At 38.1% G+C, this 144,179-nt stretch overlaps 4 protein-coding genes across 8 annotated transcripts; 2 read left to right on the forward strand and 2 right to left on the reverse strand.

Annotated features, from left to right (window-relative positions):
• Positions 1–15,708: 15,708 nt before the first annotated feature.
• Positions 15,709–85,506, reverse strand: Spata1 (spermatogenesis associated 1). 5 transcript variants are annotated; one of them, XM_042680404.1, is made up of 15 exons: positions 85,419–85,506; positions 79,624–79,795; positions 74,460–74,566; positions 72,209–72,326; positions 70,700–70,753; positions 70,381–70,609; positions 68,156–68,273; positions 66,830–66,887; positions 58,132–58,243; positions 57,209–57,334; positions 54,335–54,513; positions 52,181–52,279; positions 47,683–47,770; positions 43,933–43,997; positions 15,709–15,761 (listed from the first exon to the last, which is right to left on the reverse strand). In XM_042680404.1, the coding sequence occupies exons 2-14, from the start codon at positions 79,723–79,725 to the stop codon at positions 43,975–43,977; spliced, it is 1,413 nt and encodes a 470-aa protein (XP_042536338.1). In that variant the 5' UTR covers positions 79,726–79,795; positions 85,419–85,506; the 3' UTR covers positions 15,709–15,761; positions 43,933–43,974. The 5 variants fall into 5 exon arrangements, with proteins under 5 accessions (XP_042536338.1, XP_042536346.1, XP_042536323.1 ...); XM_042680412.1 differs by lacking the exon at positions 15,709–15,761 and adding an exon at positions 16,167–16,189; XM_042680389.1 differs by lacking the exon at positions 15,709–15,761 and adding an exon at positions 31,020–31,554.
• Ctbs (chitobiase) lies at positions 29,463–45,208 on the forward strand. Its single transcript, XM_042680424.1, has 7 exons — positions 29,463–29,648; positions 32,831–32,969; positions 33,615–33,823; positions 36,843–37,014; positions 39,228–39,325; positions 39,638–39,799; positions 44,882–45,208. Exons 1-7 carry the CDS (start codon positions 29,526–29,528, stop codon positions 45,071–45,073), a joined length of 1,095 nt encoding a protein of 364 aa, XP_042536358.1. The 5' UTR covers positions 29,463–29,525; the 3' UTR covers positions 45,074–45,208.
• Positions 85,507–85,659: 153 nt separating the features above from the next.
• Positions 85,660–93,369, forward strand: Gng5 (G protein subunit gamma 5). Its single transcript, XM_042677115.1, has 3 exons — positions 85,660–85,836; positions 89,415–89,559; positions 93,145–93,369. Exons 1-2 carry the CDS (start codon positions 85,756–85,758, stop codon positions 89,538–89,540), a joined length of 207 nt encoding a protein of 68 aa, XP_042533049.1. The 5' UTR covers positions 85,660–85,755; the 3' UTR covers positions 89,541–89,559; positions 93,145–93,369.
• Positions 93,370–93,986: 617 nt separating this feature from the next.
• Positions 93,987–105,178, reverse strand: Rpf1 (ribosome production factor 1 homolog). Its single transcript, XM_042677106.1, has 9 exons — positions 104,910–105,178; positions 103,411–103,467; positions 101,970–102,050; positions 100,024–100,119; positions 99,311–99,464; positions 96,500–96,582; positions 95,592–95,773; positions 95,017–95,143; positions 93,987–94,217 (listed from the first exon to the last, which is right to left on the reverse strand). Exons 1-9 carry the CDS (start codon positions 105,138–105,140, stop codon positions 94,176–94,178), a joined length of 1,053 nt encoding a protein of 350 aa, XP_042533040.1. The 5' UTR covers positions 105,141–105,178; the 3' UTR covers positions 93,987–94,175.
• Positions 105,179–144,179: the final 39,001 nt, after the last annotated feature.

Genomic DNA, 144,179 nt, shown 5'->3' on the forward strand with positions numbered 1-144,179 from the left:
GCAAAGAAGGGCCACATAAGGAAAATGAAGTAGTCTTTTATTATAGTGTTGAATATTTTTTTGTTGTTTATTTTCTCTCCCAGGCTGGATGTAAATTAGAGTGAAATGGACTGCTGATTAAATTATTTGTTATAAAATCCTTTCTTGGTAGTTTTTCTTAAAGATTAATTTAGAAATGATGGGTTTGGCAGGACTCAGAGAGTCTTGTAATATCAGTGAGTATAAAGATCTACCTCAGTATTCATGGGCTTGAAGTCCAAAAGTGTTTGTACCAAGTATAACAACAGAAAGCACACCACATGCATACTTGTGAAATATAAAATGCTGATGGTAACAGCCCATTTCATCACAGATGAGTGGATTAGAAAATTTGAGTTAGTTCTAAAGCTCTTAAGCTGGAAGGAACCTTGTTAGAATTGCCTGATTCCTTGCAGAGTATTAGAATAGTATATGTCCTACCAAGTACACTTGAGTGGTGCAGCTTAATTTAAGAGTTTAACTTTGTAAGTTAAATACAGTGTGGCTTGAGCAGTCAGTCCTCCATCCTCAACTGTGCAGCCCCGAGCACATGACCCCCAGTATTGCAAATGAGACAAGGTAGATTGGTAGATAGTGAGGAGATAGCTTGATTTTTCTGGGTTTTGTTTTTGATTTTTCTGGGTTTTGTGCTTGGCCTGGACATGAAGCACCTCAGGGAGGATGCTTTAGCTAAAACCTGAACAGTCCAGAACACTCAAGGTCAGAGTTGAAATACCAGTTGTAGTTTAGAGAAACTACAAATCGTCAGTGTGTAGGATGCAGGAGAACAGAGGGAGGCTAAATGACTCCTGGATACAAGGGACTTTATGCTTACCCAGTGTTTGATGATGCTATTGAGTAATTCAAGCACAAATGTGTCCCCAGACTTTGATCCTATCTATGAATAGTACCATGAGCATTGATTACAAATGCTTTAATGTTCTGTTGTAACAATATAATCCTGATCTAAGATGGAGAGATGCTGGGAGGAAAGCAAAATGGAAAAGAGACTAAGCTGCAGTAATGCAAGTAATAAGTGATTAAGAGAAAAGTTAGGTTGCTTAGTGGAATCTGATTGGATGATGGCATTAAGTGGAACAACCTAGCTTGGTTCCTGGCTCAGGAAGTGATACATGGTAGGTTTAAGGAAAAGCAGCTTTGAGGATCATGTTCAAAGTGGTTAACCTATCAGACCTGGCATGATTTTACAGTACACAAAAGGTATTTCAGGACTGGCCCTCCTGGCTGGGAAATAGCCTTTGAGTGTTGGCATAGTCTGCTTAGGAGTGTTTGCATGTGCTGAATCTATGTGACTGGGTAAGTGTATACTAAAGTGATACATAGTGGCCCATCGGTGGCCTGTCAGGCTGAATTCAGTCACAGGGGCAGGCTCTGCATATAGCTCCTTGACTGAGCCTCACTCCATGTAAACCCCAAACACCAGTGCCAGAGACTTGAAGGCTGTCACAAGCCAGCCTTGGGAAGGGAAGCATTTCAAGGAAGTCAGCTGTTACAAAGATGACAGCAGAATCAAACAAAATGAAAAGCAATATGTGGTCACCAATTAAGGACAATCCTGTATTTTCTGTATGTTGCACCTTCCAGAGCTCTTTGCAGAAAGGAGTTAGTTGCCCAGATAACTGGCCCCACCTTAACATATCACTCCATCTCCTAGGAGAGTGCAGAGGGGAAGACCTCATTACTCAGTGGAAGCAATAAATGTTGAGTGTGGCAACTGATTTCTCCTCTGGAGAAACAGAGGTTTGAACTCAGGACTTCATGTTTACTTGGCTTGCTTACAGCTGGTGCTCAACCACTTGAGCCATGTATCCACCCCATTTTTTTAAAAAATTGTTACTATTAATGTGTCTTAAGTCAGGTAATGAGTACATTTCTTTTTCTGAACAATGTCACCTCTACATTTATCCCCTCCCCTTAGTTTCCCCCTTCCACCCCTGCCCACAAGTTAACAGTTTGTTTTCTACTTAATGTATACTGAAAAGCATGATGGTATTTGTTCACCAATCTTCCCTTTCTGCGCCACACCCTCCCCTCCAAGAAAACAATACAAAGCAAAAACAAACACCACCAACAACTAACACCAACAAAAAAAATGTAACCATGTTTCCATTTCCTGGAGTTCATTTCATTAGTATATTAAATGTTCAGAGAAGTTCAACCTTTGTGTTCCTCCCCTGACTCTGAATCCCGTATAGGTTTTCATGACAAGTTATGTATTAGATCTAGCTTCCACCTGTGCAGCTAGATGCCTTTTGTCTCTGAGCTTAGCTTACCTCACTTTGCATGATTTGCTCTAGGCCCGTCCATTTCCCTGCAAATGATCTTCTTATTCCCAATGGATGAGAAAAATTGCATTGTGTACATATATCACATTTTATTAATGCATCTTGGATGTTTCCATAACTTGGCTATTGTGAATAGTGCAACAATAAACATGGAAGTGCATGTGTCTCTACCATATCTTGACTTGTAATGAACGATCTGGGTAGATGCCCAGGAGTGGTATGGCTGGGTCATAGGGAAGTTCTGTGTTTAGTTTTTTGAGGGACTTCCAAACATCCTTCCAGAGTTGTTGAACTAGTTTACATTCCCACTAACAGTGCAATAGGGTTCCCTTTTCCCCACATCCTTTCCAGCATTTGTTGTTCAAGTTCTTGATATTGGCCAATCTGACAGGTGAAATGCTATCTCAAAGTTGTTTTGATTTGCATTTCCTTTATGGCCAGGGATGTTGAGCATTTCTTCATATGTCTATTTGCCATTCTTCTGAGAAGTTTCTCACCTGTCACTCCAGCTGTGAAAGGAAGTCTAAAATAGGTGGATCACAGTCCATGCACATGCCTGGGCAGGAAATGAAACCCCATCTCAAAAATAACCAGTGCAGCAATGGCTGGAGGGGGGGGGGGGGGGAGAGGGGGGGGAGCTCAGCAGTAGAGGCCCTGCCTTGCAAGCATAAAGAAATGAAAATAAAAGGACAGGAACACTAGTATTTTAATCAGATTAACCCTAGAAAATGGCTAAATTGTCTAGGGAGAAACATCAAGACCTATGGAGTCTGCATTACTATGGAGTGATATCCCTCAGCAGCTGATGGCAATATTCAATAAGAGCTTGGGGTGGGGGAGGCCAGAAGCTTCTCCTGGACAAGCCTGGGGAGCCTTAGTAGCACCCAGCTGTGTGGAAACCTCACTGGCATGCAGTCAGTAGTGCAAGGCAGCAGTCATGCAGAGGACAAGTTTCTGCTGGCAGCTGAAGTCCACATTTGGCTTTTGACATTTTTGACTCTGAGAAGGAGATGCTACTGGCCAACATGTGACCCAGCAGGAGGCGGAATGCTCAGAGTGTCTTCATGTGTGTCATCTCCCCTTGTGCAGATGGGTTTTCTATACGGGATGCAGTATACAAATTTAATCACCAAATCTAGGTTTTCTGTTACTTTAAAAAAAAAAAAAAACCTGCAGAAAAGTGACTAGAGCTAAAATGAGCAAAAAAAATTTCACTTATCTATAGAAATGAAAAACCCACCTAGCTCTATGACTTACAGAAATAACAAGACTATATATGTCCATATACACATACACATGCTTAAACTTTTCCTCTGATGTGTATGTCATCAGAATGATAGAGTTACATTTATTAAAATCAGGCACATGCTGATTTTAGTTCCAGACTATGGTCTCCATTAACACATGAAAGGCATGGCAGGGAGAGAATGATTTGGACAGATGTAAGTAGACAGCTGCTGCTGAACTTGCGTTGAACTGTTGCTCTATACTTGAGAACCGGTTCCTCTGGCAGGCTGGGGACCGGCCAGGGAGCATGCCCATCAGTGACTATGACAGCCTCAACCTGTTCTGACCAGCCAGGTGCTTAACAGCCATGTGATAACTAGCTTACATATTGAGCCACATAGCTGTGGTAGCTGAGTGGACAGAGAAATACTGTTTAAAAGGGAAAATATTCTGAGCCATACTTCACTGGCTCATGTCTGTAAATCTAACCACTCAGGAGGCTGAGATCTTAGAATCACAGTTCAAAGCCAGCCTGGGCAGGAAATTCTGAGGCTTTTATCTCTAATAACTACCAAAAAGCCAGAGTAGAGGTGTGGCTCAAGTGTTGGAGCACTAACCATTAGCTAAAAATGCTCAGGGACAGCTCCCAGGCCCTGAGTTAAAAGTCACAGGACAGGCGCGTGCGCACATGCGCGCGCACACACACACACACACACACACACATACAGAGGAAAATGTTCTATTAAGGCAAAAATGTTCTGTTAAGGCTGTTTTCTAGCATTATTTATAGGGGTATTATTTGTTACTCTGTCCTCTTGTCCATTAAAGCCCTCAGTATATATATCTATACAGAAGAGAAACATGAGTACCATGAACCTAACAGGTACTAAACAGGCTAGCATGAAAGATCATCCTCTCTATGTCAAGTCTAGTATCCCAGTCTCATAGATGCTTTCTGCATCCTGAAACAGCCCAGCATGTAGTTCTGAAATGGTGAATAAACTGCAGACAGGCAAGTGCTTAGCATTGATCTGGCCAGTCTGTACTTGGAGTAGGCAGGCCCTGAGACAGAACCACCTCCCTTGTTCTGAAAAAAATACAAAGATGTTTATTTGAAGTGACTCATTTAATGTAGAAGCAGCCTATTAAATTCATCTGCTTTGAAATTCTACTATATAAAAATCGCAAAAGGTTTCTAAATACATGTTTCAGCCTTGTCTGACATGTACAGAGCACTGTTAAGAAAGAATAATGGTCTGAGATCATCTAGACCTCTATGTTCCCTGCATGACAAGGCCGGGGGGGGGGGGGGCGGGAAGTGGGGGGGGCATGGGATGCAGTAATATCTCAGGGATAGGTATCTGAATTGGTTAGGCAGTGAGGAATAGAAGGTAGCTGGGACATAGCTTCACTTGGCAGGAAACAAAGGACAAAAATCACCTTCCTTCTTGCCTGGGGGCAGAGATTCTAAATCCATCACAAGTGCTTGAAATGAATGCAAAAGCAGAAGGCAAGATCTCTCACTTTCCTTCCCCAGCTTCAGATTGGGAGGGGTCCAATCAGACAGGAACTTATGTCCAGTGTTAAAGGCCTTTGGCAGTGAGTGACCATTGCTTAACAAATCAAAGATACACTCCCCAAAGAGGGAGAGGACTAAAAACCAAGTATCTAGCAGGACCAAATATCTAGTGGGACCAAAGGAGACTTGGATTTTCCCACTTGAGGAGACTAGGAAATCCCCTCCCAACTCAGGAAGTCTGCTAATTCTTCTTTTTCTAGTTTCATTTTTCCAATAAACTCACTCTGTTTACCTTAAACATTTTCCTCCCTTTTTGTTTTGGTTTGGCTTTTTAAAATTTTTAAACCATTACTTTTAATAATATAAATAAGAGGCAGTAAAATATTTTAGGATGCGGCTGGGAGAAGATGGCTCAGTGGTAGAATGCTTGCCTCGCATGCATGAAGCCCTGGGTTCAATTCCTCAGCACCACATAAAGAGAAGCCAGAAGTGGTGCTGTGGCTCAAGCGGTAGAGTGCTAGCCTTGAGCTAAGGAACTGAGGGACAGCGCCCAGGCCCAGAGTTCAGTCCCACAACTGGCCAAAAAAAAAAAAAAAGACAGATAGATATCCTAATGTAGATAGGTAGATAGATAGGTAGATAGGTATTAGGATGATTACAAATTTTTTAGTTGTGAAATATACAAATTATTTATACCCTTCAATAGTAATTGTGAGATTTAGTATTAGAAATGTATGGAGAGTTTCCCTTTGATCTTACTTTCTCCATTTAAGTTCTTCCTTCTGAACCTGTCCATCTTTCCAAAGGCATTTAAATTTAAACACATCTTTGTAGAAACACCATTTGAATTGTGGAAGATGAAAAAAAAAATCATGAAATTAGTAATTATAACCATTCAGTTTGTCAAGGACAAAAAACAAAGTAGCTGTTGGGACCCCCATCTTAATGTTAGGACCTAGTGAGCCTACGTGACTCCACCATGGTTAAACATCCGTCTTGTTGTTTACAAGTTTAGGAAAAATGGATTGCAAGTCTCTGATAACAGAGCCAAGAGGCCAAGTGGACACGTGCAATCAGTAAGGAACTCATATGTAACACCCCCCCCCCACCAAGGAATGCGAACCCCATCTTCCCCCTCCCCAACCCATGCGCCAAAACTGACCAAAGTTTAAATAACTAGTTTAAATAGCTAATTTAAATAACTGCTTAAGGATAAGTTGTAACCTCATTGGTCACCTGCGTGTGGCCCAACATAACTGTGCAATTTTGTGCGAGTGTTGCCATGCTATTGGCCACCTGTGTGTGGCCAGCCTAAATGCATGGCCTGTTCCCTATAAAAGTTAGCCCTTGCAGCTGGGCAGGGTTCACTCTGCCCAGGTGGCCCTGACTGGTAGTTGGTTTCTAGATGCTTGGCGCAAAATATAGCTTTGTCTGACTTTTGCCTTGTTTCAGTCTTATTCCTTTGATCACAGACCCCAATATTGGGGGCCCACCCCAATAGTAGCATTGGTTCAGAGGATTTCAAGTTAAAGGAGTTAAAGAACATACTTAATCAGATCTGACATAAGACCACAGTGAACATTTGAACTGGGCTAAACATTTGAGGTCAAACCTCAGTTGCTTTGAGCATAATTTTTTTAACCTCTGCTGAACTTATGTGAAATTGATCTCTTCCTTCAAACAATCAGAAAAGCAATTCCTTTCTAATTATTTCCAGCACCAATCATAACTCCTAACAAGTGACTCAATTACAGTCCCCTTTTCTGGCTCATACCCATAAGCACAACTTCAATTTTGCAAAACTCAAGAGCATATTTTTAAGATTACATTAGTCTATGTTTTCCCAGTTTGCAATCCTAATTAGCTCCAAAAAAGGTAATTTTCTTTGTGTTCAATTAAGTTCATCTTAATTGGTGATTACTGCTTTATAAGTCAGGTAATGAACACATTTCTTTTTGGCAACTTCTCCCCTTCCTTCACTCTCCCAGTTTTTCCCTCTCTTCCCCATCTACAAAGTTGTACAGTTCATTTTCAACATAGTGGGAGGATTGGCTAGTTAAAGGCCTTATGACCTATATCTTGGTCAAGGGTAAAGCTGTGATCCTTGAGCCAAGTTGTTCAACCTTCCTAAGCCTCAAGTTTTGCAACTGCAATAAGATGAATTCCGGGACCATGTTTTTTGACAAGTGTGAGACACTGGTGCTGCATGGTGGGTATAATCGAATTCAAGGCTAAGTTACATCTTCATAAGGCTGCCCACATTGTCAATTTAGACACTTCATCTTTGGTGCAGGGAGGAGCTTTGCAGTGCTTTCTAGGTTAGAAAATAGGTGAATGCTGCTTTATGATCTCGCCTGCCCGTTCATTTTGAATCTCAGAACAATCGTGGAAGTCAAACCTTCAGGGAATCCCTTGTCTCCTTTGGAGATGAAGAAAGCAAAACTGTGCTGAGCTGAGATTAAAGAGTGAGGTGAGATTAAAGAGTTGATTCTTGAGCCCACAGCTGATAAGTCTAAGAAGAACCCAGACCTTTCACTCTTAAGAATGTACTATAAAACAAACAACAAAAAACTCGCAGTGACCAGCTTAAGCATGATCACCAGGTGCCAAGTTTTACTTGCTGAAGCCTTGATTTTAACTCAAGCAAAACTTGAAGCAGGGCTCAGTCCTTCCTTGTGTTTCTCCAGAGGCAAATTTACTCTAGTAAGCAAGGTAGGTGGTCAGGAGATTTCACTTCAATTCATCGGAATGTAGTGGCAGGAAGATTGGACTTTCCCCCTCCACTCTCCACATGATTACCTTCACACATGGGTCTTCTCATAGTCTCTCCTCTCCTTCTCAGCCCCTGCCAGTCTGCACTGGACCAGAGGAGGGAAGGAAAGAGGAAGACAAAAAGGGAAGAAGAGGAAGAAAGACGTTGAGGGAGGATGGACCAGGATGCTACATGCAAACTATGAAGTAGATGTTCCACTCTACGCTAAAAAAGACTCTAGTCCAAAACCTAACCACATCTGGCAGAGGGGTAGCAGCAGACTGTCCCCTAAGGAGGCTCGTAGGTGGGGAGCCTCGCTGGCTGGAAGGAAGAGCAGGAGGTTGTTCCAGAGCTAAAAGTGCAAACCTTTATTCACTTATATCCTCCTCTGGGATGACAGTGATAAACCGGCCACAAGATTACATGAAGTGGATGGCTATAGAAAAACAAGTTGTTTTGCTCAGATTGATCACTTTTACTTCTCTTTTGAGAAGTGTCTTTTGAGATTATTTGCTCATTTTTATAAGAGTACTTAGTTTTGTTGAGTTATGTATATGCATGTATAGCCATGATTAGATGGCTATTTTAAAAAATGACAAGGTTGAGCAGCAGTGGCCCACACCTGTAATGCTAGCTACTCAGAAGGCTGAGATCTGAGGATTGCATTGAAAGCCAGCCCTCATAGGAAAGTCTGTGAGACTCTTATTTCCAATTAACCACCAAAAAACCAAAAATGGATCTGTGATTCAAGGTGGTAGAGCACCAGCTTTAAACAGAAAAGTTTTAGGAGCAGTGCCCAGGACCTGAGTTCAAGCCCCACAACCAACTACAAAATAAAATAATTTTAGTATTGTTATTATTAAAGTGTTGTTCAGAGGGGCTACCATTTCATAAACCTGACAACGAGTACAATTCTTTGTGGACACTGTCATCCCTTCCTTTACTTCCCTTCATTTCCCCTTCCCATCCCTGCCCACAAACTACATAGGTCATTTCCAGATCGTATGTACTGAATAGCACGATTACATTTGTTCACCCTTCCTCCCTCCCTCCCTGCATGCTCTCCCCCTTCTCCCCTCCTAGAAGAAAAATTCCAAGGCAAAAAAAAATACCACCACTACCACAAACAACACTTGAAAAAAAAAAACAACCCTGTTTCCATAACCAGGAGTTTGTTTCAGTAAATTATATTTTAAATGTTCAGAGAAGTTACACCTTTGCCCTAAGGGTATCCTTCTTTAGTCTGACTGTGTGTGAATGCCTATTGAATGCTCTGTGCTCAACTAGTCTGGTCTCCCAAAATGCACCTGTATTTAATTCATGTGTTTCTTCTTCTGAAGTTTTATGCCCTTAAAATCTATTCTTGCCACATACCTTTGATCATATTCTCCTCTCTGTGGTTAATTTGATAAAAGTTTTTTTGTATAGGTGGCCAGTCCTGGGACTTGAATTCAGGGCGTGGGCCCTGTCCCTGAACTCCTTGAACTTTTGTTCAAGGCTAGAACTCTATTACTTGAGCCACAGATCCATTTCTAGCTTTTTAAGTAACTAATTGGAGTCTCAGAGACTTTCTTGCCTTGGCTGGCTTTGAACTGTGATTCTCAGGTCTCAGCCTTCTGAGTAGCTAAGATTATAGGTGTGAGCCACCAGTGGCCAGCTGAAAAAAATTAAGGATATGTCTTAAGTGGTAAACTACCTACCTAGCAAGTTTATTTCTCCCACAAAAGAAATAAAAGAATCGATACAGTAACACAAAACAGGGAAGTTCTGCCAGGACTCGTATTACAGAGCTTTTACTGGTGTTCCTCATGTGGGCATGGCTTATTGGCCACATATCTAACCTTACTCTCCAGTCCTTCCAGAAGTCTTGTCCTTTAGCTTATAGTCTAAGGCCTCCATCATAAATCACACTGGTGGAAGAGGCAATCTTGTATGGTCCAGGGGCATCAGGTAAACAGGTGCAATCTTATCAGACATGATGCTCAAAGGAAAGATCTTGGATTCCAGGAGCTAGCCAATACCAAATTATTCTTTGAGTAACACTGATTGCACAAAGAGAGTCTCAGTTGTTCATGGAACATTTTTGAGAAAATAACTGGCTTTGTGTAATTTACTGCAACTTGAGGTTACAATGGTACACTTACACTGGGAAAAACAGAACTCCAAAGATACTTTTTTTTTTTGGGTCCAGTCTGGGGCCTGAACTCTGGGCCTGGGCACTGTCCCTCAGCTCTTCAGCTCAAGGCTAGCGCTCTACCACTTGAGCCACAGCGCCACTTCCGGCTTTTTTCTTTTTGTTTATGTGGTGCTGAGGAATCAAGCCCAGGGCCTCAGGCATGCAAGGCAAGCGCTCTACCACTGAGCCACCTTCCCAGCCCCAAAGATACTTTTGAAAGCATTCAGACCCTTAGAAAGATGGTTTGGGGGTGGCTGGGAAGGTGGCTCAGTGGTAGAGTGCTTGCCTTGCATGCATGAGGCCCTGGGTTCGATTCCTCAGCACCACATAAGCAAAAAAAGAAAAAGAAAAAGGCTGGAAGTGGCACTGTGGCTCAGGTGGTAGAGCGCTAGCCTTGAGCTGAAGAGCTGAGGGACAACACCCAGGCCCAGAGTCCAGGCCCCACAACTGGACCCAAAAAAAAAAAAGATGGTTTTGGTGGACAACCAGCAAAAAGCCAGAAGCAGAGTTGTGGCTCAAGTGCTAGAATGTCAGCCTTGAATGAAAAGGTGGAACAAGACTGGAGGGCCTTAGTTTAAGCACTCATCCAGGCCTAGATAGATAAATACCCACCCCCAAAAACCCCATGATAAATAAGTAAATGCATGATGTGACACAAGATCACAAGTGCTATCTAAATAATAAAGAGTATGGGATATGTATAATGTTGCATTAAATATTAAATCTGTATTGATTAGTTAAGCACCATATCCTTGAAAAGAATAAAGGTATCCATTTATATAAATAATGATATACAAAAGAGATGCCTAAAAGTAAAACACTTGACTACTATACACAAATGGGTGCTGATAAAGGAAGGAGAAGCCAAAGAGATTATGTTTCAGTTAGGAGTCAGGACTCATTGAAATAAAACTAAAATGAATCGATACCTTTCTATGACCTACCAGACCTGTAGCTCTATGATCTACTAGCCCTGACCTCTAGGTCTTGATGAGTTAGACAGAGGTTTGGTCCATTTTCCATTTCTCCCATTTCTAGACCTCAGTCAACCATGTTAAACTCAACTTTCATAAGCTAGGAAATAGAAAGGAGAAATTGTAGAATAATTTTTGAACATTATCAAATATGCCTCTGCCCATGTTGCCAGGTAATGCTAAAATACTGAAAGGAAATGTCATGAAGAAATTATTTATTGAACTCTTGATTTAAAGAAAAAATAGTTTCTAGGATTCAGATCAGTCAAAGAAAAAGTGCAGTGAACTCAAAGAGCTGGTATGAATAAAAATGGACTCCACACAGAGTTTGATCAGTAAATCAATAAACTATTGTGGTATTTTCCTAATTCTCAGTGTATAAATGAAAAAGATATGTTAGCAAACTCTTATAAACTCTGCATCTTCCTGTTTTAAAAAGAATTTTAATAGATGTAGTAGAGCCTGGTCCTGGTGGCTCACGCTTGTAATCCTAGCTACTCAGGAGGCTGAGAGCTGAGGATCGGGGTTCAAAGCCAGCCCCAACAGGAAAGGCCATGAGACTCTTATTTCCAATTAACCACCAGAAAATCACAAGTGGCACTGTGGCTCAAGTAGTAGAGCACAAGCCTTGAGCTGACGAGCTCAGGGTCAGAGCCCAGGCCCAGAGTTCAAGCTCTGCACCATGACTGACAATAATAGTAATAGTAATAATAGTAATCATAACAATAATAACTACACATAGTATAGTAATTCTTTGAAAAAATATTTTTCAGCAATGGTTTTGGAGCTGAGAATTGCTATTGCTAGGCAGGCATTTTACCACTTGAGGACTTTTTGCTTTTGTTATTTTTCAATTAGGTTGCTGCATTTTTCCCCTTGAATCAGCCTGGACTGCAAATATCCTGTTTATATTTAGAACACCAGTGGGATGAAAATCGCACACCATGTTTTCTATTTCCAGTTTTCTATTAGTTGACATAGTCTCATTAATTTTTCCCCCAGTTTGGCCTTGACACATGATCTCTGTTCTCTTCTTTTGAGTAGCTAAAAATATGGACCAGAGGCTCAAGGGGAACCTTAAGTATAAAGCCCAAGTCTCTAACCATAAGGGCCTTACTTCAGACACATCTAGACCCTGGGGAGACCAGCAAGTGGCACATGGTAGTCCCGGTCAGAAAACACCCATCCAGAAACCACTTTGAGGCCTCCCAGATGTCAACTACTGAGGATACCTGGTGGGCTGTGCCCATATCACTGATGATAAACCTATCTCAAGAGCCAGCATGGGTTCCAGCTGTTGTGGATGTCAAGATGGCTATGTCTACAACCTCTCAGAGATGTGGATCTCTAGCTGAGCCCATCAAAGGGCCACTATATCCATGTAACCATAGAGGTCTGCTAGATCTGCCCACATCAGCAGAGACAGAACCACCTCCCCCAGAAGCAGCAGCTGAAGGACCATAACAATGACTAGATCCTTGCCAACTCTCTTGGCCTCATGTGTTCCCTGAATACCAGGGCCTTGCCTCCCACTTCCTCCGGGACTGCTCTGAGCATCCTCCCCTAAGGACTGCATGCTGTGTGAGGGGCTTCAGTTGGCAGGTAGAAGCTCATGGTTCTAGAGCAGCATGTGAAATTCATGCCACTGGATTATGCAACTGAAATGAATATAAACTTTTATTAAAATCAATTCTTAAAATTATATACAGACAAAACATAGTAGGGTGGGAGGGAACAGCAGATAATTTCAAGAGGAGAGAGAGGACTTCTCTAAGTCCAAAGCAGGAGCCTTCACACCCAAAGCTATGCTTCTAGTCTTGGACTGGCACCTAGTTTGGATACATCTGCTTGAGTTAAGTTGTCCTCTGCAGGAAAAGGTGGGTCACTATCAGTAAGTGTGTAGAGACTGCCAGATCTCTAGGACAGACACCGATTGGAGGTCCATTTGTCCTAGATGATAGGGAAAATTCAAGATCTAGGGCAGTGTAATATGTTGTACCTCTTCAGATGTCTACCACTGGAGGAAGTGGATTTTCTTCACATGCAGAGGTCAGAGACACCTCAAGATGCCCAATTACTTTACCATGTTATGGCTCTCCAGCTTCTTCCTCTGGTGGAATGAAGTCTGTGTCACATAACACGAACGGATCTAGATGAACTGAACCAAGAGGTGGCGCTATAGCTTCTGACACAGGTACAGGAGAGTCTGTCTCAGATCTCATGGATAAGGAATCCTCAAGAATCAGATTGGCTGGCCCCTGTTGTGGCTCTTCAGCTGCTGCGTCTGGGGGACGTGGTTCTCTACTGATGAGGTCAGATCCAGCAGGAGACCTCTTTGGTAGGCTCGGCTAGAGATACAGCTCTCTGTGAGGTTGTAGACACAGTAATCTTGGTATCCACAGCAGCTGGAACCCATTCTGGCTCTTGAGTTAGGTTTATCTTTAGCGATATGGGCATAGCCCACTGGGTATCCTCAGTAGTTGGCATCTGGGATTGGCTTGAAGGCCTCAAAGTGGTTTCTGGATGGGTTGTTTTCCTGGCCTGGACAACCAGGTGTCTCCAGGGCAATGGCCAGAATGGAATTAGGAGTCCTAGTTGGGGTTGGGGTCTGGTTCTGGGGTTGAGCCAGTGTCTACAGATATCCATAGGCACTCTCCCCAGGATCTCCTAGAGGCTGAATTCAACAAAATCAGAAAGCAGCAAGAAAACATGGTCCTTGCTTTCTTCCTTAGTTGTTTACAAGTGAGCCAGTGGGGCTAGCTCTGGAAAGGGGCTGCCCGGATACCGGGCTTCCAAGTTCTCTTTGGTCGATTGTCAAGGAAGTCACCAACTAGGATCCTCTTATTTGAAGACCCTTCCTCCAACAGGACCCCCACAAACTACCCCTGGGCTTCTGACTGCTCATAATACATACGCTTTTTAAGCAACGACACCCTTATACCAATATACCCCATCATCCCTGGAAAGGCCTGGGCAGTCAGTGCCTCCATTTTCAGGAGACAGTGGTGAATTCAGATTGTTTAATAGCTAGCTCTTTCAATGTTGTCATGTGTGTTTGAGCTCCCCAACGCTTGTTGTTACTTGTTACTAGTGCAAAAGTTAGAGATAAAATAATCACCATCCCTGAAAAGCCCTACGTGCAGCCAGTGCTTCAGTTTCCAGAAAACAGTGATGAATTCAGTGTGTTCTAATATCTATCTGCTCGCATGTTGTTGGTGATACATGGCCATAATTGCCTGTGTCGCCTGAGATTTCTCAAGGCTTGGCATTACTTCTTGTTATTACAAAAAATTAGAGGTAAGACCATAGAAGGAAGTGATTAAAACAACAAGAGCTCAGCCACAGTGCCCGGGTCCTGAGATCAAGCCCCAGAACCAGTGCATACACACAAAAACATGATTAAATCAGCAAGTTCTAAGATAACAAAAGAGAAGTTAATGCATACTTTCTAATAATAACCCTAAATGAAACAGATTTAACTCTTCTGTAAAAAGATGTAGACTGGCTGAGTGGATCAAAAACTAAGACCTAACTTACCTCACTGTCAAAGACAAAGACTCAAAATGAAAGGATGAGAAATGATATTCCATGCAAACAGACTTGTAAAGCAACAAAATAGATTTCAAGCCAAAATTAGTCAAGGATAATAAAAAAAGGCAACTGGTGAGCACTTGGTGGCTCACATCTGTAATCTTGGCTACTCTGGAGGCTGAGATATGAGTATTGTGGTTTGAAGCCAATCCAGGCAGAAAAGGCTGTGAGACTCTTATCGCCAATTAACCACCAACAAGCAGGAAGTGAAGCTGTGGGTCAAGCAGTAGTCTTGAACGAAAAAGCTAAAGGACAGCTCTCAGGCCCTGAGTTCAAGATGTAGGACAGGATCAGCACAAAAACAAAAACAGAAATGACAAGAACAAAAAAGAAAGGCAACTACATACTTATAAAGAGAACAATGCATTGAGAAAATATAACAATTTTAAATATGTGTATAAGCACCAAATGTTGTTAAAGCCAATTTCATAAAATAAATACTAGTAGCCATAAAGAAACATATAGAGCTAAATACAATACTAGTGTGTGATTTCAATACTGTATGTCATCATCCAGACCAAAAAAAAACCCAAACAAAAACAAAAAAAATCAACAAACCCACAAACTTCAGAGTTAAATTCATCATAGATTAAATGGACTTAACAAGTATCAATAAGATATTCTATTCAACTGTGGAATATACATTCTTTTTAGCAGCCAATGGAACTTTCTTCAAAATGTATCCCATTTTAAGCAAGAAAGCAAATCTTAACAAATGCAAAACAATGGATTAGTTTCTTGTATGCTATCAGATCATAATAGGATAAAATTAAGCATCAATAGTAAGAGAAACTATAGGAACTATAAAACACTTGGAGACTGAACAAGACACTTTTGAATGATAAGTTGTTCACTGATAAGTTGGTCACTCAGAGGCATCAGTACACTTGAGCAAAGTGACTATGTTGGAGGAATTTCAGGAGGCCATGGGCTTCACCAACCTCTGCTTACTACCTACAACTCACTGCATGAGTCCCTGAAACCCAGGAACTGGCTTGGCCATGGAACATTCTCCTCTTCTTCAATAATATCTGGAGTCTGGGCCTCTGAGGCAAGAAGTCCCTGCTGCTGCATCCACCAACAGGAGAGGCACACAAGTTGCCACGTAGTTTTTAGGACTCCCCTTGTCTTTCGCTGGTCTCCCTAGGATGACTCCCAGTGCTTCCTCAGCCCCACCTCATCTTCTCCCAGCTGTAACCTGCATAGGCAGCAACAAAGGAGGTAAGCCACATCGCAGCACGGCTCCCTCAAATTTTTGTTATCTTGTGTGTGGCCTTCTTAGTCCTACCGTATGGGAAGGACCTGCAGATCAGTAATCTGAAGAGGGACATCCAGAAGAAGAGGCACTCATCTGCCATTCTTGATTTCTTCTGAGATGGTCTTAAGTTGGAAAGTGTCCAAACAAATGGCAAAGATCACATCTCTGTAGTGTTCCTGTACCTTACTAATACCATGGCCACAGAGAAGAGAGACTACCACAGCCTGCTGTCCCAGCCTTGGCCCACCATTCCCCCAGCTCTTCATGGATGAGACACAAACCTGGCCCTGCCAAGCCAGCAGTAGCCAGAACGGGGAACAATGGCAGAGACATGCTGGAGTACAACCTTCTGGATGACCACAGGATACCTGTGAGACACCAAGGAGAGAGCTCATTTTCACCTGGCTCATGACAACAGTGAACCCCACAGACCTCAAGAGAGACATAGACAAGAGCTTGAAGGAGAAATTCCCTCACAAGCTCCCATTGAGAAAAGAAAATCAGGAATCTGAAGTGGAAAATTCAGGACCTGTTTGATGTGTGTAGTTCATTCTTTTTCTTTTTTTTTTGCCAGTCTTGGTGCTTGAACTCATGGCCTAGGTGCAGTCCCTGAGCTTCTTTTGTTCAAGGCTAGCACTCTACCACTTGAGCCACAGCACCACTTCTGGCTTTTTCTCTTCATGTGGTACTGAGGAATCAAACCCAGGGCTTCATGAGTGCTAGGCAAGTACTCTACCACTAAGCCACCTTCCCAATCCAATGTAGTTCATTCTTAATAGCCTCAAGAGAAAAAAACCCCACAAACCAACTTAAGGAGGTAAAAGACCTCAACAATGAAAATTTAAAAATCTGAGGAAAGAAATTAAAGAAGACACTAGAAGGTAGAAAGTCTTTCCATGTTCATGGATCAGCAAACTCACATTGTGAAAATGACTTGATTCAACACAATCCCCATCGCAATTCCAATGGCATTTTTCATAGAAATAAAAACAGACATCCTAAAATCCATGTGGAAGCACAGCAGAACTCACATAGCCAAAGTAAACGGGTTAAAAGAACAATGTTGCGGAGGTATCACAAGACCTGATTTCAAATTACACTACAGAGCCATAGTAACAAAAACAGCATGGTGCTGGTACAAAAACAGTCACACAGACCAAAGGAATAGAATAGAGAATCAGGAATTCAGCTTATCCAGGTATAGCCATCAAGTTTTGACAAAGGTGATTTAAACAAATGTTGGAGAAAAGAATGTCTCTTTGACAAATGGTGTTGGAAAAAACTAAAACTAGATTCTTAACTCTCACCCTGTACAAAAATAAATGGCAATTTGTGGAAATATAGTCTTTCTCCTCTGATTAAAAAATAAAACAAATGGATCAAAGGTCTTAATATAAGACCCCAAACTTTGAAACTACCATACAAAAACATAAAACTCTTCAAGATACATGCATAGGAAATGTTTCTAAATAGAACTCCAACATCTAAGGTAATAATAGAATGACTTGATAAATGAAATTACACCCAATTAAACAGTTTTTGCCCAGCAAAGGAAACAATTATCAAAGTACAAAGATGGCTTACAGAACAGGAGAAAAGTATTTGCCCATTATTCATCTGAACAGGAATTAATATCCTAAAATAAAATACCAGAATAATAATACAATTAAGAAATAAGCAAATAAGGGCTGGGAAGGTGGCTCAGTGGTAGAGCACTTGCCTTGCATGCTCGAGGACCTGGGTTCGATTCCTCAGCACCACATAAGCAAAAAGCCGGAAGTGGCACTGTGGCTCAAGTGGTAGAGCACTAGCCTTGAGCTGAAGAGCTGAGGGACAGCGCCCAGGCCCAGAGTTCAGGCCCCACGACCAGACCCCTCCCCCCCCAAAAATAAGAAATAAGCAAATAAATTGACAGCTCTCAAAATTAAAAAGTACAAATAAATGTATGAAAAATATTTTTAACATATGGAGCCATCAGGAAAATAAAAATGAAAATGAAAACAACACTGAAATCCATCTCACCACAGTTGGAATGGATATCATCAATAGAACATACAGCAATCGCTGGCAAGTCTGTGAAGAGAAAAGAACTTCTATATATTGTTGGTGGGAATGTAAGTTAGTCCAGCTGCTATGGAAATTATTATGGAGCTTCTTCAAAAAAAACAAGTGGGGGCTGGGAAGGTGGCTCAGTGGTAGAGCGCTTGCCTTGCATGCCTGAGGCCCTGGGTCCGATTCCTCAGCACCACATAAAGCAAAATGAAAAAAGCCGGACGTGGCACTGTGGCTCAAGTGGTCGAGCGCTAGCCTTGAGCTGAAGAGCTGAGGGACAGCACCCAGGCCCAGAGTTCAGGCCCCATGACTGGCAAACAAACAAAAAAAAACAAGTGGAACTTTCATATGATCCTGCTATACCACTATGAAGTATGTACCCAAGGAATCTAGGTATATAATACTCTGCTTGTACACTGGCACACCCATCTTTATTACAGCACTGCTCACAATAACCAGGTTATAGAGTTAGCCTAAATACCTATCAACAGATGAATGGATAAAGAAAATGTGATTCTATGTGTGTGTGTGTGTGTGTGTTTGTACATACACACACACACACACACACACACACACACATATACACAAGGGGTTTTATTTTTTTTATTTTTTTATTTTATTTTTTTGGATCCGGTTGTGGGGCCTGAACTCTGGGCCTGGGTGCTGTCCCTCAGCTCTTCAGCTCAAGGCTAACGCTCTACCACTTGAGCCACAGCGCCACTTCTGGCTTTTTTTTTTTGCTTATGTGGTGCTGAGGAATCGAACCCAGGGCCTCATGCATGCAAGGCAAGCACTCTACCACTGAGCCACCTTCCCAGCCCACAAGGGGTTTTATTCAGTAATAAAGAAGAACAAAATTATCCCATGTGCTGAAAACTGAATGGAACTGGAGATTGTCATACCCCCATACTTGGAAAGAGAAATTCTGCATGTTTTCTCTTATGTCCAGAAAATAGCATTTCAAAAATACATGAACATGGAAGGAAGACTATTTGGAAAGCGGGAGGAGACCAGCTGGCGTTGGGAAGGGCAGAGAAGACAAAAGAGCAGCAGGAGGAGTACATGTGACTCTGCTACATTGTATAAATGTATGAACATGAAAAAACAAAATATTACTTGATATCTTGGGTTCAGCTTTTCCACTTAAAATTACAATATAGAATATTTTCTTAGTTCAAGGATTCCTCCTGAGATCTACTGATTAAAATTCAAATTGGCCCACAAACACAGGGTTTATTCCTCAAGTGAATTCTAATTTTGTAAGGAACACATCTTCCATTGATGAAGAATGTAAGTTTTGGCTTGGATCACTCAGGCAATAAAGATAGCATTGAAGTACTAGAGCTCTAGCTATCTATTTTTTTTCATGCCAAAACAACTAACAGTATTTTTCTAACAGTGGCAAGGATATAAAAGAAACAAAAACTCAGCAGTAATCCAGGATTTGATAACTTGTATTCTGAGTCTTAAAGTGTAAAAACAATTAAGAACTTTAAGATGGATTTTCTATCAAGAACAGTAAGACTTTAGCTGGGTGCCAGTGCCTCATGCCTGTAATCCTAGCTGAGTAGCTAGTAGGCTGAAATCTGAAGATCATGGTTTACAAGTCAGCCTAGAGGGAAAGTCCATAGACTTTTTATCTACAATTAACCAGCATTAAAGCCAGAAGTAGAGATGTGGTTCAATGGTTGAGTGCCAGCTAGTCTAGAATGAAAAAGCTAAGGAATAGCAGCCAGGCCCTGAGTTCAAGCCCCAGTACCAGCAAAACTAAAACAAAAGCCAAAACATGTTTTGGTATGAAATAATATTGGAATATTGAAAAACATGTTTATTTCCTGGTAAAGACAAAGCATACGTTTTCAAATGTCTGATTTTATTTTATTTTTTTTGGCAGTACTCAGTTGCAAAGCATGCACTTTACTACCTGAGTCATGTTTCTAGTTAAGTGTTTGATCTTAAAGAAGAGAAAGCCAATTGTTTTTTTGAAGGGTAACTTCATTCCACTCTTAACATTTTAAAAATGAAACCCTTTATACATATAACACAATCTGTGTCAAAGAAATATTGGCAGACAGTGACGTTTTTGTAAATTCTGTGAAGAGTTTATATTCTATTATCTTTTTGTAATTATTTGGGTTGTTTGGGGATTTAAAAAAAAGCAAGGAGAATAGCAAAAGCAGTAGCAACATAAAAGGAGTCACAAAGCCAGGTGCTGGTGGCTCACACCTATAATACCAGCTACTTAGGGGCTGAGATCTGAGGACTGTGAGAATCATGGTTCAAAGCAAGCCCCTGCAGGAAAGGCCATGAGACTCTGATCTTCAATTAATCACCAGAAGTGGGGCTATGGTTCAAAGTGGTGGAGTGCTAGATTTGAACAAAACAGCTCAGTGACAGCAGCATCCAGTCTCTGACTTCAAGTCGCATGACAGACAAAAAATAGGAACCACAGCCACAGCGGCTCCCATGCTGAGTTCCAACACTGGCCACCGCCATCTCTGTTAAGGATATGTGTTATGTTCTGTATACAGTTTTATATTATTTCTTCTTAAGGGACATTATAAGAAAAATAGAATCCTACTTTTCCACATAAACTTTTTTTCTTCATTGTACATCCTAGATTTCTGGTTAAGTATGAGAAAATGATCTCATATTAACAGTCCCTGATTATGGCATTGAATATGATGATGGAAAAGTGTGTAGTATACTCTTTCCTTTACTGTCTGTTATCATTATGTGAGTTATTAAAGTTGTTTGCTTACTAAAATACATAACCATTTTTCTTTTTCGTTAGCCTTGTGTGTGTGTACATGCATGCATGTGTGTATGTATTTGTGTATTGGTGCTGCAGCTTAAACTCAGGGCCTGGTACTGTTGTTTAGCCTTCTTGTTCATAGCTGGTAATCTACTACCTGAGCCATGCTTCCAGTCGACTATTTTGCTAGTTGACTGGAGGTGAAATCTCACAAACATTTTTGCCCATACTAGCTTCAAACCACAATCCTCCAGGTCTCAGCTTCCTGGATAGCTAAGATTACAGGCTTGAGTTTGTAATCCTAACTTTTTGGGAGGGGGAGATCAGAAGAGTCCTGTTTAAGGTTGGTCTGGGTCAGTTCATGAGACTCCATCTCAAGTTCTTATATTAGAGACTTGGTTCTTAGTACTGTGGTGGGAGGTGGCGGACCCTTGAGAGGCAGAGCCTAGTAGAAGGTTCTCATGTCCTCCTTTTGGAGGACACATGGGGCTTCTATTGTTTCCTATGGCTCTTCATGTATCTCTTCCTCTCATACACATTCCTGCCAAGTGATATGATATAGCCAAGAAAGTCCTATCCAGAACTAGGCCTGGCCAGAGATGTGCCCTTGAACCTCCAGAATTGTGAGCTAAATAATCTTCTTTTCTTTACAAAGTTCTCCTGCCTCAAATATTTAATCACAGTCCAGAATATGGATTAACAGAGTTACCTCAGGTGATCAGCTTCAGAGGGACTGACTCAGGCAACCGAATCCAGAAATGGATGTATAACTCTTAGTGCTAATTTCTATCTTTCCACCTCTTAACAACAAATGAGGTTAAATGAATTCTCTAGCCAGATAGCTGATAAAGACATAATCTTGGGGGCTGGGAAGGTGGCTCAGTGGTAGAGCACTTGCCTGAGGCCCTGGGTTCGATTCCTCAGCACCACATAAGCGAAAAGAAGAAAGTGGAAGTGGCGCTGTGGCTCAAGTGGTAGAGCGCTAGCCTTGAGCTGAAGAGCTGAGGGACAGTGCCCAGGCCCAGAGTTCAGGCCCCACGACCGGACCCAAAAAAATTAAAAAAAAAAAAAAGACATAATCTTGGAGTGGAACTCAGGTCCATTGGTCCTATATAAAATCAAAAGTGCAACAAGGCTGACAGCAGTGAAATCACAGTGAAGGGCAGAATCAATACACTAAGAACCCCAAGTGTTATTAGTAGGACATGTTAGCTTTCTATAAAATTAAGCCTGATTAATTGATCTCTCCCTTGACATATGTTTCTGGCTGTGGAAACACTGACACATATTGGAACAGAACTTCTAGGTAGCATTTATACGATTTTGTGCATTGTGCTGAAATGCAGTACTTAAAAGTTGCTGCCAATATTCCCATCCCTACCCTGGGCAATATCACCTGGAGCTGTCATCACAGTCTATGTGACAATTAAGGCAAATTTCTGTCCCTTTAAACCATAACACAGGAAAGTCCCATCCTGTATAGAGCCCCAAGCCAATACATTGACATTACATGGTAGCTGGTTATATAAATGCTGTTATGGTTAGATTGACCAATTTATGCACTGTCAAAATGTGACCTTATTTTGATCTTACTCAAGTTAACATTAAGGAGGGCTCTATTCTGCAATGACTAGTATCCATGGATACTAGTATCCATATAAAAACAAAGGGAAATTCTAGACATACACCTCCAAGGTGAATACCACACAAACATGAACATAACCATCTACGAATCAGAGACAGAGGCCCAGAGCAATTCTTCTACAACCCTGTCAGTGTCTTGATTGTGAACATCTGGCTTCTGAAACTGCAAGACTATACGTTGCTCAAATCACTGCGTGTGTCACTTTGTTGTGGCAGCTTTGGTAAACGAATGTAGACAGCAAATGCAATATTATGGGCTGTGATGAAAAGTCATAATACAGGCTCTGCAATTGTTTTCATCGGCTTCTCAATTCAGTTAGTCTTGGCACATCGACAGGGAGACCTGGCCACAAAACCAGCTTCATTTAGTTTCCACTGTTTGGCAGCAGATAAATGGGCTCCCTTTTGGTAGTTGTCTACGGGAACACAATCCATTTTTAAGTATCAGGTTTACAGACCTTTTTTAAACCTCTTTCATTGGAACACATGAAGATTTGTCTCAGTCTTGTATTTGAGATGAACTAGATCAAATAAGGTACAATTTCAAGGGATGAATGTGACTTCACTTAGTTATACACATTTACTGTATGGGTTAAGGGAGAATGAGAGCTAGGTGAGCAACATTTCCAGTCAGACAGGCATAGCGAGGAATTTTAATTAATCATGAATGAAGTGGCCATAGGGCCATCATTACCCAGAAAGCACCAAGGCACCCCAGCTCACAGGAACAGTAATTGTTTATGCTGCATAGCTTGGATCATGCCTTTCCCTGAAAGGTACAGATGAGCTTCACAGTTCACACTATCCTCAGAGTTCATAAAAAGGAATGTAAAACTGTTAGCTCAGGAACAGTTGATGGAAATGGATTTATTTAGCTTAGAAAATCAGAGTTGGGAAGCAGAAAAGGAGGAAATATCAGGCATCCATCTGCAAACATGTGAATGGTACCTGTTTGAAAAGAGATCTTGGTTTTCCAAGGAGTCTGTAAGAGAAATAATCAGGACCAGTAAGGGTTACTGTAGACAAATTCCAGCTCAAGGTTAGGAAGCTGTTTGTAAGCCAGGCATCAATGCCTAACACTTGTAATCTTAGCTACTCAGGAGCCTGAGATCTGAGGACTGAGGTTTGAAAACCAGCCTGAGTAGGAAATTCCATGATACTCTTACCTCCAATTAACTATCAAAAAGCCAGAAATTAATCTGTGGCTTGAGTGGTAGAGTGTCAGCCATGAGCATTAAATGCTAAGAGATAGTGCCCAGACCTTGAGTTCAAGCTCAAGCACCAGTGTGTACACATGTACATAGAAGCAATATGTAATTATTAGTTTCCATAAAAAGGTGAGATCCAGCCTGGGAAAGATAGCAAGATGGGGAAAAAGTAAGAAGGCCTCATACATTCAGGTGGCTGACTGGAGTACAAGGTACAAAAAGTGTTTAGGCACTATTACAAAATATCCTGGTGAATAGGCTACTTCGGTCATTCTTTTGGAGATACAGGATGCCCATGAAGGCTACTAGATGGTGTGGATACCCTGAAGTCTCATCCTAAGGCACTCACAGAACCTCTCGTCCTGGATCCTGGCATGTGCTGTTGGCTTGCACTGGTGAAACACAGGCCTCTCGTGATAGCCATTCTAGAGGCCTTACATCGTTCTTCATGCAGCCACGGGCTTCACACCTTCCCTGGTATGCCAACCCTTTGCACACAGGGTCACAGGCCTACCCCTGATCTAATCAGAAGTAGGAATCCTGCTAGCTTAACTGAACTTGTTTCATGCAATGACACTCTTCTGTAATGATATGATAAGAAGAGTTTGTCTTGTTCTACTTCATGGATGGTAAGGCTCAGAGGTATCTAGATCTGTTCGTTTACCTTCTCTTTTAAAAAAATATAATAATACAGAATAGTAAAAAGCAAATTCCTAACCAGGTAGAATTAATGATATCTTCAAGACTACCTTTTAGAATTTCTTTTCTGAGACAGGATCTTTCTACAGAGTCAGGCTGGCCTTCAACTGACCGTACATCGCAGGTTGCATTTGAATTTTTAGTCCTCCTGCCTTTGTCTCCAGAATGCTGGGATTTATGGCATTTATTACCATTTTGTTTTTAAAAAATAAACATCTAACTTACAAAAAAAAGGGCAAGTTGATTAGTAGGAAGATATCCTTGTGATTCTGGAAGACCCCAGCAAAAGCTGGAAACCATTTCTTATGGGATGGTGAGAGATGGTTGTGAGGTGGGACTTCAAGAACTACTTCACAAAGATGTTTTAAGGATAGCCTGGAAGATTCTAGAAGCTGTCTCAACCCAGCTGCTGACACCATCTATGACAGTTTTAGGTTGTGTCACTCTAATAGTGACTCTCTTTTCTCCATTCCAGTAAAACAGGCTTGTTAACTAACTCAAATCACCATGTAGCAAACAGGGTTACTGTAGTAAATGAAAACAGAGCTGGGATACTATATATCTCCATTTGGGCAGAAGTGGTAAGGGATGGGGATCTGCTACTGTGAACCGGTCCCTGCTTTAAAGCGGCATAGTCATTAAGACCATGGAAATAAGTTGGCTAAATTCAAATCCCAGCTCCACACCTTACTATCCATATGAAATTAGCTTTGCCTTTTGTCTACCATCTAGAAATGCAAATAAGGGAATCTATGTTCATAGGTTGCTGTGTGCGTTGGACGAACAAAAAGAAGTTACATACTTGGTAAGCAGATGCTCCACCATTTGAGCCACATATCCAGTTCTGTGTGTGTGTGCTGGCCTGAGGCTTGAACTCAGGATCTGGCTTTGTTTTTTGCTCCAGGTTGGTGCTCTGCCACTTGAACCACACCTCAGCTTGGAGACATTCATGGAAGTGAGTGTATTCTGGTACACACTTGAGAACACGCTGGTAACCTCTTTAGCCCCAGGCTGACATCTGCACCAGCCTTTGAAATGATCTCAAGGTCATGGAGATGACCTCTAGATCAAAACCTGTGGTGTCATCTCACCAAATTATAAGAAATCCAAATCAGGGTAAAGTTTTTCGTTTTTTGGAAAGCCACCTAACTATTCAAGTCATAACTAAAAGTATCCATTGAGGCAAGCTCCATGCTGAGCTCAGCACTAGCAGTCCGCACAGTGTGGTCCAGAGGGCAGAACTCAGCCATCCAAGCTTTAGCAAATACTGGTTGATTCTGATGCATATTCAAATTTGAGAGAGTTCTTGATGCAGTAGGTCTGGAACAAAGTTCATGAATGCCTAGGTGGATGGTGATGCTTCAGGTCTGGGCTCACACTTTGAGAACTATTATGTTTGTTTGTTTTGCCCATCCTGGGGCACAAACTGAACTCAGGACCTAAGTGCTGTCTCTGAGCATTTTTGTTCTCAAGGTTAGCCTTCTACCACTTTTAGCCACAGCTTCACTTCTGGCCTTTTGGTGGTTAATTGGAGCTATCTCATGGATTTCCTGCCAAGGTTTTCTTTGAACTGCAGTCCTTAGCAATCAGTCTCTTGAGTAGCTAGTATTACAGGCATGAGTCACCAGCACCCGGCTAGAGAACCACTATCTTACAGGGTATAAGCCTCCTCCTCTGGAGCTATGACAGACACAGGAAACAGCTAAAGGTCAGTTAAGTCCTTTTGGTTGTGTGATGCTAGTCAAGTACAGTAGGGGAAAAAAAGAAAACAAGGATGACTGAAACTAGGGTAAAACCAGGAAGCTGGATGGACAGAGCCTCATCAGTGCAGGACAAAGGCTGGACAAGTGGTAGCCACTTGGCAGAAGGGCAGATAGGAGGAAAGACTCACTGGCATGGGAGAGGACAAACCTTCAACAAACAAGTGCGGCAGAGGAATCTGGACTTGATTCAGGGGTTCCAACTGCTCTAAAGTAGGAAAGTGACAAATGCCTCCAATCACTACATGTAGGAGGGAAGAGGCCAAGATGGGGGCTTCAGCTGGACAATCCTGGGGCAGCAGGGTGTGATGACAAGATCTGGTACAAGCTTTGCCATCAGACTACCACAGGCCAAAGTTGAGACCCAACTTTATTTATCATGTTTGGTAACTTGCTCCTTGGACTTTAGACCTATGAGCTTTAGATTCAATTTCTATAAAACAAAACTGCGAGTCATCCCTGCCTTACACAGCCACTACTATGATATAAGGACAGGGTTTGGGTGAGCCTCGTAGAAAGTAAATGCAGAGGAGAAAGTTAACTTTAGAACAATGTCCTCTCAAACAATGGAGCCTTAGAGAATAAACTCTAGGGCCATCAAGAGTAGTTCAAGATGAGGAAGTAAATCTGGTGTCCTATCAGAAACACTAGTTCTAATCAAACTTGTCCAATTTATGAAGAATACAAATATGCCAACTTATTCTTGTTTCTAGTTAGCTAAAGTATTATCTTCTCCTGGGAGAACTGTAATGAGATCTTCATTTTGAGAGTATTTTGGTTCTGGGAAGGGAATTTACACTTTTAATTTTTTTATTGTTGCTTAAGGGGTTTAAAATAAATATAATCTCATATGCTGCAATTAGTGTTTTAATTGTTATTACTTTATGAGGCTAGTGCTATTCAATTTCCTTTATAGCCACAAAGATGTTTGCTCTGTTTGATGTTTAAACAGGAGGATCCCCAAAGACATACAAAGCTTTCAAAAATACTTTTTCTTCTAGGATCTTGGTGCCAAGTAGAGTAATCCAGACCATGTGCATGAAATTTGGTAAACTATTGAAGCTCAAATATGCTCCTACAGTAAACAAAGGGCCTACCTGAAGTTATAATTTACATGCTAAGATCACTAAACTTATTTTTCTTAATTTATATTTGTATTTATTTTGACTGGGAAATGACAAAACATACTCAATATTTAGTAATATGAAAATAACATGGTCCCATCTCTTTGACAGTTTTCAGACATCCTGTTTTAAAGCTTGAAAAGAATGCCCTGAAGTGCCTACTTTAGCTAAACCCAATCAAATTTGAAGCTTTTTTTTTTTTTTTTTTGCCAGTTGTGGGCCTGAGCTCTAGGCCTGGGCACTGTCCCTCAGCTCTTCAGCTCAAGGCTAGCGCTCTACCACTTGAGCTATAGCACCATTTCCAGCTTTTTCTGCTTATGTGGTGCTGAGGGATCGAACCCAGGGCCTCATGCATGCAAAGCAAGCACTCTACCACTGAGCCACCTTCCCAGCCTTGAAGCTTTTTTTTTGGGGGGGGGGGGTCCGGTCGTGGGACCTGAACTCTGAGCCTGGGCACTGTCCCTCAGCTCTTCAGCTCAAGGCGAGCACTCTACCACTTGAGCCATAGCACCACTTCCGGCTTTTTCTTTTTTTTTTTTTGCTTATGTGGTGCTGAGGAATCGAACCCAGGGCCTCATGCATGCAAGGCAAGCGCTCTACCACTGAGCCACCTTCCCAGCCCCTTGAAGCTTTTTTAAAAAATAAAAAAACACAAAAATTTTACAAATAGTATATACTAAGCACTGCGCTATTGTTGGGAATATTGAACAAGTGGTTGCAGACACTTGTGGAGTTTGGGGAGTTTTATAGGCTCCTGGGATGAGCAGATCATTAAAGGAGAAAAGTCCACCTAGGTTTCCCCAATCCTTGGCCGGCAGCAAACCTGCCTCAAGTCTCCTTTTCTATGCTGTGTTCTGTCCTAAGCAGTAACCAATCTTCACCTAGGCAGGGAGCCTTGATGTCTAAAGCACAAAGGCAATAGAATCAAGGCATTGATACTCCATTACCATGCTAGCAACATTATGGGATTTTTTTTTCATTTTGATTTGCTTTGTTAGCATTCCTAGTATTATTTTCCACTCCTTAAGTCCTTATTTCTTAAATTAATATTCTGACTTTTGCTTTGGAGTTGGGCTTCCTGACACTTGTCTTCCAGAGTCTCCCTGCTCCTTTTTTTTTTTTTAAATACATTTCTTTTTTAGTTATTAACATACATTTAAAGTACAAGAGTGTTTCACGGTGGTAACTCCATAGATGATACTGTAAACGCTGAACAAGTCCTCCTCCGTTACATTCCTTACTTCTGCCAAATACTATTTGCCCCAGCCCTTTACCTTCCTTCCCTCCCTCCCTCTCTCCCTCTCTCCGTTTCTTGCTCAAGACTACCTTTCCCCCACTTGAGCCAGGGCTCCACTTCTGGCTTTCTGGCACTTTTTGGAGGTAAGAGATCAGGTCTCAGCCTCCCGAGTAGCTGGGATCCTGGGCCTCAGCTATGGGTGCCCATCCCTTTTTATTTTTAAGTTTTTCCTTAGGTGCCAGTGGTTCACGCCTGTAATCGCAGCTACTTGAGAGTCCGTGAATCAGAGGATCAGATTTTGGTCCTTGTGGGGAAGGGTTCAATATTCACTAGACAGCAAGTCACTTTCTCTGGGCTTAGGTGTAGTGATCACATCTGCACCAGACATCAATACTCTTCCCAGGGAATTGAATCTCCCAACTTCAGCCAGGATGGAAGAAAAGAGAATGTGGCAATCTAACGGCTCTCCTTTACTCGATTTTTGCTTTCTAGCTATTGGCATTTTGTTGTCACCCCATTTCCAATTTCAGTTGTTTTTTCTTTTTTTCAGGAGCATAAACAAGCAAGCAGCAAAATCCGATGCTTGTATTAGAGTCACCATGAGAGGGAATATACACATCTTTCTGGCCACGTCAACTAGCTGCATCGTTTGTCCCCCCCAGACGCCTGTTCTCGCGCGTGGGGATTCCACAAGGAGTGTGCATCACGACGCAGAGCCAAGGACTTCGGAGGGCGGAGGGGGATCAAGGGCGCTTGGGAGGAATGACAGTTGTCTAAGCTAACCACCTCCTTTCTGGGCGTCCGGGGAGTCGCAGCTAAGGGAGACGGAGACCCCAGGTCTTCCACCTTCACCCACGCTCCGCGCACGTCACGGATTGGCCAGAGCGGCGCCCTCCCAGGGGAAGGCTCCGCCCCCTCCCTAGTGAGCAGCAGGCTCCGCCCCTCCCTAGTGAGCAGCAGGCTCCGCCCCCTCCCTAGTGAGCATCAGGCTCCGCCCCTCCCTTCTGAGCATCAGGCTCCGCCCCCTCCCTTCTGAGCAGCAGGCTCCGCCCCCTCCCTAGTGAGCAGCAGGCTCCGCCCCTCCCTCGGAGCGCCGGGCTCTCGCCAGAAGGGAGCGTGCTCCTGCCCTGCCCCTTCCTGCCCCGCCCCGCCGCGCTGAGGACCCGCGCTCTGGCCCGCCCTGCAGACCCGGTTGGAGGCCTGGGGTCGCGCCGCCGGTGCTGGCATGTCCACGTCCGGGCTCGCTACGTGGTGGCGCCTGCTGGCGCTGCCGCTGGTGGCCGGGGCCCGCTGCCCGTGCTCGGAGCCCGCGCTCTGCCGCCCGGTCCGCCACCGCCCCGACTTCGAGGTCAGGCCGCCGAGGGGCTGGGAGCGGAGCGGTGGGTGCCGACTCGAGCGTCAGTCCGAGCCGTGGGCCCTCCGCTTCGCGGGCGCTCCGGGGCTGCGTGACGCCCGCTCACGGCGCCGCAGAAGCCCGCCAGCTCCTTCCCGAGCCGTGGGGACCCATTGTGAAGGAGCCCGGCGTCCGGACTGGCGTTCTGCCTGCCTTGAGCCTTAGAACCATGGGCCTGGTTGGCGTCCCCGAGCTCTCTTGCGAAAGGCTTGTTCCTACTACCCTGGGCCACAGGGCCACTTCCGGTTTTCTGGTGGCTAATTGGAGATTAGTCTCAGGGCCTTTCCTGCCAAAGGCTGGTTTTGAACCGCGATCCTCAGATCTCAGCCTCCTGGTGGCGTGAGCCACCAGAGCATATACATGCAATATAGATCTACATAGATCTATATTACCTATTCCTTTCCTTTATGGCATCTTAGCAAAAATAGGCCTCAGTAATTTTTCAAATACAACAGTTTATAAAGCTTTGGGTAACATTAACCAGATACCCTTTTGAAAGCAATATTAAGAGAGCCTGACTGCAGTTTGATGACTTGCAGAAATCGGACAAAGTCAAAGTTCAGTCTGAAGAAAAAATACTTTGTAGACTAGGAGCAGGGCCTAGATCTTAATCCAGCAGATTAATTTTGAAGGAAGAACATTGAGATGTCCTTTAAAAAAGAAAAAAAAAGTATGTATGCCTTGTTTTCGAAGAAATAAAAGTGGTTAATTGCTGGGCTCAGGTGGCTGACACGTGTAAACCTAGCTCCAATTAAGTACAAAAAAAAAAGCCAAAAGTGGAGTTGTGAGTCAAGTGGCAGAGTGCTAGCCTGGAGCAAAATAAATAAACGAAAATAAAAAAGCTCAGGGACAGTGTCCAGGCTGGAGTTCAAGCCCCAGGATCAGCAAAAAAAAAAAAAAAAGTTAAATGTTTCAGAGAATCTACCTAGTGTCACTTTAAAAGAAAAACTTATAAAGTTTGATTAGAGACTCAGAAGTGAAAGCAAAGTAACTTGACTGGCTCTAGATATGTTTTGCTTATTTGGGTACAATCTGGTGGAAAGTCCCTACTTAAGCGAGTGATTCTGACTAGTAAAGTTGACACTGCACTTTCCTGTTAAAATTAGTTTGCTCTTTAAAAACCCAAGGCATTGGTGCTTTCAGTCTAATGGCCTTCCAATTCATCATTTTGTTTGCTTGTCTGTTTTAATAATTTATTGTTGTACACTGTGCTACAATATTTATTGTAATACACAGGAGTATTTGATTATTTCGAAAATCAATTATGCAAAGCAGCAAAATTATGCTCATGTTATAGCAATGGGTCCTTTACTGGATTTTCCTGTATATTTTTCAATACTAGATTATGTGATCTCCATTTATACACAGGTACATGTTTGAGGATTTTGCTGTGGATTGAACCCAGACCTTTCAACTCCACTTTATATTTTTAGTTGGTTCATCCAGTTAAGGTTTCAGTGATATCACAAGCTTCTAGTATTAATCAGATTGAATCTTTATTATTTTTATTGTGCCAGTACTGGGTCTTAAACTGGCCTGGGTGCTTTCCCTTAGTTTATTCTGCTCAAGGCTGACATTCTACTACTTGAACCATAGCTCCAGTTCGGGCTTTTTTTGGGTGGTTGATTAGAAACGAGTCCAGGGACTTTATCAGGGTTGGCTTTGAACTGTGATTCTCAGATCTGAGCCTTTTGAGTAAGCTACTAGCACCTGGTTTAACGAATTCAATCTTATCAGAACTAAAATTGGAATAAGTGGTAAGGTTTAATAAAATATGCATCCAGTGGGACATTCAATTTTCCATTCTGCAATTATTTCATTGGGCAGTTGCATAGCAGAAAAGTAAGTTACCTTGTTAATTCTGAAAAGCAAGAACAAGAAGGAGGGTAAGATTAAGGAAAGTCAGAAATGGCTGCTAAAACTGCCTCATCTCCATCCAGTCTTCTTACAGTGGTTCCCTCAAGTCTTTTTTTCTCTCTTTTGCCAGTCCTGGGGCTTGAACCCAGGGCCTGGGCACTGTCCCTGAACTAGCACTCCACTACTTGAGCCACAGAGGCACTTCTGGCTTTTTTTTTGTTTATGTGTTACTGAGGTATCAACCCAGAGCTTTATGCTTGCTAGACAAGCACTCTACCACTAAGCCACATTCCCAGCCCTCATGTCTGTCTTTTCAATACAAATCTTATACCTCATTCCTGCTTATGGAGTTCCATGGATCCTAAGATAAATCCATGGTCTATGCAATACCACTGAATCTTGTCACCACATAACTTGTTTTATGGTTCCACACACAATCAGGATTACTGTGCCTTTATTACCTCTCCTGTTTACCTCTCTGTTCTTAGTGCTAGCAAAATACTCCTATATGACTGGAATTCAAAAATATTTGCCAAATCAATATAAATAGCCCCAGGATAGAAGAATTATATATGACCCTTGTATGCTTCTAGAATTATCTATGGGAAAAAACTGCTAGAGAAGGGTAACATCAACTGTTTTAGAATTAGACTGAACTCTAGCTGGAACTGCTAGAAACTTGAATATTACCAAACTTCTTTCTCTTGTCTTAAGTAGTAACAAAGCTCTGTTACCTCCTTAGGACTTCCTCAAATCTAGTCACTTACACTCTTACACTCCAGTTTTACTTGAAATCATCATTGTTTCTTCCTTGGATTTATCCAACAATTCCCCTATTCTGACTCCAGTTGTGGTCCATCTTTAATCCATTTCCCACTTCAGTTGAAGGGATTTTTCCAAATGCATACCTTTTTCTTAAAAAAAAAATGCTTTTGTTCTCTCCTTTTCTTTCAGAATAAAGGCTTTTTATAACTTAATCCCTACTTACCACTATGGTACTTCTTGTGCTCTCCAAATTCCATTCTAAATATGTACATGTTGGCCATACTAAATATTTATAAAACTATATACACTCTGCTTTCATGCCTTGGCAATTGCAATGATTTCTTCTTGGTCCATCCTTCCCCACTTCGCAGGGCTAATTATTCCTCTTACTAATTAAATTGAGACCCCTAACAGAACTCACCATAAGTGCCTGGCATATGCTGGTGGCAACTTTATTCAGATGGTTTGCAGTATATGAATTTAGGTGATGGTTCTTTGCCCTGTTGTTCTGGCAGGTCTTTGTATTTGATGTTGGACAGAAAACTTGGAAATCTTATGATTGGTCACAGATTACAACTGTGGCAGCTTTTGGGAAATACGACGCGGAATTGATGTGCTATGCTCATTCAAAAGGAGCCAGAATAGTGCTAAAAGGTATGTTCTTGTCAGATATATGGATCAGCAACCTGATAAATTTACCTGCATCATTGCTATAGTCCTTGACTTAGAAGTCTTTTTTTAAATGCTTCTTTTTTTTTTTTTTTGTCGTGGGGCTTGAACTCTGGGCTTGGGTGCTGTCCTGCCTGGGCTGGCTTTGAATCGCGATCCTCAGATCTTAGCCTCCTGAGTAGCTAGGATTACAGGCGTGAGCCACTGGCACCCATTTTAAATGCTTCTTAAGTAATATCTCTTAAATACTAAAAAATTCATTTTACAAAGAGATATATTTTTAATTGTTATTATAAAGGTGATGTATAGAGGGGTTACAGTTACATAAATCAGGGATAATTTTAAAGAATTATGTTTGGCTTGAACAAAATGTGACTAATTGGCATGCAGACCTTTATCAATTTCTGCTTCTAATTTATATTTTTATCATTAATAGTTACTTTGGAGATTAGTGAGCAATGTCTTTCTATTATTTGGTATAATATTTCTTTACTTGGAAAACCTGGAGGCTTAGTATTGCAAAAATAATGACATTATTATCGTTGAAGACATGGTGTCTTTGGAAATGTGACAAAGAAATGGCATTTAACTGAAAAGCATATGTTCAGATGATATGTATTTCATCCACAGGAGATGTATCCCTAAAGGATATTGTTGATCCCACTTTCAGAGCATCCTGGATAACTCAGAAAGTTAAATTGGCCAAAACTCAGTATATGGATGGAATTAATCTAGACATAGAGCAAGAAGTTAATTGTTCATCACCTGAATATGATGCATTAACAGCTTTAGTCAAAGAAACCACAGACTCTTTCCATCGTGAGATTGAGGGATCACAGGTAAAAAACACTCATTTTCTTTTAAAACTCTATTTTTTCCATATCAAAATGGATTATGAAGATCTGATTCTAGTTTATAGTAACCAAAGATTTCAGCATGTATTCATTAAACATTATTTTGCTCTTTTGATGCTTATTTAAGTAATTTTATGGTCCTAAGTCTGTACTCTGTTCACCTAAAAATAAAACACTAGGATTGTTCACCTACTTTCCTTGAAAGCGGGGTTATCAGTATTAAATACTTGGACATGGTGGGTGCCTACCTGTAATCACAGTAATTAGAAAGTAGAGCTATGAGGATCCCAATCCAAGGCTAGTCTGGGCAAGACTTTGAGACCCTATCTGAAAAACTAAGAATAAAATGGACTTGAAGCATGGCTCAAGTGATAAAGAATGTTTGCCTAGCAAACACAAGGCCCTTAGTTCAATCCCAAGTAGTAACAGAAAAAAAAGTTTAATCCATTGTATACACACACACACACACACACACACACACACACACACACACACACACACACACACACACACACACACACACACACACACACACACACACACACACACACACACACACACACACACACACAGCTAGTGGTCTCCTACTTTGAGCCATAACTCCACTTCCAGTGGGCTGGGAAGGTGGCTCAGTGGTAGAGTGCTTGCCTTGCATGCATAAGGCCCTGAGTTTGATTCCTCAGCACCACATAAGCAAAAAGAAAAAAGCTGGAAGTGGCGCTGTGGCTCAAGTGGTAGAGCACTAGCCTTGAGTTGAAGAGCTGAGGGACAGCGCCCAGGCCCAGAGTTCAGGCCCCACGACCGGACCCCCCCCCCCCCCCCCAAAAAAAAAAAAGTGTCTCATGGACTTCCCTGCTTGGGCAGGTTTTGAACTGTAGTCCTCAGATCTCAGCTTCCTGAGTAGTAGGATTACAAGCATTAGCAACCAGCTAATGCCGCTATTCTTAACCCAGTCTCACAATCAGCTGACTGTGCTTGTGTAAAACTCAGCAACATCGATTGAGTGAGTGGGATAGAGCCTAGAGACCTGCATTTTCAGTTTCCAGTATGTTGTTCATATATATTTTAGAACTGTAGGTAGAATATAAGAATGACATAAGGACATATGATTAGGTGAGTAGGGAGGTCTGTCACTATGGAATTCACCTTTTCAGATGAAGACACCACAGATGAAGAATAGCAAGACCTGACATTCAATGTACTTTGCCCTTCTCTTCACAAGTTTTGATCTCAGAAAATTTTCTTTTGATTTTTAGCTAGTTGTTACTAGTAGGCTAGAATTGGTATGTGGAAAACAGCCTATTTTCCAGTTCCAAGGACAAGATAAAGAGACCTTGAGAAGGAATATCTATTTCCATATTTGAGGGTGAGTGAAACAATTTAGACAACTATGCCAAGCTTATATTAGGTTAATCAGTGGAAGGAACAATTGCAAATGTAGGACAGATTGTAAAAGACCTAGAATATCTGGAGTATACTCTTTTGTTTCCTCTGTGTTTGTGTGTGTGTGGGGGGGGTTATGTTTTTGTGGTTTTTTTTGTTGTTGTTGTTCTAACACTGGGGCTTGAACTCAGGGCCTTAAGCTCTTACTCTGCTGTTTTGTTCATAGCTGACCCTGAACCACGAGTCATATCCCCAGTTCTGGCTTTTTTGCTGGTTAGCTGGAAATAAGAATCTTTGGATTTGTCTGCCGCTGGCTTTGAGCCACAATCCTTAGATAGCAGCTTTCTGAGTAACTAGGATTATAGGCATGATACTGGGATACTGGGTAAGGGAGTGCCAGTTTTTGAGTTTAAACCCTAGTACTACCAAATAAATAAATAAAAAGAGCATTTAAAAAAACTTCATTAAGACTAGAATCTAAGCCAAGACTAAGACTAGAATCAAGCCATGACTATAATCTAAGTCTTTGATTTCTTGTCTAATATGAGATAATATGCTACTTTCTCATTAATATAAGATCAACTATGACAGGAAGATAGTCTTAGTATTCAGGAAATAGGGATGGAATAACAAAATGGAATTGAAATGGAATAACAAAATATAGTTGAAACTCTGCTTGAGGTAGTCATTTATTTTTCCTATTACTATAATACAGCTTCTGTTTTAAATTGTAGACAATGACAGATGGGACCAATATGTACAAATTTCATATTATAACCTATTTTAGTGTAGAACTAAGAAAGGTTTGTAGCCTTATTTTTAAGTAATACCTGAAGAAGTATAAAGAGAACTTTGAGAAAGTCTCGAAAGAGTTTTGCTAAGATAAACTAGCCAATTATAAAAATTTTACTTCAAGTGTCTCAAATTTTTATTATATTAACTAAAAGAATTTTGAGATTTTAAAGTATTTCTTCCATACATTAAAATAATGTGTAGTAATATTTAGTTAAAGCACTAAACAGATATTTTGAAGAAGCTTTGGCTTACTGAATGCTTGGTCACCATTCATTTGAAAGATAATATGTCACTTAAGTTTTATTAGAATATTTCCATAAAATAAGAGTGTTTTCAGCATTTTGAGTTGAAAAGCTTGTAACTGTGCACCATAAAACTCTACAGTTCTCTAACTGTAATATTAGACCAAAGCCATGAAATATGATTGTGAATCAGGTACTCACACTATAGCCAGGTTGTGTCAACTTGACGGGCAGCTACTTTTAATAACTTTTATATTTGTATTTTTTAGTGCGTCTTTATTTTTCATTTGCCATTAAACCTGCTTATCTTAATCAGCTGAACTACTAGTCCAGGGTCTGAAGATAATTGAGTGTAAAACTCCTTTTCTGTATAATGTCCTGCTCCCGGAAATTGTACATCCAAATACACACATATAGGCCAGTCTGATGTCAAAAATATATTTCTTAGTGTCAAATCTTAAATTCATGCACTGTAAGCAGTTCTTTTTTCCTATTGTAGTATGAAGCAAGAAAATACATAATAAAAACATCTGCTATTATATGCATGTTTGATTATATTATGTGACATATTATGTTTCTCAAAGGTAACCTTTGATGTAGCTTGGTCTCCAAAAAACATAGACAGAAGATGCTATAATTATACTGGAATTGCAGATGCTTGTGACTTTCTTTTTGTGATGTCTTATGATGAACAAAGTCAGGTCTGGTCAGAATGTGTTGCAGCAGCCAATGCTCCCTATAATCAGACATTAACTGGTAAGAATCTACAGAATGATCATTAGTTATATTAACTCCACAACTGCAGACATTAGGTATCTTTTAATACTCCTAAATTATTTGCATATCCTTTATATATGTAAAGCATGCTTGAAACGTAAAAGTCACTTGTTTGGAGGGCTTTAATAGTTACAAAATGTTTTAAAACTTTGAAGTTTTCACTTAATTCTTGTAATAACCTTGTGAGATAGCTATATTATCACTAATATCACTAACCCTCTATTATAGATGGTTACTAACCCTCTATTATAGATGGTTATACAACTATTAAGTATTATATATTGGGACTCTAACTTCAAGTCTAACATTTTTGCCATGCAGTCACCTAAGGAAGATATTTATCTAGACTCTGACAGAATGTTTTTGTTAAAATAATCCTTAGTTTAAGAGAAAAGATAATTATGAGTACCAACCACAGATGAACAGAATTGGCTTTATCTTTTTGTTATTTTGATGTGTGTGTGTATGTGTTTTGTGTTTGATTTTGAGACAAGTTCTCACTACGCAGTCTAGTATGGTCTCTCTTGATTCTATTTTAACATCTCAAATGTTAGAATTACAAATGTGCACCATCCTGCCCAGCAACTTTATATTATTCAATATTAGTATTTGCAACATATTAAATATTGTATTACTATTAGAACTGAGAATACCAATGACCTCCCATTCATATGATTTGGTCTTTGTATTTTTCTCTACAAAATTTGGGTTAGCTCAGGAGGCATAGGTAGGAAGTTTTCAGTCTAAGGTCAACTCTGGGCAAAAATGTGACTCTGAAAAGTAAACTAAAGCACAAAGAATAGCAAATGGGAAGATCTGAGTTCAAACCCCAGTATTGGAAAAAAGAATAAATTCATATTGGGTTATTTCCCACCAATTGAATAAAAGATGGTTTGCTGGCTTTTGAACTTAGATGAAATTTCTAGAGCAGTTACTTTTGATATGTAAATATTTTTTCTTTTTCATATAGAAATTGAAATGTTAGAATCTGGCCTCATTTTTCATCATATCCTAATTGTTTGGATACATTAGTCTGGTCATAAACATATTCTGTTGAAATTCGGAAACATCATAACTTATAACAACTTTATAATTATAAAGCAATTATTTAATTCAGGAATCCCAACTCTGTATCACCCAATGGAAAAGATATTGTACACTGTAAATAACATGTTAATTTTCACATATGCTTGGAAATGAAGCATTCTCCATCCCTATTTTTAAATATTTAACAGAGCAAGTAACATTAAAGGCTCTGAAAAACAATAAACTTATTTAATTCAACACTCTGGATAGTCAAGGAATATTTCATGGTAGGAAAACATGTTTTCAGCACTGGACAGGAAAAGGATTGGTAGGTCTAGCATTTATTCATCTTTCTTTTTGTTTCCTACAACTCTATCATTAGGATACTTCTGTGATATTTGTAAAACATGGGGCACTTATGCTTTCAATTGGAAATTTTGAGTGCATTGCTGCCAAGAAGTATATGATTTATAGAACTTGTTTGAAACTTTAGAATCTAATAAAACAAATGTATCATCTTTATAGCTTATTGATGAGATCAAGATGCCATTCTTTCTAGAGTTGTATTTTTTTTTTTTTTTTTTTGGGTCCGGTCCCGGGGCCTGAACTCTGGGCCTGGGTGCTGTCCCTCAGCTCTTCAGCTCAAGGCTAGCACTCTATCACTTGAGCCACAGCGCCACTTTCGGCTTTTTTCTTTTTGCTTATGTGGTGCTGAGGAATCAAACGCAGGGCCTCATGCATGCAAGGCAAGCGCTCTACCACTGAGCCACCTTCCCAGCCCTAGAGTTGTATTTTCTGAATTTTGTTTTAATATGATCAGAATTGTTTTGGATGTTTTATCTTACTCAAAAGAAATCGTTTAGAAATAAAGATGTAATAAACTGAATTTTTTCATTCATTCATTCATTCTCACAAAATGCTGTGGGTTGAACCCAGGGCATCAAATGTGCTAGGCATTCACATTTACTACCAAGCCACACTCCCAGCAGGAGTTATAATTCTTCAGTCTTGACTTTTATAATATCATAGTAGAGAAACACAATTGGAATTTTGCATAAGTGTACCTGTGTTTACAAAGCAAAATTCCGAACGGTTGCATAATTTGTATGAATGCATTTATAGATATAGGAAGGGTAAGCTAAGTTTTTTTCTATCCCTCTGACTAGGATATAATGACTACATCAAGATGGGCATTAACCCTAAGAAACTTGTAATGGGTGTTCCCTGGTATGGTTATGATTATACCTGCTTGAATCTATCTGAGGTAAGAAGAGGTTGTTTGTATTTAATTTCCCACAATTATATATTTTGTATCTCTATGACTATATAACCAATTTATATAAAAATTTTGAAATACAAGTTGAGACTAAATATTTGTTTTTAATTATTTAGTCCCATAGGTGCTTCTGAATGTTATACCTTTTTTTCAGTTAGGAATTATTTAACTTTTATTCTTTAGAGATAGTTTGTTTATTGGTAGCTTTTATTTAATTTCTAACTATGGGTTTTAATTTTTCTTCTGTTTGGGTCTTAAGAGTTACTTGATAGTCTACTTTACAAACATTTTTTTTCCTAGGAGCACATTTGTACCATTGCAAAAGTCCCTTTCCGGGGGGCTCCTTGTAGTGATGCCGCAGGACGTCAGGTGCCCTATAAAACCATCATGAAGCAAATAAATAGTTCTTTTTCTGGAAGTCAATGGAATAAAGATCAACAGGCTCCTTACTATAACTATAAAGTAAGTCTTTGACAGACTTGGAAGATATATTGTCTTAGTTTCCATAACTGTATATTTTATAACTAAATATTTGGTATTAGGAATCTCTGTCTCTGCTGTTAACATGAGTAAACTTGTCTATGAATGTATGTCATCAAGAACTCTAGTTTCCTGGGGAACAATTCAAGTTGTGCTAATAATACAACATCCTTCTTGGGCCACTTCATTTTAGATGAAATATAAAAATATGCATATCATAAACAGATCTTTCCCAATAGTTGACAGTTAAGATGTCATCTTTTGAAAGGTCTTTAGGCCAAACATAGGTTACTAGTTCTAAATGACTCCATTTCAAAGTAGTCTAAAGCTTCTGATGAGACTCAGGGCAGAATAAGGCTGAGAGGAAATACCATCATAGGCTTTACAAGGCAAAACTTGTTACCTTTCAAATTAATTATTAAAATAACTTATATGTAATGTTAAAGATTATATGTAATATTAAATGGCTTAGGTGGTAGAATACAGTCAGTGAGTGAAAGCATCAGATACTGAGTTGGACTTCTGGTCTTGTGGGGGAAAATATATAGAAGGAAGCTTGAAGAAATACAGTAAACTATTAGTGATTGTGACAGGTAATATTTGAATACTGTATTGCTATAGTTTTGAATACTAAAATGCTATACCAGATAGACAAAGAAATGTTTGATTCTCAAAATTAACATTTAGCATAAAAACATTTTCAAGTCTTAAAGATTGAAGTACAAATAATCAGAGCATGTTACATTATATTCCTTTAAAAGAAGTCTTAAAATGCTATAAGTTAATGCTGGAAAGATTTCTAGTGTGTGTGTGTGTATGCGCCAGAATCCGGGATTGAACTCAGGGCCTCATGTTCTCAGCTTTTTCACTCATGGATGGCATTCTTCCTGTTCTAAGTTTTTGCTGGTAACCTGGAGATAGATTTATTCGTCCCAGCTGGCTTCAACCTGTGATCCTCGCTAAAATTACAGGCATAAGCTACTGGTGCTTGGTGAATCCAGCAATTTTTGATGGAAAATTGGAGACAGAGGCTCATGGACTTTTTTGCTCAGACTGATTTTGAACCAAGATCCTCAGATCTCAGCCTCCTCAGTATGAAGGATTGTAGGCATAAGCCACTGATACCTGGTCAAGATAAATGTTTCTGACTTATTATCTGATACTCATTTATAAAATATGGCAACCAACACACTATATAGAATAAATTAGAATTAATATACACATAGAGCCTGTGTATCAATTACATAGGATATATATGTTAAGCTTATATAAGATATATATATATATATATATATATATATGTCAAGCCTTCCAAACTTCAGATTCAAAATTATAACCCTATTAGTTAAATTAGGATCCTCTTTTCTGAGAATTGTTAATATTATACACACATACAAACACGCACATATACATGCACACATACATTCCATGGTCAAATATATTTAGAAAACACTGTATACCATATGTCTTAGAGATTTCTAAGTTGTTAAAGGATTTAAGAAGTGCTATAATATATAAAGCCACTTAATTATTTAACATGGAACCCCCAATTTCATAGCTATCTCTGAAACACACAGGGGAATAGTGTTTCATGAGTATAATTTATAACAACTTTGATACTCAATTACATTTAATTTAAAACATAATTACTATAGTTATATTTATAATATGTAATAAGATGAAATGATAGTCTATACTTCAATACGCTGGTTTTTCTTATCCCTGACTTATTTTCTTTAATTAGTTATAAGATGCAGGAATATATTTTTTCTAAAGACTTTTAATGAACAAGAAAAATTTATATATGTATATATATGTATATATATGTATATATGTTTATATATGTATATATATGTATATATATGTATATATATGTTTACAGTGTACAAATGTTTTTTATATGCATACACTGGAATAATGGTTAAATCAAACTGCTGACACACATTACTTCACATACTTTTATGGTGAGCTTACTTAAAATTTCAGCAATTATCATCTGTAGTTCATTGCTGTTAACAGTAGTCATGATGATGTACAAATGATCCCTTGAACTTATTTCTTGTATTTATCTGAAGTACTGTGTCCTTTGGCCAATAACACATTCACCCACCTATGGCCTCTGATAACCACAACCTTTTAGTTTCTATTAAGTGTGTACATTAAGTGTGTATATTTAATTTCTTAGACACATGTCCATTTAAAAATGTTTTTGATTAATGTATTAATTGTACATATTAATGGAGTTTAATGTGATATTTCAACCCATGCATACAACATGCACTGAATTAGCCTTTTTCTCTTTCATGACTTATTTATGTATGGCACCTCTGAGCTTCTGTCCTCTAAATCTTCATAAAATACATAGTAGGTTTTTTTTTTTTTGGTCGGTCGTGGGGCTTGAACTCTGGGCCTGGGTGCTGTCCCTCAGCTCTTCAGCTCAAGGCGAGCGCTCTACCACTTGAGCTACAGTGCCACTTCCCATAGTAGGTTTTTGTGAACTATATACTTATCGTTTTATACTTTCAAACACTAGATTGTACTCCTTCTATCTAACTGTGTTTTGGTAAATATAGTCTAACCAGAACATATTCTCTGAGGTCAAAGAATTAAGAAAACATTCTAGTGAGCATTGGAGGCCATTTAATGGCACTTTAGAAAAGAGTCTCGTTTATAAATGCTACATTTCTTTTTTTTATTCATTATGTAGTAGTAAAAAATCCAGTTTCCATTTTGTTTGAAGAGATTCATTCTGCTTCAGCAATAGCAGTTTCATCTTGAACTCAATGTTCTGGAAAGCATATATTTTAATAATGCTTAAATCAACCAATTTACTGTTTGATCATTCCCTATTTTGAGACACTTAACAATATTAAAAATGTCCAGTTATTGGCTAGAATGATGGCATATTCAAAATGGGTATACTTTTGAGTTTGCCTTTGAATCTTCAAAAATCTTTCATATTATTTACAGACTTTACAAGTTTCCCTTTAGTCAAAATTGACAAATGCCTAGAGCATTATGCATGGTTTCATCTAAAAATGTTAAAGGATGGGATAACAACTGGGTGTGGTGGTAGTGACTTGTCTAATTCTAACCCTTGAAAGGCTAACACAGCAGGATGGAGTTTGAAGTCAGCCTGGCCTAAATAAATCACAAACCAAACCAAAAAAAGAGAATGGGGTACAAGATATAAAATGAGATTGTTTTTTAAATGAGATATTCTTGAATATAAGGAATCTACCATACTAAAATATACCACAGTTTATTTACCAAGTTCTACCATTAAACATTACTTGCATTTGGGCTGGATGCATGGCTCAAGCAGGAGAGTGCCTGCATAGCAAGCATGAAGCCTTGAGTTCAAAATCTAGTAAGTCCAATACAATATATTACTGGCATTCATTTAGTGTTGTCCTTCAGTAGTCTCAAATGTATATAAAATCAGAAAATTGTCTTTAGTCATAGTCTTCTTTTTTTCCTTCCTTCCTTCCTTCCTTCCTTCCTTCCTTCCTTCCTTCCTTCCTTCCTTCCTTCCTTCCTTCCTTTCCTTCCTTCCTTCCTTCCTTCCTCCCTCCCTCCTTCTTTCCTTCCTTCTTACCTACCTGCCTACCTACCTGCCTACCTTCCTACCTACCTATCTACCTACTTACTTACCTTTATTGAAGGTAGGTTGTTGATTCTGGCACTTGAACTCAGGGCCTGGGCACTGTCCCTGAGCTTTTTTTTGCTTAAGGCTAGCACTCTACAACTTTAGCCACAGATCCACTTTGGTCTTGGTATATTTTGATCCTTTTGGCATTTTGGTGGCTAACTGGAGATAAGAGTCTCACAGACTTTCTTGCTTGGGCTGGCTTTAAACCTTCATCCTCAGATCTCAGTCTCCTGAGTTGAAAGGATTACAGGTGTGAGCCACCAGACCCTGGTTGTCTTTTATCTCTTGTCTGGAGAGGAGGTTTTATAGGGTAGAAGGTACCATTATCTAGTTTATGGTTCTAAAGCATTATCTAGTTTATGGTTCTAAAGTCACTGATGGAATCACTTGTAATAGTCTTTTAAAAAGAATCAATTTTGTAAGACTGACAAAATGAGATTCTTTCCTCCCCCATTCCCATTACCTTTGGCTGATTCATCATAGATAAAAATCATTCCTGAAGCTCCTAGCTAGGCACACTTCCAGGAACTGTAGAAAATACAAAACACTGTATAAGCTGGTTTTAGTGGATCACCATAGTGATTCCTAAATTTCATTGCATTTCAGAATCACCTAACATTAAAACACAACATTCACACATACACACACACACACACACACACACACACACACACACACACAAACACACACACACACACACCCAGCATCAACCCTAAGGTTTAACGTGGTATGGAGCAAAGGAATCTGTACTTTTAAAAGGTCTACAGTGATTCTGATGTGCATTTGGTTGCTAATCTTTAGATAATATCACGGAAAGAATCTTAGGACATGAGAAGGAACTTAAATAGAATATACTAGAAGAAGTGGAGCTGTGGCTCAAGTAGTGGAGTGCTACTTTGGGTACAAAAGCTAAATGACAATGCTCAGGCCCTGAGTTCAAATTCCAGTACTGACATTAAAAAAATGCTTCTCCCTTGGATTGTAGGCATGACTCAGGTGACAGAGTGCTAGCCAGTGAGCATTAATTATTTCCTTGAATCTTTTGTGTGGTACGTGTGTACGTGATGATACAGGTGCTTCAACTCAGGGCCTAAGTGATAGCTTTTTCACTCAAGGCTAGTGCTCTGCCATTCGAGCCATAGCTCCAGTTCTGGCTTTTTGCTAATTAAGTGGAGATACATCTCTTGGATTTTCCTGCCCAGGCTGGCTTTGAACCACCCTGAGTAGTCAGGATTATAGGCCTGGGCCACTGGCACCCAGCCTTTCTGAATCATAGGATCCTTTCTGAATCATAGAATACTTTCTTGAATCATAGGATCTTTTCTGAATCCTTCCTGAATCATAGGATGGAAGGACTTTCTTTCCTCACTGTACTGAATACTTTAAATTTCCATTTTAATTTTCTTGTATAGGATCCTGCTGGCCATTTTCATCAAGTATGGTATGATAACCCTCAAAGCATTTCTTTAAAGGCAGCATATATCCAAAACCATGACTTACGGGGCATTGGTATGTGGAATGCAAACGCTCTTGACTACTCTAAAGATACTGTCGCCAAACAGCAAACTGAAGAAATGTGGAAAGCCTTAAAGCCAAAGCTATGACAGAGATGAACATCTTTCGTTTAACTACTAAGATTTACAAAAATGTTCTGTATCAAAGACCTAAATTCTTCAAGAGAAAAAAATGTGTACACTTTGGCCATGTTGCTGTAACTTTAGTTATTAGTATACTCAAAACTAAATAAAAAATAAGAACTACTTTGAGTTCAGAAACTACACCTTTTAAGTATCCAGGAAGATATGGTAAGAAATATATCAACTTACTATATAAATATTCTTCTGTGTTCTAACATTATAATACAAATAGGAACACTTTCTAAAATTACTATGCTAACGTTTCCCTTGATATCAGACATACTCATAAAAAATGTGAATCTGGAGATGTCACGGAAATGGAGTGGTGAATATGATCAAAGGTCCATATGTATAAACATGTCATAATGACACTCATTTTGTACAATTAATATGTACTAATAGGGCTGGGAAGGTGGCTCAGTGGTAGAGCGCTTGCCTTGCATGCCTGAGGCCCTGGGTTCGATTCCTCAGCACCACATACACAAAAAGAAAAAAGCTGGAAGTGGCACTGTGGCTCAAGTGGTAGAGCGCTAGCCTTGAGCTGAAGAGCTGAGGGACAGCGCCCAGGCCCAGAGTTCAGGCCCCATGACCGGATCCCCCCCCCAAAAAAATGTACTAATAAAAAGAATATGTATAGTTTGAAGTAAAATTGAGAAGTGAGTTTTTTGTACTTTCTTTCACAATAAATCTTACATTTGAAACCTGGAATTTTACATCTTTACATCATCTAACTGGTGAAAATAGTTTGGCTTTCTGACTCCTTATAGTATGTACTCGCATTCTGAGTGCGTCCTGCAGTCATTTACACCGCAAGACATTGAGAGAGTGAGGTGGAAAAGGAATGCAAAAGATCAGATTTATTGAAGAAGATAATTTAGTAATATTCTGAATTTGTAAATTAGAGCTACCTCATATTTTCCAAGTTATTTTATGAGGTTTACATGTAAAGCTTTTTGCAATAGGAATACGTTTGTGTTGAACTTGTTTTTTTCAATGTTATTTATACTCCTAGTTACCCAAATATTCATTTATTTGTGAACAACTGTATAACCATTTCTTAGGTAGCTTTTCATAGCTAAATTTTTCTTTTTCTATAGCTATATATTTACTTTTAATTATGTAAAGATAGTATTTTCTCAGCTATTCTAATTTTTCTAAATGATTAATTTTGTGCAAATAATTTTTCTAAAAGAGAAGTCTATTAAGACATACAGATTAAAAATATGTAGACAAACAATTTGCATCCTTGCTCTCTAAATAAATCCTGTCTTCTCTGTATAACCTCCTTAATATTGGAATAAATACTGTTTCAATCATCTGTTAGTTTCTGTTTATATATTATATATGACTACAAAGTGAACGATTTCCTTGGTATTTATTGAATTAAATTTCTAAAACAATCTCTTTGCATTTTAAAATTATCTTTATATTTATAACATATAATAGAAATTCAATTCTTAGATAACAATTTCTATCATAATTTATATAAAATTAGTTTTACTCAAAATATAGTGAGCAGCTAGGTACTAGTGGCTCACTCCTGTAAAATCCTACCTACTCAGGAGGCTAAGATCTGAGGACTGTGGCTCAAAGCCAGCTCAGGCAAGGAAGTCCATGAGTCTCTTATCTCAACCACCAAACAAGCTAGAGTATAGTTGTGACTTAAGTGATAGAGCACTAGGCTTGAGCAAAATAGCTTATGGACATCATCCCTGCATTCAGGCCGCAGGACTGGCACAGACATACATATACTCACACACACACATGCACACATATATACATATATCTTTTATAAATATGTAATTAAGTCTATATATATATGTATTCCACACAGATTATATAACCTATATGGATTATTATATAATCTAATTATAGATAATACTATAAAATTCTATAGATATAACACTGCCTACATAATCTATATCAATTATATTATAGATAATATAGATTATATTATAATTGATGTGATTAAATCTGTTTTCATGCAGACATACTGGTATTTATTAAAATTATATTTTCCTTGTAATCAGATTTTATAGTTCATACTCAAAATTACCAAAAATAAAAACAAAATACTATTATAGAACAGACTTGAATTTATACATATATACACTCTTTTTTTCTTTTTGCCAGTCCTGGGGTTTGAACTCAGGGGCTGGGCTCTGGCCCCAAGTCTCTCTGTGCACAAGCCTCTCTAGCACTGAGCCCCAGAGACACTGTTTCTGTTTCTGTTGTATTGAGGAATCAAACCTAGGTCTTCATGTGTCAACCACATTCCCACCTCCAGACTTAATTTTTTTTAAATTTTTTTTCAAAGATGGGTTCAAACCCAACAATCGTGTACAATGCATTAGACTTGAAAATGTAAAAGACAAAAAGCAGCCAACATTTAGGTTTATATTACATCTAATATTTCCAAAACATTCTAATACCCACATGAAAAGTAGAAAAAGATAAACCATTTTTACTTCACTTTTTAACCAATACATAAAACTTTTAATCAATATATTATAAAGAGGAAAAATGGTTTAATCTGCAATATTTAAAAACTTAAAGAAATAGCTAAATGAACATACCTAATTGAGAGTGAAAAGCTGGACTAATTTTCTTCTGGGCCAGTTCGGTTTTCAATGTTCTTAAGTCAGAAATTGCTTGTTTTCTCATCTAAAAAAGAATTACCTTCAAATTACTCTTCTGTGTATCCTTTGTTTTTTGTACTATTTTAACTGTTTTCCCTCCTTTGCTTCTTTACTTTCATTCCTAACACTTATTACAGGCAAATTTGTCAGTTATGATACCTGCCTGTCTGTCTGTCTGTCTGTCTGTCTGTCTATCTGTCTATCTATCTATCTATCTATCTATCTATCTATCTATCTATCTATCTATCTATCTATCTATCTATCTATCTATACCTATCTATCATCTACCTATTTTTATTGTAAAGGTGATGCTCAGTTACATAGTTACATAAGGGTTACAGTTACATAAGTCAGGTAGTAAATACATTTCTTTTTTAATTGTGTCACCTCTTCCCTCAGTTTCTCCCAGTTTTTTCCCTCCAAACCCTTCTCCCCCACAAGTTCATTTTCAACAGTGTCTAGTGAATATCACAGCTGCATTTGTTATACCTTTGTCCCACCATTTCTGTGCTTCCTTTTACTCTCCCCCAGATAAACTTACATACAAAAGGTACAGAAATAAAAAAGTGACAAAGGAGAAAAAAAAGAAATATAAGCTCTTCTTCCCATTTCTTGAAGTTCATTTCAGTAGACAATTTTATACGACCATATGCACATGGCTATTGAGCCTTTTGATCCTCTCCTAAGGATATCCATCCTCATTTGATCTCACTGTAAATGTTTATAGAGTCCTGTTTAATTTATCAGGTCCAAGTGCAATTTTTTTTGTCCTTTACATTCTATGTGTTTACTTGTAGATTTATAGGCACATTTTAATTACTACAAATGAGGGAAACCATGCAACCTATGTTTATTTGGGTCTGATTTACTTCACTTAATATAATTTTTTCTAGTATTCTTTCTGATGGAAGCATAGAGTTCCATTGTGTATATACTATGTTTTCTTGCTTCATTTGTCCACTGAGAGACATCTAGGTTGATTCCAGTATAATATATAAGAATATGTAATTCATATTGAGTTAAACATTGATCTCTGGAGTCAGGCACTGGAGGCTTGTAATTTTAGCTACTCAGGAGGCTAAGATCTAAGAATTGGGGTTTAAAGCCAACCCCAGCAAGAAAAGTCAGTGAGACTCATATCTCTACCAAACTACCAGAACAAAGGCCAGAAATAGAACTGTAGCTCAAGTGGTATAGTGCTAGCCTTGAGTAAAAGTAGTTAAGGGACAGTGCCCAGGTACTAAGTTCAAGCCCCCAGACCAGTGTGCACATGCGCACACACACACACTGACATTTGATTTCTGTATTTAAAATTGTAAGCTAGCTGGGCACTGGTGGCTCACGCCTGTAATTCTAGCTACTGAGGAGACTGAGATCTGAGGATCATGGTTCAAAGCCAGCCCAGGTAGGAAAGTCTGTGAGACTCATATCTCCAATTAATCATCAGAAAACTGGAAGTGGTGCTGTGGCTCCAATAGTAGAGTACTGGCCTTGAGCTGTAGAGCTCAGGGGCAGTGCCTAGGCCCAGACCAAGCACCACAACCAACAAAAACAAAAACAAAAAAAAAAAACCAGAACAAACAAAAAACAAAAACAAAAAAATAAGCTTAGCTTAGAAAATTCTGTGACATAAAAAATTTAGACCTGTACTATCCAAGTAGTAGCTAGATGCCATAGCTAATGAAATTTAAATTAAATTTAAAATTCAGTTCCTCAGTCCCTGAAGTTACATTTCAAGTGTTCGGCATCTACAGGTGGTAGTGGCTAAAACTACTGTTGGGAGGGTGAAGTGCAGAATACCTCATCCTTATAGAAAGTTCAATTGGACAGTGCTAATTGTGGGAGGGGTAATTCTGTGCTCTAAATCTATCTCTGATAAAGAGTGAATGGCAAGCATTTCTCTTTTCCTTCCTTCCTTCCTTCCTTTTCTTTTCTTTTTTGTTGGTCATGGGGCCGGAACTCTGGGCCAGGACACTGTCCCTCAACTCTACAGCTCAAAGCTAGCACCCTACCACTAGAGCCTCTTCCGGCTTTTTCTGTTTATGTGGTGCTGAAGAATTGAACCCAGAGCCTCATGCATGTGAGGCAAAGGCAAGCATTTCTATAATTACTGATCTTATTTTTCTGTTCTGTATAGATATACTTGTGTAAAATGTATATTTTTCTTGTTTTCTGTTCAACAAAAAGTTTTTAAATACACTTATTAGGGGCTGGGGTAGCTCAGTGGTTAAGAATTTGCCTCATCGGGGCTGGGAAGATGGCCCAGTGGTAGAGCGCTTGCTTTGCATGCATGAGGCCCTGGGTTCGATTCCTCAGCACCACATAAGCAAAAGAGAAAAAAGCCGGAAGTGGCACTGTGGCTCAAGTGGTAGAGCGCTCGCCTTGAGCTGAAGAGCTGAGGGACAGCGCCCAGGCCCAGAGTTCAGGCCCCACGACCGGACCCAAAAAAAAAAAAAAAAAAAAAAAAGAATTTGCCTCATGCATGAGGCCCCAGATTACATCCCTAGCACTGAAAAAAAAAAAAAAAAAAGAAGACAAGACAGCAAGAAAGGGAAGGAGGGAGGAAAGGAAGAAGGAAGAGAAGGAAGGAAGGAAGGAAGGAAGGAAGGAAGGAAGGAAGGAAGGAAGGAAAGAAGGAAGGAAGGAGAGAAGAATTAGCAAGTAAATATCTATACTAGAGAGAAAGTTTCTATGGAGAAATAATTATGTACAATTTTGTCAAATAAGTATGCCTAGACCATCTACTAAACATCTACTATATGAAAGATCCAATGTGAGAAACACAGCTAAAGGAGTTTTCCCTGAGGTAAACTTAGCATCTAGTTGACAGTCCATGATTCATATTAAAAACAAATAAAATACATATGAAAACTCAAAAGAATGAGATAACTACCCAAGAGAAGAGAAAATTTTATCTAGATTTAGAGGAGTGCTCTGATTGCCCCATCTCCTTAAAGACATACTGTAGTGAACATTTTTTAGTACTCTACCCTATTTCATCAGGTACTACCTTCTTAATGTTAGGAAATGTGGCCCTAATCTTTCTTTATCAATAGCTACATATGCTATTTAATTTAAGGCATAACATTGTGTTAGTGCATTCTTTGACAATAATTATTGATTTTGAGTTAGGTCTAGTTGATCTCCCACCAGGCTAACATGAAAGATATGTACATTTCATGATTCAAGGAGATGTTTCTATTTTGTTTTGGAGAAATGTAATCCTAATTACAATGGCAATTCTTCTCCTACTCTTAAGACTTACTCCCTACTCTTAGACTACTCCTACTCTATAGACTTACTTATGAATAAATACAGAAAAAGTACTTTTAAAATATTTTTATTGTGAAAATACTGTACAGAGGGGTTACAATTACATGGGCAAGATAACGAGTACATTTCTTATCAAGCATTGTTGCCTCCTCCTTTGTTTCCCCTTCCCATCCCTTCCCATCTCCCCCCTCCCCCCAACACTTTACCCCAGTTAGAATGGCTATAATCAAGAACTCTAATAACAACAGATGCTGGAGGGGATGTGGACAGAAGGGAATCTTACTGCAGTGTTGGTGGGAGTGTAAACTTGTTCAACCACTTTGGAAAGTATTATGGAGGTTCCTCAAAAGACTCCATATAGAGCTCCTCTATGACCCAGCAATCCCACTTTTGGGCATTTACCCAAATGATCACAAACAAGACCATACTAAAGCTACCAGCACAACCATGTTTATTGCAGCATTATTTACCATAGCTAAGATATGGAACCAACCCAGACGCCCCTCAGTAGATGAATGGATCAAGAAAATGTGGTATATATACACAATGGAATTCTATGTCTCCATCAGAAAGAATGACATTGCCCATTTGTTAGGAAATGGAAAGACTTGGAAAAAATTATATCAAGTGAAGTAAGCCAGGCCCAAAGAAACATAGGTCCTATGGTTTCCCTTATTTGCAATAACTAGTATATGTCCGAGACAAGCAGAAAAGGTCAGATAAGTTGACGTTAGGTGAAATGAACCCCAAGATAAGTATTCAAATGTTTTTTCTTTCATGCGATTGTTTCTAACATATTTATAAGATGATTTCTTAGTTGCTTTGTATGTCCCTCCCCACGGTATAACCCCTGCTTTTACTGTATTTGATGTTGGTATGTGGAGGGGAAGGGAAAAAACAAATCGTTAAGAACTGTATTGACACAGGGTCATTTTTTTTAGTCATTTTTAGTGAAATTTTACTAAATTTCCCTCAGGCTTGAAACATGCATCATTATAAACAATTATTTTTCTTCTCCAATTGATACTCTAAATTGTTAAAGTAACAATGTTAAGAAGTTAATCATGATGGCCCTTATACTAGTGACACATATATTTGATTAAAATACCAAAATATTTTATTTCAAGATGAATAGGATCTGAATAGGAGAAATACAAGTTACCTTAACTTCTATTATGAGTTTCATTTTATCAGTATCCAATTTTCTCTTAAGTTGGTCAATTGCATGCTGTACCTCAGTGATCTGGATTATAAGATTATTCTGTGTGATATATAAAGAGAGACTTATTTATTTAATAAATGTCCATACATTTTAGAATAAAGTGCCTTGCCAGCATTAATTGAAATGGTAAATGTCAAATGAGAAAATAAAAAACAATCTATTCCATAAAATAAATATTGCTTTGGCATGTATCACTATGACTTTCTGTTGATTTCTGGTCTATCTCTTCTGTCCTACCATTGTTCATTTATTATTTTAAAAATTGGTATCTGTAGTCCTACAAAACCCAGTAACTAGTACTACAAATGGAATAACCCAGGTTTAAGACAATGGCAAGATATTAGAAATTGCCATAATGCTTTATTATCTGAATCAGATTAGAGTTTTTAAATAGAAAGGAAACGATTTAGGACATCCTACTTAAAATAAGAAGACATTTTGGTTCCTTTTATTCAGAGAAGTTTATAAGGTATAGTGGTCGTCACTGAATAAGTTTTTTGTTTGTTTTTGTTTTTTTGGGGCAGTCGTGGGGCTTGAACTCTGGGCTTGGGCGCTGTCCTTGCACTCTTCAGCTCAAGGCAAGTGATCTACCACTTGAGTTACAGCGCCACTTCCTGTTTTCTAGTGGTTTATTGGAGATAAGAGTCTCACGGACTTTCCTGCCCGGGCTGGCTTTGAACCTCGATCCTCAGATCTCAGCCTCCTGAGTAGCAACAATTACAGGCGTGAGCCACCAGCGCCCAGCTTGAATAAGTTATTTAAGAACTGTAAACTTCCACTGGGCCACTGGTGGCTCATGCCTGTAATGCTAACTACTTAGGAGGCAGGGATCTGAGGATCAAAGTTCGAAGCCAGCCCAGTCTGTGAGACTTTTATCTCCAATTTACTACCAAAACAGCTGGCTGTGGAGCTGTGGCTCTAGAGGGAGTACTCTAGCTTTGAGCACAAAAGCTCAGGGATAGCACATAGGTCCTGAATTCAAGTCCCAGGGCTGACACACACAGACTAAAACTAAATTGTGAACTTCCTTTGTGCAAAGGTCCTAACTGGAACTTAATTAAATAGGTATGTTTTTAAAAAACAACTAATATGGACACATAATTATTTGAAGCTATTTGGATTTTATATTAAATTTATCCAAAATAAAAAATTAAAATTTAAAAATTAAAAATCTTTACTATCAATAATAATGTATTTTAAAATCTTCTGGATCAATGGAATCAAACGAAAGTTAAGATGTTAGATGGCTTCTAGAATTATTTTGTCTGCTGTTTAAGTATATGATGGAATTAGTCAATAATAAGATAAAATTAAATCTCTAAGATTCAAGACCATCTCAAGAAAAAAAAGAATCATTAAAAATTTCACAATAATATCAATACCCTAAAAATTTTGGAGGTTCCATCATGCCCCACACCTCCTTAAAGACAGACTGTAGTGAACATTGTTAGTATTCTGCCCTACTACTTCATCAGGTGCTACCTTCTTTATGTTAGGAAATACGAATAGCGGCATATGCTATTTAATCTAAGGCATAACATTGAGTGAGTGCATTCTTTGGCAATAATTATTGATCTCGAGTTAGTTCTAGTTGATCCCCTACCAGGATAAAGTGAAAGATCTGTATATTTCATGATTCAAGGAGAGGTTTCTATTTTGTTTTGGAGATATGTAACCCTAATTACAATTGGCAATTCTACTTCTACTCTTAGTAAAAACAATCATAATGAGCCAACACTTAATAGGGAGGAGATATCAGAAGCACGTAAGACATCATATCTGCTGTTAACTTTCAGCAGCCTTCCATCTATAACATGGTTCAAGAATTTTGTTACTGTGTAAGCAAATTTAAGTCAGTTTTTTTCCTGTTTTTTTTTTTATTGTGAAAATACCATACAGAGGAGTTGCAATTACATGGGCAAGATAATGAGTACATTTATCAAGCATTGTTGCCTCCTCCTTTGTTTCCCCTTCTCATCTCCTCTCACCCCAAGTCAGTTTTGTTATATAGTCTGAAGCATCTTAAATCTCACAACACCAAAAATCATGTTTTCTGAACAGAACATTTCTATAAAAGGACAGCACATGTAGTACCTTAGAGTCTGAGATGTTTGCCAAATTCTTTGGTCTCATCTTGATCTCCCTGGCTTCAAGTTGCATGAGCAATTTTTTATAGTAAAGTTCCAAATCTTCTCGAAGTTTTGTTAAAACCTCTTCTAATGATGATGTGACTTTCTTTGTTTCCAAGTATTTTTTCTTCCAATTATCACAGGCTACAAAAACAAAGCAAAAAGCAAAAAATGAAAACAAAATAAAACCAAAGACTAAATGAACTCTAGGAAATTTGTACAAGAGTTCTTTTTTTTCTTTTTGTCTTGTTTATCTGTCTTTGGGGTCAGGGGGAGTAAAGACATGGAGGGACAATAGATGAACAAACATAGTAGTGGTATTCCATAGACACTGTGTTGAAAATGAACTATATAACTTGTGGGTGGAAAAGGGAGGGGGAAAATGTGGGAGAGTGAAGGAAGTGGGGAACACTGTCTAAAAAGAAATATACTTATTACCTGACTTATGAAGTGGTAATTCCTCTGTATATCACCTTTACAATAATTTAAAAAACCATAAACAGGGGCTGGGAAGGTGGCTCAGTGGTAGAGCGCTTGCCTTGCAAGCCTGAGGCCCTGGGTTCGATTCCTCAGCACCATATAAGCAAAAAGAAAAAAAAAAGCCGGAAGTGGCGCTGTGGCTCAAGTGGTAGAGCGCTAGCCTTGAGCTGAAGAGCTGAGGGACAGCGCCCAGGCCCAGAGTTCAGGCCCCACAACCGGACCCCAAAAAAAAAAAAAAACAACCATAAACAAACAAAACCAAAGACTATAAAGTTGAGTATGGCTAAAGAATTGAACTTTTTAAGAATTGAACAGATTAGATAATAGATTTAGTAGCAGATGATAGACAGACAGATGGATGGATGGATAGATTGTTCCAGTGCTCAAACCCAGGGAAGCACTTGCTAGGCAAATTTTCTTCTCTTTTTTCTTTTCTTTCTTTTTTTTTTTTTGGTTGGTCGTGGGGCTTGAACCCTGGGCCTGGGCACTCTCCTTGCACTCTTCAGCTCAAGGTTAGCTCTCTACCAGTTGATAGGCAAGTTTACTGTCACTGAGCAAACCCCTCCCCCCTCTGAGCCACTAAAATACTTTTAAAATCAAGTTAAGCCCTAGCTTAAAATTCTTAGATGGCTCCTTACCTTATTTAGAATAAAACTCCAACTCTGACAGACTATCTTCTCTTTGCTGATCATTTTTATTTTCTACCTATAATCCTCTTTAAATTCTTAGTTTCATCCTGGGCCTTGACAGTATACTTTTTATTCAGATTGCTTTCACCTTGTTTATATGCCAGCCTCTTTATTAAGCAACTCTGTTCAGAGATATCTTCCTTGAAATCCCTAGCTGAAACCTCTCCTGTCCTATATAATTCTTTATTAGGCTCTTTATAAGTGCTTCTCTAATCAGTAGAGGTTTATTTATTGTTCACCTCCACCAACTTACAAGCAAGCTTCTTAAGGGTGAACCCAGCTCTATTTTATCCATTGCTGGTATCTGTAGCATTTAAGACAATGCCTTGTATGCAGTAGGCTCCTATCTGGTTGATTCATACTTTTTTTAAAATCTTGAATCACTCCCCTTGAAGTAGAAGGTGAGTGATCATCCCATTTTATATATAAACAAAGTGCCAGCTATAGTTAGAGAAATAATTTGACTGAGAAAAAGACTGATCTGTTGCTAATCTGGGTCCTGTCATTTCTAGTCCATTGTTCAAACTTGGCTGATAAAAAATTTACTCTTATAGTACCACAAGGCTGAGTTACTGCTACTAACTACTCCTAGGATAACAATTTAACATTGTGTGGCAGAAAAATCCAACATGTTATGGTATGGATGGGGAACATCTTTTCAAATGTTAGCTCAAATTTTTCAATCAATGAAATGGGTACCTCAAGTCCGTACCTCTTGTGCTATACATGCCTTCCAGTTCTTTTGTGTGTAACTTTGCACTTATCCCACAAACAAAAATGGCTAGTTGGAGGCTTTTCAGTAGCACAAGCCAGAGTGAAATAAATTAAAAAATCTCCTATAGAATCCCTCAATGCATTTTCAATATATTGTAGTGTCAATAATCTTATCTAAGATGATTCTCCAAGACAAACTAAGACTCTCAAATAATTTTACTTTGGTGCTAGCAGCTCCTCAGCAGCCACCAGCACTCTTTCAGAAAGTCTCTCAACATAAGGCTTCAGCTTCTTTGCACTTCATTCCTTCACTACACAATTTGTCTTACTAATGTCCCCATTACAATGAAACCTAAAAGCAGTTCACTTGTTTTGATTTCAAATTCTGCTGAATACTGACAGGTCTCAGTGGTAGAGCACTTGCCTTGCATGCATGAGGCCCTGAGTTCAATTCCTCAGCACCACATAAGCAGAAAAAAAAAAGCTATGGCTTAAATGGTAGCATGCTAGCCTTGAGCTGAAGAGCTGAGGGACAGCGCCCAGGCCCAGAGTTCAGGCCCCATGACCAGACCCCCCACCCCCCAAAAAAGTTGAATACTGACCTGGTTTTCCTATATTATATCATTCTAATCAGGTATTACTTAAAATATAACAGTAATATAGTAATATAAAATTATTATTATCATTATTACAGTACTAGGCATTAAACAAAGGCCTTATACACGCTGGGCAAACTCTCCACCACTTGAGCTGTGCTGCCAGCTCCTTTACTTATATTTTATTTTTGAGATCTCAGTAACTTTTCCAGGGCTGGTCTCCAACTCACAATCCTTCTGCCTAGGAGGAGTGTAAGATAACTAGCTAGAATTATAAGATAACTCTGTCATTTATTTTAAAAATATTCTTTAAAACTTAAGTGTTCTTCACTGTGATAAAGTCTATGTAATAAACTTTACCTTGGTATCGTTTCAATTTGCTTTGTTCAAATAGCTTTTCAACTTTTTTATTTAGTTCTTCTCTAACATTTTCCAGATATTTTCTTTCTTCCCTTACTTGTTTCATTTGTTCAATAATCTTCTGTCCTAAAGAAATTATAATACATACTCATTAATGCTTAAAGCCTAATAGATGGCTTATATCCTAAAAGAATGTAATACTTAAAAGTGTATACAAAACAAGAATAATTTTTACCAAAAACTCTTCTTTTTTATGCTCTTAATATTATGGAGAATGTTTTGGTTTCTAATACTGAATTAATAAAATATAGCATCTCTTGAATTTACAGATATATGTAGAAACAATATTAATTTATGCTTATCTGTTTTGGTAAATGTGTTGGGAAAAATTATTAAACTAACATCTTACACTGAGAATGTATATTTTAGAACAAAATAGTATTAGTGACTGAATATATGAAACAGACAAATACATATTTTAATAATTATAGAATTTTGTAATAATTATATATTTTAATCTTTTTTTTCCATGCTAGTCCTGAGGCTTGAACTTAGGGTGTAAGTGCTGTCCCTGAGCCTTTGTGTTCAAGACTACTGCTCTACCACTTGAGCCATAGCTCCACTTCCAGCTTTTTTGGTGGTTAATTGGACACAGAGTCTCACAGACTTTCCTGTCCAGGCTAACTTTGAACCAAGATCCTCAAATCTCAGCTCCTTGTAGTAGCTGGGATTACAGATGTGAGCCACTGCCACCTAATTTAAGAGTGTAGTTCAGTGACATTAAGCATATACATATTATACAATCAGCACTACCACTGTTTCCAGAATGTTTTTCTTTTCCTGAACTAGGAACTCTGTGTGATCATAACTCCTTATTAACACATTTATCCCACAGAACCATTTTCCAGTGTCGCAATACTTACTCTCCATTTGTAATAAAGAACTATCAGATATTCCTGATGAAAGAACAGGTTGAAAAGGAAATGAAGGAAAGTCAATGAGATCTGGTAGGATGTTGTGCTCTTTTTCATCTAGCTGTAAGAAAACATGAAAATCAATTGGATCTGGTAGGGCAACACATTCTTTTTGCATTTGTCTGAAACTATTTGTCAGTGGACACTAGCAATGTGTTTATTTACATACTGATGGATTTTGATTTTGTATTTATAGCTACAGATTCTCCCTCATACTCCTGTCTATTTTATGATTAATTATTAATTTTACATACTAAAAATTTTAATAAAGAACACATTCTTTTTATTTTTCTTTCTTTTTGGTTAGTACTGGGGGTTGAATTTAGGGCCTTGTTCTTGTAAGGTAGGTTGTCTACTACTGTGCCATAAAACTAGTCTCACTTTGGCTTATTTTCAAGGTAGGGCCTCAGTTTATGCTTGGCTGGAATGGGCTTAATAGGATCACTTTTAGTTTTCTAATACTGCTTTATTTTTTTTCATCCAGAATCAAATTTAATCATTTATATTTACCTAGAAAATTAGTCACCATATTTTCCATGTTTTAGCATAGGTTTTCATTTTATTTATGTGTATATTTATGTATTATGTATTAATTTATTTATGTATTTATGTTTGGTGATATGGGTTGAACCCAGGGCTGTGTAATCACTTGGGCTTGCTTGCTCTGCTGGCATTCCACCACTTGAGCCACCCCTCCAGTCTTACATTTTATTCTTATATGTTTATTGTCATGTTTGTGTTTGTATTACCTTTATATTTTAAAAATTTTTATTTTCTACCTTTTAACAAACTACTTCAAACCTTATCATGTTGATGTTTTTTTCACTACTATTTTATAGATCTTGTTTTCAACTCTATGTTTTTACTTCTATAAACTCCTTAGTTTCTACTTTTAATTCATCAACTTCTTACTTTGATCTTTAGTATTTTTTTTCCAGACTATTTTATTTTATTATAGAATCATGTTTCCACAAGGCGATGGACTCTACCTCAATTAGAAAAAAACTCTCCACATACCACCCAAGGAGAGAAGATAAATCACACAGAGCTTATGATTATAGCTTAGGCAAGACACAGAACCTATTCAATTTACATGTAAGAAAGAAATATAACCCTTAACCAGAGCATAATCAGGAATTCACCTTGGAGCAGATAGATATGGAGTAGGTATCATAACTACACATAGAAAACAGGAAATGTGAACCACCATTCAGTGAGGAAGGAATGGGCCCAATTGTGGTGAAGGATAGAGAGCAAAATACATTACCGCACTTTGTAAGGGAGGGCTTGAAAAATATAGGTTAGGGGCAGAGGCAGTAATCATGGGAAAACAGTTTCTGAGAGAGAAGAAAATATTTTGGGAGGAGAATATCTCTTGGGGGGATAGTATGGAAAAAAGAAAGAAGAAAGTGGCCAACATAAGAGCTCTACCTTAAATTAGTAGAAAGGAATCTCTTCAAATCTAGATCTCTTCTCCCACCCCTTAATGTCTCATTACTGATAAAAGAGTGAGTTGGAAGTCACTATAGCAACAGAAAAGGTGCTCCTGATTTAAGAAATATATTTGGCCGGTGCCAGTGGCTCATGCCTGTAATCCTAGTTACTACCAGCTCCAGGAAGGAAAATCCATTAGACTCTTATCTCCAATAAACTACCAGAAAACCAGAAGTGGCGTTGTTGCTCAAGTGGAAGAGCATTCGCCTTGAGCTGAAGAGATGAGGGACAGTGGCCTGGAGTTCAAGCCCCATGACCAACAACAACAACAACAATAAAAAGAAATATATTTAAGAAACTTGGTCTTGGGTGGGAAGGTGGCTCAGTGGTAGAGCGCTTGCCTTGCATGCCTGAGGCCCTGGGTTCGATTCCTCAGCACCACATAAGCAAAAAGAAAAAAAGCCAGAAGTGGCACCGTGGCTCAGGTGGTAGAGCGCTAGCCTTGAGCTGAAGAGCTGAGGGATAGTGCCCAGGCCCAGAGTTCAGGCCCCACGACCGGACCCCCCCCCCAAAAAAAGAAACTTGGTCTTGAACTTTACAACTTGGGTGCGGGGAGGAGGAGTTGGGGAGGTGGGGAGGAAAGGGATGGTAGGGGAAAAATAAAGGAGGAGGTAACAATGCTCGATAGGAAATGTACTCATTTACCTTACTCATGTAACTGTAACCCCTCAGTACAGTATTTTTACAATAAAAACATATATATATGTGTGTGTATATGCATATATATAAAAGAAATTTGGTCTACCAATTGGTGTCACTTGTTATTACTGATACAGAAAAATCTCAGCAAAAATAAACATGAACAGTATCTACAAAGTAATTTACCATTCAATTTTGAGGAAAACCTCAAAACTAAGTCTAAAATAATTTTAAAGAAAAAACAGCTTGGAAGCAGAGAAAAATGTACTAATATTCCAAACATAGATTAACTATAATTAAGCAAGCACTTGCAGATATCTATGAACTTTGCAAAACAAAAATTTTAAAACGGGGCTGGGAAGGTGGTTCAGTGGTAGAGCGCTTGCTTTGCATGCATGAGGCCCTGGGTTCGATTCCTCAGCACCACATAAGCAAAAACAAAAAAGCCAGAAGTGTCGCTATGGCTCAAGTGGTAGAGCGCTAGCCTTGAGCTGAAGAGTTGAGGGACAGCATCCAGGTGCAGAGTTCAGGCCCCACGACCGGACCACCCCCCCCAAAAAAAATTAAAACTTAGAATAAAAATGGAAAAACAGCAGGAAAATGTGAAATGGAAGTTGGTCAAAATCAAGAAAGAAATTGGACTAAAGGCATAGCTCAAGTGTCAGAGTGCCTGCCTAGCAAGTTCCAGGCTCTGAGTTTAATACCTGTTAGCACCAAAAAGTGGACAAGGTAGAAGAGGGTAGAGCAAAAGGGAGGAAGAGGAAGGAAGAGAGAAGGGAAGAAAAAATGATAGAGAAAACAAAACTATCTTAGAAAGAAAAAAAATTAGCAGTTGTCTTAAGAGGAAACAACTATGATCAAACTTATATCAAGAATAATAAGGAATATAAATAAAAAGAAAATGAAACATAAAGTAAAAACATAGATCAGAAAGAAAGTGATATAAAGGTGAAGAGGGTCTAAGATAACACTAACAGTGACCTCTGGAAGAGGAAAACATAATAAAATAGATATACTCATTAAAATTACAATTATGAAAAGTATTTTCCAACAGTGTTTCACACTGAAAAAATAGTGTCCTGTGTGTTCCTAGAAAAAAAAAACCTGATCTAGAATTCTTAACTGATACAGAGTCTGAGAAAACTGTTACACATTAAAGGAATCTTTTGATATTCTAGTTTACAATGAAAAGAAAATAAAGTTGGCCTCACACTTCTGAAGAATTTTTTTGTGTGTGCACCACTGCTGGGGCTTGAACTCAGGCAGGGTCTCTTACTCTTGGTTTGTTTTTTCCACTCAAGACTGGCACTCTACCACTTGAGTCACAGCTTCACTTCTAGCTTTTTGCTGCTTAACTGGAGATTAGAGTCTGACTGATTTTTCTGCATAGGCCACTTCAAACCTCAATTCTTAGATCTGAGCAAACCAAGTAGCTAGGATTATAAGCACAAGCACCAATGCCCAGCTTTTTTAGGTATTTTGTTAAATGTAAAAATCATTTTAGGGTAACTTACTAAGCAGACTAGAGGCTTATTTGCTCTTCTAGAAAAAATTTAAAGCATACAAAGAACAAAGGGAATAGTAGAATCAGAAGCTTCCCTACTACAAGCTATGCTCTAACCAAAGATGATGAACACATCTTCTGTAAAAGAAAATGGCAGTTCCATGTCAAATATATTTAGAGATCTGAGATCTGAGATCAAAACAAAGGTTAAGAGGATAGGATATAAGAACAGCACAGGAATGATGTATTTTTAAAGCAGAAATAACACAACTAGAAATAAATAAAAGGGAAGGAAAAGAGAGGGAAGGAAAATAACTAGTAGAGTTCTATTTTAGAGGGAACAAATCTAAAGGGAATAAATTTAAAAAGAACACATTTTTTAAAAATTTTAAACCTGGGAAAGAGCTGGGAAAGAGAGCTGGGAAATAGAGAGAGGTGAGAAAGAGTGGTGGAAGAGAGGTGGGAAAGAGCTGGAAAAGAAAGAGCTGGGAAAGAGAGGTGGGAAAGAGAAGAGAGAACTGGGAAAGAGATAGCTGGAAAAGAGAGAGCTGGGAAAGAGCAAAGAACACATTTTTTAAAAAGAAAAAATAAGGGTCAAGACTAATAGCATAATTTTATTATTATAAAAGTAAATATTAGAGCTGGGAAGGTGGCTCAGTGGTAGAGCGCTTGCCTTGCATGCATGAGGCCCTGGGTTCAATTCCTCAGCACCACATAAGCAGAAAAAAAAAGCCGGAAGTGGTGCTGTGGCTCAAGTGGTAGAGTGCTAGCCTTGAGCTGAAGAGCTGAGGGACAGTGCCCAGGCCCAGAGTTCAGGCCCCACGACTGGACTCCCCCCCCAAAAAAAGTAAATATTAGATAGAACAAAGCCTCAAACCTTCCTGAAAACTAGGACCAAGTAAAAAAACAAATTACATGGTATTAGACTCATACTACCTGTCACATTAAAAATGACAAATCTGAGGTCAAATGTACAAAGTCTATTAATAATGCACGTAGATATTACACATTTATTAAGTAAAAAGGCTTTTTGAAGGCTGACAGAGGAAAATCTAATTCTAGGCTGTACATAGGAGACATACTTAAAGTGATTAAGACAAGCTAAAAAAAAGAACATGAGGATTTTATCAAATAAATACAAATAACCATAGCTAAGATATGGAACCAACCCAGATGCCCCTCAGTAGATGAATGGATCAAGAAAATGTGGTATATATACACAATGGAATTCTATGCCTCCATCAGAAAGAATGACATTGCCCCATTTGTTAGGAAATGGAAAAACTTGGAAAAAATTATATTAAGTGAAGTAAGCCAGGCCCAAAGAAACGTAGGTCCCATGGTTTCCCTTATTTGTAATATCTAGTATATGTATGAGTCAAGCGGAAAAGGTCAGATAATGTGATGTCAGGAAAATGAACCCTTAGATGTGTATTTTAATGTTTTTTTCTTTCATGCATGTGTTTCTAACACATTTATAAGATTATCTCTTTGTTGCTTTGTATGTCCCTCCCCCACAGTATAACCCCTGCTTTCACTATATTTGATGTCAGTATAACTTGTGGAGGAGATGGGGAAAAACCAGTTGTTTAAGGATACAGGTGGACCTGTTGCAACAATGAGAAGTACAAGTTGTCATGTCCAAAACGAGCTTTACAACGTTGGTGTGTGTGTGGGGGGAGGGGGGGGGAGAGGAAGGAGAAGGATTGGGATTAGGGGGGGAGGGGGGAGGCTGGGAAGGGATCTGAAGGGTAAACAAAGGAGGAGGCTGCAATGCTTGGTAAGAAATGTACGCATTATCCTGCCCATGTAACTGTAACTCCTCTGTACAGTATGTTCACAAATAAAATTAAATTAAATTAAAAAAAAAAAAAGCAGAGTATGTTGATATATAAAAAGGAAAAATCCAGACTCCCCTCCTCCCAAACAAATTACATGAGTTATTCAACATAGATCTCTATTTGCTAAAATAAAAATTAACTTTTGGTGACTCACACCAAGAACTTACTGGTGTGCTTAACCATTTCAGTCTAAGGAACAGAATTCTGTGAGCTCTTAATCTTACAAATATCTTGGCAATGAACTATTCTCAAGGACTTTATAATCAAACATCCTTATGATATCTTGATATAGCTTTTAATTATATAATAAACTGCTACAAATTCTGCCACTTAGATCCTTTATCATAAGGAATTCAGGGAATACATTCCTGTCTACATTCTAGGCTGCATAAAAGACATTGTTTTGAGTATTTCATTGGTATTATTAATTCAAAATTATAATTTTTGTATATTTGCTTACAGTTGTGTGAAACTAAGACAAGATTTTTGTTAAAAAAATTATTTACAGGCTGGTGTGTTGGCTCATGCTTGTTAATCCCAGCTGCATGGAAGGCAGAGATCAGGCAGATCACAGTTGGAGACTACCCTGAGCAAACAGCTAGTGAAACATCTAGTGGTGGCACACATCTGTGACCCCAGCTACTGGGAGACATTATTTTAGGGGCTCTTATTTTCTGGGTTTCAATCCAATAGATTCTTCAGTGGTTAAAGGAGTAAATGGTATGTGATAAATCTTCACATGCCATTTTTATCTCCTGAAATAGTTGGATTTCTTGCTCTCCTTTTTACCAAGAGGTTTGTGGCATTTTAAATTTAGTTAGCAGAAGTCTTATATATTGCTGGTTCTTATTAATTGAACAAACTGTTTCACCTATCACAGCTGCTTAAGCTAGTACACTAAATCGAGAATCTTCAACATGTATATCTATTATCATTGCTGGTCTGAATTTATTCCCAATAATATTTCTGTAAATTTCCACTAGCATAAAACATAGCAAAGTGTTTCAGTTCTGTTGTAATAAATATTTTTCTCCATTTTGGGACTTTGTTGCCCACATCTCACTTTTGGGGGGAGGAGGGTTGATACTAGGGTTTGTACTTGCTAGGCAAACACTCTACTACTTGAGCTTCATCTCCAGCCAGTTTTGCTTTTATTCAATTTTATTTTTAAGATAGGGTCTTAACTTTTGCCCAGGACTGACTCCAGACCACAATCCTCCTTCTATCTACCTGATGTTACAGATTTGTACCACCATGCCCAATTGTTTTTTTGTAATAGGGTTTCATTAACTTTTGGCTGAGCTGTACTCAAAACTTCAATCCTATCAAGTAGATGGACTTACAGGACTGTACTACAATGACTGATTAAAAGCAACCTGAATCTGTTCTGTGTAGGTTTAAGTAAGATGGAATGAAGGAAATTAGAAGCAACAGAAATATTAAAAGCCCAGGTTTTAGGCATGGTTTCTTGAAATGACTTTTCTTCTTATATAGTTGTTATCTTGGAGGCCCATCAACAGACTGACTTGCTGACTTCATTTGGAAGCCTTATACTATTTGATAGCAAGAAGTACTATAAAGTCCGAGTAATGAAAATGTACTGGATTAAGGACATAAAATGGTCACTGAAGGGGAAAGCAGGCCAAAAACTGCCCAAGACAGTTGATTTTTGAATAATTCATCAAAAAAAATAGTCTTTATAGTGTGGGTACAATGGATATTTGAGAACAAAAATGAGCACCACCCTGAACTTTACTCTGAGATGTGATGGTTCTCTTCAAACTGCTTCTATTTTCACAAAGAGAAATTACCACTGAGATTCTATGAGGAAGGTTTTGGTCTGAGGAGAAAATATGACAGAATTGTCTAAAAGAGATGTAATAGCTCCAGGAAAATGTAGTGTAATACTTCTGGGCAAAGGTGGACACTCATTTGAAGTTAGTTATCTGTTAACTAGTGCTGGAGTTTTGACAAATAAGTGTAAAAAATTTAGGTTAATGTTCTTTATCTTAGTCTCCTTGTCTGATGGTAAAGGTATCTTATCAAAGAGTTATTGAATTGAACAACAATACATATAAGACAATGTAGTGCTCAGGTCAATAAATGTTCTATCGTTGTTATGCTGTTACTGGTATATTATTTTGCAGTACTAAAGGTTGGAAACAGGGCCTCCTACCCAACCAATAAATATTAATATATTTAATATATTAAGCATTACAATATATTTATCATTGTAATAATACTATTAAATATTATTAAATAATAATAATGAGAAATTGTAATGGTTAAGAGCATGAGCTATGAAGCTAGTCTAGACTGCTTAAGGTCTAATCCTAGGTTTAATACTTCCTATCTAACTTGTTCATTGTTGGCTATTCTTAAAACTAGTATTGTTAGTATCTTAAGGATGTCTTAAATTCTTCTCACAAGTATTTGCAAAATTCTCTCTCCACAAGTTCTTGAGAATAAACAGGTAGTTTGAATAATAGTCATTAACTCTTTTAACTACTGTTATTCAAATTAGATAACATGTCCAAGATCACACCATTAGTAACTAGTGACTGACAACAAACAATTCAAGCACTAGTATACTACTTCCTCTCAACAAACTAGAGAAATATGTCCTAAAGACTTGGGTTAAGTGGCAGAATTAATGTGTTAAATTAAAAATTAGCTGCTACAGCTTCCAGTTAAGAATAGTACACCTCTAAAAATAGTAGCAGCGGGCTGAGAAGGTAGCTCAGTGGTAGAGTGCTTGCCTTGCATGCCTGAGGCCCTGGGTTCGATTCCTCAGCACCACATAAGCAAAAAGAAAAAAAGCCAGAAGTGGCGCTGTGGCTCAAGTGGTAGAACGCTAGCCTTGAGCTGAAGAGCTGAGGGACAGCACCCAGGCCCAGAGTTCAGGCCCCACGACCGGACCCAAAAAAAGAAAAAAGAAAAATAGTAGCAGCATTTGAACATATAATCCCTATAGTTAGTATAGATAACATTTTCCTCACTTTCATTTTGGCATATTGTTTGTTCAGTCACAAAAGCAAAACAAAAATCAGACACTATTGAGATAATATTGTTATTAGAACAACATGCTTTTGGTATCATAACTAGAAAACTTCAATTTCTGCAAAAGTATTATGTCTCAACAGTGCACTTAAAATTTTTAATATCATACCTGATTGATCTGTTGTCTATCGATAGTTATATCATCTTCGTTTTTCCAAAGTAACTGACTTTAAAGAAAATGACAGATTAAAAAGTCACAATAAAACCTGATTTTAATATTAGCTTTTATATTCATTTGTGAACACTTTAGATCTTTTGATGTTCTACAAACACAAGTATAACATTAAAAATGTTTAAAGTCAGCCTAAAAACCCAGTGGGGTATCAGATACCTGTACTACTCAGGAAGCTGAGGCAGGAGGATCACTTGAGACAAGAATTAAGGATGAGTTTAAGTAACATAATGACCCTGACTCTTAAAAAAATCAGCCTGAGGCCATTATCACATTTCCTTTTAAGTTCATTAGTGATCAGTAGGAATCACAATTATTATGAGTAATAAAATCATATTACAATTAATTCCAATTATAGTTTACTATTTGTGACAAATATAAATGATTAAAAATTTATAATTTCCCTTAATTTTATTTTTTGTGGCATTGGGGTTAGATTGCTTGGTACATGCTCTACGATTTGAATCATTACTTTTCAGGTAGGTTCTCACATTTTTGAAGGTTTGAGACTATGGTCCTCCTATTGATGTCTCCCAGTAGCTGGGATCACAGATGTGTGCCACCATTAGCTGTTTCACTAGCTGTTTGCTCAGGGTAGTCTCCAACTGTGATCTGCCTGATCTCTGCCTTCCATGTAGCTGGGATTAACAAGCATGAGCCAACACACCCAGTCTATAAATAATTTTTTAAATAAAAATCTTGTCTTAATTTCCAACAATTGTAAGCAAATATACAAATATTATCATTTTGAATTAATGATACCAACGAAATATTAAAACATATTGATTAATCTATAGCCAAAAATTAAAGAGGTATATGAATTAGTTCTAACAAGAACCTTTCGCTGTCATCAAATATCCTTGATGAAAAAAGATCAACAGAAAATATTTAAGTAATAAACTATCCCTTATTATATTAGAAAAATGTTAGTATAATCAAGGTAATTTTAATTAAAGGTATCACTAATACCACTCATGCTCTTGTTCTAATTAGAAATCTTTCTAGGACTAGACTAGATGGTATGCTAGTGTAACTGCAGGGGAGACACAAATATCTCAGTTGGAGACCAGTCAGGACAAATGGGTGAAATCTTACCTGAAAAACAAACTGGCATGGCTTAAGTGGTAGAGTGCTTGCTTACCCAAGTGCAAGACTCTAAGTTTAACTCTTCTCCCTGGGAATGTCTTTCTAATATACTCTGGATATCACATTTTACTTATGGTCTAAATGATGTTATATAAAAACAGCATCTATGTTAATCACCTTTGTTCGTTGCTACAGTAATCACTTGACTCTTCCAAAGAGCCTGGTATTTCAAAATTTCCAATGTGATTTTTTGCAGTCTGATTTTCTTTTACAGTGACTTTTTCCTCAGCTGAGACTGATGTTCATGAACAGCACACAAAATTCAGAATGTTAAGAAAATATCAAAATAAAATTTATTTTTATTCTTATACATTATAATCTTGTCCTATGTGTCAGAATCCTCATGACATTTACTATATAGATATAAAGCAACAATTTCCAAAGTAGATTTTATGAGATATTAGTTTATATGAACAGAAAATTCTTAGGTGAGTTTAGTTTGGGAAACACTGAATTAAGCCATACTAAGAGAGATCACAACCACACACACACACACACACACACACACACACACACACACCACCACCACCACTACCATCACCACACACTTATAGGATTTTTTTTGTTTATGTGCAAAATAAATCTATTTTATGTAGATTTATGTAGGCCTACATTGGGAAACTGTCTTCAGAGATGTTTTTCTAACAGCATCTTCTGAAACACAGCTGTCTAAGGAAATGTAAACAATGTAAATTATCCTTTGTTATTTCACATACATTTTCATTTATAAAATCTCCTTTCATTTTAGCAGTATTTTTCATATAGGAAAACTTTACATCATTAAAACACCAAACTAATGCTCCACATGATCAATACATTTTAAAAGATCCGTAATGTTAATGTAGATTTCCCCTGTAGGAATCATTCAGAAAAAAACTGAGTCAAGTTAACATTTGGAAAGTAATTCTATAAAGATCATCAAAATATATTACAACTTAAAATCCATATTGACCTAATTTTAGTTTGACTGCTATATTTATTTCTCTTTTTACATTGGCAAATAATCCATTCAATGCAAAATGAACAAAACTGGATATACCAGCTGTTTAAAACAAACACTAAAATATTACTTTCCCTACCCAACTCCAACCAGAAACAATGCAAAACTTAGCAGATTTTTAGGTATATTTTGACATTTATATGTCATTCCTAGTTTAAAAAATGTTCTTTGCAGTACTGAGGATTGAACCTTGGGATTTCATGCTTGCTAGGAAAGTGCTTTACCAGTTGGGCTATGCCTTCAGCACTCCTTTATGCTTTAAATAATTACCATGAATGCAAAGGAGAGAAATTCATATAAAAACTTAAAAGAATCTCACTGACCATTTCACTAGTGCCAATTATAGACAAAGTACTAATGTGCTTAAGATTAAAGAAAGTATAAGGTATGGGACATGATCAGGTAAAGCATACATTTAAGTGAAAAGGAATACAATTAGATAGGAACTAATACATTTAGTAATTGTAATAGAAGTTATTTTGTGGGAATTTGTTTCATTTATATATATGTAGTATACCTGATTTTCCCTCACAATTTATGTACTAAGCTATAAATGTTCAATTGATTGTTTTCTATTAATACTTATAGTCTGCTTTGTTTATATTTTATAAGTTTACTTTTAATAGAAGCATTTTAGCTACTAGACACTTTTTTTTCTTGGGGCTTGAACTCAAGGCCTAGGCACTATCCCGGAGGTTTTCTGCTCAAGATTAGCACTCTACAACTTGAGCCACAGTTCCACTTTTTATTTATTTATGTACTTATTTATTTATTTATATTGGAGATAGTTTTGAAGACTTTCCTGTCTGGGCTGGCTTTGAACCATGATCCTCAAATCTCCACTTTCTAAGTTGCTACGATTTCAGGCATGAGCTACTAGCACCCAACTACTTGCCACTTTTTAACATTTAAATGATTAGTAAATTCATAGGTGCAATCAAATTAAAATTCTCTAATTCTTCAAAACATATACTTTCTCAAAATGAAATTTTGCTGTGGCTTGATACTTTTTTTGAATCCAATTTTTTTGGTACTTGAATAGCAAGCACTATAGTTTTATGGGGTACTTCATTTCTCTTTTATTCTTTTATTTGAAATTATCTTCCCATAAAAAGTGGTAGATTTAAGTGCTGTGACTTTTATTTTATTTTCATTTTAACATAGTTCTCTAGTTATGTTTTTTTTCTCTTTCACATGGCAATTTGTTTGAAATTTCCTAGTTGTAAAACCTAAATTGTAGCTTTTATCTTGCTGAAAACTGTAAAGCTAGGTTTGCCCACAGAATTTGCTCATTGATTGACTGCTAAAACATCATTGTCTTTACAATTTTAATTGAAATCACCTTCTTCTGGATAATCGTTAAGGTCTTTTAAAGTGTTTACGAAGAAATTGGGATCTCTTCCAGGTTCATCCATTGACAAAATTACATTAACTGGTTGGTGGATTGTTTCATCAACCTCAGCAATATCATTATTAATCTGTTGCTCCTCTAAAGTAACTGTTGATGGCTCTGAATAAACATTTCCTAAGTGGTCCATTACAGGAAGCAAATATAGTTCTGGTTGAAGAGCCTAAAACACACCAGAAATTACAAGAAAACAATTACAACAATTAAAAACTAGAGTAAAACTTAAAATCAGCATAAATTTAATATGTCATACGTATGGAGAAGCAAATGATTTCAGTTTCAGTTCTGATTCTTGCTTTTCTGTCACCTAGAAATAAATAAGAAAAATTAAAGTTTTTTAACATTTACTACTCATTTTTACTTTGTTTTTTCTCTAGAGAAGGCACATCCATCCATCTATCTATCTATCTATCTATCTATCTATCTATCTATCATCTATCCTATGTCACACATCAAATTAAAAGCTAGAACCATGGCTAGATTCTACAGAGTGCTGAATATAATCTTATATCCTATCTACTGTAGCAAACATAGAAATTCTATTTTATGATCATTGCTTTTAAGAAAGTTACCATGTGTTTGGCACTATTCTATATATATTACATATATTAGCTGAGTTAATTCTTACAATTTCTTGTGATAGGCACTAATATTATCTATTGTTTATAGGTGAAGACAAGCAGCAAAGAAAAGTTAAATAACTTGTCCAAGATGCTATACTAGGGATTTCCCAAATGGTGACTCAGAAGCAAAGAATCTGGCTGATCTAACTCCAGAGACCATTTGTGTGCTTTATGTCCTATTTATCAATCCTTAAGAGTTAATTTATTATTTATAATTTTTTAATTTAAATTTTGTTTCCTTTTGTATTTGAGCTAGGGCTCCCTAACTTTCCCTGGCCTATAATAACAGTGCAAGTGACCCTCCCAAGGGCAGGTAAATGGACAAAGACAAAAAGAAAAGAAAACAACAAACTGTCTTGTTTCCAAGAGAGTTCATTTCATTAGAAATATAATATGACAGAACACAGAGACTCGGAGATATAGTGGCTTGTTAGATTGGAAATTTCCACTAAGAATATTCTCAACTTAAGCAAGTTCTATAGAAAACTACAAATAAATAAAGCCAGCTGTTGCCCAAGCAAATAAGACCATTTTCTCTAGAACACAAGGATTCATATAAAGTATTTTTAAAAACTACTCTTTCAAGTTAAAAATTCTAGGGTGAAGAGTTGTGGTACATTTCCGTATTCACAGCTACTCAGGAGATTAGTATAATCACAGCTCAAGGCCAGTTGGGCAAAATAATTATACTCCATCTCAACCAATAAGTCAGCATTTGTAATGCTAGCTATGCAGGTGGCAAAGGTAGGAAAACTGTTGTATGTATGTATACAAAAATATGAAACTCTATCTGGAAAAATAGCTAAAGCAAAAAGGGCTGAAAGTATGAATCAAATAGTACAGCACCTGCCTAGGAGGCACAAATTTTCCAGTAGTGCTTAAACATTAATTTAAAATACATTTCCTATAGAATCACATTAAAAAGAATCATATTTTAAATGTTTCCTTTTATTCTCAATCCCATCATTTCAATGCCTAATAATATATGAATGAACTTCATCTTTTATAATGTATATGTTTAGTGATATTTGCATTCCATTATGATTTCACATCTCATGTGTTAAGGAACTGAGTTAATAAGCATTTAAGAGACACAATTTGATAAGGCATGCTTTCCTTTAAGTAGAAGGAAAACTTACCACAGCTAAATTGTTTCCAATGCATTTCAGAAATAAAAATTTTTCTGCAACAGCATCTTCACCAAGAAAATCACCAAGGTGCTCCCTCAAGGCTTGTAAGGTAAGTTGAGGAGATACTCTGAAATATCATGAAATGCACTCAATATAAAAGTAAATCGATTTTCATGTATTAATTATTCAATAATTTTAGTTGGCTATCACAAAAACAATGATTGAATGTGTCAGATGTATCTTAATGTAATATGTTTATACAGAACTTGACATCTAGATCTGCAGTAACTACTTTTCAAATAAGTGATTTAAAAGTCTACTCAGATGACACAAATAAGCTAGAGGCATGGCTCAAGTGACAGAGCACTTGCCCAGCAAGCTGAAGGCTTTATATTCAAACTCCAGTTCCACAAAAATTATACAAATGCATACTGCTTATGAAAGACCTTTTATACTGAAAAGGAAAATGATTTCTTTGCTAAATTACCTCCAAGTTTTTCAATTAGAACAAAATTTTGTCATGGAATTTATATGCTGTTCATAGCATATGAGTACTGCTTTGTTATAGCAGTATTCAATAATGAGTTAGCCCTCCCTGAATTACAGAAGTGTATATACAAGATGCAGGGCACCGACATCAAATACATTGAAAGCAGGGGTTATACTGTGGGGGAGGAACATACAAAGAAACAAAAAAATTACAGGGTACATTATGAATATGTTAGAAACCATAGCAAGAAAGAAAAAAAATATTTGTGTCCCTATCTTGGGGTTCATTTCGCTTAACATCATCTTAAATGGTCATATGTACATAGCTTTTAACCTGCTCTCTTGTCGTACACATGTACTAGTTATTGCAAATAAGAGAAACCAGTAACCCCTCTGTACAGTATTTTTACAATAAAAAACATACAAAAATAATGAGTTAGCCATAGACATTTATTATGGTTGTTTAGCAGAAGCTAGTCCTAAGAATATCTTTAATGATCAAATGCTGCAAAGCATCCTTTTGCTCACTAGGAACATTCCTCAGTGTCTGAAAGGTAGAGCCATCATTTCTGATTTTTTTTTTCCTAGGCTCTTGTTTGTCTAGGATCTTCTGGAATATATGAGAGAATTTGTTCATTGAACCAATGTTGAAACAACAAACATTTATCAAGCATCTATCATGCATTAAACCTTATTCCAAGGGATGGTAATACAGAAATCAATCAAATAGTCAAAAATATGCTTACAAATATATTTTAACTCAATATACAAGTCTTTAAAAGACATTTCTCCTTTTCTTCGTTGCTCTCTGATCTCTTCCATTCCCTCTCCCACTACCTCTCACGTGAAAGAACAGATGCAGGCAGGGCTACCGTGTTCCTCTCTTTACCTTGCTGATGACAGTAGTGAAAGACAATTGGCACAGCAAGGAATACAAATCTGAAGATCAACACCAGCACATGGGAAGGCTATTATCTGGCCCAAAGCCATGCCCCAGTACATGTATCAGGAAGCCCAGGCTCCTAGGCCTTTTTTTTTTTTTAAACCATCTTCTCCTTTTAGGACTATACCTCATTCTGAGATTATAGCTCAAGCAGTCCTCATTTTGGCATGGCAAAATTAATAAACCTTCATTTGTTTTCTCCAAAACCCTGACCTCATTATTTATGGATTGATATTAAGTTCAGTGGATTGAATTTCTAGTAAAAGAAATAACAGATGGTTGACTATTTGAAGTTCTGTGTGTTTCTGTGAATATCAAAATACATGCATATGAATAAATACAAACAACACACATATGTATATGTTTTAGTTCTCAAACAAGTTTTTAATAACAAATTTTTCTCTAAATTCCTTTTTTTTTTCCAGTTGGAGCCTCACTATGTGGCTGAGGCTGGCCTCAAACTCATGATCTTCCTGCCTCTCAGTTTCCCTAGTGCTGGGAGTGCACCACTATGCCCAGCTAACTTCTCTACAATCCTTTAGTGTATAAAATTAGTAATATACAGTTAAGCTATACACTATTTTCTAGGTGATGGTATTATAACTAAGTGACAACTGTTCCTACCACAATGTTTGGCTTAACTGTTACATAATGCTATTTACTTCTAGTATGTATTAAATTAAGTATGGATCTATCACATGGAAAAACATTTTTCACTTATACTTTTAATAATTTTTGAAAATTTTTATTTATAATTGCCAGATAACATACTTCTTTTCAGAAAAAAAAAACATTAGGTATCTTATTACATGGCCACAAAATATTTACCTTATAAATCCAGCAGAAACAAATTCATTAATAACCTCCAGTGAAACAGTATTTAAGTTATAGTTCCATGATCCTTCAGGGACATAAAAAACATGAAGTTCCACCAACTAAATGAAAAGAACATTAGTTAAAATATTTCTACAATGAAATAAAATGTCCAATAGAAATTTAAATTTACTAAACACAATTGAACTAAATAGGAATCATATGCCTCCCCTTAAACAAACAAAAAAAGAAAATGAAGTCCTCCAAATCTGTTGTTAGTTTTGGGCACTTGGGTACAGTTCTCTTGGAAATCATGACATAGATAAAGTGTGGATCCTACATCATCCCACACCTTTGACAAGTGGTGTTCTTTCTGTAGCCTCTAGTAGAAATACTACACGGAAAAGGCCAGTTTTCTTCTTACCAACCTTCTTCCCCCTCCCCCTCAACATTCTTAATTCCATTTGCATGGTCTTGTGGAATCCTACTCTTTGTATAGTGTCTCTCCACTAGAGTTGTGAGTGATGCAGGCTCCCAGAAATTGCAAAACTGTTTGGGAAGACTGTTTGTGCCCCAGAATTTCAGGAAGCACTTATTGTTGTTAATAGGGCACATCTGCTAGCATATATTGTCTTGTTGTTTTTTGTTTTTTTTTAAAAAAAACACCTACTTTTATTTAATGTTTTGTAATAACTGTATACTCCTATTTATTTAGGTGGTCATGACAGAAATAATTATGGCAAATCAAACCTCATCTTTTAGTTAGTTGGAGGAAGACTGATATTCACTGTCCTTAAAACTAGAAAGAATTAAATGATTATACTGTACGTGAAACATTAAGTATCTGAGAAAACTTAAGAAGATTCAATAGGACCCACTATTATTAGAATTAGTAATTTTATGAGATGAGGCTGGTTCTTGAACTGCTAGTTTTGCTTGTTTTATGCCAAGTAAATTACTTTGATGATAAAATATTAACCAGTAAATTGAATACTTGTCATATGCTACATTTTGAATAACAGAACACTTAAAAGATTCGTTCTTTACTATTAAGTAAATCATATTAACAAATTTGAGGGTTGAGGCATGTCTCAAATAGTAAAGGGTCTATTTTAAACCAAAGTACCTCCAAAAGGAAGAAAGAAAAAGAAATGTGCCTTTATGTAAGTGTATTAGTACATTACTTAGGGAAAAAGTTCTTTTTTTGGGGGGGGGGGGTCCGGTCGTGGGGCCTGAACTCTGGGCCTGGGTGCTGTCCCTCAGCTCTTCAGCTCAAGGCTAGCGCTCTACCACTTGAGCCACAGCGCCACTTCTGGCTTTTTTCTTTTTGCTTATGTGGTACTGAGGAATTGAACCCAGGGCCTCGAGCATGCAAGGCAAGCGCTCTACCACTGAGCCACCTTCCCAGCCCCAGGGAAATATTTCTTGAACTAAACATTGTACACATGTTTCTGAAAGTTTGTGTTTTCAATGTTTCATTTCAAAGTAGTAAGATAGTAAGAAAATACTGAAAATTTTAGTTTCAAATTTAAGGTTGAATATTCTACTAAATAAATTTGAAACTAAAATTTTCTATTCTATTAAATATTCAACCTCTAATTTAATCTTATATTCTTGACTTTAATGGAAGAAAAACTCATGAATAATATTTCTGCCAAAACAATGTACAATATATTAAAAGGTAATGAAAAAAGTCATGAGTAATATTTTCATTAACACTACATATACTATATTAAACATAAATGCACATACACAGATACACACACATTTTTCTTTTAGGTGTCAAAATGGCTAAACAAGGCACTGTTGAATTGTTTCTACTTAAAATATTGATATTATTATGGATTTTCTGTCATATATGTATTCATAAAAGTGTTACATAAAATATTTTCTTGATTATTTGCTGAATTTTTGATGCCCACTTTAATTTTACACCAACAGTAAGCACCTTAATTTGCCTCAGACTATTGCTGACTTCATGAGGGTTATAGACAAAAACCAGTAAGTATAAAAAACACTAACAAGTTAGATAGCATATTAGAAAGTGGTGAACATGGTAATCACTTGAAAAAAGATTACAAACAGAGTAAGAAGTTGAGCATAAGTAGCTCACACCTCTAATTCTAGCTACACAGGAGGCTGAGATTTGAGGATCACAATTCAAAGCCGATCTGGGGCAGGAAAGTCAATTAAGACTCTTTAACCACAAAAAAGCTGTAAATAAAGCTGTGGCTCAAGTGTTACAGCACTAGCCTTGAGCTGAAAAGCTCAGAGATAGGACCCAGGCCATAAGTTCAAACCCCAGGACTAGTAGCTTCCTTAAAAAAAAAAAAAAGTAAGAAAAATTGAGATGATACAGGATGGAGGAGGGATGTAGAAGTTTTCAATTTTAAATTGAATAATTGTGTTGGTTTCAGAAAAGAGGTAAAATCTGAGTAAAGACTTAAAAGATTAAAGTAAGCTAAGTGAGGACTAGAGAGAAAGAGTCCGTGAAAGGCTAAAGAACAGCCTTATGTGGATACATGCCAGTATGACCAGCAGAACAAGTTAGGGAGAGAATAGTAGGAGATAAAGCCAGGAAAAAGGAGAAAAAGGGAGCACAAATTAGGTAGGGCCTCCAAGTCATAATAAAGTTTTCATCTTGTATGACTGGAAGCAAGTGCAGGGTTTTAATAAAAGTATGACAAAAATCTTACATTTCTGTTTCATATGGAAAATTCTCTTTCTATATATCTTTATATTTATGTATACAAATAAAAATACTATGAATGCCCAAATATTTACAGTTTAAATTCAGAAGTTGACAATTTGTCATGTTTACTTTCTCTTTCTTGGTGGAACATTCAAATACTTTGACATGCATCTTCTAAAAAAAAGGATTTTTCTAACATCATTACAATTTTTAAATGTTTTTATTAGTATATATCATACAAGAGGGGAGTTCATTGGGACATTTCCATGAATGTATATAATGTAATCCAATCAATCTCCCCTTTTTATTCTCTTATCTGCTCTTCCTTCCTAAAACTATCTCAACAGGTTTGTTTTATTTTCATATACTGATCATCTATTTAAATGATAATTCATCCTTTTTCACCCTCTTGCTAGTATCCATGCCCGCAACAAAACCTGTCACATTCCTTCTCTCCCATCTTCCCAATGATCAATAGCTTTAATTGAGGGTCTTTATGCAGTTTTTCATATATGGTTGTGTATATCTCACAATTATTTGTCTTCTATCTTCCTGTTTCCTTTTGCCTTCCCTTTCCTGAGTCCCTTAGTTAGACTTGTGTTCTATGCACATAGATATACATAATAATGTACATAGATATATGTATGCATACACGAATATGTTTATATAGCTTTCACATATGTACATGTGAACCAAAATATCTCTTGTAAGAAAAGACTATAAAAAGCAGAAAAGAAAAACTTCTATGAAGCTTTGGAATAACTGAAGTATGAGATAATGATTCAGACCAGTGGACTATAGTAGATATGATATGAAGTAGTCATTATTTTGTATGCTAAAACTACAGTCAATGTATTGGAAGTGAAGTTTATAAGAAGACTCAAGTATACAAAAAATAATCCAAGTATGAGCCAGGTGTTGGTGGTTCATGCCTATAATCCTAGTTATTCAGGAGGATGAGACCCGAGGATCAAGGTTTGAAATCAGCCTAGGCAGAAAGTCTGTAAGAGTCTTATCTCCGATTAAGCACCACGAAAGTTGGAAGTGGAGCTGTGGTTCAAGTGGTACAGCAGTAGCCTTGAACAAAGGTTCTCAGGGACAGCGACCAGGCCCTAAGGACCAGCATACTCACAAAAAATAAAATCAAGCTTGACTCTAAAGCATCTGACCTTTAAGATAGATTTATCATTGTCTGAAACTGGAAAAATCACAGCCACAGCTTTTCTGGAAAAGGGGAAAAACCCAATTTCATATTAAGTTTGAGAAGTTTATTGATCATCTAAATGGAGATGTCAAATATCAGTTGACAAAATATAGATATAAATGTATATATGTAGATATATACGTATATAGATATATACATATGAATCTGGAGTTTGGAAAAAAGGACTGAGATTGGAATAAAAGTGTGGAAATACCATAAAGTTGGTATTTAGATCTATTAGACTGGATCTATTAGAAGATCCCTGAGGAATGAGTAAAGAGAGAAAAAAAGCTGAATCCTGAGATAATACAATATAAAGTGATCAGGAAGATGAGGGCTGGGAAGGTGGCTCAGTGGTAGAGTGCTTGTCTTGCGTGCATGAGGGCCTGGGTTCAATTCCTCAGCACCTGCTTATGCAGAAGAAGCCAGAAGTGGTGTTGTGGCCCAAGTGGTAGAGCGCTTGCCTTATGAGGAACAGCACCCAGACACAGAGTTCAGGCCCCACAACCAATAAAAGAGAGGGAGGGGAAATTAGGAAGATAACAATTCAGCAAAAAAAGACTGAGAGTGGATGTACAAAGAAATCCAAGTCAATTTGCAAAGTGAAAGAATTATATCAAGAAAAAAAGTTGACTGTATCAACTGTGGTGAACAGATATCTCAAGTATAGTTAGGGAAAGAATTAACTAACAGAGTAATGAAGAGGTGAGTTTAAGAACAGCAGTTTTATGAAATATGAAAGCTTGATTGGAACTAGTTTAAGACAGAATTGGGAAAAGATATTTGGAGTGTGACAAGGTATAAAATATTTGTGTTGGAAAGGGGAAGAATATGCAAAGGTGACAATTAATATGACTGCCTAACAAAGATTTTGCTTGAGAATAATGATGAATTTAAAGAAAGTCCTTATGCTGATGTCTTTTTCTCCAGCCACATTCAGCTGCTCAGGAGAGCAGAAGAGGAGGAAGAATGAATTAACCAAGGTTGCTGTTTTAAAGAGGGGTACAATGAAGCAATGAGAATAAGAGCAAAGGAATATTGATTTAACCTAAGTCAAGAGGGAAAAGTCAGTTGATAGTTTTTTTTTTTTTAAGTGACAAGATCAGTTTACTGGCAGTCTCAATATAGTAGCAAAGAAAGAGTGCTAGAGATACAAGGAGTCAGGTGATAGGATAGAGAAGGTGAAGAGAATGATGGGACCAACATCTAACACTATACACACAGTGTTATATTAAACCACTTTATTAAAACTTTTCAAAACTAGTAAAATATTTTTTTCTTACCTCTGATGAGGAAGGTCGACTTGGATTGAGTAACATTGTCTCCAGTGTCTGAATGGAATAATTACCAATTGAAATTTTGGTTGTTTTTTTCTCTCTCTTCATTTAAGTGGTATTAAACAAATGTAATAGATTTTTTTTTTTTACTTAAGATAGCATTCTCCTTATTTTTGACCTGTAATTTGTTCAAGAAAAGAAACATATAAAATTTTTAAAAAGACTCAGAACAAAAACTTCGGAATGTATAGAATCTTACAATAATGAAATAAAAGAATTAACTCGGGTGAGGAGGCTGGTGATTGAAATAAAATGAACATAAATCCTAAACAAGTAATCCTCAACTTATGATAAGTGTAAAAGCAAAACCAGACTTCACTTTCACTTTTCCAGGACTATAAATATGTGATTTAATAATCCTTGTAATGCTGGGGAACAATAGTGGCCATAACACTCAGTTATAAGAGTATATAGCTGATATTCTAGTGGACTGTGCTGTTATAAGCTACACTATTCAGTAAGCTACATCACCAGCCTGTGGGAAGGGACCACCCACATTAAGAGCTCCCATGCCCCCCTTAAAGTTCCCTGGAGACATTCTCACAGATATATCCATAGGTGTGCCTAATCTAATTTCCTAGGTGCTTCTCAATCCAATTAAGTTGATGCTAAAAAATCAACTACCACAGATTCCAAGGCCACATTTGCTTATCATAATGAACTATGGGTTTGTGAAGATGTTTGAGGGTCAGTAGCAAAGCTAACTATCAATTTAAGAATATTTTGAGCTAAGCACCAACGGCTCATGCTTGTATTCCAACTATTCAGAAAGCTGAGATCTGAGCTTTGTGATTCAAAGCCAGTCTTGTAGGAAAGTCTGTGAGACTCATCTCCAATTAACCATCAAAAAGCCAAAGTAGAGATGTGGCTCATGTGGCACTAGCCTGAGGAAACAAGCTGAAGGACATCACCCAGGCCCTGAGTTCAAGCCCTAGTACCAGCAACCAAAAGGAAAAAGAATATTTGATATTCTGTTTTTTCCTAGAAATAAAAATTCTGTTAATTTTGTTCCTGCCTTATTTGATAATAGAGCATACAAAGAGATGGTTAATGAACTTTTGAAATCCCAAATAATTATTTCAACTGGGAACCTGACATTGTATTTAAGCCTACAAATATAGCAGAATCTCATATATATTAATCATATGGTTTGGGAACCAGAAAAGCAGATTTCTAGTCCTATGTACCCTAAAAAGTCACTGATTCAATTGCTTTGTCAAGAAAACCACCTTGATGTTTTACAGCTCTATAATTTTTGATTGCTTGATTGGCCAGGGAATGGAAAAGTAGTGATAAGGATAGTCTTTATTTATTTATTTATTATAGAAAAAAAGAAATTAGAATACAGTCGACTTGATACCAGATGATAGGAGTAGATCTTGACATAATCCTGATTTTTTAACTGTATTTTTTTTTGTTTTTGGAACTAGGGATCGAACCCAGACAGTTGTATTTGCTTGTGAAGCACTTTGCTACTGAGCTACATCCTAGCTCATAATCCTGATTCTTAAATCATCAAAGGGGTCTGATCCCATAAATGGTTACTTATGCCTTGAAAGATTTGTTTTGTCAAGTTCATGGTTAACCTATGAGTAAAGTTCTAATTCATGAAAAGGGTGGTTTTAGGTGAACTGCCTTAAATGCCTGCAGGCACTGCAGAGCCTGCATATATTTGGGTCTTAAGACTTGTAGACCAATTGAAGAAATAAGCCTATTTTTCATATAAATACCAGTGTGAACAAAAATGGCATATTTGTCTTGAAACAAGTCTCATTGTAGACAAAAATGGCATGGTGGACTTATGATTTTCTCAGGAATTTTAGATAAAAGGGGGTCTCATAGAGAATAACACAAAGGTGCTGGGAAGGTGGCTCAGTGGTAGAGTACTTGCCTTGCATTCATGAGGCCCTGGGTTCGATTCCTCAGCACCACATAAGCAAAAAGAAAAAAGCTGGAAGTGGCGCTGTGGCTCAAGTGGTAGAGCGCTAGCCTTGAGCTGAAGAGCTGAGGGGCAGTGCCCAGGCCCAGAGTTCAGGCCCCAGAGGAAGAAAAAGAAAGAAAGAGAATAACACAAAGGTATAAAATTAGAATTTATGTTAGAAAGGAACTAGAATTTTTTGGTATATGCCATCAAGACCTTTTGACTAAGAATGTTTTTCATAATTCTAAAATATTAAGAGAATATTTTCAGCAAATTTCTGTTCACCTAAGTACAAAAAATTATGTTTTTAAAAGGACAGAAGTATCTTGCTCTGCATAAAGCCTGTTTTATGCTGTGAGACCCTCTTTCATCTAAAGTGTCTTAATATATCCTGAGGAAATCCCAGACACACATTACAATAATGCTCTGCTTCCTAAAAGGTATTTGAATGCCTAGTTACAAGCATGTCTGGGGGGTAGGGTAGCTTACAATATTCGACAAGAAATGTACTCATTACCTTACTTATATAGCTGTAACTCCTCTATACATTACCTTTACAACAAAATAAAATTAAATTTAAAAAAGAGTATCTCAAAGCCTGTATTCCAAAAATGGAAAAAGCTTAAGACTGAAAATCAGCTTCAGGAAGTAGTGCTGGGGCTCAGAGTGGTAGAGTGTTAGCCTTGAGCAAAAAGAGCTCTGGGACAGGCCCTGAGTTCAATCCCTGTGACCAACAAAAAGAAAGAAAATCAGCTTCAGGGATACATTTGAACACAGAAAACCAACCTAATCTTATTCTTCTATTGCTTGAAACAGAACATATTTCCTTATGAAGGAATAGTTTTTGAAGCATGTTTGGTGACTGACTTTTACCTCTTCATTTTTACCTCTTCAATTTTTGAGAAGCCTTTTGGAAGGGATTGTAAGAGTTATAAGTACTGAGCTGAGTTAATCTGCTTTCTCTGATTAAGACAAGATATCTGAGATAATCAACTTATAAGATTTATTTTGGTTCAATATCAAAGGTTTCCATCTATAGTTACTTAGGCTGTTGTGTTGGGCCAGTGGCAGCACAGTATTCCTTGACAGTAGTGCAAGCCAGAGGAGGTAGGAAGTGAAAGACAAAGTACTAGGTTTATAATATCCTCTTTGAGGTCACTCTTCTAGGCCCCCTGCCTACAGATTTTACCACCTTCAAATATCATCATAGGCTGCTAACCATGTCTTTAGTATATGGGCCTTTGGGGAACTAAAATAATAAACGAATAATATTTTAGAGTAAGGATATTTAATGATACCTTATTGCCTAAAAATAGGTTATTGAGCTAAAAATGCAATGAAGTCATATGACCTATACTATTGTTGCATATCTTAAGACTTTTTGCAGTATCATCAAATTGGATTTCCTTCTAGTTCTACATTCACATGTGGAAACTATTATTATGTTATATGATCAGTGTCATGGAAAGAACATAGTGTGTATGTAATAGAATAAAAGAGATGTAAGTATTAATTTAGTTTCTCTTCTGCCAAAACTAGGTGATAGACATAAGCAAGTCATTCATTCTCTTCAAACCTCAATTTCCTTAGCAACTATAAAAGGGCTGGGAAGGTGGCTCAGTGGTAGAGCGCTTGCCTTGCATGAATGAGGCCCTGGGCTCGATTCCTCAGCACCACATAAGCAAAAAGAAAAAAAAAGCTGGAAGTGGCACTGTGGCTCAGGTGGTAGAGCGCTAGCCTTGAGCTGAACTGCTGAGGGACAGCGCCCAGGCACAGAGTTCAGGCCCACGACCGGACCCGAAAAGAAAAAAAATATAACTTCACTATTTGAGAGAGGAGTTATTAACATGAAGTTCTGTTTTAAATTTTATCCTACAGATTTCGTTTTTAGTTAAATGACAAAGTAAGGCATATACATTCTGAATTAAAATACTAACATAGACCTTATGAACTAACAAAGCAGAGTACTAATTGAATAAGGTGAAGATCTCAGGAAAATTTTAAATTTAAACTGACAAAACATAATGACATTTCTTTCTTGCTATCCGTTATTTTACATCCTCTTGGTGTCAAATTGTCTTTATAGCATGGCCTATAGGTCTTTAACTCCTTTAAGGTCTGAACTCTGATAAGACCTTTGGAATATTTTAGATTGTGGAAAGTCAAAGAACCAAACTTGCTTATTTAGGAAATATGTAATTCATGAACTACATTTGTTACTAAGCATTTCAGATGCAACTGAAATTAAAGGAGCTCTGTTTTATTTATTTAGCATGTCTTCATGTATTTATTAGCCATGTGTATTTCTTTTTCTAAGACTGTCCAATTTGTCAACTGACCGTTGTTCTGCGATTCTTGTGTATTTTGGGTATGATTCCAAAATTATTGTTATTCATTTTATAACTGGCAGATTTATCTCCCATATTGTAGATTTTCTTTTTTTTCTTACCCCAAGACACATCCTTTATAAGACACACAGTTACAAAAATGAAAATATTTGGTGTTGAAGATAGCAATATATTCCATAAAACTTAAAAATAAAAACAATTTTTGAGACTATTTAAAACTAATACAAAACTTTAAAACAATACTTTTCCTCACAAAAGGAGGAGGTAAAGGGTTGGGCCATGTATTCCTTTAACTCCTTTCTAGCCTTGATATTCCCAGTTAATACCTGAGGAGTTTATAGGTATATTCTACAACTACTATAAAATAGATAATCTTTTACTAAAGCTACTTGTGTTTAAAATTACAAATATATAAATTATGAGCAAGATTTTAGCATATTTTAAATAGTCAAAGCACTGACAGAGGAAACAGTTCAAATTACTACTGGGGAAACAAAAAAATATTTATTGAGCTTTCTTTCATATTCTTTACGCTCAGAATTTCATCTCGAAAACAATTTCAGGAAGTTTTTGAAATTTTATTTTGAAATGAAGAAGCAGACGTTTAACAGTTTTAAAAGGCGTGTTCAAGGTTATTCAAGGAATTAGTAGGACCAGAATTCAATCCCTGCTTTCTCATCCCAGTCGTTATAACCACCTGATGAATGACTAAAGTTCACCTTTTTTTTTTTGTAAGCTCATAGAAACGGTTCTGTAAATGGGATTTGCCGGTCCAGGGCAAATCGAGGGATTTTCCCACTGCACAAACCTCTTATAATGCATTTGTTTCTTGAAATGATTTACGATGAAATGATTCAAGCTCATGGACAACTCCAAGGTATCGGGAGGCGGGACTCCCCTAACAGCCACGGGAAACTTCAGCACTGTGTATAGGTGCGTGTCTGCGGGTCAAAGACACACTGGCTGGGCCTCCATTACTCCGGATCACATCCCAGAGCCTAGCTCTCCTCAACACCCGCTTCGGGCTTCCAAAACAATCACTACCGCCCCAGCGCAGGAATCAACGGGCCCGACACACACACACACACACACACACACACACACAAGGTTTCATTTACACAAGTACGGCGAGGGCTCCTCCCGCACAGGACGCGGTGCCCCCGCCGGCCAACACCGACTCCCGCACGGCGTCTCCGGGAGGCCCGAGGCGACCTCGCCGGCCCCGCGGGCCCGCTCCCGCCGGGCCGTTACCTCCACTCCGCGCCCCGCACCGGAGGACGCCGGTTGGTCCCAACCTCCAGGGGGCGGGTGACTCACCAGACCCGGCCCTCCCCGTCCGGCCGCCCGTCCCGCCGCCGCCCCACCCCTCGGCCCCCGGGGCCCGACTCCCTCGGGCATCTCATTTCCTTTCGAGGTCTTCCTTCAAAGCCCCGCTCGGAGGGTGGGCGGGCGACGCCAGACTCCTTCCTTACCTCTCCCAAACCAGCATCTCACCAGGACAGAGAGGACCGGCGAGCGGCCGCACACGCCCACTGCCTCTGCCGCCGCCTCCGCGCTCACCGACGGCTCCGCCCCCACCGACGGCTCCGCCCCTCTCCCGCCTTCACTTCAACCTCCTCTTCCCCCGGCCCGCGCTCCGACGGGGGCGGCAGCGGCGCGCATGCGCACCCAGGGTGGAGTCCCAGACACCGGGCCGGAAACTTAGAGACAAAGTTGGGAGCCCCGCCCCCGCCGCGCGCTGCCCCTTCGTCTGGCCCCGCCGCTCCGCCGCCCCTCGCTCCGACGCGTCAGCCTCGGCTCCCGTGCGCCATGTCTGGGTCCTCCAGCGTCGCCGCGATGAAGAAGGTGGTTCAGCAGCTCCGGATGGAGGCCGGGCTCAACCGCGTGAAGGTGAGGGGGCCGGGGGAGTCGGCGGGACCCGTCCGGCGGCCCGTGGCGGCCCTGGCTTTTCTGGAGGACGCGCGTCGCGAGGCCCGCCGCCGCCCCGGAGCCGTCCGCTTTGGAATCACTGTCGCGCGGGACGGCGCCGCGGCTGGGGGGGGGGGGCGCCATCGCCCTTCCGTCCCCCCGCCCCGGCTTTCCTGGGCGGGCCGGCGTCGGGGCTGAGCCGCGGCCCGCTCCCGTGGCCCGGGCCGCTCCCTCGGCCCGGCTCGGCAGGCGCGGCCCCGCCGCCCGCGCGCGGGTCACGCCCTTCCCCTTGGGCCCCGCCCGCGGCCCGCACCTTTCCCAAGCCCTTGCCCCCGGCGTGAGCGCCAACTTTCGATTCGGAACCGACGTGTTTCTCCGTGTCACCCGATCGTTCCCGAACCTACTCCCACGACTCGATTCTTCCGTTCCCGTCGCCCCGGAACACCGACTTGCGATTCTGGGATAACTTACTCCGTCGAGAAGCACCTTTTCCGAAAGTCCCGGAGCCGCGGGTCCTTCCGGTGCCCCGTGCGCCTAGAACAAAGCCTGCCTTTCATACTTAGCTGGGCACTGCTTGCTCCGACTGACCCCAAGGATGGCCATTTACTGACGCGCACGTTCGAGAAAGTGATTGGGGTTGGCCGGTCTTGGTCCCATTTTGGCGTTTGGTTAAGATTACGCTTTCTTTGGGATACTTTGGGGGGGAAAGCCATTTGTGGGTATTGATATGACAGACAGTCAAGCGCCTTTCCAAGTGATTGGATTTACCTTGCAAAGTCTATTTAGGATTGGCTTCTTTCTGATGCGATAGGTCAGGTTACAAGTGAAAGGAAACAGTGTGAATCACAAATTTTGCTACAAGCAGCCATGCTCCAAGATGATTTTGATTTTATCTTCCCCAGGTTAGTCTCAATTCTTGAAATGTTTTGTGGAGTAACGACTCCGATTTAGCTTCCTTAACTAGTAGTGTGTAGGACCTAGCCAACTTAATTGTGTCCCAGAGGGAAATTCCTATCAGTCTTGGTTTGGAATCTATTTCTATAATCTACAAATTCTTGCCTTATCCTAGTGGCTAAGTCCAGCCTTGGCTGGATTTACCTGTGCAACTTGAAATCTTTTTCTTAACCATTATTCTATCGTACAGTGCCACTAGTGTAGATTTAAGTAAGCTAGGAGAGGAAAAAAAGAATGGCTGTTTAGGATGATGATGAGAGCACTGATTACAATTATTATGGTGGTATTTAGCTTTCCTGGGTTGCCAAAGAAAATGAGTTGAAGCCTAAGACTCATTAGATTTCCTTCACCTTGAAAACACTGTTTTCTTCTCCAGCTCTCTTCTCTAGGCTTCTGGTTGGGATGGTTAAAATGATCATAAGTGACCTGACCTTTCGAGCTCTGAATTTGCCTGATGTTAGGGCTGAGGTAAGAGGGACAGGATATCCCACTTGGGTTTTTAAATGAGTTTTGTCTGCACACACTTATGATATGGTTAGGTACCATTTCACTTACGCCTTTGTGCTAGCTGCTTTTTGAGGTATTTTTAAATTAGCACACTCTTACACACTTATGTTTATACTATGTTTGAGTACTGCTGATTTTTAAAAAATGGGCCAGGGCAGTTAAGTGAAAAGGGTCATTAATACCTGTGCAAGGTTACAAATTCAACCTTGTGGATGGTGGCTAAGCCTGTTTGAGTCCCGTTTTCCTGCAGCTTTTCAGTGGTAGTTATTTCCCTAGATGTTGGTCATTGTGATCACAGCAAAAATGTCAACTCAAATGGTTTGGGTGATTCATGCCTGTAATCCTAGCTACTCAGGAGGCTGAGGTCTGCGGGTTGCAATTCAAATCCAGTAGTCAGGAAAGTCTGTGAGACTTATCTACAATCAATCAGCAAAAAGCCAGAAATGGAGCTGTCGATAAACTAGTAGAGTGTCATCCTTGAGCAAAAAAAGCTCAGGAATAGCACCCAGGCCGCAGTACCAGTACCAAAACATTAAAAATGTCAACTCGGACATTTTCTCTAACATTGCCACCTAGTCAGTCATTATTTAACTAATTGCTTTTCTTGCAGGCACTGCCAGCTGCTAAGCAGCAGTCATTTTACCTTATTCTTAGTGCCTAAAAGGATAGCTGGCACATAATGGTATTTGAGAAGTCTGTGAAAAATGATTCCATTTGGGCATTGCTTACATTTTAAGGAAAAAATTAACAGGCAATTTTTTAATTGCCAGTTAATGTAAATGAACAAAATACTGCAACATCATGAAAACTAGTATTACCCACTAGGCCCTGTTTTTAGATACCAGGTTTGTAAAATTGCTGGGTACAAGTGTTGAAATACAGGGACCTTCCACAGTTAACTAACCTGTGGAAACTGACTGCTGTATGAACACATAGTTTCAAGAGTTACATATAGTTACATTCATCTCAGGATGGCAAGATTCTTTTATTAAGTCTGGAAAATAACTAATACTAATAGACAATATTCTTGTAAGAAGTCCATATAGTAGGCAGGGGTTGGTAAATATGTGGTGATTCTCTTTTAGGGATGGCTAATATTAAACCAAATGATGAAGATATTTGATGTCATTGGTATATTTTTAAGTCATTCATGGTATACATCAAACCACTGAATTCATTGTTTTGGTATTAAGAGTACCATCATCTGTTTACAAAACTGTAAACAGTGACAACTGTCTACTCTGTGTTACATTCTTTTCTCTTTTTTTTTTTGGTTGGTTGTGGAGCTTGAACTCTGGGCCCCTCAGCTCTTCAGCTCAAGCCACAGCACTACTTCCGGTTTTCTAGTGGTTTATTGGAAATAAGAGTCTCAAGGACTTGCCTGCCTAGGCTGGCTTTGAATCTTGATCCTCAGATCTCGGCTTCCTGAGTAGCATGTCACATTCTTGAAAGTAGCAAATCTTAAGACCCTTTCTGGGTGAGCAAGACTGTCTTTCAGAAACTGTACTTGCCTAACTATGATTCAGTGATGTTCACATATGTATGCATTGCTATTTACGTAGGAGCTTAAGGCATTGCTATGGTCTTCTGGTTATCTTGCTTGTAACCTGCATAATCTAACCAGAATGTATACAAATAATAGATGTTTATGTGAATGACTGCTTGAGTTTGTATAAATTTAAAGAGTATAATTGGATTATTTCAGTGTTAAGAATTCTAATACATTAGTTATTCACAGTAGCAACATCACAATATTACTTTGAAGCAAGTTTACTGGAATTTAACATTTTTTGCTTAACTTCTACTATCATGTACTGCTTTTGATAAAAAAAAAAGATGTAACTATAACCCTTCGGTACAGCATCTTTAAGATAAAAAAATCAAAAAACAAGATGCTACAGATTGTACTTGAATAGCCTATTATTGAGCAAGATGTTGCTGTGCTGTGTAGATAAATGTAATAGTACTTTGTACTGAATCACATGATGGCTTCTAATGAGAAAAGAAAACATACTATAACTCAAGTCTTATTTGAAAGTACTTGGGGAAACCATTAAACTTTACCAACTGGTATTTCCTTTCCCTTCTCTTATGTATAGGTTTCTCAGGCAGCTGCAGACTTGAAACAATTCTGTCTGCAGAATGCTCAACATGATCCACTGCTGACTGGAGTGTCTTCAAGTACAAATCCCTTCAGACCCCAGAAAGTCTGCTCCTTTTTGTAGTCTAGTAAATCTTTCAAAGGTAAGTTGTCTTAAATAAAACAAAATCCCATATAGTAGGAGTAACAGTCAAGTTTTCATTTTCAGTCTTAACCATATAATTTTGTTTGGCTCCATTAAGTTATTATGAAACCACTGTGTCATCAGCCATGTGTTATTTTTTTTTTTCATAGCTTTGGCCAGATACCTGTTGTATTCACTTTACAATGTGGCTTATTTTTCATTTTATATAAAACTTGGTTAAGTGGCCTGATGATATTTTGCTCAAGTATCTTAAATACGACTTGGATAAGAACCCATATTTCATAATAGAAGCTGTATCTCAGCCATACTTTGTGGATACAATTTGTAGCAATTTAGGAATAGGAAAGGATATCTGACTGTACAAGCATTGCTTCTGAAGAATTTGAATGCATCTCCAAATTAACTTCTTATAGTGCATATTACAATATAGTAGGATCTGAGGTGAGGCTCTGGAACATGCATTTCTTAAAAGCCCTCTCATTTTAAGTATAGATGCTGATATTCCTAGTCTTATCCTGAGTATGATCTGTTTTTTTTTTTTTTGTTGGTCGTGGGACTTGAATTCTGGGCTTGGGCACTGTCTGCACTCTTCAGCTCAAGGCAAGCACTCTACCACCTGAGCCATAACGCCACTCCATTTTCTAATGGTTTATTGGAGATAAGAGTTTCATGGACTTTCCTGCCCAGGCTGGCTTTGAAATGTGATCCTCAGATCTCAGCCTCCTGAGTAGCTAGGATTACAGGTGTGAGCCACTGGTGTCTGGCCTAGGTATGATAAGTAATTTAGTAGTAAGTAGTACAGGAAAGGAACTTTTCTTGATCAGCATACCTAGAATTTGTCCATTAACAGAGTTTTCCTCTAAAGAGGAAAAAAAATTTTTGTGTGTGTGCTGGTACTTGGGTTGAAATCAGGACCTCCCACTTTCTCTTAGCTTTTTTGCTCAAGGCTGGACCACACCTCTACTCCCAGCTTTTTGCTGGTTAATTGGCTTTTCTGCCTTGCATTTTAGCCTCCTGAGTTGCTAGGATTGCAGGCATGAGCCACCAGTGCTCAGGTAAGGATTTTTATTTTAAAAAATTAAACATCATTGGGAAATTTTATATTCTGCCTTTTAAAAACACTAATAAACTGTGCATCAGGTTCACACCTGTAATTATAGCTACTCATGAGGCTGAGATCCGGAATACAGCAGTTTCAAGCCAGCTTGGACAGAATCTATCTCCAAAATAGCCAGCAAAAAAAAAGCCAGTGGAGGTGTGGCTTAAGTAGTGGTGTTAGTAGAGCAAACCCAAGATCCTGAGTAAGAAACTTAAGTACTGCCTCTCCCCCAGAAAAAAATCACTAATGAATTTCCCTATGTTCTTTATAAATAAGTCATACTATAATTGTTCATCATTTAATATTTAGGTTTCCAAATCTGAGGTTACAGGGAAGAAAACATCTTTATTCTTTGCCTCTTATTAAGTTAAATTTCTAGAAGTAAAGTTATACAAGGAATAGACATTGAAAAGTTTGATAATATTTTAAAACCACTGTCAATTTATTATTTTCCATGACCAGGAGCATGAATGAGTGGTTTCTTTGCTGGAACTCTTGCCGATCATGTTTCTTTTTCACCATAACATTTTGTTTATACTTCTTCAATATCTGTGGTAAAATGCTTCAAATTTTCAAATACAAAGGTAGACAGTCTGCTATTCTGAGTTTAAATGCTTTACTTTGTTTTTCAAAATAAAACTGATTAGTATACTTTTTTTATCTTTTCATTACTAATTATTGCCATAGTCAGTATGTGGGTTTGGGGTTTATGTGTGTGTTAGTTTTCTTTTGCTTTGTACTGTACTGTATTTTAAAAACTATTTGTTTTTAAGACATGTTTGTGGGCTGGGAAGGTGGCTCAGTGGTAGAGCACTTGCCTTGCATGCATGAGGCCCTTGGGTTCGATTCCTCAGCACCACATAAGCAAAAAGAAAAAAGCCGGAAGTGGCCCTGTGGCTCAAGTGGTAGAGTGCTAGCCTTGAGCTGAAGAGCTGAGGGACAGCGCCCAGTCCCAGAGTTCAGGCCCCACGACTGACCCAAAAAAAAAGATATGTTTGTTAATATTAGATAATTCAGTTATGTAAACTAATATGTGCAAATGTTAGTTTATCCACTTTACTATTGAGTTACATTAAGGCTGTTCATATTTTTATGTTCTAGAAGCATTACTTGCAGTCAATAACCTTAAACATTTCCTGTGTAAAGGTTTAGGTAAACAGATGTGTGATTATATCCTAAATATTGCCAAACTGTTCTAAATATTTTTGCCCATTTTTCAAGAGATGTTCAATCTTGCCTATGTAATTATAACTCCTCTGTATGGTATTTTCACAATTAAAAAAGAGATGTTCAGATTTTTCTTGATACTCTTTATTTTCCTTTATTATGACAATGTGTTCTAGCAGTAGTCTTACTAAATCAACTTGTATGGTTTTGTTTTGTTTGTTTTTTGGTCATGGGGCCTGAACTCTGGGCCTGGGTGTTGTCCCTCAGCTCTTCAGCTCAAGGCTAGCTAGTGCTCTACCACTTCTGGCTTTTTCTGCTTATGTGATGCTGAGGAATTGAACCCAGGGCCTCATGCATGCAAGGCAAGCACTCTTCCACTGAGCCACCTTCCCAGCCCAACTTGTAAGTTTTAAGTATTAAAAATAATGCTAGGTACTTTACAGTGCTTATGAAAGTGGAAAAATAATTAGATTTACTCCCTACCACATAACAGGCTTTTCCTACCCTATTTCTCATTCTTCAGAATCCAGTCTTACAGGCTTAAAAAAATTTCAGATAAGGAAACAAGCTCAGATTTGATATAATTGATAATTGACTTTGAGGTGAATCCTTGGTGGTGAATCTTATCAGTGACTTTGGAAAGGATTGTTTAACAATAAACCCATTGTAAGTTGAGAGTGCATTTAGTATATCTAACTTAACAAACACAATACCTTGTTAGCTCTCAGTATGCTGTAGAATATTAGTTGTTTGCCCCTTCACTTTTATTTTTTTGGTTGGTTGTGGAGCTTGAACTTAGGGCAGGGCCTGGGCACTCACTATCTAGTGTTTTGCTCAAGACTAGTGCTTTGAGCCGCAGTTCCACTTCCAGTTTTCTGGTGGGTAACTGGAGATGTCTCACAGACTTTCCTGCCTGGGCTGGCTTTGAACTATGGTCCTCAGATCTGACTCCTGAATGGCTAGGTGTTCAGGCATGAGCCACTAGTGTTGACTAGGAGCCGTGGCTTGCTGCTGCCATCAGCTATCTGGAGAGTACCATACCGAATATCTCTAACCCAGGAAAAGATCACAATCAAAGTCTGAAGTAGTTTCTAATGATTGTGTATAGCTTTTACACTATTGTAAACTTCGGAAATATAGTCCAGTCAGGGACCTTACGCTGTTAGAACTGTTCAGAGAATGAGCAATTTGTAAGAAGCTGTGAAATACATAAACAAGGACAAAGGTAATTGAGTGTTGTGTGTGTGTGTGTGTATATGTATAAACCGATGTATATACAGATACTTTACCCTAATTCACCTTTATTTCCCCTTTCAGGATCTCCAGACTATTTCCTATGAACCAGTGAATATTCAAGAGAGAGAAAGTTGAAGCCTGTACAGAACCTTCTCTGTAACACACGTGCCATAAAATACCAACTTCTACTTAATGTCAGTCCTTAACATCTACCTCTCTGAATTTTCATGAATTTCTATTTCACAAAGTTAACTGTTTTATATACACTGGCAATGGCATACAATAAAATACTTAATGTAAAGGTTTTCTGTTTTGTCACTGATATTAATGTAAAGCTTTTCTGTTTTGTCACTGATATGAAATACACTGTACATTATTCTGTTTTCAATAAGGAAGGGGTTTCTAGTGTTCTAGTTAACTTTGTTTGGAAGCTGTACTGGGGTCTGAAGTCAGAGCCTTGGATTGTTTGGCAGGTTCTCTACCATTGGAACCACACCCTTACTCTTGTACCTCTAACCCCTCTACTACTTTTTGTACTAGTATTACCAGTTATATCCAGAAGCCAATTAACAGATGACATCATTTAACAAAGTTGTAATGGAGGAACCAAAAGTTAGCTTCTGTAGTTTGTAACTCCAAGTCATAATAAATCATTTTGCTTTTAAATTTTACCTTCTAATGAAAGGCAAAGAATTACCTTAGAAATTTGACCTCCAGTTTAATTAAGATTGTGTGCCAGACACTTGGGATCCAAAATTTGTCTAGTATTAAATCAGGAATTACATGCTATCTATCACCCGTAATTTCTAACTTCCAAGTTCTTTGAGTATGCAAATGGGAAAATTAAACTGAATCTTGATCCCAGTTTATTCAGTTACCCTAAAGTAAGAGAATTAAGTACTAGTAAATGAAACTACAACTTCTAAGCCCATAACCAAAATACTTTTATTTGTTCTTGCTAAATAAAAATACAATAGAACTTATGGCATTATTTTTGACATGACTAGCCTATGAACTCAAGAAAGACCATTTGAAAAGGATGTTAGATCAAATAATTGATCAAGTTCAAGATAAGTTTTTACAGCAAAATCTAATACTACCCCTCCAGTATTTTATAAATGGAACTTTCTTCGACTTGTATCCATTTCCCGTGGCTGAAAATTAGAGAGGAGAAAAAAATATAATGAACAATTTAGGGTAAGGCTTTTCAGAAGTAGAACTTGCACTGAAAAACTGGTTTTGTCTCTGAGATCACTGAATACTCATCCTAGATCTGACATAAAGATGTTGCAAGTTAACTTCCACACCTGTAACTTTTATTAAGTATGTACTACTTACTAGACAGAATTACAAAATGGACATTTGCATTTCTGATTTAAGATGCCTTCTAAACCAAATATGGTCTCAAGAAATACGTAGAAACACAATGTAGCACAAGCTTAAACTGAATGTTGGGCTCTGTTCTCCATGTCCAATACCTCTGGGACCCAAGAATTACCATTCCTACAGTGATACTGCTGGTCCCAATTTAAACCACTGATCTGTAAGTTGTTTAACAGTTAATCAGGAAGCCAAGATACCACATCAGACTGGTTCTTTTTCACCCATGGGGGAAGAAATTCCAGAAGCATACCTTAAGGCCTAAACACCTAAAGTTTAAGGTATATTTTTTCTTCTTTTAAAATTATTTAAATAGGGGGCTGGGAAGTTGGCTCAGTGGTAGAGCGCTTGCCTTACATGCCTGAGGCTTCAGGTTCGATTCCTCAGCACCACATAAGCAAAAAGAAAAAAAAAAAACGGAAGTGGTACTGTGGCTCAAGTGGTACAGCGCTAGCCTTGAGCTGAAGAGCTGAGGGACAGCGCCCAGGCCCAGAGTTCAGACCCCACAAACAGACCCAAAATAAATAAATAAATAAAATTATTTAAATAGGTTTTCAAACAAGTAACACATACCTTGTGGACCCATTCATACTCTCCATATTTAGAATCAAAAGTTCCTTTCTGTAGAGATCTTAGTTTTAAGGTAAAACGTGGCCCAAGTTCCTGGATTCCCACTTTCTTTTCACTCTTGAATATGTATCTTCAAAAACAGAGTCAATATTAAGTAACAGGCGGAACCAGATGCAATGGCTCAGATCTGTAATCTTAGCTACCTGGAAGGAAACTGATTCCTTTGCCACACCCCCTTGACCAATGTATGTATGTGCCTGACATCCTGACTAGATAATAAGTATAGTAGGAGGATCATAGTCCAGGTGCATGCTGGAAGAAGTGAGAGATCTGAAAAAAATGCAAGAAAGGGATGGAAACATGGCTGAGTAGCAGGACACCTGCCTAGTAAGTACAAGGCCCTGAGTTTAAAAAAAAATCAAAGTACTACCACATGGGGAAAAAAACAGTTGGGTTCACCAAACTATTCCTGACAGGTTAATGCATTAATAATTTGTCATAATACATAAGAAAAGTTTATATTGAAAATATTTCAACATAAATATTGACACTAAAATCCAAGAAGATAGATGTCTTACCTGTGAAATCTGAAGAAGATATAATCTCGCTGATTGTGGAATGTAGCAACCTGCCTTCCAATAAATTGAGGGTTATGGGGGAAAAGAGAAGCAAACATACGTCCAATTGAATGACCCAGCCGTGTAGTAAAATTATTCAGAATGATTTCAGGTACATGTTCAGTAGGGTCTTTCCCTCTTCTCTAGGAAAAAAAAACAGTTTAAGCTAACAAAAGTCCATCTCAATGCAGTTAAAATCAGATTTTACTTATTTTTTGTTGGTCGTGGTATTTGAACTCTGGGCCCAGGCACTGTCCCTGAGCTCTTCAGCTCAAGGCTAGTGCTCCACCACTTGAGCTACAGCGCCACTTAGAGTTTTCTGGTGGTCAATTGGAAATAGTCTCATGGACTTTCCTGCCAGGGCTGGCTTTGAACCATGATCCTCAGATCTCAGCCTCCTGAGTAGCTAGGATTATAGGTGTGAGCTGAAGAGTGCAAGCCCCATGACCAGAAGAAAAAAAAAAAGGAAATCCTTACTATAAATTAACATGCTTCGGGGCTGGGAAGGTGGCTCAGTGGTAGAGCGCTTGCCTTGCATGCCTGAGGCCCTGAGTTCGATTCCTCAGCACCATATAAGCAAAAAGAAAAAAGCAGGAAGTGGCGCTGTGGCTCAAGTGGTAGAGCATTAGCCTTGAGCTAAAGAGCTGAGGGACAGCGCCCAGGCCCAGAGTTTAGGCCCCACAACCGGACACAAAAAATAAAAAAAATAAAAAATTAACATGCTTCATAGTAATGAGCCATAACTCGATCATAACGCCATAAGAATAGTCAATAGATAACCTTGCTTTAATCAGAACAAATTATTACAAAATCAATTAAATCTAGAAGCTATTCTAATCAAGTGAGATCAAGGAGTACCAAAAACTCACCTTAATTTCTTTTCGAAGCCGAACGCTGCTCATTTTAAAATGAGCAGTTGGACCATTTGGCAAGTGACACAAAATAAGTCCATCTGTTCATAAAAGTTAAGAAACAACTGTAATTTTAAATCTAAATAACTAGTGTCCAAAGATTCCTAAAATCAGTTGGCGGATATTTATTCCTTTGGGTTTACTGAACTTTTAATTCCATACCCAAAGCTCAAACATGTCAGTCTAAATATTTCAAAAAATAACCTAGAGTAGTCCTCTTCCTTTCCTTTGTTCCTGCCTCTTCCCTTTTCTTTGCTTATCCTTCTTTCCTCTCTGGTTGGTTGTTATGTAGGTCAGTTTGGCCTGGACCTCAAAATCTTGCCTCTGCCTCCTGAGTGCCTCACTTAATTTTTTTCTTTTCTTAAAATGATAAATACCCATGCATTACTGTCAATGGGGGTTCCTAGGTTTTCAACTAAAATATATATGCGGGGGGAGAGGGGCTATTTATACTGACTTTTACTGAGATACTTTTACTGAGATACTTGGAGATTTTCTACCTAAGGTTGATCCTATATCCAATTTCAAGTATATCTAATACAGACTGTAAACTATCTAGATTTAGGCCTTGGTTCTCTAATAATCTATGAGACTTGGAACTGTGCTATTTTACATCATATTTTTCAACATGCTAAGTGAAGAACTAGATACCTTCATAGTCCCAAAGCTGTACCTAATTCCTTATTATTGTCATTATTGACTCACCCATCTTGTAAAGACATATATATACACATACATATAATACTCATATTGCTACAAACTGCCTTTTTAAATATCCTTTGTTTCCCAGTAACTTGTTTCTTGACTAATAGGCAATCACAATCTTAACATGTATTTTTTGCTCACACTATTTTGATCATCTGCATTATTTCTTTCACTTATTAAAAACCCATTTTAAATCCCATATTCCCCCCAACCTAGTATTAGGTTTTGAACTCAAGAGCCTTGTGCTTAAGACGCAGGTAAGCTAACACGAGTTATACGTCCACTCTTTTTTTGCTGGTTAATTTTGAAATGAATCTCAAGAACTTTGCCTTAACTGGCCTTGAACTTTGATTCTTCCACTCTGCCCTGAGTAGCTAGGACTAAAGACATAAGGCACTAGTGAATGGCTCAGGTCCCACCTCTTGGCACAAAATTAAGGTTTAAGTCTTATTAGCTTTCTTTGGTCTTATTATAGCACTCATCACTTGAAGAGCGATGAAAATGCCTTTCTTCACAACTTCTTTTAACTCTTGGAATTAACCTGTTTCATTTAAGCATTAATTAGTGTCAACTACATCACAGATTAGTAGCAAACATTTGAATTCTTTTTAAAGATTCACAAAAGGTTCAACTTCATGAAGTATAGCCATGTATTAAAAAGAAAGTGGCTAGATGTAAAAGTAATTTCTTTAGAGCCAAACAAAGGCTTGAATCTTTTCTAGAATATTACTATGTTATGGTTTGTATACAAAAATCTAACTTCATCAGCTCCTAAGATACATGCTTTCCTGGCACATACAATACCCAAGAAGCTCTGTTATTGCCTAAATAATGCAAAGCAGGAGTAATATGCCTATTTCAGTAATGAGAAAAGGTGGCTGACATTTTGTCCTACAAATTGTCTAATATGTATGGCAAAGCAAAACAGTTGGATACATTTTAAGTAAAATACATTTTTACAAAGAAAACTCTATAAGCTTTTGGAAGGCTATAGATCGTATTAGTGAAAATTCTGTGCCTTTAGGAAATATCTCAGTTCAACAAGAAGATATTTATTGTATTGATAAATGCCAGCTCTTTAGTTATTAGCAGTCTGGAAACAATGTTAACTGCTAAAAGAAAGGAGAATCAGGCTGGGAGCTGGTGGGTCATGCCTGTAAATCCTAGCTACTTCCCAGAAGGCTGAGATCTGAAGATTGCAGTTCAAAGCAAGCCTAATTAACCACAGAAAACCAGAAGTGGAGCTATGGCTCAAAGTGTTAGAAGTCTAGCCTTGAGCAGAAGAGCTCAGAGACAGCCCTCAGACTCTGAGTTCAAGCCCCATGACCAATGAAAAAAACAAAAAACAGGTTTTACAATTATAAAAAGGATATTAATAGTTTTTTTCCTAGAAAAGTAAGGAGTTTAAAAGATTTTAGTTTAGTGTATTAATTTTGCCAATCCAAATTATAATAAAGCAACAAAACACATGAACAAGCTATACAGTTTTAGTTTCTAGAAAAATAAGTCATAAAAATCACGTTTGAAAAATATAGCTTTCTAAAACATTAATTTAAAATGATTACTCTCCATTAATATAAAAAGAATGTATATCCTATTAGTTGGGGAAAGTCCTCTTGTTATCTCATAATTCCTCAATTTCAGATTAGTAATTCTGACTTATCTAACTGGTCATTTTAGCTACTGATTTCACTGACACTGTTCAATAACTAAGTAAAATAAGAATAAAAACAAACAGATATTTTTTATATGATCCCATGTCAAAACAGAAATGTGTTATTTCTGACACTATTTACTTCAGATCTGAAACTCATAGCAAAAGTTTTACTGTTACTGTCTTCTACAAGGCTGCCAACTTGGGTGTGTTTGCCTATAATCCCAACTTCCTAGGAGGCAAAAATCAGTTCTTGGTTTAAGGCCAGTCTAGACAAAAATGTGAGAACCTGTCTGAAAAATATCTAAAGACAAGAAAGGCTAGGGCCTTGGCCTAAGTGGTAAAGTACCTATCTAGTAAGTGCAAAGCCCTAAGTTCAAATCCCAGTATAGCCAAAACTTTTAGGATACTTGGTATTTTACGATCTTCATTGATAACAATCAGATCTGTGAAGTCTCTTGAGATACACTGTGGAATAATTTTCTTCAGAGCCAGTCCTCTTCTATAATAAACATGTGAATCTGGTATAACTGTGGAAAGCTGTTCACAAAGTCGCACTGTCCTCTATAAAATAAAGTAACAAAATCTCTGAAAAGTGAAAAGGAATGTTATATAGTATACACTCATAGGAGAGGAATAATAATTACTGTAAGATAGTATTATCACTAGAGAAAAAAATCTGGGAGAAGAATCAAATCAGACATCTCATCTTTTAATAAAGGCTGATTGTCAAAATCAGTAGTTCTCAACAACAGATGACTTTGCTCCACCAAAGTAGATATGACAACATCTATAGAGACATTATCATGGTGAGGCAGAAAGAAGAAGTAGGAGTAGTTGCCACTAGCATTTAACTGATAAGACCCTGGGAATGCTACTAACATCCTAAAATGAAGATAGTGTACTATAATAAAGAATTGCCCAGCCCAAATTATTAATAGCACAGAGGCTGTGAAACGTTATCCTGAAGTCATGCTTAGTACTCGTACATATCACTAGCTACTTTTATTTAGGTTATCATAGGCATTATCTAAGGCAATTACCTAATTCTTCTTAACAGAATACTTTAAATCACAGAATATAAGAAAATTAACTCAAAAAGTGAAATAATCAACATTTTTACCCCATGAGGTCTATCTGAAGTAGTGATAAGAATTTTGGGAGAGGTTTGTCTGTTGAAGTAAGAAGAAAATTCATCTGTGGCTTCATCATAAGCAACCTAGAACAGAGAAGAGATGAATTTTACAGGATTGTCCAACCTAGCTGACAAGATTTAAAGAACCAAGATAGAATGACGTTAATGGCATCATGTGAAGAGGTTGAATGATTTCCTTTCTGCAAGCATACAAATGTCAAAAATCATCTCAAGGCACAAACTAAGACACGTACCCTTTTGAAAAATGGTTAAGAAGAGCTAGAAGCTTCTTTATGCTATTTCTATTTCCCTTATTTGCTTGTTTCAAACAACCAACTTTAAGGGTGACAGTAAGAACTACCAATCTGAGATTCACAGGTGAGAGATTCAAAGACAAGGAGAGTAAATGGTGATGTGAAGGTGGTAACACAAGCCTGGATTGCAAACCAAGTTCAGGGTAAAAACAAGCAAGAAATTAAAGAGGTGCCAGAAGTGACAGAGCCATAGAAGTGACAGAGCCATAGAGGGGCTGAGATAGCTTCCTTCCAAATTGGTGACTGACACCAATCTTACACGTGAGCTGGAGAAGACCTGAGAATTCACTGAGGCAAGGTAAACTTGAAAATTGGCTGCAACTGTGAAGGCATTCCTAGAACCAGAGCTCAGATGGAAAAATGTATGTATGTCTTAGGAGCTTAAGGTGTCTCGACAATCCTTGCCTAATCATTGGCTGACTGTTAAGCTGTCCAAACACAGAAGCAATTCCTAGGGAAATACATTAAAAATAATAAAAAGTAGCTGAGTGCTGGTGGCTTACACCTAGAATCCTAGCGACTCAGTAGGCTGACATCTGAGGATCCCAATTCAAAGCCAGCCCACGCAGGAAAGGCTATGAGACTCTCATCTCCAATTAACCACCAGAAAACTGCTGTGGCTCAAAGTACTAGGGTGCTAGGCTTGAACAGTTAAGCTCAGGTGCTGAGTTCAAGCCTCATGACCAACAACAACAAAAAAGAGTAATTATTAAAAGGATTTGAAACATGATTCAAGTGATAGAGCACTTGCCTGGCAAGGCTCTGAGTTCATATGCTAATATTGAGAAAGAAAGAAAGAAAGCATGAAAGAGAGACAGAAAGAGAAAGAGGGGAAGGAAGAAAGGGAAGGAGGGAAGAAAGAGACCCAAAAGCAAAGCAAAGCAAAACAACCACCAAAAAAAAAAAAAAGCACCTCCCCCAAAAACTCAAAAAGCAAAACTGATCAAAGAAATAGTTCTATTGTCCAAGACATACATCCCACATCAGAAGGCCAAGTAAGTTACAAAACAGCAAAAAAGCTCAGAGATTCTACAGTATGTTTTCTAAAATGTCTAATTTTCACTGAGAGAAAGAAAAGGTTAAACCAGTAGAGAAGGGGGGGAGGGAGGGGGGGTATGATTGGGTGGGCGGGAGGAGGGAGGCTGGGAAGGGAGGTGAAGGGTAAACAAAGGAGGAGGATGCAATGCTTGGTAAGAAATGTATGCATTATCCTGCCCATGTAATTGTAACCCCTCTGTACAGTATGTTCTCAAATAAAATAAAATAAAATTTAAAAAAAAAAAAAAAAAAAAAAAAAAACCAGTAGAGAACTTCCCAAACAAGCCAAAGGCCCTGAATTCAAACACCAGTATTGCCAAAGGAGTCAAAAAAGTGTGCAGGTGCTTATATATGCAAGCATATTAATCCAACTATTCAGAGGGCAAAAGATAAATCAGAAAATTACTTAGGCTAAAACCCAATACATTTGTATAAAGTGCTTATTGCATTTTCTCATAGCATTATTAAGAAGGTCAGTTATGAAACAATCTGTATTAAATGAAATAAGCCAACATTATAGGAGAATCAGTTCATTATATGACAGTGATGGTCTGCAGTTGCACTTGTGACTTCTAACATTACCTCTTCATCATTAGGATCTACAGTGGTTTCATCATAAACTCGTTGGTTGTCAATGGTCTTGGGTACAGGTTTTGGTGGAGCCTAAATGAAAGAAAGAATTAAGTTGTACAAATAATCAATTTACATTAAAGTTACAAACATACTTCCCAAGACACATCCTATTCTTCATTTCAACTCATTGCAACTAGCACTATCAATCTCAGCTCTAGCAATCTCAATAAAAAAAATATTTAGTATTAATACTGCTTCCAAGCAATCTGACCAGAGACATACACATGACTGGAAGAATGGCTAAAATTAAACAAAGTGGCTTAAAAACAGGCAGAAGCTGGGTACCACTGGCTCAAGCCTATAATCCTAGCAGGAAGCTGAGATCTGAAGATCCCAGTTTCAAGCCAGTCTGGGCAGGGAAGTCCATTAGATTGTTATTTCCAACTGACCACCAAAAAAAGCTGGAAGTAGAGATGTAGCTCAGGTGGTAAAGCACTAGCATTGAGCAAAAAACAGAGATATATAAGGATCACAATAATTATTCACCATTGAGAAAAATATCAAGTAGTAAAAAAGCAACAACTAAAAAAAAAAGTAAAAAGCATGTGATTTTGTTTCAGTACTTTCAGAAAACTATCAGAATATATAACCAAAGTTTATCCAGTGACCTACTAATTCTACTTTAGAGACTCTACTACAGTAAGAAATGAAGGTAGGAGTCATTTACACAAATGCCCAACATTATTTCCACTGGACATACAGCAGATTTAAAATAAGAGGGTAATGACTGCACGTTATAGAACATTAGCTTGACGCAATAATGTTTAACGATATTAACATTGCTTGATGTTATATTAGAATTATATAGGTTAAAATAGCATAATATTGGCAATTTCATATGATTTGATCAAATACTATTAGGAGAATGCATGAAAAAGCAGTATTAGTTTGTATATATTCTTAATTTTTTCCCTTCCTCAAAAAAATCTTTATTCTTACGTGATATCCAGTAGAAGAACTATGTTTTTAAAATACTGTAAGTCATATCTTAAAAATATGGATAAGAAGTGAAACTAAATAAAAATAACTTTGTTGTGCAACAATGTGCAAGTACTTCATAGTTCTTTCTGTTTGTTTTTTAGTTTTATTGTTGGTCCTGGAGCTTGACTCCGGGCCTGGCACTGTTCCCGAGCTTTTTTACTCAAGGCTAATGCTTTATCACTTGAGGCTCAGTTCCATATTGGGCTTTTTGGTAGTTAATTGAAGATAAAAGTCTCATAGACTTCCCTATCCAGATTGGCTTAGAACCATCATCTTCAGATCTCAGCCCCATGAGTAGCTAGGATTACAGATGTGGGCCACCAGTGCCTGGCCTTTTAAACATATTTTATAAATGTTAGAAGTAATCAATGTCAGAAAACATTATTTAATAGTTAATATTTTTATTTACCTTATCACCAAGAGCATCTCTCTCTTTTTTAAGCTTCTTCTTAGCTGCCAACTTTTCCTAAGGGGTTATAAACAAAAGAAGAATATTAAGAAACCACCACTTCCATCACAAACATGTATTGAAGCTACAATTTACTCATGAATATTTCGACTGGGAAAGCTCTGTAATCTATTAAAATAACCATCCAAATATGTTTTAATTTCACTTTATTATTTTTTTAAATGTAGTTCGGAATAGTATAAACTCTCTACCTTCTACCTTCCCAGTACTAGAATTATAGGCATATATCACCAAACCCACCCAGATATAAAATATGTATAGTTAAGTTACTATAAGGCAAATAAGCAATCTAACCAATAAGGTTTACTTAACAAAAATCTTGCTTCTTCAAAAAAATTTATCTAGCTTGAACTTTCTCTGGTTTTAACTTTTCTACAAAGCTTCAAATTAATGAATAGCAATGCAAAATGTGTATCCAAACATATGTAAAAGTTTTGTTTTTCCTTAATGTTTGTACCTAAAGAGGATGATGGGTAAGGACTGCTTCTCTTGGAAAGCACTAAAAATAAACAGAAACGGGAAATGAGTTTTCAGGTTGTTTGCCATAAAATCATCACTAGGTCATTCTCATATCTTATAATCAAAATATGCTCTTAAGATTAGTAAGAACTTGAAAGGTTGATTAGGATTAATTTGCTACAAATCTTTATTTTCTGAATTCAAGACAGAATACTTGATTCACAATAGAAAATATATTTTTTTTCTTAGTGCCTACTGACTGTCAATCCATCAGGTCTCGGGGAGAAAGCCGAGTCCTAAGAAGTCATGGAGGGATTCCTCCCTTCCATTACTAGCACATCACAATGGGCCACCTGTCCCTCCTCTGTACTCCAGTAATACCTTGACACATTTGTAAGATTTAGTGTCAAGGCTTCTAGTTTGAATAAGTAAATAAGCACACAAAGGATATTATGTCCATGCTTTTATGATTTCCCAAAACACTCAAATACTTTCTTCCAATTGCAATTTGCCCCAAAGGAGCACTGTGACTGTAGGCAAGTCGGTTAAAGCTCTCTACAGTCAGTGTATGCTTCCTTCCCAGAGAAGTGTGGGTAGACGGTGGTAAGAAGCAGATGCTATTAGCAGAAACTTGACAGACTTCACTAAGTTTCTGTGGGAAACGCATGTATTCACCAAGTTCATGGAATGCTTGGGTGACAACATATTATGCAGATGAACCAAAGTTGGGTAAACTGGGCAAAACAAAGAGGATTTCAGATTTGCCGTCTAGGTAGTGGGGCAGAGCAGGACCTGTGACAGGACGCCGGGAGGAAGCTGGCCAGGAGGGGAAGCCCTTGACCTAAACGCGAAGAGCGAGCAACCCACGTACCCGCCACCCACCCAGCCCCCGGGCAAAGCGCGCACTGGCCCGCGCGCCCCAGCGGGCCTGGCGCGGGCAGACGGCGCATGCGCCGGGCCGCCGCCAGCGCCCGCCTCACCTTCCGCTGCTGCTGCTTCCACCGCGTGAACATCAGATGTCGTCGCTGTTTGTTCTTGATCTCTGAGATGCTGAAGCCTGGCGGAAAGGCTGCTGCCTTCGGCGGCGGGACCCCGTTTTCCGTCGCCGCATCTCCAGCGACGACCGTAGCCTCCTGAGGTTCTTGGGCAGCGGCTTTCCTTTTGAGGCTTTTCTTTCCGCCACCGCCACTCGTCCCGCCGGCCTTCGCCATGTTGTGTTTGCTCCTAGGCCGCTGGACGGAACCGGAAGTGCCTTTCCTCTCTGACCCGGGCGTGTTTACTTCCGGGGTCGCGACGTTTCGGAAAAAGTGGCGTGGTGACTTTCAGACCTTGAGAGGGGAGGGCTGAAGACGAGGCTTGAGGAAAGCCTCGCTGTGTGAATAGTGAAAAGGAGATGCGTCCCTTGAGTGTCTGCTATCCACGCTCTGCAGCAGACTAGAGCAAAGCAACCCTGGCCCCAAGTGAGCTCACAGGTGTTTTAGTTCCCAGCCTTGCACTTGTACGAACACCCCGAACACTTGATCCCTGCCTCCAGCCCTTTTAACTTCAGCTATTTCAATTCTTAACAACTTTAACAGTTATAACTTTAAGCAGTTAAATACATGATAAATCCACCTGTCTGCTGGATTCACAGGCATGCACCACCACTCCTGGCTTGTTCTTTGACATAGGATCTCACCAATCCCTCTCCCCGCTCCCCAAATGCACACACACACACACACCAGGTTGGCCTCAAACCTATAATCTTCCTCTCTCTGCCTCCCAGTTAACAGCTGGGATTAGTCCTGAGTCACCGCACCTAGTCCTTTAGCTTGAACATTTTGATGATGTAGTACTGTGTTGATGCTTCATGTTTGCACCTATTTTAATTCTCTTAAAAACAGGATGTTGATAGCCATCAGCTCTCTTTTCCAGAATATAAATCCCATCGTTAACCTTATAGGCTACCACTCCAAAATTGTGATTTAAAAATTCAAGCTATTATGTTTAGATCCAAAAATTAATATTTAATTGTAACAATACAATAAAAAGAGAAAGATGCATTTAAAGGTATTGAGTTTGAAATTATATGTGAATTTAATGTACTACACCATGCCATCTCATACATTTTATTCAAACAGGGATAATCACACCAAAAATAGGGAAGGGGAGTAGGGCAGTAAGAAGAGAAAAGGCATGACAGACAGAAATACTGTCATCTGAAATAATATAGACTACAAAAATATATATCTATGTATATATATAGATATATACATATATATAGATATAGATATATAGATATATACATATATATTTGTCTGTCATGGGGCCTGAATTCTGGGCCTGGGTGCTGTCCCTCAGCTCTTCAGTTCAAGGCGAGCACACTACCACTTGTGCCACAGTGCCACTTCCGGTTTTCTGGTGGCTAAGTGAAGTCTCACGGAGTTTTCCTGCTCGGGCTGGCTTTGAACCACAATCCTCAGATCTCAGCCTCCTGAGTATCTAGGATTACAGGCATGAGCCACCACTACCTGGATACAAAAATATTTTGAAAGCTTGTAGTCTGTCAAACCAAAGTAAATTTGGTAGAAACCAGTCTATACTGAAGAATAAATTTGGCCTAAGATGAATACAGAACAAAATTTTTTTTTTCTGTTTTGTTTAACACTACAGGGATTTGAAATCAGAATCTCATGCTTTTGGGGCAACCATTCTGTTACTTGAACCACTTTCCTTCTTCCTTCACCAATTTTTTTTTTTACTATTCTTACTAGCATACATTAGTGTACAAGGGAGTCTCATTGTGATAATTCCGTTTATGTGTACAGTATATTCTGAACAAGTTTATACCCTTTCTTATATTCCATTATCCCTCATCTCTTCTCCTTCAACTTTTAAGCAGTGTCTGATGAGTTTCATGATGCTGTTTTCATATACTTCATTTACCTTCATGTACTAGATTCATTAACGTGTTTGATTAAGGGATTTCTATGCTCATAACAAAATGCTTATTCTGATGAAGTCACAAAAACAATTTTGAAAATTTGAATTTAATGATACTCATTATAGTTTGTTTCTGGAATCTCTCCCAATGCCCCATATCTTAATGACTTGTTTAGTTATTTAACATTTAACAATTTAAATTTCATCAGTAAGAAATGCATAAAGTGCTGTATAGAGACAATGAGATAGTTTCAAAAATGAAGTTAATCCTGCCATTTATGACAACATGGATGGGTAAGGAGGAAATAAGTTGGTCACAACTAAAGAAGTAGTATATGATCTTATTGTGTGAATATAAATCAACTGAACTCATGAAGTAGAGTAGAATAGTGTTTACTAGAAGGCTGAGGAAAGGGAGAACAAGAAGATGTTAGTCAAGGAATTTCTCTTAGTGTGACAAAATACCTGAAATAATAAAAAAGAATAAAGTTTATTTTGGTTTACAGTTTTAGAAGTTTCAGTTAATGATCATTTGTTCCCTTTGCTTTGAGCTTGTGATGAAGCACCATATTATGGCCAGGAATGCATGGTAGAGCAGCCTGCTTAACTCACAGCTGTTGGGACCCAAGAAAGGAAAGAACTGAGTCCCAAGAACACAAATCTAGGAACCAAAATTTCTTGCATCAGTCCCTATATCTTAAAAATTTCACCACTTCTCAATAGTGCTATAGGCTGGTGCTGTGTCTTGGACACACAAACCTTTGCTCCCATGTACATTAGAGTTCTCTCTCACACACACACTAGAGTATCTGTGAGGTGCTACATTATTAACTTGATAATTTAGAGTATAATACACATGTACAACAAATAAGTTGTACACCTTAAATATAACCCCCAAAAAAGAACAAAATAAAAATCAGAATAGAATTAATACCATTTTATGAGGAGACATTAGAGACATTACACCATCTCCCATGCAAAAGTCAATGAAAACATTGAAAAATCTGAGGAATAATTGTATAGTAAGTTGTAATCCTCACTAGCAAATAATATTATACATGTGCTGGCCTTTTCAAAAACCCAAACTATATTAGGAAATCTATAGATAGATCTTCAGATTCTTTTTTTCATTTCTCAACATTTTCTTCAGGCATCTAACTTTTTCAGTAGATTTTAAGATTGCCATGACACAATGACACTATGTTTTCCAAGTAGCTCTATCCTTACCAATAAAATGAGCTGTTTAGATAAACAGGAATTTAATGTTGACATGTTAATATGTTCATGCTTATATGATACTATTTACATGAAATATACACATAATTTCCACATATGCATTTTCATGTGTCCCAAATTTCTCACTAGAAAAATCAATACCCACAATCAAATATCATCTCTTAAAGGTTAGTGTTGTGTGAACTTATCCAAGGATTTTCTTGTTACATCTTTGTAATATTTGGCTCTCTAACTGGTGTTTCTGAAGTTGAAGTTACCTCTACTACAACACAGTGTAGAGGAAGGGTTTAGGGAGTGAGATTTATGGGTCTCTTATTGATGTAAATTTTCAGAGCTCTTTATCAGGCTGAGATCTCGCTCTCTTACCTTGTTTTGTCTGTGAATCTTTAAAAATAGGCTTACTTTATATTCCTGTCATTAATTAACAAGAATAATCTTAGCATAAAGTTTTAATATAGTCTGGGACTCTACTTCTGAAATCAGTATGAGTGCTTTGAGATTCCTTCTTACTACTCGGTGTTCATTGTGCAAGCCACACTTCACTGTATGATAGGTTCTAATGGAGAATCAAAGTTCCTAATGAAGGTTTTTCTCTTTTTCTAACTCACTACAGAAAATGTATCTTTCAGCCTTTATTATTAAACTACAGGTAGTCAATAAATGTTTGTTCTCCTTTATAGCAAAGAAATGAAATAGATAAAAGTCTCTTTATCCTTTTTTCCTTTGTGGATGAAAAGGTCTAAGATGATGCTGGTTTAACTCCATAGAAAATGGAAAGAAAGTTAAGCTTCATTTAGGGAGAAAAATAAAGTTCATTCTTTCCTGCTATTATCATCACGAAAAAAATTGAGGGGAAGGGCTTCTCCTAGAGAGGGAAAGGTAAAGAAATAAAGAACAGTCTGAGGAACAGAAGATGTGTTAATGAGATCAGCATTAAAAGTGGTGGTATGGAGAATTGGATTACTCTCCTACCTTCCCTGTTTCCCTTAGTATGTCACTGCTACTTACTAGACTGTCATTGGACTGAACTCGTAGGGATTAGTGATAAAGAAAAGTTCATTCTCAGCTACAGGAAGAATTTGTTGATTGTGCTTCCCTAAAATGATCCTCTTTTATTCTAAGTCCTAGAGTTCAGGATAGAAAGCGGTCAATCCCAATATCTGTCCTAGTCAGTTGCATTTGTTTGTGACTGAAATATGCTAGGAAATTCCAGAGATCTCTAGATACTAGACTAAATTGTATTTTGCTAAAACCTTGCAAAAGGCCTTTTGAGCTACTTGATGTATAAAACATGGGGGCACAAACGGATGCTTAGTGGAAATACAGAATTTCAGAAGTCTACCAACTGAAAGACCCCTAGGTAGATAAACATTGAAGATTGAGGGCTGCGGGGCTGGGAAGGTGGCTCAGTGATAGAGTGCTTGCATGCATGAGGCCCTGGGTTTGATTCCTCAGCACCACATAAGCAGAAAAAAAAAAAGGAAGTGGCGCTGTGGCTCAAGTGGTAGAGTGATAACCTTGAGCTGAAGACCTGAGGGACAGCACCCAGGACCAGTGTTCAGGCCTCATTACCGACAAAAAAAAAAAAGAAAGAAAGAAAGAAAGAAAAGCACTGTCCAAGATAATGTATGTTTATAGTCTTCTCACAGATCAATTACTTTATTCATCAATTAGAGACCGTTTTGGAGGCCAAAAGTATTCTGATTTTTTTTTTCAGTCATGGGGCTTGAACTCTGGGTCTGGGTGCTGTCCTTGTGCTCTTCAGCTACCACTAAAGCCTCAATGCCACCTCCGGTTTTCTGGTGGTTAATTGGTGATAAGTCTCACGGACTTTCCTGCCCAGGGTGGCTTTGAGCCATGATCTTCAGATCTCAGTCTCCTGAGTATCTAGGATTATAGTCGTGAGCCACCATCACCTGCTCTGATTAGTTTTAAACAGTATTTTCTGGTTTTTAAAAACAGTGCTTTATTATTATTACTATTATTTTTGAGTGCATGTCAGTTTTGAGTCTTGAACTCAGGGCGTGGGTACTGTCCCTGAGCTTTTTGGTGCTCAAGGCTAGGGCTCTACTATTTGAGCCACAACTCCACTGACTTTTTTTCGGTGGTTAATTGGAGATAAGAGCCTCACAGTCCTTCCTACCCCAGCAATCTTCAAACCTCAGTCCTCACATTTCAACCTCCTGAGTAGCTAAGCCTACAGACATGAGCCACCAACACCCAGCTTTGTTTTTACTATTTTTAAAAAGTGATTTATTGCCTGAAAGTAAGACAAACTAGTAAAAGTACATTATGAGAAATGGATTGGTTTCTCTTTCTAATTTAGTCTTTGCACATGAGTGAAGTAAGATTTAACATGCTTCCTATCCCTTATCCCTGTCTGACGTGACCAATAGGCAACATATTGATATTAGGAATAGTAAAATATTACAATTAAACCTTGCAAAAAAAGGCTTTTTCTTTTACTCAAGTATTCATAAAGGCTGGCTCAGGGAAGATCTAAAACAGTGATTCTTGCATAGTTCCCAGATGAGGAGAATTCACATTAGCTGGGCCTATGAACCAGAGGCTCTAGGGATGGCACTTAGATATTCATAATTGAAGAAGCCTTCCAGGTGATCCCGATTTATACCCAAGATAAAGACCAAATAGTCTTGATTTGCTATCATTTTATGACACTCCCAAGCAAATATTTAAGGGGTTTGTTTCTCTGGTGTCTAAATTAGTCTTCCCTGATGAGCAGATTTAGTTACCAAATCAGACTCTGTCCATGTTTCATGCAGAAAAATCTCGATAATACCGAAAGAATTATTATAGCAACATGGCATTATGGACATACTATAAAAATTGCAATTAATGGCAAAATTTGGAATAATTACTACCTGTAGGTAAATACGTTCAATTAATGGTACTATAAAAATATGTCTTTTTCTTTAAAGTTAAAATTTTGATATTCTGGTTATCTAGATGATTCTTGAATCCTTTTTTTTTTACTACTCACATTAATATCTAACCCTAATTAGCTGCATTGCCCAGAAACTGATTTTTCAATCTTAGTCCTACTGCTGAGTCTTTGAAGTCTCTTTCTGATAAATGCAATTGCTGTCCTGGGTTGAACTCTGGAACAGGTAAACAAACCCCTAGTAGAAAAAGGATAAAATTTGAAATATTATTTATCCAAAATTTATTTAATTGTAATATAGTAATGTTGGCTCTTAATTTAAAAATGTATTTATGACAATGTAAGATGTTAATATTGGGAGGGACTTGGGAAGGATATATATATATATATATATGTATGTATACATATATGCCCGTGTTGTTTTTATAATATTTCTGTACATTTAAAACTATTCCCAAGTAAAATATTTCTTTACAAAATACTTCTCTATGATGGTACACTTAGCAAAGCCCTTTAAGTATTGCCAGGTCAGAAAAATTAAAGGACTGCTCTGCACCAACTCAGTCTGTCTATCCATAGCTAGACCAACAATTTTAATTTGTTTTGTTAGATGCCCACAAAGCTACTGAAAGCTATAAAAGACATTTGCTAAATTATATAGGTAGACAACTAAAGGAAGTGCTTCCATTACTCTGTGCTTGAACTTTTATATATAGCATTTCTACACAAGCACTTTGCACTTGGTGATATACTGTTTTAATAATAATCCTTAAATCATTTCATGGTGACTGTTCCCATCCTCCCCCGCCCTCCCCCAGAGCACTTAAGGCAGAGGGCTGCAGGAAGTAGGCATTCACAGAGCTCAGATCTCTGACTAACTGACTGACTCAATGTGCTACCTGTAATTATATTTTAAATTTTAATCAGGACAGTTCTAGGAACTCAAGAAGAGAAAGTCAAAATCAACTATTCAAGTTAGGTTTGCATAAATTGTCTAGAGTGAATAGACTTCATCAAAACTTGTCAAAATGCAGAATTTGTCAGTAGAAACCAGAATATCAAAAAATTCAAATCATCCACATGAAATACACAAGACTGAAGGTGAATAGTTCGTGCTGAAGTTAATATTTCTAGAATCAGTTTTGAGCTGAGCACAAAGTTACTTATTTCTTTCATATTGTTCACTTTGTTTGTTTTAAATAATCAAGATGCCATATAGAAATGAAAAACCCTTCAGCCATTGTGGTTAATATGCAATCTCGCTTAAAGACAATGTAACAGATAAATTTTATAACTATTTGATTACAATAAAATTCTTTTTGTGGGGGGGGGTCCGGTCGTGGGGCCTGAACTCTGGGCCTGGGTGCTGTCCCTCAGCTCTTCAGCTCAAGGCTAGCGCTCTACCACTTTAGCCACAATGCCACTTCTGGCTTTTTTCTTTTTGCTTATGTGGTGCTGAGGAATCGAACCCAGGGCCTCAGGCATGCAAGGCAAGCGCTCTACCACTGAGCCACCTTCCCACCCCTACAATAAAATTCTTAAGTAAAAAAAAAAAATAATCAAGATGCACAGTATTATCTCCATATGGCTGTTGAACCTCTAGAAAACTGTCTTTGAGCCTTCTGTAAAATGTTGTGTCCAGCATGCTTCACATATTTGATTAAAGATATACTTATTCTCAAAGCTGACACGAGCATTTCTGCATTTGTTGTGAAAGTAACATCTAATGTAGAGAGGTCATGTAGTTTGTTCTCATGAGGTACATTACAGTGTGCAATGTCTTCCTAAGGCACATGGTACAATCATACTATCACATTGAAATAGGAGATAGGGTATTGATCCACAGAGATAATCCTAATTAAGGACTTAGGGTGTCTTTTCAACTCTTGAAATGTATTTAGTTATTACAGCATATTCCATCCATATACTATTAAATAAGATTATTTCATAATCATTTATACCTTCCCCAAAATATTTCTGAGCACTCACAAATGTACAGTATCCATGAGGAAACTGAAGAAGACAACATGGAGTTTCTCTGCCCAGAATTTAAAATCTGATTCAGAAGCAAAACACTTATGAAGTCATTATCTCAATCAGGTATTTAAATAGCACTGGTCCATTTCTGCAGGGATCAGAAGATTGCACAAACCAAATAGTTGTTCTATAAGTACTGTGGTATTAAGGAAAGAGATATACCCCTGTGCTTGGGAAGCAATGCATTATTATGTTCAGAGCATATGGGTTTTAGTTAATCAGATTGTATTCAAATATCAGCTCACCCCAGTTAACTGTGTGATCTCAAACAGTCCCTTAACATCTCTTGGCTCCTGTTCCTTTCTTCTGTAAAAAAGCAGCAACTAGCTCATGGGGTTGTTGGGGGTGATTTGATGATGTGTGAAACAGCTCTTTACTCCCTCTGTCTAGCCGTCAGTATGTTTTAATGAAATAACTCTTGTTATTTATAGTGTATTAATATAATCAAAAGATATTTAAAGAAGCAAAAACCCTGATGGACGAGTTCAAGCTGAGTGCTAACTCAACCTCATTTACTGTTGATACTGAAGATAAGAGATCAGTGTTGCCCCAGATAAATTCACTTATTTATGTATTCAGTAACTTTATTTATTTATGTATTTATTCATTAGTTTATATTTCAAATAGTTCGTGTGTGCATTCTCACTGTTAGCTAATGCACTAGTTACCAAGAATACAAAGAGAAGTTAAAAATACTCAGGCTCTTCTTTAAGACTAGTGGAGAAGGGCTGGGAAGTGGCTCAGTGGTAGAGCGCTTGCCTTGCATGCTTGAGGCCCTGGGTTCAATTCCTCAGCACCACATAAGCAAAAAGAAAGAAGCCGGAAGTGGTGCTGTGGCTCAAGTGGTAGAGTGCTAGCCTTGAGCTGAAGAGCTGAGGGACAGCACCCAGGCCCAGAATTCAGGCCCTACAACCGGACCCCCCCCCCCCACAAAAAAAAAGACTAGTGGAGAAAACAGACATTCAACAGTTACATAAATTATTATAATGGGTATTTTGAAGATAGTATGCTGTACCCCCGAATGTGTGTAACAAGGAGACACCTGCCACGTTCTGGAACTACTCTCCTATGGAAGTGACTCATCTAGTTAGAAGCTGAACTCTTATAGACTTGAAAGTGGAAGGAAGGATAGAAAGAGTGTATGGGCAGGAGAAACAACATATGTAGAAGCTGAACGTTGTGTACATTAGGCTCAGAGAAACCAGTGTGGATGGAAAGCAGAAAAGAGGAAGGAGGGTCCATGAATTATGATGGCATTTGGGGCCATTGGTAAAGAACATAGATCTTCATTCTGGGTATATTGAGGGTAAATCCATTGAAGAGTGTAGGTAGGTGCAGGATGTGATCAATGTGTTTTAAACCGTTCTCTGGCTGTAGTGTGTGTGAGGTCTGAAAGCTCAGAATTAAGTATCTCTGTAGTTGAGTGTGAAATCAGGTGATTGAAGGGACTAAAGTCAGCGGGTTACCAATTTGAAAATAATCTTCTTTTGCTGCTGATCACTGCCTTCAAGTGTGCTGATAAATTTTCCCTTCAAATTCTGTAATGTTTCCAACAAATTGTCATATCTCTCAGATGATTTTCTGCTATTAAAAAGTACAATGAATCCTGGTGCCAATGACTCATGCCTGTAATCATAGCTACTCAAGAGGCAGAGATTGGAGGATCATGTTTCCAAGGCATCCCAGGCAAAAGGTTTGAGAGACCTCTTCTTGACTAATAGCTGAGCACAGTGATGTATATCTGTCATCCCAGTTGGAGGATGATAGTTATAGAATACCTTGGGGACAAATGTTTGTGAAACCCTCATCTCCATAGAAAAAGCTGAGTGTTGTGGTATGCGTTTGTTGACCCAAGGGACATAAACAGAAAGATCATGATCTTGACCAGTCTGGCAAAAAGCAAGACTCTATCCTAAAATAATCACAGCACAAAGCCCTGGAGATGTGGTTCAAGCAGCAGAGCACTAGCTTAGCAAGCATGTAGTCCTAAGTTCAAACCCTGGTACTACCAAGAAATAAAACAACCAAGGTCCCATCTGGTTCATTCTTTTTTTTGTCTTAAAATCCTTTTAGATTTTAAATTCCATTCGACCTAAGACTCTTACCAAGGCAACACATTTCTCTTAATCTCTAAAACATCCCCACATTTTGTCCCGAATATGCTCAAATAGAAATTAACTTTTCATAGGTAGTAATTTTAGTTTACTTATGAATGAACTTTCAAAATAAAGGTAAATAATGTGTAATTAAAAACTACAGAAATAAGTGAGTTTGTAAGCATCTTCCCAGAGAAATAAAGTGATGATTTGGAAATTCTCAAATAAACTTGAATTATATACCCATTACTGATTAACCAGCATGCTTTAAAAAACAGGAAAAAATTTCACATGCCACCAGCGTTATCTGAACTTGAAGGTTTATTGGTGAGAGGATAAATTATTTAAATTGCCCTTAACACCAATCTGTTTCTAAGTAAATGAATTGGGACTCTGATATATAACTGATTAGTAAACCTGGTAGCTGTCATCCCAGGACATAAGAATGACTGAAAACCTAAACTACGGATTCATGAATTAACTGGGTTCATTAATTAGTTCTCTGGGGTAGATGAGGTAAAAAGCTTACTTTTATCCATAAATATAAAGATTTTTTTTCACTGCTGTCTTTCTCCCAGATTAAAAGACAGTCCCTTTCCCTGTTTTGGCTGCTTCAGATTAGGTAACCTCTTTCCTTAAACACTTTGCTGTTGTGGTGGTTTTGAATTATTTACATCCCCCAAATTTCATCACCAAAACCCTAGATCCTACTCTGATGGAAGCAAATACTTGCATTCTGTTACTATACTTCTCATTTACTGTATTATTGTAATGACTCAAATTTATTTGTAATACAGTAGGTAGTATTACTATATTACTGCAATTTACAGAATTACAGCATATTATTATTACTATAATAGCAGCATATATTTAGTATTTTTACATGCCATATTAGGTTCAAAGTGCTTTGCATTTATAACTCATTTAATCCTCTTAATAACCTAGTGCATTTGGATACTATTATGGGCTTCAGTTTTTTAGAGTACACTTGTGAAGCACAGGGAAGGTAAAAACTTGGCCCAGAGTCACCTGGCCAGAGCCAGATCCACAACCAGGAAGTTTGACTCTTTTTTTTTTTTTTTAATTTAATTTAATTTTATTTGTGAACATACTGTACGGAAGTTTGACTCTTGAGCTCACGTTCTTAAGGGTTATGGTGGTATGGTTCACTATATAAATCCAAGATCTCATTAGTGATCAAACATATGTTTATGTACATAAACATATATATATATATGTATATGTATATACACACAAATAAAAGGCAAATAAAAGGCACATCATGCTTGGAAGAAGGTAAGAGTATTAAGAAGAATGAATATTTGGTGATTCCAATAAAAACATTCATACTAACTCTACTATCCGTCTTCTATAGGCCCTGGTAGATACTATTGCTTTGGTTAAACATTCTACACACCTATTAGATATGAGGCTGCCTAAGCAGAGTGGTCCTTGGAGAATGTCAGTCTCATTTAACAAATATTTTTTTCCAAATGTAATCCTAAGGTTCACAGATCTATAGGGGAGACAAACATGTAAAGAAAGAATTACAGCACAGTAAAAGAGGCATGTGGGAGAAACGTGCCAGAAGTACAGTGGAAATACTGAAGGGAGAAGAGACCTGGGATGCACCTTTGTAAACAAAGTGTTTGCATTGGGAAAGCTTATTCTCCAGATATGTAGGGAAGTCCATTGCAAGCAGAAGTAGTTGCATGAATATGTAATAGGATAATATATTCAAAGGGGACATATTAATATTATGGAGACTTAGGTAAAAGGAAAGGAAAGGAATTGAAGATGAAGCTGGATGAGTATGGCAAGGACTGGAAGAATATAAAGCAATTGGGGGCTTTATTGGAGGGTCTAACGAGTCAAACTGTTGTAAGAAGGGAAACAACATAATGAATTTAATGTCTACACAAATTGTAGTCTTCTTTGAATTGATTATTACATAGGAAGTATCTGAAATTTTTATTGTTTATAATGTGACTATCTGTAGTAGGCACATATTTTTGTCTACCCATCATCCCATTTTCCCCTTTTTAAAATAAATAAGTACACACTTTGAAACTTACTTGGTTGGTTAAAGGTACCTGATTTTTTCTTTGTGTAATTACCTTTAGTCCCAATGTCCATAGTTCTCTATATCCTTCAAATTGTCTTACTTAAATAAGTTTGTGCAAAATATTTGAGCATGGACCTTCCTACTACTTTAGGTATTTGGGTTTTTTTTGTTTTTTTTTTGGGGGGGGGTCCGGTCGTCGGGCCTGAACTCTGGGCCTGGGCACTGTCCCTCAGCTCTTCAGCTCAAGACTAGCACTCTACCACTTGAGCCACAGGGCCACTTCTGGCTTTTTTCTTATGTGGTGCTGAGGAATTGAACCCAGGGCCTCAGGCATGCAAGGCAAGCGCTCTACCACTGAGCCACCTTCCCAGCCCATAGGTATTTGTTTTTTGAGGAGTGACTTAGAATGGGAAAAGATTGGAATTGGTCCAACTGTTTTTAGCACCTAGAAAGGGACAATCTGGTACTGCCTGTTACCAAGTTGTCAGTTACTTATCTCACTCTTACCTTTCCTGAAGCTAGTGTTCCCAGATTGCCTTTGTGTCTCTAAACTTTCTCCCTAAATCACAGTAAATTCCATTTGTCCTATGTATAAGGATTATTTTGCTCCCCAGATAGAACACAGTAGGCAGAACTTTTCTTTATAGATCCTGCTGCTAGAAGAAAATTAGCTCTGGTTGGCTTTGCTCTCACAACTTGCAGCGACCTTCCTCACTTTCATCCTCTCCACATAGCCACCTGCCCCAAACAGAAGGCATATGCATTTGTGAATGTCTTCTTCACTTTATTTCTGGCCAACACATGTGTTCTATACTTACCATAGAAACTCATCCCCTTCATAAGACACCTATGTTCTTCTGAGTTCTTGAAAGACTAACAAAGGCAAAAAGACCATGAGCTTCATTTGTTTTCCACCTTGCACCATTGCTACTCTGAGGGCATAAATACATAGTTGTGTACTTTAATGGAGAGGAAGAATGCAGACAGAGGAAAAAAATAAATCAGATGCTGGTAGATCATGCTTATAATCCTAGCTGCTCAGGAGGCTGAGATCTGAGGATCTCTGATTGAAGCCAGTTCAAGCAAGAAAGTCTGTAAGACTCATATACAATTCACCACCCAAAAGCTGTGGCTCAAGTGGCAGAGGACTAGCCTTGAGCAAAAAATCTCAGGGACAGTATCCAGGCCCTGAGTCCAAGTCCCAGGATTGGCACAAGGCCACAAAGAAGGAAAAGAAAATAAGCAAACATTTCAAAATTCCTCAGTTTTTAGTAATGATAAAATAATAGTATTTGTATTCATTATCATTTATTATTTTAATAGATGTTTTGCTTATATATTTTATTTTGTGTTTTACTAACAGATGCATGATACAAATTTATAGCTAGCTGTGTTAGATTCTTTCTCTTGGCCCATAGTGGCTCTTTCAATCATTGATTCCAGCAGTGATGATTCTTGTATCTGGGCACTCTCTCTGAGCTCTTTTGCTCAAGGCTGGCACTCTACCACGTAAGCCACAGACTCATTTTTGGCATTTTGTGGTTAATTGTTGATAAGAGTCTCATAGACTTTTCCTGCCTGGGCTGTTTTCAAACAATGACCTTCAGATCTCAGCCTCTTCAGTAGCTAGGATTACAGGCATGACCTACTGGTACCCAGCTTGCCTGTCTGCTTTTTTAAAAAATCTGTCGTGGGACTTGAACTCTGGGCCTGAGTGCTGTTCCTCACATCTTCAGCTCAAGGCTAGTGCTCTACCACTTGAGCCACAGCACCATGTCCAGTTTTCTGAGTGGTTTACTAGAGATAAGAGTCTCACAGTCTTTCTTGCCCAGGCTGGCTTTGAACCTTGATCCTCAACCTCCTGAGTAGCTAGGATTACAGGCATGAGCCACTGGCACCTGACCCCTTGTCTACGTTTATGTCATAAGAAATTCAGGTGTCAGAAGGTAAAGGAATGCATTAAACAATTGAATGTTTTAGAAGAGTCTTGGCTGAATTTACAATGGTGCTTCTTTTCTGAGTCTGCATCCTTGCCACATTAAATAACAACTTTCACCAGATTAGGCAGACATAGTGATAGAACCAGCACTCAAGAGAATGAGATGATTCCTTCTCTCTGATCACATTCTTGTTTTTCCTTTCTCAAGTATTTTTTCTTTTTCATTTCAGTGATGTGTATGTATGTATGTATGTGTTTTTAAACTTTTTAGCATACAATAGTTATACAACGGAAGTTTCCTAATGACATTTCCATACATGTAATGCAGTGTGACCCCTCTATCATCCCCCTCTTTTCTCTCTCTCAGCTTCTTAAAAACTTTTTCAACAGGTTTCATTGTTCTTTTTTCATACACTAGGAATAAACTGCTTTGACCGTATTCATCCTCATTCATCTTCTACATTAGCGTTCTTCTGTCTCACTGGTACCTACTCCCCTCAATGGTCTAGCTTTAAAATTCTGCAAATTGTTCATTCTCTTTCACTATCTCCAACCTCCTATTGATCAATAGTTTTCACTGAGATTTCCTTTTTTTTTGGGGGGGGGGGTCCGGTCGTGGGACCTGAACTCTGGGCCTGGGCGCTGTCCCTCAGCTCTTCAGCTCAAGGCTAGCGCTCTACCACTTGAGCCACAGCACCACTTCCAGCTTTTTTTTCTTTTTGCTTATGTGGTACTGAGGAATCAAACCCAGGACCTCAGGCCTGCAAGGCAAGTGCTCTACCACTGAGCCACTTTCCCAGCCCCTCACTGAGATTTCTTATGCTGTCTTCATACGTAATTGAAATTATTCACCCTCCATCATGTTTTTTTTTTTTTTTTTTTTTTTGTCCCATCGTGGGGCCTGAACTCTGGGCCTGGGCACTGTCCCTCAGCTCTTCAGCTCAAGGCTAGCGCTCTACCACTTGAGCCACAGTGCCACTTCCGGCTTTTTTTTCATTTTTGCTTATGTGGTACTGAGGAATCGAACCCAGGGCCTCATGCATGCAAGGCAAGCGCTCTACCACTGAGCCACTTACCAGCCCCTCCATCATGTTTTTTTTCTTCTCTCCTTCCCTTCAACAAACTAAATAGTTCCATAGTTAGAATCATGTTCTATGTGTGTGTATGTTTATAAGGTTTATATGTATTTTTATAAGGCATATCCATAAATATATGTAGATATATAAATTTATGTATATATTTGTATCTATGTGTACAGGTATATATAAGGATGTTCATGTCCATGTGTATGTACGTCTTTTATGTCTACCTTCACAGATAAATGGAAAATTGTCTCAGATCATTTCTTCCTTTGCCACAGAAACTTGGAGCACAGAAGACTCATGCAAAAAGGCAGAGAAAAGTGACCAAAAGAGGGAAAGCAGCCGGGCACTGGTGGCTCAGGCCTGTAATCCTAGCTACTCAGGAGGCTGAGGTCTGAGGCAGGAAAGTCCATGAGACTCTTATCTCTAATTAACCACCAGAAAATTGGAAGTGGCACTGTGGCTGAAGTGGTAGAACACTTGCCTTGAGCTGAAGAGTACAAGGACAGCGCCCAGGTCCAGAGTTCAATCCTCACAACCAATCAAAAAAAAATTGGGGAGGGGGAAGCAAATATAAGAAGCTGTATCGAAGACTGAAGATTTTAATGTGAAGAAGGAATCAATACTCAAGACATTTTAAAGTGTATAAATATAAGAAACAATTAGAATTGATCAAAAAAGTATTAAAACAATGTCAGATAAGCTAGCTCTCCCTTCTGCTTCCCTCAACCTTCAGATACAGAATGTTTTAGCTGTCTGTGCTGGGTTAGAAGCTGAATTACAAATGTCAATGAAAACATTCTTTTGAGGTATATCTTAGAATTATGGCTTCTTATTGCTTAAGTTTCTTCCTGTAATTAAACAAAGAGCTACTTTGAACTACTTTATCATTGTTGTATGTAGTAAAATTATCTCTGTTCCAAGAGACTCCTGGTGAGGATGACCAAACATGCGAAGATTTAACCAATCTCTTGCTATCTTCAGAATGGACACAACTTGCATTCTCACCATCCTAAATGATTAACCACCTTCTATTCTTATTTATGGTTATAGTTTGTCTTCTGTGATTTCTTTCTATCTGAATAGCCTTGATGATACTTTTAAACTTTTGTTTGGCTTTAGCACATGTCTTTGAATATGAATATAGTTATAGCAATCTAAATGATGATTTGTGAAAAGCAAATGCCTCTCCTTTTATGGCAGATGTTTTTTCTTTCTGTTTTGTGAATTTTAAAAATTGTAATCATAAAGCCGGGTGCCAGTGGCTCACACCTGTAATCCTAGCTACTCAGGAGGCTGAGATCTGAGGATTGTGGTTAAAGGCCAGCCCTAGCAGGAAAGTCCGTGAGACTCTTATGTCCTTCCTTCCTTCCCTCCCTCCCTCCCTCCCTATCTTCCTTTCTTTCTTCCTTCCTTCCTTCCTTCTTTCCCTCCCTTCCTCCCTCCTTCCTTCCTTCCTTCCTTCCTCCCTCCTTTTCGTTCCTCCCTTCCTCCCTCCCTCCCTTTTTGTTCTTTCATCTTGATATAATATTAAACCCTTTGCTTTTATCTAGTCGTCTTACAAGGGAAGCATGAAAGGTGACTTCATCCAATGACACAGTATTTCCTTCTATGGAGCCTTGCCTTCATAACTTCTCAAGCTTTGATGTTTGTTTCCATATTTGCTACCATTCCTTGATACTTGGTTTCCCTCATAAGCTTTTCCCTTGTAACTTTACTTCACAGAGATAATGTACCTACCTACATTACGAAACACTTGGGTTTGTCTGACACACCTTTCCATAGTTGTACCAACCAGGATAAAATTGTCTTGACTGGAGGTTAGCAATGCTGGGCTGAGTTCTGATGAACTTAAACCAACATGGAAGCTAAAAGATCAGGCTCTTCACCATCATCTCTGAACCTCCTTGAAGTAAGTTTTCAGCCAGATTGCTCGTTGTTTTAATTGTGTTGGCTCTTGCAGTGCCATTTCGTTGGGCCTCTAAAAATCTGATAATTAGCATGGAAAGGTGAAGTCTGCAGATGTAGGACGTCATTGGGTCAAGGTGATCATTAGCAGGCTCTCACTTCTTTTCCCACTGTGAGAATTTCTTTCTCTTTTGTTAATTTATACTCTGTGCCTTTGGAGAAATACTTCCTAGGGGTTAACACCAGTTCATTTTGTGATGGGCCCAAAGGGTCATAAAGAAAGGAGACTTGAAAGGGGGTGGGAGGCAAAAATCCTAGGCTTAATTAATAATATCTGGACATTTTTGTCTTCAGTTTCACAAGACCCATAGCCCATTTTTGTGTTTGTCTGCTTCTCATAGATTACAGTATTATCCTTCAAACATTTGGTAAACAATGAGCATTTTGAAGAGAGGCACAGAAATACAGAGGGAGATTTCAACTAGAAAGAAAGCTGAAAGAAAGAAAGAAAGAAAGAAAGAAAGAAAGAAAGAAAGAAAGAAAGAAAGAAAGAAAGAAAGAAAGAAAGAAAGCTCTTTGAGCAGAGGACTTTTGTCTGTTTCATTCACTGCTGTATCTTCAGAATGACAGAAGATGCCTGGGACGGACATGATAGTCAATAAATATTTGTGGATGACTGAATTAATAAATCAATGTAATGTGATTAAAAAATAAATTCCAGGCTACTCCTAGCTACTCAGAAGGCTGAAATCTGAGGGTCGCGGTCTGAAGCCAGCTGGGGTAGAAAAGTCCCTGTGAAACTCTTATCTCTAACAAACTACTGAAATGCCAGAAAAGTAGTGCTGTAGCTCATGTGGTAGTGCCTACCTTGAGCACAAAGAGGCTCAGAGACAGCACCCAAGTCCTGAGTTCAAGCCCCACAACCAACAACATCCACAACAAAAAAATCATCCTAGAGCAAGAGATGTATTATATATGGATATGGAATTGTAACTAACAAAGCTCATTAGGAGACTTGCAGCTCTCAAGGGTCAAAGGATATTGCTCCTTTATGTGCAGACTGGGAAGCTATTTTATGTTTTACACTGTTTTACTGGAAGGACGCATGTGCTTCATTTCTCCCTTTTCATTTTCACCTTAATTTAGAAGGCAAAAGTACTCCAGTTTATAAGAACAATATATCAGTTCAATTTGTTAGTATTTTTTTCCATGTCCATTAAAGCCTGTCTCTAAGAAACCTCAAGATACCAGTCACACAGTTGTATTAAGCCCCAGAGCTCAGCCTGGAGGTTGTGAGCAGAGCCAGCATTTGGGATCCAGCATGATGTACTTCTTTTCAGAGCCCTTGAGTAGTGCCAAGCAGACTTTTACTATAGTCTCTGTGAATTCTCTCTCTCTCTCTCTCTCTCTCTCTCTCTCTCTCTCTCTTATCCATATTAGGCAAGTAGTAACAATACGGGAAATTAAAGATGAGGGTCTGAGGTGCTAATGGAGGCGTTGGCTTGCACCTCTGAGCCACTGTCTTTCCTGTCTGCTCAGCTCAGAACATCATTTTTCTTCCTTTGCTTTTCCAGCAGTAAAGTACGAAGTGCAGGTTTGGCTGAGTGCCCTTTCCAGGTGCTGAGGGCACCAACACTTCCTTTGTGTAATCTCTGTAGCCTTGATTCAGAGTGACTTTTTGAAGGCTATGCTGTGTCTATGACAGTGAGACCAGAAGTTTTGTCTGAAGCTCTAGCTCATATATATATATATTGTGCTATAAAAAGGCCATATTTCAGTCTAGTTCTTTTATGTTGCGCTTCAAGTGTATGCTATTTCATTTTATAAGAACTTAAAGTCAACACATAAATCTCTTTAAGGCAAGCTACGCTTTGTGGGTTTTTAAAATTGTTATCATTACCATTCTCTCATAACTTTGAGTTCATCCAAGGCAAACATTTCCAAACTAGCCAATTAGAAAAGACAATGTGGTATATTGGGAAAAGTACATGATTACAAATCAGGACTCAGGTCTAGATTAGACTTCATTCCTAACCACATTTATTTTTTATCCAGAATAAATCAAGACCACACGTCTCATATTTTTGGGTTATGAATGAAGGGAATTTCATAAAATTGACTATAAGATAGTTGTCAGCTCTTATGGTAGATTTAGGCTACAGACCTTTGTTCTTTTCTTCCTTTATGAATAATTGAAAATGTTTATTAAATCTGTGAAATTGATTTTAGTCACCTCACTTATAGAAGACAAAACTAAGTGAGCATAGAAAAGTCAAGATATTTGCCTAATTTACTCAAATAATTAACAGCAGGAAATTTTTACTGATATTTTTACCATTAGTCATGAGGGTTTATTTAATGGGAAAAAAATCCGCTTATTACCTTTTGGTGGTGGTGATACGTAGAGAGAAAGCACTATTTTCCACAAAAAAGGTGAAATTCATTTTTTCCTCCGGCACTGCCTATGATGATAATTTCTATTTAACTTGTCATAAAAAAGTTATACAGAGTCATGGTTTAAGTGCTGTAGACTTAAACACAGATCAGAGACTTCTACAAAAAAAAAAGATCACTCCTTTCTTTAAGAAATGAACTCCTCTATCTTCTCTCTGACTTTAATTTTTTTTTAACATGTAGATAGATCAAAGAGCAAGTAATGGGAATTCCTGTCCATAGTTTGCATGGCTATTGAAAAATGTGATCAATAAGTAACAAATGAACACAGCTCTCTGCACTATGCACTGCTTTCACGCCTCCTCCTGCTCCTGGAAGCTCGGGCCTCTCTCACTTCCCTGTTCCTTTGAACAGTGTCACTATTATTCTATTTACCTACACTTCAAACTTTAGTCATCTTTGTGTGTGTGTGTGTGTGTGTGTGTGTGAGAGAGAGAGAGAGAGAGAGAGAGAGAGAGAGAGAATATGTGTACTGGGACTTGAACTCAGGGGCCTTAAACTCTTCCTTAAACTTTTGTTTTGTTTTGTTTTGGGTCCGGTTGTGGGGCCTGAAGTCTGGGCCTGGGCGCTGTCCCTCAGCTCTTCAGCTAAAGGCTACCACTTGAGCCACAGTACCACTTCTGGCTTTTTTCATTTTGCTTATTTGGTGCTGAGTAATCGAACCCAGGGCCTCAGGCATGCAAGGCAAGCACTCTACCACTGAGCCATCTTCCCAGCCCCCCCCCTTTTTTTTTGCCCAAGATACTAACCTATCATTGGAGCTACAGCTCTAGCTGGTTAATTGAAGAACGTCTTTGAACTATGATTTTTCAGATCTCAGCTTCCTAAGTAGCTATAGATGGGCATGAGCCACTGATACCAAGCTCCTTAGACTTCTCTCTGTCTCTGTCTCTGTCTTTGTCTCTGTCTCTGTCTATCTTTTGGTGGGGTACCAGGACTTCAACTCAGGGCTTTGTACTTTTGCTCAGCTTGCTTGCTCATCCTCTAATCCAGCATTTTGCTTTTTATTTAGAGATAGAGCATCAAAGATTTTTCTGTCTCAGCTGGCTTCCAATTGCAATCCCCTATGTCTTAGCCTGCTAAGTAGCTAGGATTACAGATGTGAACTACCTGTTCTGGTCCCTCAGTCATCTTTAAGTCCTTTGCTTTCTCTGATACATTGAAGCATTAAATAAATTCCATCAATTCATCCTTTGAACTATATCTGACTTCGGATTTATATCTTCGTCCATATTACTTTTCACATGTCACATAAAGTCATATTTTGTGAACAGTTAAGAACACGAGTTTGGGGGTAGGCAGAACTGGATTGGAATCCTACTTCTTCCACTTTATAATGATCTCTTTGACTCTTAGTTACCTGTAAAATAGCAATAATAAAAATTATATTGCCTCAAACACTTGTGATATTAAGTGTAAAACATTCAATAGAGTACCCAGCATATAACACAAAGTAATACTTGTCTTACTTTGAGTTACCACCTTCATGTTCCTAAGGACTGGCTCTGTCATTCTTTTCTTTACCTTCAAAGAGAAAGGCCATAACACAGTGCTTAACAGTTGATCTCTACACTGTGACTGCTTGGGTTATCTTTTACTAGCTCTGTGACCTTGAGCAGTTTCTTAACTTCTTTCTGCCTCAGTTATCTATGAAAACTAGTTATAGCTTCCTCGAAGGGATGTTATGAGGTTTATATTATATATATAAAATACATATGAGGTTTATATTATATATATTATACTGATAGTGTTCAGAGTAGTTCTGTTTATGTGTCAATGTTAATGTTTCATAAATAAAAAATGGACAATGGTTTGTTTTTGCTACTTCATGAAATTATTAGTATTTCATTTCTTTTTCATTATTTTAATTTTTTATTGTAAAAATGTTGTACAGAGGAATTACAGTTACACGAGTAGGGTAATGAGTACATTTCATAGAGAGCATTGTTACCTCCTCCTTTATTTTCCCCCTACCATCACTTCCCTCCCTGCCTCCCCAACTCTCCCCCCAACTCTCCCCCCCACTGCTCCTCGCTCCTGACATTGTAAAGTTCGTTTTCAATATAGTGCCCTGTACATCTCATCCTCACACTGAGTCAGCCTGCATCCTCATTTAAGCGTTCTGCAATATCCCTTCCCCTCCTGAAATTACAAAAATATATATACAAGGTGCAGAAGACCAGCATCAAATCCAGTGAAAACAGGGGTTATACCATGGGGGAACAACATACAATAGAAACAAAACAATCACATAGTGAATTGTAAGTACATTAAAAACACTAGCAAGAAAGAAACAAAAACAAAACCAAAAACAAAACCAAAAACAAAACCAAAAAAACCTCTTGTGTCCCTGTCTTGGGGTACATTTTGCTTAACATTATCTCATATGTTCATATGTACATAGTTTTTGACTTTCTCTGCTTGTCCTAGACATGTACTGGTTACTGCAAACAAGGGAAACCATGGGACCTATGTTTCTTTGGGTCTGGCTTATTTCACTTAATATGATTTTTTCCAAGTCTTTCCATTTCCTAACAAAAGAGGCAATGTCATTTTTTTCTGATGGAGTCATAAAATTCCATTGTATATATACCCACATTTTCTTGATCCATTCATCTACTGAGGGGCATCTAGATTGTTTCCATATCTTAGCTATGGTAAATAATGCTGCAATAAACATGGTTGTGCTGCCCATTAACTGGGAGAAGATCTTCACTAGCCATACAATGGACAAGGATCTCATATCTAAAATATACTTAGAACTCAAAAAACTAAATCCCCCAGCAACAAATCCTCAAAGAAACAACTGCCTGATTAACAAATGGGCTAAAGATTTAAAAAGAGACTTCTCTGAAGAGGAAAGAAGGATGGCCAATAGACACATGAAGAAATGCTCAACCTCTCTAGCCATAAAAGAAATGCAAATCAAGACAACATTGAGATTCTACCTCACCCCAGCTAGAATGGCTATAATCAAGAAATCTAATAACAGATGCTGGAAGGGATGTGACCAAAAGGGAACCCTACTGCATTATTTGTGGGAGTGTAAACTTGTTCAACCACTCTGGAAAGCAATATGGAGGTTCCTCAAAAGACTCCACATAGAGCTCCCTTATGACCCAGCAATCCCACTTTTGGGCATTTACCCAAATGATCACAAACAAGGTCATACCAAAGCTACCAAGATTTCATTTCTTAAGTCGTATTTTTTAAACCTGGAATTCAAGTTTCATGAAAAGAATAATTTCTGTTGGGGACAGTAATAGGTTTTATTTATAGGCCAGATACTACCTGGAGATCTGAGTGACAAGCCATTTGGGGCTTTGTATGGTTTCGGTGGGAAGGATTGGCTGGGGTACTTCTCATGGGCCCTGGCAAGAGAAGTAGAGCTTATGCTTTACCACAATGAACAAGTAGTTGCAATGTTTTCATTACAAAAAAACAGTACAATCTTTAGGGACCACATAACTTTTCTTATCACCAAGGACTAAAGGAAAGAATTCTGTATATCTCTTCATAAATCATAATCAGCATTTTCCCAGTTGCTTTACATTCTTGAACTCATGTATTCCATAGGTATTTCTCTGAAGTAAGTTCTATTACTGTCCTTATTTCCTTTCCAGAGATGAGGAAGCAGAGCAGAAGGGAACCTAAGTAACGTAAAGGACACAGTTAATACACGGTAGAGCTCATATCTGAAACCTGGGCTTCAGTGCTCCAGTGTGTACCCCTTTGGCCATCAAACATGTTTCTAAGTGGTATGGATCCTTGGGTTGCTTTTTACAATTTTTTGGCAGTATTGAAGTTTTGAATTCAAGGCCCTGTGGTTTCTAGACAGATGCTCTACTACTTGAGTCATGTCCCTCACCCAGCCCTTTTTTATTTAGTTTTTCAGATGACATTTTAGATTTTTGCCTTTAGCCAGCCTTGAATTATAATTCTATCTTTTACATACTTGTTACCAGGATGTACAATGATTCATTCCTTCACTTTTAGAAACTTACATGCTGAAACTAATGTATCAGGTCTCCTTGTAAGTTCTTGCTTCCTTGTCTTTGTTGTTAGTCAGAACCACATGATTAGGTTTACTATTCATGAGTAATAGATAAAATATTATATTTGACTCCAACAGATTTTGTAGTATCTTGCGCTTCTTATTTAAAAATATCTTGTTTTTACATGGAATACTTGTTCCTGTAATCCTAATCTCTATAAATCTGCCTGGTTTACTTTTCATCAAATTGGTTTAGCAACTCCTTCCTTACCTGATCATTCTCTATATCTGATCAGTTTCCTCATTTTCCACTATTCCCTAAGTAATTATTCATTATCAGGAAGAATTCTATTAGATTCATTTAGCTGGAATTGCCCTAGCCTCCTGATGTTTCTTCTTAGTTATTTTCTATCCACGGACTCTCCATCCTGATACTTTGTTTAAACGTTTCTACTTGTTCATGCTTATTTGGAGTTGAGTCCAATCTCCCCCTCGCTCCCTGCAAGACCCTATTGCAGTGGTCTATTTACCTATTATGATGTTCATGAAATAGTTTTTCTTATTATACTTTAACAAATAGCACCTTAACATGTATCACTGGACATAAATACATACATATATGTATATATATATATATATATACATATATATATATATATATATATACACATAAGGGCAGAGTTAAAAAGTAGGTTATATGCAACATTTTGAAGGTGCTGCTTAAATTTACCTCTAAAAATTAAGATAAAGGTCTTACAGTAGAACTGTAAGTACTTTGGACACCCAGGCTCCTGGGTTAGGATTTAGGAGTAGGCCCCAAAACAAATCCTGTGTCTTCAAATTCATGTACAGTTCTATTAGCTGTTAGTTTGGGGCTTTTATAGGAAGTAGGAACACAATGCTAGTTATTCAGAATTTTGAGCAAGTAGCTAACTAGTTTGGCTTTGGGCTACATTGCATTATTGTGATATGAGAGATTTCTCTTCCTAATTATGACTTGCTTTAGGCATATGACATGTAAAATAAATTCATTTCGAAAAGCACCCACTACCTAAAAGTAGACTGGGTTTGGGAGAATGTTGATAGCAGGAGAAACTTAGCCTGGCATTAACATTTTGTGTGGAAAATCTTTCTAGTAGTAATCTACATAGGGAATAATTAAAAGCTGATTTTGTAAGGAAAACTCATTACTTCAGTTGGTTTGTGACTTTGTCGAGCTGTAGCCCTAATATCCATAGTGTAGAGCATTATACCCTCATCTCTAAGAGTTAATAAGATACTGATAGAGTAGAGGAAAGGAAATCTCCATTCCTCAGCATAGATACTGCAACAAAGCTCTGGGTACCTCTAGACTCCATTTAAATGAATAAAAGCCTGAATTTCTGCTGAAACAAATTTGACCATTCAGAAGATGTAGAATTTGAAAATGGATAAGAAAACAGCTACATTTTTACATTTAAATTTACCTTTATAACAGCATTCTTATGGAAATTCCTATGGAAAGCAAACTCCTTATCCAAAACAAGATTGAAGTGTCTAATTATTCAAATTGAGAGCTTTCCAGTTTAGGGTTAAAATTTACTGGGGTTGTATTCCAACAAACATGAGCTTGTTTCTAGAAGATGATGGGTTTGGGGGAAGTTGGACCAGTATTCATACAAAAAAAATATGTTGGTCATACAATAGTGGTTTTGGGTGGATGATGATGATGATTCATATCTGTGACTTTGAAGAGGAAGTAGATTCCTTGTTTTTTTTCCTATATAACACTGTCTGTTTGTGTAGAGACACTTATATTTTAGTTCATTAATGTGCACACATACACATATATCCCTTTGAATTTAGTGGCTTCAGCCATCTAAACCAAATAGCATGTATCATGGAAAGAAATCTCTTTGTGGCCCACATTTGATGATTTTCGTTTTTGATGACAAAACCAACTTCTGTTTTCAGAAAACTGGTTGCCCAATTTGATATCTATGACTTTTGGTCTCATTCCTAGTCCTTTTTCGTCATGTCTTTAAATAGGTAGGAATAGAGAAAAAAAGGCTACAAAGCAAGACACTACTTTTGCTACTTATTGCATCATTTTGAAAGGCTTTGTGGGATGGATATATAAGACTTTCATTAAATAAAAACAATCCAACAGTCAGAAAAACCTAGTGACACAGGTTTTCTACTTTTACCAAAAGCAATTTGTCAAATTGGAAATCGTGTGTGTGTGTGTGTGTGTGTGTGTGTGTGTGTGTGTGTGTGTGTGTGTGTGTGTGTGTGTGTGTGTGTTGAACTGAGGATATGGGAGCGGTTCCTAAACTTTTTTTTTGCTCAAAGATAGCACTCTACTACTTGAGCCATAGCTCCACTTCCATTTCTTTGGTGATTAATTGGCAATAAGGACTTTCCTGTCTTTGAACTATGATACTCCCTTGAGTTGTTGGCACTTGGTGAAAGTGGCAAAACTTAATGAATTTAAGTTAAATGCTTTTCGTATCTTTCTGTTTATTTTTGGGTTAGCAAGTTGGTGCTTTTTTGTTTTACTCCATCCAAGAATCTATATGTGGAGGAGGCTGCGATGCTTGTTAAGAAATGTATGCATTATCCTGCCCATGTAATTGTAACCCCTCTGTACGTATGTTCTCAAATAAAAAAAAAAAAAAAAAAAGAATCTATATGTGTCTGTTTGTTCCCAAGCAGTCTTTGGATGGTCAAAGAGAGATATTTCAGGGAACAAAGCAGAAATGTACCTGCTCTCATGGACCTTAGTTTCTAGTTGTATGTGGGAAGACTGGCACTAGAGAAAAAGTGGATTATGTTAGATAGAAAGAAAAGTTACGAGAAAAAATGAACCACACGAACTTGATCATAGTGATTAGAATAAGAAGTAATAGTGAAATGTGAGGTAGCTTGCCAGGAAAAGACTTATTGAGGAGGTAGATTATTTTAGTGAAGTAGTAGAGGCACACAGAGAGAAAAGGCACACACGTCCTGAATAGGAAGCATGTGCCTGGCTTAATTTCAGCAGTAATAAGAATGCTAGTGTGGGTTGGTCAGCTAGGTATTGGTGGCTCACACCTATAATCCAAGCTACTTGGGATCTGAGTCAAAGCCAGCCAAAGCAGGAAAATCTGTGAAATGCTTAACTCCATTTAAGCAGCAAAAAGCCAGAGCTGGGGGCATAGCTCAAGTGGTAAGAGTGAGATCTGTGAGCAGAAAAAGTTGAGCAAGATCGTGAGGTCCTGAGTTCAAGCCCCAGTACCAGCCACACACACATATACACACACATACCAAAGGCCAGTGTGACTGGAGCAGAGTTACACGAGATTAGGCTTGACAAGAGAAACTAATAATGTTTAATAGTATAAGAATTATGTAGATTGGAGTCGAATGGAGCATTCTGAGATTCCTAAAAAATTGAAGTATTAAGAACAGATTGAAGGAAGTGGCACTGTAGCTCAAGTGGTAGAGCGCTCGCCTTGAGCTGAAGAGCTGAGGGACAGCACCCAGGCCCAGAGTTCAAGCCCCACGACCAACAAAAAAAAAAAAAAAAAGAACAGATTGAAGAAGAAAAAGGAGAAAATAGAGTTGATGGCTAGAAGGTTAGATTTTGATTTTATATTCACTCCATCACCCGTTCTGGAATATATGTGGCTTCATAAGCTGAAAAACTGTTACTACATACAAGGGTATTTGTCTCAACTAACTTTTGTTATTAACAGCAAGCTATGTAGTAAAAATGGTGAACACATGCAGGGAATTCTTAGGACATAAAACTATTGTCTCAACAATGATTATCAAGGAGATTATTCAAAATATAAATATCAAAATTGGGAGTAGAAATGCAAACATGATTTGTGTTGGACGAAATCATATTTTCCCCAGTTGTGACTTATGTAGAAAAATTTAGCATACTTAAGAGTAGTTTGCCCTCAGAGAGCAGCCCCTCCCTGACTGTGTTAATCTAGACTCACAAGATTTCAATAGGCAGAGCTTTTGGTGAGAAACAGCATAACTTTTGTTTTCTTTTCCTTTATATATAGAAACTCAGGTTTCACACCAGCCATACTTTCCAGCAAAGTCTTTATTTACATCGCACTGCTTGTATTTTCCTAGAGCAACACAAAAAAACTGCACTGATATCATATTGAATTTATTTTATTTTTGTAATTAACCTTTAGAAAAACATTAGCATTATTACTAGCCCCACCCCCCAAGCTAATACTGAAGAACAGACTATAGTTGCTAGGTACACTGCTATGTATAGGTGCTGAGCATAGTTTTAGGTTTGTAAAGATCCTTTACAGCCTCTTTCCACAAGGGAATCAACAATTTGAGAATTCAAGTCTACAGTGGTGTTGAAGGTAGTCCACTAACAGTAATTAAGAGGTCTGAAGAATCTACCCTACACCTTACAGAAGATGGCATATCATGTGTCAATGGAAAGGAAAGCCTTTGATGTTCTCATGGTTAATACCCACAGGAGTGTGTCATTTCATTCAATATGAACAAATGTATTGTTGAACCTCTACCATGTGTGTGCTGGTGTTGAAGGATAGATATTCAAGTTTCTAATAACCTAGCAAATATGTGAATTTCTTTCAACTTATGCTTTTCTATTAACAACTTCACCCGTCTGTAGCATTATCACTTATAAATAAAAATGAATCTTAGCTATACAAAATATTCTAAATACAGAAGCTCACCTTTTCTATATTGATCTGGAACTTTTGAGAGGGAGCATTAGTAAACAACAAGCAATTTTGTGCTTTTTCTGTTTTTTAACTTCAGGGTGATGCTTGGGCTCCTGTCCATTTTCACAAGCAGTTTTTTAATGGTCCACTTTTCTCCCCCTTGTTTTCTCCACTGCTAGTATTTTTCCTTTTATTATTATTACTGTAAGTGTAAATGATTTCTGAGAGCTCATCTCCTTATCTTCCTGCCCCTCCCATCACTGTCCCCCCTTCTAGACTTATGGTGGTGGTGGTGGGGGGGGGGATAAGGGAAAGGAAGAACTGGGGCTTGAGTGTCAGTCAGGTGCTAGTGCTGAGCCTGGCCCAGAGGGGGGGAAATCCAGTTTGATTGAAGTATATAAGGGGACAAGGATATATCCAAGACTGCTCTTCACTCACTTGTCCATCTTGCCCTGTACCTGTTGAACAGCTTACCAAAATCCCATTCTCACTCTCAGTCACGCACTGGGCATCTGCAGCAGGACTATAATTAGTACTGCATTTAGAAAGGAGGAATGGGAAGCTTACTCAGTAGCCAAACCCATGGGGGCAGAGGCTGATTTGCAAATCTCTATAATCCTCAAAAGCTTTTTCCTTCAGGGTTGGGGGAGAGGAATTGCATATGTGGTATTAATCAAACTCCCCAGCATAGATACCAGATGGCAGAAACCATTAAATCAGGCTCCCAGGGAAGAGGGCAGGGCTGTTGACCGTGGTTCTCTACTGCAGAATAGGTATGGACTTATTTTCATTTATCCCTTCCATCCCTTCCCAAGGCTCTTAAACATTTATCTTATCTTGTCTGATCATAGATGTTTATTCCTACCAATTAGCCACACAAGTTTGTTTGACACAGCCCTGTTTTCAAGACTTGGAGGATTATCTCTGTCAGTTCTAGGAAGGATTATCCCACGTGTCACTTAATTATGTTTCCTTGGATACCAGAAATAATTCAAACTGGATTTAAGACCAGGTTTTGGCTACTATGAACGTCTTCTAAGCAATTAATAGCCTTGTTCTCCCCTGCAGACCCTTAGTCTAATGTTCCCCTTCCCCTATTGTCACTTGCATTCTTTTTAATATACTTAGAATAACTTGCCGGGTCTCCTTTCTTCCTATAGGGCTCAGGGCTTCTCCCAGACACATTTCCTCCTTCAACCCTCACTTGAGAATGTTTTAGGGCAGACTTTTTAAACAAACAGATTCTTATGGCTCTCTATTTAACCAAAGCAAATGGAAGCGTTCTATTTTTAGGGCAACTTCCTATAAGTATATACATAATGGGGTTTTTATTCTAAGTTAGGAAGACCCTTGGAGCCTCTGTGCGTTTGTTTATTAACCACCATGATCTTTGCTTAAATTGTATTTGGACATCTCATTCTTGAAACAAGTAAGAGGAGAGATGTGCTAGTTGTAGATCGAAAGGTTACCTATAGACTCTCAAACTTCTCACCCCTGCGTGCTCCGAGAACCCTGGAGACACCATGTGATTATCACCCCACATATAAGCTCTGGAAATGGCCTGATTTGTTAGATGAAGATTGCCAGTTTCACATTGTGGGTCCTCGGTCCCCTTCTCCGTCATTTGAGAAAGGAGATGCCGGCCCCCTGGTGGTCACAGGCTTAGCAACACTCAAGCAGTGAGTGTCATAAGGCTAGTTGTAATTGGTGAGGGTCCTGGAAAACATTACAAAGACCTAATCACAAGTGCTAAATTTTCTCTCATTACAACATAGCAGTCTTAAGAATATTTAGCAAAATTAGAAACTTGTGAAAATGTTCTTTCCCATGACTGTAGTGAGAGAGCATTTTCCTGTGAGTTTGTAAAGACATAAAACATTTCTTTCTCACTTCAGTTTCTGGCCAGAAAAGTTCAGTTGTGTGTTTCTCTTTGCACCAATTGTCTCTCTCCTCAGAGTACGGTAAATTATTTTTTGATTCTTTTGGAATTGGAGAGAGGCATGAGGATAGTTGTAATAGTTTTGGAGAAAGCACATGTTAGAAGAAAGTGGCCCATATGACAATTTAAGGCAGATAGAAAATATCTGAGAAAGCTTGATATAGGACACTTAATTTGGCTTAGGCTCTGATTTTTTTTTTTTTTTAATTTTGTGCCAGTCTTGGGGCTTGAACTCAGGGTCTGGACGCTGTGCCTATATCTCTTGGGCTAGAGTTCTACTTCTTGCTTTTTGCTGATTAATTGAAAGTAAGAGCCTCTCAGACTTTCCTTTTCTGGCTGACTTTGAACTGCAATCCTGAGATCTTAGCCTCATGCGTAGCTAGGATTAAAGGCATAAGCCTCTGGAGCATAGCTTTTAGACTCTGATTTTAAAATACAATCCTACATTAAATGGCAGAGGAAGACAAGGAAAGCAATTGGAGTGCTCCATCATATTTTAGGCTAGATAAATTAGATTTTTTTTTTTATCTAATTAGATCACATATGTTGGGAATGCAACCGAGGAAAATGTGGATTTTGGTAACTCTGCATCCCCCCTTTTTTGTTAGTTATTTTAAACTTTTTTTTTTTTGCCAATTGTGGGGCCTGAACTCTGGGCCTGGGTGCTGTCCCTCACCTCTTCAGCCCAGGCTAGCGCTCTACCACTTGAGCCACAACACCACTTCTGGCTTTTTATGCTTATGTGGTGCTGAGGAATCGAACCCAGGGCTTCATGCATGAAGGCAAGCACTCTACCACTGAGCCACCTTCCCAGCCCATTTTAGACTTTCTTTTCCTTCTTTTATTCCTTTCTTTCTTGATACTTTTTTAAGCCCCTAAAGTGTGTTTGGCATTTTTAGCTGTTGGGAAAACAACACTAAAATATGTAGTACAGGGCTTAAATCATGGAGAGCATTTATATGCCATCTTTGTCATTTACTAGAGGATCATCCTTAGGTAAAGCATTTAATCTCATAAGTTTCATATTTTGTGAGATGAGAGTAACACTAACTTATTACAGAGGACAATAAATAAATGAGAATTAAATGAGATACCACATATAAATTACTTCCTCAGAGCAGTAAATATATAGTAAGAGGCTAACCAAGAGCCAGGTCACTGTTGTGTATGTATGTACATATACATATTGAACAAGAGTGTTTCAATTTAACATGTCAATTTCTGTGTACAATGCATCTTGATCAGCGCCAGCCCTTCTATCATTCTCCATACCTCCCCCAACCATCTATTCCATTCCACCACTCTAAAGCTTCCGAGTTTAATTTTCATATATGTACATTGAGTATTATGGCTGTATTCGCCCACCATTCCTGTTTTAATTCATTTCAAGAGAAAACTTGACTAACTTCATTTTACTCTGCACTTCCCAAGTTTCCATGTGCAGTCCTTTCCTCTTCATTTTTTTTTTGCATTCTTTCTTAGGATTACCTCACCCATATCCATAATTTCAATTCTGACATGTAGACCAATATCTATAATTTAATTCCCCACTTCTCTCCTGATCTCTATCTACTCCCTGAAGGTAGCTATGTGGGTGAGATGTATCCATCTCACATATTAGTATATTATCATCTAACCACACCACTTCTGCCATGTCTTAGCTTTAATATGAGATATATCCTGAAATTCCCATGGCTAAAGAAGCAAGATCTCTGTGGATTGTCTGTCTCCTTAATTATGAGTTACTAGTAGTTAGCAAATCATCATTAAGGTGCTTAATATTAATACAATCACTTTCTCGCCCGGGGCCATTTTGAAAATTCAAATAGCACAAAAAAATAGCTAAAGTGAGCAATGGAGAAAAGTATTAATTACCAGGTTCACGCTGAGTTAAAAAGAGATAGTTAAAAAAGAAATACTACCAATAGTGAGACAACTATTCATGTTTTACCTCGTCTTATCATATGTAACAGGAAAGAATATTTCCAATATAGCTAATGTGCTTGGGGCATAATTTTGTAGGTAGGCACAAAAGCTATTTGCTAAAAATATCTAATTGCCTGTAGATTTCTAAAGGCCAAATAAAGATACCGGGCATGATGGGGATGGATGATTATGTTTGCTTAAAGCTATCTGTCTATAGACTCAGCAGTAGCAGCAGCAGCTGTTGTTTTGCTTGCAAAATAAAAAGCAAAATAAATAAAGAAGAAAGGAAGGAAAGAAAGAAGAGAGAGAAAGAAGGAAGAAAGGAGAAAGCCAACTAAAATCACTTGGGCTTCTTAGTCAGCAGGGGGAGCACTGCTACTTTGCTCTGGGAAAATTTTCACCAAGGCAACAACCATCTTTTTAACAGCCCACATCCTAGCAACAAGGAAAAAAATAACGATACGATCAATACATTTGCTCCCTTGTGGTTGCAATTTTTAAAAATAGCTTTTTTTCACCTTTGTAATTGGGAAGTGTTTGCTTAGGATGGGGTTATCGGCTGCTTTTTCTTTTTTTTTTTTCCTGCCTTTCCTGCCAGTCACTTTCTAATTAGAGAGAGGTCTGTAATTCAGGATGTAGGGTCTAAAGTGGGTCATGGAAGGCCAGTGTTAGAGAGCCCGATCAGTATTTAGACTGCATGTACATGACATAAAAACAAAGACACTGATTTGTTCATTTTGTTTAAACTGGTCAATACAGTGAGAGAAATCAGTCAAACTGGATTTCTGTCTACAGTGACCTTTTGTTTGAGCAAATTGACTCAAGGAGGTGGAAATGGGACATGGTGTCCTTCTCAGACTCAGCTGGAATGAAGCTCACCAAGAGAGGGTGGTGCCGAATTGAAAAGCAAGAGCAAGGCAGCTAGCCTCTCTTCTGGATTCTATTCTGTGCTTTTGAACAAGACATTCGACTTTACTTAGCACTGTGATTTTTTTTTTTACAAACATTACAATTTTATAAAGGGAAAATATTAAAGTGGATTTGAAAATCTTGAGAAACCAGGACACATCTATGTAGCAAACCTACACAAGACATGGAGCTTGGCCCATAAGTGTCTTTTACATTAAGGCTATAAATGCTTGTATAGTGCATTTACATGCTTTACTAAGCATACAATGGTCCTACAGAACTATGTGTATAGCTACATTAACATATTTATATTTATTTAGGAAAATATGGGGCCCGTTATAAATGAGAGCAATGTATATACATACAGGAGGTATAAAATGCAGAAAATTCTTTCTGAAATTATTACACTTTATAATAATTACTCCACTCACTGAGAATAATAATAGCTATCAGACAGAAGTAATAAAGGACTATAGGGGAAATCTTTCTAGGCATTTTTACTTGGCACATTTTTTTTATAAAGAAAGAATTTTATAATGAAATTTATAAGGAAAGCATATTTTATAAGGAAATTATTAGAGATGATGCTTTAGCTAAAGCCTATAATATACCCCTCATTCTTACCTGATAATGGACCTGCTTAGACCTGCCAGCTCCCTTTCCTTTCCTCTCATGTATGCTCTGGGTAGAAACATGGTATCAAAGTATTTCATAAGTGTTTTAAGAGAAAATAAATAAATAAAGGGAAATCTAGTTTGACACGAGAAAAAGCATGCATTTTATTCATTGAATTTCTAAAGGGGCTATTTTCCCTCCAGTCAATCTCTCTTTTTCCAAATGACAAAAAATAATTTAACATGAGATACTAGGACTTTCATTTTTATAAATAATGAATTTTAAAGAGCAAAAATGGGAAAGCTTTTGTTTTTTTTTTAACATATTATTCCATTATAAAGTGTAATTTGATCTTGTCCACTTAACTCAGAGATGCAGAGGGAGGTACTAATGAATTGAAAGTAATAAATTTAATTCCTGTGAGGTTCAGGTTCATTTATTACTATTGCCCCCAGAAATATATCCAACTGTAAGGAATCATTTATCTTACAAATTATTATTGCTGCTCAAATACAAGACAAAGCAATGAAAATGTCCATCTAAACAAGATAAAACAGCATCCAACCAGAGACATCCAAATATTTTCTGAGTCATCTTGGGATAGCTCATACATAATTATATTTAGTACTTACGTAGCACTTGGGTTGTTTGCTGGAAAATTCCAGGTATTTTCATTAAATTTTACAGGAAAACTGTTATTATAGCAGACAAAAGCTGAAGTGCAGTGTAAACTATCCTGGCCTGACAATTAGACACACTGCAATTGAATCCCAATTCCTACTTGACAGCTTTGAACACACAGACAAGTCCACTTAACTTTTCCCAGTCTTGATTCCTTCATTCAATAGTATGTGGGGACAGTATCACCCCTGTTTTTCACTGTATTTGATGTCCCTGCCCTGCATCTTGTATGTATATTTTTCTAATTTGGGAGGGGAAGGGAAGTAACAAAATGCTGAAATAAGGATACATGTTGACTCATTGTAACAATGAGATGTACAAGACCACTCTGTTGAAAGGAACTTTACAACCTGGGGGAGGGAGTTGAGGAGGTAGGAAGGGAAGGGATGGTAGGGAAAAAACAAAGGAGGAGGTAACAATGCTCAATAGGAAATGTACTCATTACCTTACTCATGTTAATATAATGCCTCTGTACAGTATTTCTATAATAAAAAAAAAACATAAAAAAGTGTGGGAAAAATTTATCTTCTAGCTTATTCTGGATACTAAATGAGTTAAAATAACTAAAATATTTGACACAGTGTTTGATACTTAGCATAGCGAGTTTTCACTAAATAGTAATCTGTCTTTATCTTCCCTGCCATTATTATAATTCCTATGTAAGAACTAAATGAATACTAAATATGAACCAATTCTTGAAGATACTTTGTATACCATTAAGCTTTAAATTCATGTAATATACTTCTCACTCAGAGATAGTTTTCTTTACAAATGCACATGATAAATTATTTTTATATATTATGCAGAAAATACTAAGATGGATATCCTAAGAGATCTTTAAATGTGGAAGTAAGTCTGTGGGACCCTAAACTCCAGTGTAACTAAGAGGATAACCTGGTTTAAAGAAAATACATTTTAAAGGCATAATGTTTCTGTTGAAATGATGAAGATAATATGAGCTAAAATCCTAGTGGGTTAGAATCCTTTCTAAAGAGAGCTGACATCATCTGAAATTTTTATCCTATGTGGTTTGCTGATGTTAGTGTGTGTTGAAGGGGCCTGTCTAGATAGAGAATGTCTGCTGGGACATAGGAAAACCAGTTAACATCTTGGCAGTTATACAGGATAATATGAGGTAGGCACTACCTCATATTAGGTAGGTAGGTAGAATTTCATGCCTGAAATTCTAGCTACTCAGGAGGCTGAGATCTGAGAATCATGGTTTGAAGCCAGCCTGGGCAGGAAAGTTGATGAGGCTCTTCCCCAATTAGTCACCCAAAAAAAAAAAAAAAAGCTAGAAGTGGAGCTGTGGCTCACGTGGTAAAGCACTATCCTTGAGAAAAAAGGCTCAGAGTCAACTCAAGATGCAGGACCTGCAAAAAAATAAAAAACAAGCAGAATAAAAGATAATGTGATAACCAAACAGGAGGAGTCATAAATTTCCCCCATAGCACATTTGTTAAATTATGGCTCTGCACAGGAGGCCATGGGAGCTATGGCAAAAGTTTCTAGAAGATAGGGAGACATCTGTCTTGCATAGTTTTGCAATGCTTAGGAAACAGGTTGTTTAGAGATCTTGAATCAAATATACCCTCCTTTGTTTCTTAAGATCAAATCTTAATAAAAGTAAAGTCCAGTTCTAATATACTTTAATTTCTCACACAATTGAAGTAACTATGCTCTTAAACTCTTTACCTAACATAGGAAAGGAGATACCCTTATTGGTAGTAAGTAGCTTTTAGAAACTTTGTGACATTTTTTTATGTTCCACTTTTTATTGGTTGAGATGATTATCTCTCAGCCTTTTCTCCCCGATTGGCATCTTAACTGTACTCCTCTTAATCTTAGCCTCCCAAAATTATAGCCAGAATTATAGGTGTGAACAGCCACAGATGCCTAGGTCTCAGGTGTTTTTTGTTTTATTTTCGGGGGGGGGGGGTGTCTGGCCATGGGGCCTGAACTCTGGGCCTGGGCGCTGTCCCTCAGCTCTTCAACTCAAGGCTAGTGCTCTACCACTTGAGCCACAGCACCACTTCCAGCTTTTTTCTTTTTGCTTATGTGGTGCTGAGGAATCGAACCCAGGGCCTCATGCATGCAAGGCAAGTGCTCTACCACTGAGCCACCTTCCCAGCCCCCCTCAGGTGTTTTTGTTTGTTTACTTGTATTATTTTTGTGGTGGGAGACTTCAAAGAAAGACCCAGTAGCATGCTAGTGAGTAAATACATAGGAACAAGTGAACAATGTCATCAAGTCCTGGAATAGATTGTGAGATATGGGATCTAGAGTAATCAGTAATAGCATTTGATTTAAAAAGACATACAAGAGCTGAGCACTGATGGCTCAAGCCAGTAATCCCGGCTGCTCAGGAGGCTGAGATCTGAGAATCTCGGTTTGAAGCCAGCCCAGGCAGGGAGAGTCTATGAGACTCTTATTTCCAATAAACCACCAAAAAGTGGGAAGTAGAGCTATGGTCCAAGTGATAGAGCGTTAGCCTTTAACAAAAAGCAGCTCAGGGACAGTGTGTAGGCCCTGAGTTCAAGCTTCAGTACTGGAGCGCGCGTGCCGCGCGCGCGCACACACACTCACATACACACACACACACACACACACACACGACCTATGAGTATATATGTTTGTATATCAGAAAGATAAGCATATATATACTCTGGCTTGGGATTTTTAATATAGAATATACCTAGTATTTAAGTGGAAGCCATATTAAATAGCCAGTATATAACGTAATATAAAGTTCAATGCCAATTTAAAATTTTAATTTTGGAAAGTGATTCTTCTAAAATGTTTTACTTTATACTTTGTCTTTTTAAACAAAATGTTCTGTACAAAACTTGACCTATTCTTCTTGATGACTCACTTTGGGACATCAATCATTGTCTGATGCTATCATCCATCGTGCCCTGAGGAACGTCTGGGGTCTGTAGGGCGTAGGCCAATGCTAAATGGCTCCAGACAGCTATGATTTGGGAATGCTAGTTTTTCATTCTGTCATTTTTACTTCTCTGCTATTGCCAGCATGCCCCCGCCCTCCTGCATCTCATGTGTTTTCTTGTATGTACACCTGCTGGGTGTGTCCAAGTATCTCCAATGTGTCTGCAGACAAATGCCCAGGGACAGCTTGTTCACGCACTGGATCCTTTTCTGTAGAGTCCTGCCTAAAAGACCTCAAACCTTCTTGACTGCAGGCTCCCAACTGGGCCAAGGGGAGACCTCAGGGGTGTAGCTGCAGATCTGACTTCTTGGATAGTTGAACAAACCTAGCAAGCTCTGTAGCTTAGAGCAACCTGCCCTTAATTACCAGGCACACTTCCTCCCAGCAGAGGTCTGTCGCCTGTCATTGGGCAGGTCTGATTAAACCCTTATCTGAAGGTTGTCCTGAGTTACTGGGAACTACTATGAATGAGTCATAAAATCTAGGTGTTTTGTTTTGTTATCCTGTTAGGCCAAAATTATTTTGTCCCTAGCAAAACTGGCTGGGTCTTTATAGCATTTATTCCTGCACTCTAGGAAGCAGCTATCCAGGGGCAGATTAGCCCATCGTTAAACTCTTCATCTAACTTCCTAAGGAGGAAGTTACCTCCTCAGGCAGAAGAGCCATCTGCACACACCTGTGCACATGTATACACAGGAGCAGAGGCAGGAGCCAGCTGTCTAACACTGCTGCTTGCAAGGCTTGCCAGGCCTTTAGCTGGAAGCCAGGTCAGCAGCAGAACTGGTTTTGACTTTAACATCCTTTCTGTCCTTCCTTATGCCTTAAGGTCTTGAGCAGGGAAGAGAAAGCTATCTCCTCAGGGATTCAGAATTATAACTCCAGAAAAATGACAGGTTGGCCTTGAAAGAAGTTCTGTACTCCTCTTCTTTAATGAGTCTTGAAAATGTTCAGATGTAAAAAGCTGGTACCAGTTACAAAAATACAAACCCCCCAAACCAAAATTGGATGGGGTTACCTTTTCAGAGGCAGATATGAGGAAACCACAACAGGAGTATTTTAGCCCTTAGTTGCCATTAAAATATGCATGGCAAATATTGCAATATAATCTTTACATAGAGAAGCCCTATTAAGAGTGCAATGGCTTGTTAAATTGTCAATAATAAGATCCTAGAAACTGTGAAAGTTAATGTAGCTTCCTGTTTCTCCTTGTGTTTCTTCCTGTTTTATATGGTAAAATTTACTTTCATATAAGAGAGTAGAACATTGAAATAGGTAACAAACCAGTTACCTGCTTAATAAAAAGCAATATCTCTTTTGTGTAAACAAATATGTGTGAAAAAATAAGAAAAATATTTGAAAGTATGTACCTAAGTATGTACCTATCCATGTATTTGTTTGGGTGATGATAGAAATGTTGAAAGTAATTAATTAACTTCATACAGATACAATTTACATATAATAAAACATGTTCATTTTAAGAAAGCAATTTGGTAAATTTAATAATGTGTATTATAGATTGATGATAGTTATCTCTATCTATCTATATCTATCTATCTATCTATCTATCTATCTATCTATCTATCTATCTATCTATCTATCTATCTATCTATTTAATCTATGTATATATGTAAGTATCTATCTGTAGCATCAGGTAAAAAAATCAATAGAGCCCCAACCACTGATCTGCTTTTTTATTTTGGTGCCATTCTTGGGGCTTAAACTTGGGGCTTGAACTCAGGGCCTGAGCACTGTCCCTGAAGTTTTTTTTTGCTCAAGGCTAGCACCCTGTCACGTGAGCTACAGTGTGACTTTCAGCTTTTTGGTTGTTAATTGGAGATAAGAGTCTTACTTTCCAGCCCAGGCTGGATTTGAAGTACGATTCTCAGAACTCAGCCTCCTGAGTAGCAAGG

The sequence above is a fragment of the Dipodomys spectabilis genome, unplaced genomic scaffold, assembly GCF_019054845.1.
Source record: "Dipodomys spectabilis isolate Male_0828 unplaced genomic scaffold, ASM1905484v1 ptg000002l, whole genome shotgun sequence".
NCBI lineage: Eukaryota > Metazoa > Chordata > Mammalia > Rodentia > Heteromyidae > Dipodomys > Dipodomys spectabilis.

Coding starts and splice junctions, on each gene's coding strand:
- Ctbs (XM_042680424.1), top strand. CDS start 29,526: ATGTCCACGTCCGGGCTCGCTACGTGGTGGCGCCTGCTGGCGCTGCCG. Junction 32,970..33,614: donor AGCCAGAATAGTGCTAAAAG/GTATGTTCTTGT, acceptor TTTCATCCACAG/GAGATGTATCCCTAAAGGAT. Junction 39,326..39,637: donor CCTGCTTGAATCTATCTGAG/GTAAGAAGAGGT, acceptor TTTTTTTCCTAG/GAGCACATTTGTACCATTGC.
- Spata1 (XM_042680404.1), bottom strand. CDS start 79,725: ATGAAGAGAGAGAAAAAAACAACCAAAATTTCAATTGGTAATTATTCC. Junction 74,567..79,623: donor GTCGACCTTCCTCATCAGAG/GTAAGAAAAAAA, acceptor CTTTTCATTTAG/TTGGTGGAACTTCATGTTTT. Junction 52,280..54,334: donor CAAACATCTCAGACTCTAAG/GTACTACATGTG, acceptor TATATCACACAG/AATAATCTTATAATCCAGAT.
- Gng5 (XM_042677115.1), top strand. CDS start 85,756: ATGTCTGGGTCCTCCAGCGTCGCCGCGATGAAGAAGGTGGTTCAGCAG. Junction 85,837..89,414: donor CCGGGCTCAACCGCGTGAAG/GTGAGGGGGCCG, acceptor TCTTATGTATAG/GTTTCTCAGGCAGCTGCAGA.
- Rpf1 (XM_042677106.1), bottom strand. CDS start 105,140: ATGGCGAAGGCCGGCGGGACGAGTGGCGGTGGCGGAAAGAAAAGCCTC. Junction 103,468..104,909: donor GGAAGCAGCAGCAGCGGAAG/GTGAGGCGGGCG, acceptor ATAACCCCTTAG/GAAAAGTTGGCAGCTAAGAA. Junction 94,218..95,016: donor AGTATGAATGGGTCCACAAG/GTATGTGTTACT, acceptor TCTAATTTTCAG/CCACGGGAAATGGATACAAG.